General features: G+C 42.6%; 1 protein-coding gene across 2 annotated transcripts; it reads right to left on the bottom strand.

The window, feature by feature from the left end:
• Positions 1-8,302: 8,302 nt before the first annotated feature.
• On the bottom strand, positions 8,303-95,129 carry TOP1 (DNA topoisomerase I). Of its 2 annotated transcripts, XM_080686208.1 has the most exons (21): positions 94,573-95,129; positions 94,249-94,273; positions 60,893-60,995; positions 46,365-46,488; positions 44,883-44,938; positions 42,353-42,448; positions 41,318-41,393; positions 37,624-37,730; positions 31,197-31,312; positions 27,435-27,556; positions 26,059-26,181; positions 23,273-23,460; positions 22,861-23,005; positions 18,339-18,482; positions 17,201-17,386; positions 16,189-16,257; positions 15,542-15,656; positions 14,451-14,578; positions 11,359-11,453; positions 10,981-11,130; positions 8,303-9,604 (listed from the first exon to the last, which is right to left on the bottom strand). In XM_080686208.1, exons 1-21 carry the CDS (start codon positions 94,603-94,605, stop codon positions 9,502-9,504), a joined length of 2,304 nt encoding a protein of 767 aa, XP_080542334.1. In that variant the 5' UTR covers positions 94,606-95,129; the 3' UTR covers positions 8,303-9,501. The 2 variants fall into 2 exon arrangements, with proteins under 2 accessions (XP_080542334.1, XP_080542335.1); XM_080686209.1 differs by lacking the exon at positions 60,893-60,995 and having other exon boundaries at positions 94,573-94,843.
• Positions 95,130-129,622: the final 34,493 nt, after the last annotated feature.

The following is a 129,622-nucleotide window of genomic DNA, read 5'->3' as shown; positions in this document are numbered from 1 at the left end:
CTTGCGTCTCTGGCCTTGGCATAAGCCACTGCCCGCCACACCGCACTCTCCGTGTCCACGCGGTAGCACATGGTACAGGTTCTACTTTAAGGCGCCCCTCCTGCAAATGCTCTTCTGCGCCTTGGTTTTCCCGGCCTGACTCCCTTGTTTTCCTCCTCTCTCTCTGGCCGCTGCCTTTCAACCTCAGGAGCCTCCCGTGGGCTGGGTCCTGAGCCAGTTCCCAAGATGACCTGACCTTTCTCAAGGCTTCACAGACTGCCCCCGCCCTGACCCAGGTCCCCGCAGCGCCAAATCTGTGTCTCCCCTGCATCCCACTGCCTGCTCCATGTCCCCACTTAACAGGCATCTCACTCCCTCCTCAAACTGCTCCTCTTGCAGTCTTCATTTTCTTAGAACATGGCACGAAACTCTAAGGTGATAGGCCAAAACCCTTGGGGATGTTCTTGATTCCTCTCTCTGCCTCAACCCCACAGCTATTCATCAATCAAGTCCAGTTCATTCTGCCCTCAGATATCTCCACTCCAACCACAAGCCCAAGGCCCATCTTTTCTCACCCAAACTTGACCCTCTTTGGTCTTCTAAAGGAAATTCAATGATTTCCTAGCTCCAGCCTCAAACCCTCCATGACTTCTCATTGCTCATAAAATCCACACTCCCTACCTGGCCCAGCACGTCCTGTATGGCCTGATCCCTTGCTCTCCCACTTCATCTCTCACCACCTCCCCTTCTCTCCCCGTCTCTAGCCACAAGGCCTTTTTGTGTTACAGGTGGACCTCGTTTTAGTGCACTTGACTTTATTGCGCTTCACGGGTGTTGTGATTTTTTACAAACTGAAGGCAAGACCCTCCATGACTCGCTTTATCATGATACCTGCTTTATTAAGGTGGTCTGGACCGGAACCTGCAATATCTCTGAGATATACCTGTATTTGAATAATTCACACTCTTTGTCTTCCTGAAGCCATTCTCTAGATTTGCCCCTGCAATCCAGCTGCCCCTGTCACAGAGAACTGCCCAAACCAAAGACACCTGAGATCACAGTGGAGCCGGTCAACCAGATATTGAGCCAGAGCAGGATAATTTACCGCATTTCAGAGGTGAGAGGCCCAGCAGAGCATGCAGCAGATGCCAGAGAAAGATCCAGGTTTCCTGGAATTTGTGAGTGTGTAGCAGTGACTGCTCAGGCAGCCCACCCAGCTGGGTGTTGATGGTGTTGAGCTGCCTCTTTGTCTTGTTGTAGCAATGTGTGTGTATGTGTGTTTTTTCCCCTCGAATGCAGCCCCTCAGGAAGCTGAGTATTCAGCCTGAGGTCCAGTGCCTGGTGCTAGGAGGCTTCAGCCACCTGAGGGGGAGGCAAGCTGTTGAGATGGACTGCCACCTAGTGACAAGCCTTTAAAGTGGGAGGGAGGGAACTGAAGTTGACCTAATGCCGGACCCAGTGCAACAGTGCTTACACGTGTCACACCTGATCCTCATAATTACCTTCTAATCAGGGATTATTGTCCCCAGTTTAATAATGAGGAAACTCAGATTCAGAGTTCTGTAACTTGCCCTAAGGCCACAACTAACAAGTGGTGTTTTGAACCCAAGTCTGTCTGACTCCATGCATTTGCTGCCTCAAAGAGAGCCACTGGCTTAAGTAGGTCAATAGTCAGTGGGCATGGAGGCTAGCTGGCTAGTCAGTGTAGGTGAGGGGAGGCCTTGGGCATGGCTGGCCCAGGGCACATGGAACTCAGAAAACATGAGTGCTCATAAAGTATGGCTTATGCTAGCTTGGGCTTAAGATGGTGCTGCCCCTGTTTGCAGCCCCTGAGCTTCCCTGTGCGGCCGTTGGCGGCATGAGTTGGGAGAACAAGAGAAACCCAGCACCAGCCCTCTAGGAATTCATAGGCATTAAACAGATAAACACTTGTTATGTAAGGTAAATTGGAATGAAACGAACAGAGGCCTATGAGATAAACATCAGAGAGCCCTACTTCAGATCTAGTAGGTAACGAGTACCTCTCTAGGACTGAACAAAGGCCCAAAGAATGTGAGTAGATGGTCAGGTGAATTTTTAGGAGTAAGAAAGTACTTTCTAGAGGTAACAGCATGTACAAAGGCCCTGAGGTTAGAAAGCGCTTAGTGGGTTGAGGAATAGAAAGAAGGCGAGCGTTTACTAAGTATGCGGGAGCATTTGGAGAGCATTTGAAGTGAGGAAGACAGGTGCGGGCTGAATGGGAAGCCTCCCTCCTATCTGACTTTGTCCATTTTTCTAGGAGGACTCCTCCTAAGTGCTGCAGCTCTCCATGAGCTTATGCCAACGTGGGCTTCTTATGCCAACTTGGGCAGCCTGTGGACTGTGATGTACTTTTAAAATCAACTTTTCTATTTTCTGAAGCTTCATAATGCAGCTCATGCTTCCTTGCTTTTGCTTGTGTTTTTGTCTCTGGGGCCGGGCCCCCAGGGGCTTAAGAAATGCCTGCCAACAGAAGCTCATATTTTCAGTCTGCTGCCAGGCCCTCCTTCAGGAAACAGGGCCCCACTTCCTCCTGGGACTTCTGAGCCAGCATCCCAGGCCTCAGGTGCCTCCCTCCACCAATGGAGGTTCAGGAAAATCAGGGCGCACAAAGGGTGTGGCTGATATGGGCTTTCCCCAGCTCAGCATAGGCTAGTATATGGGTACGTGGGTGTCATTGGCAATGCGTGCAGCTGCGCTGGCTAGGAGGGAGCAGCTTAGCACCCACTCAAGGCACATGCCTGTGACATCACCCAGGCTAGTCCTGCATGGGCCTGTTTCTGCCAACACTCATGCTTCAATATGCCCGGCCCCCACCAATACCTGTGCCTGAGGTCTGGGGAGGTGTCTCAGCACACATGACCCTCTGGCGTTGTGGGCCTGACCTCCCAGGTACTCATTTACTAAACATTTAGAACAGTGCTTAGCATATAGTAAGCCTAATGTAACTGCTTTACTCACATTGTCTCATTTATCCTCATTGAGGTAAGTACTCTCATTATCCCCATTCTACAGATGAAACCCACGGCACAGAGAGACATGTCCATGAAAACACAGCTAGGAGGTGGCAGAGATGGGATTCAAACCCAGGCAGCCTGGCTCGAGTCAATTCTGTGTTACTCCCATGTAGGTATGAACATTCTATTGTATATCCTCACCCCTTTGCATTATACCCACACCTGCTGATGTTTTCTATTTTTAGTTATTTGGTGAAGCACTGTCACAGGTTGGGTTTCTTTGGGAAGCAGATTCTACAGAGGTTAGTGTGCAGAATGTTTATTAGGGAGTGCCCTTGGTTGGGATCAGCACTGTGGAAAGGAGCTCCAGTGGTGCATTTGGTTAGCGCGTGGTACTTACACAACACTGTGGAAGGAAGACACACAGGGAGAAGCTGTGATGCAGGCCAGTCCCCAGGGAGCCCTGGTCAAATGGCTCTCTGCTGCTGAGGTGACCTTAGGGAGCTGACAGCTCTCTCAGCAGTTGGGGCAACAAGTGCTTCCTTGTTGGGGAATCTGGGTGGCACACATCACTGTGCCCACCACCAATGTATTCTTTTCCAGCCCTTTAAAAGTTTAGGGTACTTAAAACAAAGGATGAAAATATTGCAGTACAGAAACAGGATTTGCAGTTATAAAAGAACTATAGTATGGTCAATAGGGGTTAACTCAGCTGTGACTGACAATCCGATGTAGCTGAGCTTCCTCGTAGCCAAAGCAAAAATTCTTTCTATTCTGATAACTGGTAACTTAGGGGGGAAAATTTTCCTAGGGATAAACTATAAGTTTCTCATATGGACACTTGTTTGTTTGAAATAGTGGAGAATGCTCTCAACAAATTACAGCAAATGCTGCCAGTTTGTTTCTGGTAATAACCTTGAATAAATATAGAAGATATAACAGTATAGCTTAGTGGAGCCCCTTCCACCATTGATTTATAGATTGGCAGTGTCTAATTTGATCCATACATAAAACTTTATCCCTTTTCTTTAAACTATTCTTTAAATTTTACTCAGTAGTTTCTTATATGTCTAACCAGCCCTTCTCAAGGGTTTGTGAGACCGCCTGCACCTCGGTGTACAGCCAGTACTTACTAAGTACTCACCTCAGTGCACCTTGAGCTCCTCCCCACCTTTGGTCTAGGCTCCTTGACCTCTGGCCCCATTATCTATGCCTCCTACTTAGTCGTGGGACCTCACACTTCTTAGGTGATGTCCTCCTGCTTTCCTCCTCACCTGGAATGTACTCTCAGCCCCTTAAGAACCTCATGTTTTCTGTCATTCAGGGCAAAACGAGGCCTGGCCCAGCCACTTCCATGGACTCTGCTCTCTGCAGACCCTTCGTTGCCTCTGCTGATGGGTCTCTATACTGGGACCCAGAGAGGCAGGAGAGCTGGGCTCCAGATAGACCTTCTTCAGGGAGGTGGCAGGTGTATGTAATTGCTTCACTAAAGGAAGAGAAGGGGAGAGCCCTTGCTAGCCACTGGCCCAGGCCAGGGCAGACCTATTTTTCTGCTTTTCTCCTAACAAATACTCTTGGTGCTTCCTCTATAGCAGTAACACAGCAGAGATGGATCAGACCAAGTTCCCACTCCAGTAGGGGTCACAGAAATGCCAAACAGGACAATTCATTGTGATAAAGACCGCTGGGACCTTGAGAAGGGACACAGATCTTACCTGACCTAGCCCTTTGATGGCTGTGGGGTTGGAGCAAAATGAGAGACAGCGTATATGCCTGAATATATGGCAGGTCCAAATATAAGGTGACCACTCGTTTTCCCAAAAATGTCACTTCAGGTGTTCTGTGATTCAAATGACCACATAATAAGTTTATTTAGTTACACATACATATCTTAAATCACATATTATTTAAAACAATATATTAACTTGTGAATGTTACTTTCTTGACTCTTACTTTTGCAGTAATAATGTTCAAACTCTTTACATGAATCTTTCATTTCTTTGTAGAAATCACTAGAGCCACTTTTTGAGTCATCTAATATAATTTCTGAAAGCACATCACTTTGCTGCCTTTTAAGTTGAGAGAGAGCACTTTTGAAAAACCAACTTTACTGAGAAATAATTTACCTATAATAAAATGCATCCACTTTATTTTTTTAAATATATTTTATTGATTTTTTACAGAGAGGAAGGGAGAGGGAAAGTTAGAAACATGGATGAGAGAGAAACATCAATCACCTGCCTCCTGCACACCCCCTACTGGGGATGTGCCCACAACCAAGGTACATGCCCTTGACTGGAACTGAACCTGGGACCCTTGAGTCCACAGGCCGATGCTCTATCCACTGAGCCAAACCGGTTAGGGCAAATGCATCCATTTTAAGTGTAAAATTTGGTGAGCTTTGGTAAATGTATACCATCCAATCAAGATGTAGAACATTTCCCCTGCCCCCCATTTGGCCATCACTAATCTACTTTCAGTTACTACAGATTAGTTTTGTCCATTCTAGAATTTCATATACCTGAAATCATTAGCATATGCACCATTGTGTCTAAGTCCAGCATTAAGTTTTTGAGATTTGTCCACATTGCTGTAGAGAGAATACTTTTTGAATCATTATGTGATGCTATCACTGGGAATTTTAAATAAGCCTGACTGCCTTTTTGTATAATATTAAAACAGGTTTCTTTTCCATTCTCCCATAGCTATATATTAGTATTCAATGGGTCAGACTACCCACAGACCCCTTCTATGTTTTGACACAAATCTTAACTCTATAAGGTTATCCATAAATATTTCAGTTTTTTCTAAGAGTTTTTTAAAAACTATATATAGAACTATAGTACCATTATCAAACCTAAAAAAAACCCAACACCATATTGCTATTTAAAATGACTGTTGAGAGGTTTGTTTACATGTAATACTTAGGATTGTGAGAAATAATTACTAAGTGTGTGGTCAATTTCTTTGCCTCCTTGTTTACTGATTTCGTCATGGGACTACTTATAACCATCCAAAAGTAGCTTGGCTGAGGTCATCTTAGGGTAATGTGTTTTCTCCAAAAAAGTGCTTTTTGTTTCACAACAAGTTTAGAGAGCATCCCATTATATGAGGGATTTTGTAAGGACCAAAATGTAGAAAAAAGGTTGACCCCCGCAGAGATTAGTTTGCAATGTGTCTAGAGCTCAGGAAAGGGGTCTAGGCTGGAGCCTTCACGTTCAGGTGTGAGAAGAGGAGTAACTGAGAAGCAACAGCCTGATAGAAGTAGGAGCAAAACCAGAAGGTGGCATTGTGGAAGCCAGAGAGAAGTGCTTTAAAGCGGGTGGTCACGTATTGTGTAATTTCACATTATGTGAGATGTCCAGTACAGATAATTTACAGAGAAGGACTAGTGAAGGTTGGAGGTGAGGGGAAGGGGGAGATCTTACTGGGTAGATGATATTCAAAAACTGATTTATAGTGATGTCTGCACCACTCAGTAGTTACCAAAAATTATGGTACATTTGAAATAGGTGTATTTATGATATGTAAAATATACTTCAATAGAGCAGTTTAAAAAATAGTAGTCAACTGCCTATTTACTGGTTTGGTCCCTCCTTCATTGGTGAATGTGGTCAGATAGAGAAGGGAATTGGGGGCAAGATGGAGAAGCTAGTTGCAGTGGGTGGGGAATGACAGGGTTGTGTCCATGACTCATTCCAGGTACTTGTTTGTGAAATGGAAAGGTAGGGGGTGGTGGCTGGAAAGGGCTGGGAGTTGTGATTTCTTTTTTCATGTTTTAAATGTGTAAGAGGCCTCAGGTAGATTTGGTAGGAAGAATGGACAGGACCAGCTGACCAGATGTGAGGGGTGTGGGGGAAGAGTAGGTAAGGAAGCACCAAGCTGTCTGGCGCGGGTAGCACATAAAGGCAGTCTCCCTTTGTCCACAGCTGGACTCAAGCATCACAGAAAGGCCTGACAGGAGGGAGTTGTTAAAAAAAAACAAAAAACATAGCTGGGAGGAGGGAACCAACCAGTGGGTGAACAGGCTAGGGAAGCGGTCTCCTGACAACATGCTCAAGCATCCTTCAGGGCCCTTCACATCTGGCCTTCCCCTACCTGTTCAGCCTCTTCCCTCATGCCCAGTAGCCAGGCCAGCTTCCCATTCTCTGGCTTCCTTTCTGAGGCCTGTTGCCACCATTCAGGATGCTCTTCACAGTTCTTTAACCAGCACCTAGTTGCCCTGCACCTGCCTTCAGAAGACTGGAAAAGGCAGGCACAAGTTCCTGCTCATAAAGAAAATCTTCTGCCTGCAAGGCCCCCTGTCCCTGATTTCTGAGGCAGGTCCTGCTCAAGTCCCAAATTTGAGGTCCACTTTCTCATCACCCACCCACCAGTCATAAAGCTTATCAGTTGGACACTGAAAGATCCTCTGTTGCTATTCCTTACATTCAGTGATCTAGCTACACCACCAAATTAAATACCTGGCTGCAATCTCTTGCTCCAAAGCCATGGTGGCTACTTAACCTCCTTTATTCCCTGGGGTGAATGCTACCCCCCCTTACTGGCCAATGAAATGCAGGCTGCCAGAAAAGGAGCCTGCCCCCCCCCCACACACACACCGATTATCTGCAGCGGGCCCAGCCCCTGGGAGTTCAGAGACTATCAAGGAGATGGCTCTGCTCCAGAACATACTTGCATGTGCCAGCAGGCGGGCCTACAGCTAAGTGACCAATCCTGACCACTCTGGCCTTCCTGCTCCATTGGATCCAGAGATCTCATCCTTCACGCTGAACTCCAGACTTTGCTGTAACCTAGGATGAGGAAAGGAACAATTTTTGTAGGGTCCCTGGTCAACCTGGGTACCAGAGCACTGGGAAATGGGCACAGATCACTCTGTCTTTCAATCAATCAATGCAGGGAGAAGTCTGCATTCCACCAGGGAGAGGGCTTCTGGGATCCAGTGTCCTAACTGGCTTAGTACCCTCAATTCCTGCCCTCCAGTTAAGTCTAACCACACAAGCAAACCCAAAGAAGCTCCCTACTGCTTCTGGCCAGCACACATGGAAAGTACTCCCAAAATCTGCCTCCCAAATACACTTGCTCTAACCTTCTAATACAGTCCCTGCACCCCATCTGTTCTTGTAGACTTTCTGCACTCTCCCTCACTTCCTGGGCCTGCCTTCATTCTAAGGGGGTGGACTTGGGCTCTCCTTTGACCTATACCCAATGGCAGCAGGACTCCTGGGGAGGGACCCACTCTTGCTGACCCGAGCAGCCAGACCAGACCACTTCCATACCAAGTAAGTCCCAACCCCAGAGTCCCACTCTGGCCTGGAGTCCTAGGTAACAAAGAGGCAGACACTTAGTTTCCGTTAGGTTGTAGGAATTTATTTTAAATAACCTACAGTTGATTAAAAGGGAATTCATGATAAAAATAGAAGATACTTGGAGAGATGTGGGAAATGGACTCTGCACGCACACTAAACTAACAATGCCTCTAAAACTAATGATTATAGCAAAAAATGTTTTCACATTAAAATTCTGCTTTTTATGTGTTCTTTTTTTTCCATTTTTTTTTACACAATTACAAAAGAAAAAAATAAAAGCCCTAAAATCTTGATTATTTTTCTTTTTTTTGGACCAAATACTCATTTTCCTCTAGATTTATTGACCTGTGACACTTTTTATACAATAAAATCTTTCAGGTGAAAGACTGGGGTTTAAAATGAAAAAGGTGGTATCTTTGAAAGGGTACAGAAAATGCTCAGAACAAAGGATGATGGGAAAATGGTTTCAGTCACTGATCATTTCATTATCCTTAGACTCACTCACCCCTCATCCCTCCCCACCCCAATCTACACGATCTTTAAGATCAAGAAAAAAGGTTTAAATATTTTAAAATAATTAAAAAGAAATAAAAATTCACATTTAAAAAGGAACACTCAAGTCAGGAAATATTTTCCCATCATGCTTTTCTGTGAACAGGTGTCTGAACCAAAACACTGCCGATGTCACAACTGCTTCAAGTTTAATGAAAATTGATTCCCATGACAATAGATATTGACAACTCTTAACAGGTGCGCCGGGTTTTTGTTCTACTTAATTTTAAATTCCTGAAATGGGGGAGAGGGGAGGGAGTTTAGGAATTCATTTCTATTAAAATATAGAAGTTATTGCAAAACCCTAACTGTAAAAACGCACCAATATAATCGGATTTTGTATACAGTAGCTAAGAGAATCCAAATATGTCAGTGAAACAGCGAATTTGTCTGGCAGAACTCTGACAAATTCCCATCCACTTGCCCTCTTGAAAATAAAAACAAAATTCAAAACAAATCATACAGCTAGAATTTTGATATCTGAAATATTTTTAAATAAGTTGTCCATAGGACAACTGGCTCAGCTCTCCCTTATAATATCTTCGGGTTTATCTTTTCTCAAAGATGTTGGTTTGTTAAGACTTGCTGCCTCTCTCCCTCAGGTGCGAGGGCAAGCGAGGCTCACAGTTTATCCATCTTCTCCAAACCACACTGTTCCTTTTCACAGAATTGCTCCTCAAGACTGGCTAGAACTCATAGTCCTCGTCAGCCATGTCAATAGCCCAGGCAAACTTCTCCCGCTGGGTTTTGTTGTAAATTTTCTCAATTGGGACCCCCCACTTCTTGCACCTGCAAACAAGGAGAAAAAGGGGTGTTTAGTGTCTCTGGGAGCAATAGCCCAGACCTGAGGCCAAGGCTTGGATGTGCTGCCTTCTTCACATGCATCCGGTGAGAACGAGAATTCAGGTGGTGCTCAACTCATTTAACTTTGACAGTGACCTCTAAAGTAGGTGCTACTACAAATGCACAAATGAGAAAGATACAGATAAAAAGATTAAGGTAGAACAATTATGTTCTCGTGCAGCTAGTGAGCACAGAGCTGAAAACTGAACCCAAGCATCTGGCTCAAGTCCATAGTGCCTTGCAAACTAACCAATCCCCTGGCATCAAACAGGGCAAAAGCAGGGTAGAAAAAGGCCTAGAAGAGTAGGTGCCACAAGGATGATTCTTCTACCTAGGCCGAGAACTCAGCAACTCAAGGTAACTAATAAGCATCTTCATAAAAGCCACTTATTTGGGGATATTATTTTATGACTGTGTGTGTGTGTGTGTGTGTGTGTGTGCAGTAGGGGATGGAGGAAGTGAGCAAACCATAGAAATCTTATCTGCCTTTGTTAAAAGGTCCCTCTCTTTGTATAGGTTGCTCAGATCTGTGTTCTCATTTTTATTTTATCTCCTTGTTCCTACCTTTCCTCCTTCACTTGTAAATTATTTTATTGAAACACTAGAGGCCCGGTGCATGAAATTTGTGCACAGGTAGGGTCCCTAGGCCTGGCCAACAAACAGGGCCCATTGGGGCCTTCTGGCTGCCAGCAGGGGCCTTCCTTTGTTCCACGCCACCCCCTAGTGGTCCACACATGTCATAGAGAGCGATCAAACTCCCGAGGGGACACTTTGTATATTAGCCTTTTTAATTTTTTTTATTATTTTTTTTAAATATATTTTATTGATATTTTACAGAGAGGAAGGGAGAGGGATAGAGAGCTAGAAACATCGATGAGAGAGAAACATCGATCAGCTGCCTCCTGCACACCTCCCACTGGGGATGTGCCTGCAACCAAGGTACATGCCCTTGACCAGAATCGAACCCGGGACCCTTCAGTCCGCAGGCCGACGCTCTATCCACTGAGCCAAACCGGTTTTGGCTAGCCTTTTTTATATATATGAGATTTTGTTGAAGTGAGGGGCCCTTTTATACTTTTCCTTCAATACAGGTGGAGAGTTTCTATTCTTACCTAGGATGGGGATTGCACCTGCCTTTTTAAAACATGTAAACACACTCAAAGGCAGTGTAACAGCACTGTCCACTGAAGTCCATCCAGAATGTTCTGATGCTTTCACAGCATGCACAGGCTGGCAGAGGTTTTCCAGAGCACTGAAAGTGCATGGTTCTCTCATAATCCCACCACCCTTCTCAAGCCAGTAGCAAAGTGCTCAATGCTTACCAAGCCACTGAGATCCTTGGGTCCAGATAATTGAGTTTGGAGGTTCCCAAAGCAATCTGTTTATTCTCCTCTCGGTCTGTGGCCTGAACCTCAAGCTTCATCAACTGTTCCTCCAGTCTCTGCACAGCCTTCTTCTTGGACTCTACCACCCTGGGAGAATGGATGTCATCAAGAACCAGGCCTGGCCTCTGGCAAGAACACTGCAACCCCACCCTGCCACTTAGGGGGCAGTAAAAGCAGAAAAGTCCCAAGTACAGAGATTTCCAAAAGGCATCATTCTGAAACCCTAGAAAAGCTGGAGCCCAGAAACCTGGCCGATATTACACATGCTTTTTTCTCTCCACCAACCCCCAGCTTTGCACATCACCAGGCACATACTTCTTGGTCTTTGTATCCTTCATGACCTTGGCATCAGCTTTAGCACTTTTCAGGTCTCTTCGGGCATCTGCTAGCTGTTCCTTCTTGGCATCAATCTAAGTGGGGGAAGAACATCAATCAGTTTTAGGAATACAAGATGCCCAGAGAGAAGAAAAGAACTGTATCACAAAAGATGAAACCTAGACGTCTCCAAGAAATGAGCATTCTATAAGCAGAGATCCAGGGCTCCACTAATCTCGATGTTCGGGAAGAGAACCTGCTGGGACTAGGAATGTGGGTGCTCATCTTTTAGAGATGAATGTGGCCATAGACACCTGACAGGAGGGCTACAGACAAGCTATTTATCCAATGGAACCTGAGCCAGGCCCTAGCCTTCATTCCAAGAACGCTGCAGCCGAGACAGGATCCTTGCATTGACTGAACCACTTCATTTCTTAGATTCTGCCAGCACTCTGGGAAGGAGCTGTCAGCTTCTAGAGAAAAAAGGATGTGTGAAGAGACTATCCAAGGGACTAAAAAATGGCAACTAAAAGGTCAGCTAGTCCGTTCCAAGCTGATATATGGCATGCCCTGCCTTTGGCATTCTGTTTTCAAAAGGAGAGGGAGCTGAGCCCTGGCCGCGTGGTTCAGCTGGTTGGAGCATTGTCCCGTACATCAAAAGGTCACGGGTGCAATTCCACGTCAGGGCACAAACGTAGGTTGCAGGTTCAGGGCATGTACGGGAGGCAACCAATAGATTTTTCTCACATTGATGTTTCTCTCTCCCCTCTCTAAAATCAATAAACATATCCTCCGGTGAAGATTTTTAAAAAAAGATAGAGGGAGCTGAGACGGGAAGACATTAAGGTAGTAGTCCTCAGAAACAGATTTGAAAACATTTTTAGCAGTGGACCTCTTTTTCCAAATGAATTTCATGGAGCCTCAGTCTGTAAAAAAAAGACCAGAGCAGTTGCAGCTTTTCTTGCTTGATAGAGCCCTTGAAAAACACCTCTTGAAAACCTAAGCTTTTCTCTGAGTTCCTGCTTGAGGATGGCAGCAGGCAACACCATGGAACTAGAACCCAAACCTGTGAACTCTCACTGCTGAGTGCAGGTACCCCAGACCTGCTCACCTTGCTTACCTGGGAGGTCAAGGGGACCTCTGCAGAGTAAAGCATGCCTGATTCAAACACACTGGGGCTGTTGCTCTCAGCCTAGAATTGCCTATTAGATGCACACACACACAGCCCCAGATTGGAAACAGAGGCTACTATTGTGAGACAATCATTAAATGCATTTTACTATGAATGGCTTACTTCCAACATTTATGTTGTCCCAAGGCAAACTGAAGGAACTGATTCTATACACAAAAGCATCACAGACACCATTAGCCAGATTCTTCTTAGGCTAAAAATGGAACACACTACAATCTTTTAACCATTTCTGTGAATGCTAAGTTGGCAGACTATGTCAAATTCTCTCAAAGCATCAAAGACTCCATTGATTCACTTGGCAAAGGGGCGTGTGTTTGCTTTGTGGGCACACAGAAGAGGGTTCCTGGGCTTGGAGGGCTCGTCTGGCAGGCAGCCTGGGCTGCCCAAGCAGTGGTTCCAGAGTGAGTTCAACAAAAGACCTCCTCATACTCCAGGGAGGGGTCTCCTGAATTAGGTAAACAACACCTGAATATTCATGCTTTTATTTCTGGCTCAGAACATGAGAGTAAATGATACCAGGTAACAGCCATTTAACGGAGTGGCAGGAAATGGGAGCTGCTAGGGTTCCTTGCCTGCCAACCATATGGTCCAAGGATTTGAGAGCTCTGTGGACACATTCATTTACTGTGGACATATGCATCCCTTCAGGTAAGCTAGATAGCACCGTAGGTTGTGCATATCTTTTGACCCAGATGTACTATTCCTGGGTATTTATCTTGAAGATATTTCAACAGAACAAAATTTCATGATGGGCCTGAAAATATATATGTGGTCTCACTCTACAGCAGTTTTTAAACTCCAGTTGTCCAAGTACAGAATTCTGTGAACATGGATGGAAAAATATCACATCTATAATTTCATCAACCTCTCGTTGAAATTCATCATTTTTCCTCCAATTATGTGGGCAACAAACTACAGTGATGTGATACAAGTAGTACCTATGATTTTATCAGCAATAGATAGTACAGATATTTTCATATCAATAATTATTGCAGATCTCTTAAAGTATCATTTATATTCATTACTACCTTGAAATTTACAGGTTATTAGAACCACCTTACGATTTTAATAATAAGAAAGCACATTTATTACTATATCAGACTTTAAAATGTATTTGGTAAGTATATTTCATGATAGTTGGTTTCCTTTATAACCCTGTGTCTGTCAGCAATGAAAATTCTCACTGTGGGTTAGTACATGAGAATGGATTAGATCTAGCCACTGCTCACACAAAAATGCTCATCGTCAAATGTGCAGTGTGTCTTGTGGCTTAAAAGCTCAGTACCAGGCAGAGTCCGAGGAAGGAGAAAGGCACATAGAAGAGGAACAGTATCTATTTGTTTGCATGTCAGTTTCTCCCTAGCATTCCAAAGATGTTTGAAGGAGAGCTACATAAAATAGGATTCCTGTGGAATGTGCAAAAATAAAAATAGTTGTGCTAGAATTGGGGGGAAATTAACTATCATTGTTTCATCTTTTCAATTTGATGCAATCTAATTTGGAAATAATTGTATTTCTGGGTTGTGGCAAGGAATTGTGAAGACTTTATCTATTATCCTCGTGTATAATAAAGACAACAATTAGCAATATTTCAAAGAGGTTACATCAACCTGAGCTTTTCAAAATGGGAAAGTGGCCAATGCAGAACTTGTGCGTACAGAATGAGCACCTCCTGAACAGTCGGTACCGGGCACTCAGTGTCTTCCTCAGGGACAACTACTATTATAGTCCCATTTGTTTAGCTCTAGTGTGGACCTTTCTTCCAGAACGACCCAGAACTGGCCTTCTGATATCCCAGCCTGGAAGGCTGAATTAAAAATGCCTTTCGTTTTCGGAATATCAACTCATGGCAGACACAGTTGTCTTCATTTTGCTACCCCACCATCCAGATCCAAAATACCTTAGATTGCAAGTTCATCATGGACTTCTCAAAAGTTTTTGGTGGTGCCCTCTGATGGTTACAAAGAATTGCAACAGCTCGGTTGGCACGGTTATAAGATAGGATCTTCGCTGGGATGTTCTCATCCGCTGTACAGAAAGAAACGTGACGGTAAAAAAGAGTGAATTTGTACAACCAGAGAGAATATACATGTGCCTTCCCAATGTTCCATCCTCATGATTTTACTGGCTCTCATATCACTCCAATGATCAAGTTTCCCCAAGCCACCAATCAGTTCAAAATCAGAGGTCTACACACTCATCCGCTTGTTGCAGTGCCCGACTCCCCAACCTACACACCCAATGTAACCTGAAGAAAATAGGGACTTGGGACAGAAAGAAGCCAAGGTAGAGAAGACAAAGGGACCATAAATTTTACATTTTAAAACCCCAAGGCAATATATTTTTTTTAAAGTACAATAAAAAGTGTTAGCCAAGGAATTTTCTTGTGTCATTCTTTATCCTGCCCTAAAATACGGACCTTCTATATATCCATCTTTGGCTTTTCTGGCTCATATTCTAAAACCATTGAACCTATTTATAGAGGACAGTAGGAATTTAGCAGTGACTGGGCTCCAGGAAAAAAGCTTGCAGATTGTGGTGAAACCTTCTGCAGTTGGTTTTTAGAATTCAACCTACTCATAAGGGAAAAAATTGACAGAAACCTCAAGGAAAGGATTTGCTCTGATATTATTTTAGTAACCATGACAACCTACTCTCCACTTTAACAGAACATTACAGCACTATGTCTTTTCTCTGTGAGCTTTAAAATAACATACGTATAAAACAAAGTTCAGGCATTTTCAGAGCAGATAGAAAGCCCCTGTCAACATTCCATAAATTGAAACTAGAAGCTGGGGTAGGAACGGGGGAAATGGCACTGGTCTTATGTTTATACAGACTTAAGCCTTAGCTCTCTATTGGAGGGATGGAGGGAAAAGTTTCCAGTCACAATGTTAAGAGAAAACGTGGGACATATCTAGGACTTAGCGGAACAAGGGCACTGGGCATCACCAGCAGGGTGTGGGCCCTGGGTTGCCAAGCAGTACTTACGGGCTGTGAGTTCTTTTAGCTGCTGCTGTAGCGTGATGGAGGCATTGTAGGTACGGAACACCTTGGCAGTCAAGCCCTCCATGAGATCCTGAAGATGCTTATTTAAAATAGCAGTCTGGATGAGATAAAGCAACAAGGATGTTCGAATTTACGGTAAAAGCCACACAACCCCGCCCCTTCTGGCAAGCTCGAGGACACTGATGCCAGTGCATCACGACCTTGCCAAGTTTACTGCTCTGCCAGACGGAAGGTAGGAAAAGCGGAAGAGAATTATGGAACATAGGGTTCATGATACCTCCCTAAGATGTACTTCAATCTTAAGCAGGCCCATAAAACAAATGTGTCCTTCCCTGTTAACATCTTCCCTGATAAGAGAAGAAGGACAGGTCTGGGGTCTCCAGAGGTGGCTGGCATCCATCCAAGGGAAGGCTTGCAGGAATCAGAGGAGGATAAAGGCAGGGTCTGTTTACCCTCATTTTAGGGCTTTGGCCCTGGATTCACTGTGTGCCCCGAGGAAGGAAGAGCATAGAGGACGCCACAGGGTAAGCTGAGGGGAGAGCCCAAGTCACCCCAGGCAAACCTCTCCTTTAGGAGCTTGTGGGCTCTGGCTGGGCCCCTCTTCAACCCAGTGCACATTGTCCACTCACATTGAGTCTATCAAAAAGATCATCCTCAGGCTGTTTGTTCTCCATAAATAGTTGTAAGTTCTTAAAAACCTACAAGAAATAATTATTTTTAAGACCTTTATTTTGGAAACAATTATAACGTTAAAAAAAACCCACAAAGCACTAGGGGCACATTCTTTACCCAAACTCATTTACCATTTGTGCAGTGTGCATGTCTGCTTGCTCTTTCTCTCTACATGTACGTGCGTGCACACACACGCTAATTAATCTGTTCTGAACAATCTGTGGATACTTACACAGGATAGAGGTTCACAGTATTTATCAGCTTCACAAATTTACAGTGATACCTTTTTATCCAATCTACTGTTCGTATTCCAATTTTATCAGCTGACCTAATGATATCCTCACCCTCCAACCCCCACCCCCAGTGTGGAATCCAAACGAAGCTCAGGATTTCCATTTAACTGCCAGGTCCCTTTAGCTTTATTTCACCTGGAGCATTTCGACAGCCAGTAAAGCCCACATACTGATGAAACCTCAGCCCGAAGGGCTGGATTACTAGGATCCTACACTCTGTAGGTCTCTGGTTAAAGCCCAATATGGGGGGAGGGGAGGTGCACTGAGCTGCAATACCTCTTCAGCTACAGGCTTAGAGATCTAAGGACCAAAAGGCTACCTTTTCACTCAATCAGGACCTGGAGGAAGTTGAGCCAAGCAACAAATGACAAATGTGGAACATGACCAAGGGATATGGAAATGTGGTTACATCATTAAAATGACATCGTGGGTTCAATCTTACGCTGAGTTTGTTGTGAGGGCCAACCTCTACACATACTCTGTTGAATACTGCTATGGGAGATGGCCCTCATTTCCAGGAATTGGGGGTGAGGGTACGGACATCAAACAATACCTCTCCCCTCTCTTTCAAGTGTTTTTCTAGTGCCCAGCAAAGCACAGAGCACACAAAAAGCACTCAACAAATGCTTATTGAATGGATGGGTGAACGAATAAAAAATAGACCACATTAACTTACTCGTTTCTCAACAGGGACTTTGTTGTAGTATCTGATCGAGTCCTTCCCAAGGAAGTCAAACTCGACCACATATTCCTGCCCATCCAACTCCGGGTGCAGATTGATATGCTCCACGCGCAGCGAGCAGCAACCCACAGTGTCTGCTGTTTCTCCTTCCTCTTTCTCATTGCCTGCTCTCAGAGCAAGCTGTCCCAGGAGGAGAAAGTGAGAGAAGATATGAAGATTAGCATGAATGAAGAAACTTGAATCTCACAGGATCTCTAGGAAACCAAAATCAGAATCCTCTCAATTCTCTTTGGGGACAGAGCATTAGTCTGCAAGGCCTGGGAATTCGGGATTCTGCATTGTTGCTTCTTCCTCTATAAAATGAAGTATGAAGAGTCATGGGGATATTAAACTTCCCTATAAATCCAACCTCTTTACTCTGTCTTCTCAACTGGGAATGGAAGAAAGGAAGAACTTTTTTTTTTTTTAAAGCAGCAACTGAGGGAATGTTTCTAGTCTTGGCAATCAGACTCAAAAAGTTAGTTTCTTAATTTTGCTTAATTTTTGAGACAATTCAGAATTTGTGCTCAAATATTATATGAAGTACAAAACTGGTGGGAAAAAACATGGAATCTTTTCTTCTAAAGAATACTAAGAAACTGATCTCCAGAACAGTCTCTCAAACTGTAGTTGTGATATATTAGCAGAATTTTAACCAATTTTAAGGGTTATAATCTTGTATTTTTAACAAGAAACAGAAAAATATCAAAATTTCTTGCTCGTAGGACAGCAAAGGCATTGCTTTGTGCAACTTTTGTTTCAGTTACACAAACACAAATATAATTGTGTTGGGATGTGATGTCAATTATTTTTGGTGGCTCAGAAAGAGTTTGAGAATATCACAGCATTTCCGGCATATTCAGGTTCAGACAAACTCTCCTATCAGGCAGACTGTTCAGACAGCACCAGATGTGGACTGACTCTCTCTCAAGTTCTACCCTCCCTATTGGACCAGAGACTGAATGAGCAGGACCCCAGGTGTTGGCTTGTCACCACCTTTCCAGTACTTAGCATGGGGCCCAGAGGAGTAAACGCTCCCTACATCTTTGTTAAGCTGAACACATTAGGCAATGTGACAGGCAGACGCTCTCACCTTGTCGATGAAGTACAGGGCAACAGCTCTCTGCCTGACTTTCATCTCTTTGGACTTCCAGTCTTCTCGATACTGGTTCCGGATCTTGTCCACACACTTCTTCAGCCTCCGAGCGGTCTCGTATTTCTGCCAGTCTTTCTCACCCTGCAAAGACCCAACCCCAAAGGTGGATTGCTTAGGGATGGTGAGTAAAGATAGACTAAATACCCAAGTTCAGGGCTCTGCACCAAAGAGAAGAAACTTGAGCTTTTAAGCAAGGGAGCAAAGCAGAGTACTGAAGAGAAATTTTCAGGCCTTTAACCTGATGAGAACTCACGCTGTCCCGTTTCACTATCGAGCTCAACTGACTCCTAATTACTAAGAAACTAAAAAAGCCTCTGGCTTCCACTTTTTGAAATGTTTACGTTCTTGGGAAAAGCCCACATGGCATGTCCCCAAACTGACTTCTGTCAACAAAGGGTATAAACTCCCCCATCACAGCTTTACTGTGACCCAACAGCAGTTTTCCACTGGAATTGAATTTCATTAAATTCAAGACAACCATTTAGTTTGATGGAAGAGACTGTCAAGGAAGCAGAACCAAAGATTACAACATGTAATTATGAAGGAACACAATGATTTCTAGGAATAGCCATAATTACGCACCATTTTCTAACTTCTGCATTTAAAAATGTTCTTGATTAGACTGAGGGAAATAATGTTACTGGGAAGTCTTTTCTTTGTAAACATTAAAGCTTTTTGTGGAAGGTTTAAAAATTGAATTCTAAAGCAAATTAAAGAAGTTTAAAAGGGTGTGAAAAGGCTGAAATCTTCCATCAACAGTCCTTGATACTTAGCAAGGACTAATAGTATCAAGTGAGAAAGGTAAGGAGGGAAAAAATATCCAAGAAATCTAAGAGCATCAGAAGTATTACCAGGCCTAAAACACACTATATGACATGAATGCAGGGATGGAATTTCAGAACCCAAGAATATGCTCTTAATTCCCCCACCCCACAACAAAAGACAAGTAGTGATTTTACCCACATATGCCTGCTTCCTGCCTATGACACGTGGTCCTTGAGATGTAAGAACTGTGGTCAAGGTAACTGGCCCGAGCACGCAGGAGTGTGAGGAACATGGAACAAGAAATGTCTTCTACTTCTCTTAACAAACACTCAGAAATGGAAGCTCACTCAAGTATGCTAAGGAATTGTCAGCACCCTCCCACACTGAGTGTGGACTAGCTATACGTATTTGTTTGGCAATAAAACAAGAGGTTTAGTAACTATATGTTGTTGTGGGTGGATAATTTAGTCATTGGTAATACAGAAGAAATATCTAAGTTCTATTTCCAGACAATAGAAAGCTGAAAATTTCTCACAGATTTTTCTCAGTACATTTTGACATAAGAGTAAGAACAGGTGTGATATAAGATGTATTACAAGTCAGTAATACATCTCCGTGACATGACACAGAAGATTAGACACGGAAGGCTCGTCTGCAGCAATACAGTCTCCAGCTCGGAAGTGGGCTTCTCTCCCCATACTCTAAAAGACAGAGGCCTACCACAGCCTGACTCTGACTCTTCCAAGTCCTGTAGAATTTATTTCCTCAGTCCCTTAGTCATGCTACTGAAACAAGTTTCAGAAAACCCAACAAATAATTCATTCACAGAGGCTACCACGAGCCCAACTTTTCCTCATATGTTGGTTGGGCTCCTGGTACAGGGAATCCAGGATTCTCTCAAATAAAGACCCAGCGATGGGGATGAGGCAGAAGCCACCTTGTCTAGGTCCAGCAGGGGAAGGTGGGCCTCCAGGAAGTATGTTTATACTTGCTGCCTTCAGTGTCCCTGAACAGAATCCAGAGTAAAATGCACTTGAGCAAGTTTTCTCAGAATACTTGTAAAAAAATAAAGTATTTTGGTCTTCCAAGCCAAGGTTTTTATCAAAACCATCTCAGGAAAACAAGGTGTCCACTGTAGAGGGGCTGCCTTTAACCCCTTGTCCTCTTCCCCTACTCAGTCAACCCTCTGTAATGGACAAGAATCCACTGCCCAGCTGGTGTGGCTCAGTGGCTGAACACTGACCTATGAACCGTAAGGTCACAGTTCAATTCCCTGTCAGTGCACAGGCCTAGGTTGCAGGCTCGATCCCATCTGGGACATACAGGAGGCAGCCTATGAATCAGTCTCTTTCATCATTGAGGTTTCTATCTCTCTCTTCCTCTCCCTTCCTCTCTGAAATCAATCCTATCCATAATAAAAGGCTAATATGTAAATTGACCAAAATGGCGGAACAACCGGTAGCTATGATGTGCACTGACCACCAGGGGGCAGACTCTCAATGAAGGAGCTGCCCCCTGGTGGTCAGTGCGCTCAGCCAGAAGCCGGACTCAGCTGGTGAGTGCAGCAGCAGTGGTGGGAGCCTCTCCTGCTCTGTGGCAGCGCTAAGGATGTCTGACCATCAGTCGGACATCCCCTGAAGGCTCCCAGACTGCGAGAGGGCGCAGGCTGGGCTGAAGGACACCCCTCCCCACGCCCCACCCCGAGTGTACGAATTTCGTGCACTGGGCCTCTTGTTAAAATATATTTAAAAAAAGAGAGAGACTGCCTCTCTTGCTGGCTGTGCAGTTAAAAAGTACTGTCAAACCCAGACCTCAAAAAGTCCTCACTGTTCTGCTGAGTAAGAAAAAGCCAATGAGATTGGTAGGAATCACATTTCTTTTCCCCTCAACAAATACCACTTGCCAAGTCTTTAACCATCTTCTTGACTCTTAGGATCCCAACCCAGCTGACTAGAGTCAGCCACTGGATATAAGGTTCTAGGCAGGACCTACATCTGGGTGTCTTCTAGGTTCACTGCCATAACCATCATCCAGAAACCTGCACAAATCTCTGCCCTTGAAGTGCTGCCATCACTTATTTTAGGTCATCACCATTTCTTTCCTGGAATACTAAAGAGTCTCCCTACTTGTCTGCATCTAATCCATAGAGCAGCAGTCAGAATGATCCATATGTCACAGGTTTCTAACACACAAACCTGGTATTATTCACCTTCTTTAAAACCCAGTGGCCTCCTATTGAATTTAGGATAATATAAAAAACCTTCAGAAAATGTCTGAAGATTTGGCCTGCATCTCTCTCTAGTGGCCCCTGAATTTCCTTCATAAAGTTGTTCCTGACCTCTTAACTGCTCTATTTATCTAAAGCATTTAATATTTGCCTTTCTTCTAGTACAGTGGTCAGCAAACTCATTAGTCAACAGAGCCAAATAGCAACAGTACAATGATTGAAATTTCTTTTGAGAGCCAAATTTTTTTAAACTTAAACTTCTTCTAACGCCACTTCTTCAAAATAGACTCGCCCAGGCCATGGTATTTTGTGGAAGAGCCACACTCAAGGGGCCAAAGAGCCGCATGTGGCTCGCAAGCCGCAGTTTGCTGACCACGGTTATAGTATAACTGAATTCTTACTGAATTTGCCCACCAGACCACAAGTTCTTTGAGGGCTAAAACCGCTGTTATCCACGGGTGTGGTATCTCAGAAGGGAATACAATACAATATATTTTTTACACGAGTTCACTTTTGCTCACCATGAAGTTCTCTTTCTGATTCTCTACTTACTCTAAACTAGAAAAAGTGACATTTTCGAAATGAAAACATAAATGGGTAATTTTCATTAGAACACAGGATTATGAGCTAGAAAAAGTGCAGTTTAGTCTAAGATACATGGCCTTTTGAGCTGTGGCCTTAGTTAAACGAACATTTAATGACCTATAAACCAAGATTAAGAAGGTCTTTAGTCCCAGTCCCCTGCATGTAAACAGTCACAGTCTACATGGAACTAATTCATTGACCATTTTCTTGTGGAGCTCATCTCTCTTTCAGGCTGCTGATCACATTTCCATGGTATATCTAAGGAAGGACGTTTGTGGGACTCTCCCAAGCAGGGTATTCCTGGCCAGCTAACAAGAACTGACTGCCCTTCCCAGTTTTCCCCTTTTAATTACAGCATGTGGATGTTCAGCAGTTGGTGACGTGCTTTCATGTGCATTATTCCACTTAGCCCTGGTGGAACCTACTCACCTGAAACCTTGGCAAGTCAGAGTATGTAAGATTTTACAACTTTTTTCTCATTTCAAAGCAATTACATTCCCTTCTTCAGAGCCAGGAAAGGTGAGGAAAAGGAAAGGAGCTATAGAAGCCAATATACATGTACATTCTGAACACTGGCTAGCAGGCAATGTGAAGGCAGCTACCTTGTTTACTAATACCATTCTTAGCACCATGCATATACTGTGTCAGGCACATACTGGGATTTCAGCAAATATTTGTGAATAAATGAGCAAGATTACAATGTGATGCAAAAACGGATACACCTTAGGGAGGTCACTGGATAATGCTAACCATGAAAGTACTTGCCTTCTTTTTGTGGGGAGGGTTTTTAATTTGTCAAAGTGACTCTCAAAGTCTGAAAACATTACATTTCAACAAAAAGAGATTACCCACTAACTGGGGCAGCTCTGAGCCACCCCTTACCTTAATTCTTGAACTGGGGTTCAACATGATGTATTTAATGGAACCCTGGATGTTCTCTGTCCAGGAGACCAGCCAAGTAACCTTATTATCATGTCGGACTTCTTTCCATTTATGTCCTGGAGGAGGAGAAGGAACCTTGGCATCTCTGTGGAAATAACAAAACAGGAGGGCAGTGAAATGAGGACACGTGAGGAACAATTTCACCTTTCTTGACCTAATGTGGATTAATCTGCTGAGCATATAGGTCCAAGTTTCTTCCTCACCAATCAATACATGAAACACACTTGGGAGATGTACATATGAAAATACTGAGCTGCCCTAATCAGTTCTCTAACGTGGGAAATATTCCCAACTACTAAGAACAAAGGAAGCCCCCATTTCATTTTTGGCCCAAAGGATGAACCGGGCTCACTTGCTACAGTTGATGATTATGTCCTCAGGCATGACCCGTCTCTTCAGCATGCCCATCTTGGGGTGGTTGCCACGGCCACGGAAAAGCCCAGGCGGTTCTATCTTGAAGTTGGCAATTCTCTCTCTGTGGTTATCCATAATACAGAAACCATATTCTTTTAGTATTTTTTCATTCTCCTCTTTGATTTTCTGGAAGACAGCAAAAAAATACTCAAAATGGGTTCAAATGGCTGTTCTCTACTTAGATATTATCTCTTGTGTGAGAACAGGTCAAAGTAACATCTAAAAATTACTAAGAAATGAATTCAAGTTCGAAAAAACCTCTAATAGAATTTTCAAACTTAAATACAGTAAAATTTCCCTAAAGATCTACCTATAAGGTTAATTCAACCATAAATTCTGTCATCTCTAAGGATATATGTTTATAAATATACTAGAGGCCAGATGCATGAAATCCGTGCAAGAATAGGCCTTCCTTCCCCTGGCTGCCAGCACCGGCTCCCCTCTGGCACCCAGGACCGGGGCTTCCCTCTGGCCGCCGGCCGGCACTCGCAGCCCCAGCTTTGTCAGGAAGGTTGTCCGCAAGGATGTCTGGTCTAATTAGCATATTACTCTTTAATATATATAGATTACCTCGGTAGTTTTTTGTTGTTGTTAATCCTCACAAGAGGATATTTTTCCATTGATTTTTAGAGAGAGTGAAAAGGAGGGGGAGAGACGCACATCAATTGGTTGCCTCCGGCATGCACCCCAACCAGGGCTGGCATGGAGCCTGCAACTGAGGTATGTGCCCTTAACCAGAATCGAACCTGTGACCCTTCAGTCCACAGGCCAACACTCTATCCACTGAGCCAAACCAGCTAGGGCACCTTGGTAGTTTTAAATGTAACTTTAAAAATTAACACCAGCCTTAGCTGGTTTGGCTCAGTGGATAGAGCATTGGACTGTGGACTGGAAGGTCTACAGTTCAATTCTGGTCAAGGGCACATGCTTGAGTTGCAGGCTCGATCCCCTGTAGGGAGCGTGCAGGAGGCAGCCCATCAATGATTCTCTCTCATCATTGATGTTTCTCTCTCCCCCCCGCCCCGCCTTCCTCTGAAATCAATAAAAATATATTTAAAATAAAAAAATTAAAATTAACACCATTTGGTTGAGCACTATCATAATGGATGGACAAGAGCCTTTCTAACAGGGCCTCATAGGCAGCACCTCCGTGTTCTCTAACAGATTCCAGAGACATTCAGTTGAACAGCATTTCACATGGGTTTTCAAGCTCAAATAAGCCTGTTACAGATTCTTTCCTAGATACAGGTTACAGACATTGTGACCCTTGCTCCAAAAAGGCAAGGGACGGATTTGAAGCCCCACTGCCCTCTGCTGCCTTGTCAGTCCTATGATACTTAGCAATTCAATTTAACTAAGTCCCGTTGCCCGGTGGGTAGATTCAGACTCAGAACTTACTGGCAGCAAGTTTCTTTGGCAGGGGCTCTGACAAGGTGATACTTATGAAACCTCCCTATCTTTGGATCAATATTCCAAGAATAAAACACCAGAGGTTAAGTTTAAAAACACCACTGAAGTAATAAACCAAATTTCACTTATCTGGAATATTGGGGAGAAGACTAAGCCGACATGAAAAAGGCTGATGCAGTTATCATTCTTATGGTAACTCATTTTCAAACTAAAGGTCAAATAGGCACCATCAAACAATGAGTTACAGAAATACAGCTCTGGCCAGGTAGCTTAGTTGCTTAGAGCACCATCCCGATACGCCAAGGTTGCAGGTTTGCTCTCCCGTCAGGGCATATACAAGAAGCAACCAACGAATGCATGAATAAGTGGAACAACAAATCGGGGGGGGTGGGGGGGTGGGGTGTGTGTGTGTGTGTGTGTGTGTGTGTGTGTGTGTGTGTTTTCTTTCTCTCTCCTTTCCCTCCTCTGTCTCTTGAAATCAATCAGTAAATAAAATTTTTAAAATAACAAGATACAATGGACTAAATTTTAGAAGCATGCCAAGTTTTTAAAACACTGAAACTATAAGGGCTTTGAAATGCAAAGAATTTCTTAAAATCCTTAACTTCCGGACCTCCAAGTTGAAAAAAATGAAACTCCAGCTTGCACTCCTTTAGATCAGGAGATGGTAAACTTTTTCTGGATAGGAAATATTTTAGGTTTGAGGGCCATAAGGATTCTGTTGCAACTACTCAACTCTGCCACATGAATGCAGCCACAGATAATGTGTAAATGAATAGATGTGGCTGTGTTCCAATAAACTTGTTTACAAAAACAGGCAGCCTATCGTTTGCCTACTGATGCTCTAGAAGAAAATGACATCCCAGCTGGATACTGAAAAGATCCTTCAGGAAAAAGGATGGTCAAGACTGGAAGATGCATATAAATGAGCATGGCTAGATTCCAGTGTAAAGTAGATCAGAGAAGAGGGAGGTACATGGCCAGTAGTATTTGATCTGTCATAGCTCTCTAACATTCAGGAGCCACTGTGAGTGAGACAGATCTGTCAATCCTTAAAAACTATATTGTTTGAGTTTTTAGGTCAGCAGCACCAGGGTTTTTATAGTGAGTCATCAAACAAAGTGCTTATTCATAATCTTCAGTCTACACAAAACCCTGAAGAAAATCTATTCCACTAGGTTGAGAATCCTAAATCTTTAGTACAGAGCCATGTGAGATTGATTACTCAAGTCAAAGCTGTCCTATAAGAACCAAGAAGAAAAATGGATGAAACAATCTCTATTTCAAACACCTCAGAAATTTAAGAAATAGTACCAGTTTCTCTTCCTTGCTCATCTGTTTCCGAGCTTCTGACTGGGCTTTGAAATACTGGCTCATCTGGGTAAAATCACATTTGCTTAGGTTGGTGATAATATTCTTCTCTTCATTAGTCATTTCCTAGTCAAAAGAAAAGAGGGAGACAGAAGAAGGTAAATACTCTAATAGGCCCTCAGATTTCCCTGCAATTATAGCAAAGCATCATTTCTTCAGTCAAAGGTATCTGGATAGGTAGTCAATCTAAATTAGTGAGATTTGAAAAAAATATATAATTTTATTATTTCCTTTTATTATAAAACTAGAGGCCCGGTGCATGGGTTCATGCACATTGGAAAAAAGTTAATTAGAAGGTGGCTGGCAGGGCAGGGCAGGACTGGGCGAAACGGGCCTGACACACCCTGGAGCCAACCTCCCAGGGTCCCTCCCTGGCCAGCTGCACCTGGGGCGGTGCCAGAGCTTGAAGGGCGACTGCGGAGTGAGCAGGGTCCCTCGGCCTGGCCTGCGGGGATCGGGCCAAAACTGGCAGTCCGACATCCCCCGAGGGGTCCCGGAGTGTGAGAGGGCACTCTGCAAAGATGCTGTTGCTCCGCAGCTCGTGCATTAAATGTCTGCCCCCTGGTGGTCATTGCGCATCATAGCTACCAGTTAGTCGCTTAGGCTTTTATATATATAGATACGTATCTGACAAAATGTTTAAAATCAGTTATCATTAAAAAAGGTAATTCTTATGTAGTATTGCCACAATACTTTGGCACATTGCCACAATCCTTTCTAGGCATATGAATACCACAGTTGGAAAAACAGAAATAAAGAACTATGCCCATACCCAGTCTCTTTTAGAAACATTATCCCACTCTATTCATTTATTAAACCTTATTTCCAGAGCTATTCAGAATGTAAACTTCAGCTTGGCCTCTGCCTACATTATCCAAATTGAGAATAAGATTGTTTAAAATCACCTAGGCAGATACAGAACACATAGTTTTAAAAGCAGAAAGTACCTAAAGCAAATAAGAATCAAGAGGGATAGGGGCATCACATTAATATCTCTCTCTGCAACAGCAGACAGAGTGCAGGCCTCTGAGACAAACTCTCCCTTGCAAAATGGGAGCTGAGGTTTCTGTTTGGCCAAATCTAATTAACTCCCTCCTGCAGCCATATGACAGTGGGGAGGAAAGAAATGTAAGCATTCTTGTTGGATAGAGATCCTATATAATATAGTAAATGAGTAAAAAAAAATAACCTTTAACATAATATAATTCATAAACTCAAATTTTATATCCAGGGATTTGCTGTAAAATTATAGTTTCTTACTTAGTAGTTGATCAATATTTTTGCAAGATGCTAGGATATTAATACATGAGCTACAATACCTTTCTCCAGTCTTTAAAGAAATTTTTCCTAAATATTTCCTTAGTAGTATATTCATGGTCGAGCATTTTTGCAAAGAACGTAGCTACTTCTTCTGCTTTGGGGCTCAGCTTCATGACTTTACCTAGAAAAAAAGTGGTTCCAAAAAATAAGGTATAATATTCATGTTCTGAGTATAAACACTGAGCTCTGGAGAAATCTACTTTAATAAGGATTTACCTTCCCAAGATATCTAGAGGTCTGGTGACACATGGTAACAATAACAACAAATATAATATTCTGACTTATATCTACTTGTATAAATGTTCCTTCTTTAGCAGATATTTACCTGGGTCATTTTCTGGAGACTATGTCAGTCAGTAAATTGTTCCCAGGGGCCTGCTCAAGACAGGAATGACCTGGGGGAGGCCCAGTCACTCTTCCTTTTCTTTTCAGCAAGCAGGGTCCTTTACACCTCTTCAATGATTTTTAAAAACGAAATCCTCAAGGGACACCTGCCACTGCTAAGCTAAGCAGCTTCTGTTCAAGAAGGGGAGGAACGGATAGGGCAGGGAGCAGAGAAGAAAGGAATTGTGGAGAAAAGAAATAGGCTACTTTATTCTTTAAAGTTAGGTGGGTGGAATATGAATAAAGAAATATATCCATAGCAGGCAAGCCCAGATATCTCTATGAAAAGTCTAAGTAAGACCTTCCTCTACAACGTTGCTATTCAAAGTGTGGCTCACAGACCAACAGCATCGGCATCAAGTAGAAGTTCGTTAGGAATACAGAATCTTAGGCCCCACACCAGACCTGAATTAGTAAGTGCATTTTAACAAGACCCAAGTGGCTTGTGTGCACAGCAGAGTTTGAGATGCATTGCCCTGGAACAGGCATTATGAGATTGCCTCATTCAGGGCATCAGGACTCAGTGAGAATAAAAGGGATGACTGGGTCCTCGGCAGAGTGCCCACGTTTAACAAAAGCCCTTCTAAAGGAATCCTGATGTTATACAGCATAGAGTAAATCTGAATGGGTTCTTGGGGTTTTGTGGACCTCAAGTAGTTAATAAAAGTACTCAGGAATTTAATCTACTTCTTAAATAGAGTACTTTAAACAGTACTCTTAGGGTCCATTTCCATTTTTTCCTTGAAAATCCAACTTTACAATGCCATCCATGGCATAATTTGGCTATACTTAAAAAAAATGGGTTAAATACCACACCACTACGTTTCTACTACATAGGTACTAATAATTCACCAGGGATCTTCACATTTATTATTGAAAACTAACTTAACTAGAAATCCAGTTATTTCAAAACTCAGAAGACATCTCATCTCATGATGACTAGAATGTTAGTGTCCCTGATTGTAGGGATGCAAGAAATCGTAGCACAAAATTGAAACTGCCATAGTAGACAGAAAGAACCTACTTGGAATCCATAACTTAAATGGCCAACAGGTGGCGCTGCTTCCCCATCAACCTCCCAAGCTCCAGCCTTTGGAAGAGAGACTGAGGGCAACAAATAGGTTGGCTTTCAAGGGTTTCCTGCACTTCTTCAGAACTCCCCCATTCAGGTCTGAACCAGACTTGCCAGTAAAGTTGTAACATGCTTCCAATAGAAAGGAAAACATTAAATCACTAAGAATAAAATACATGGCAAGAAAGAATGCAAACTGTTCTCTCAGGTCTGTTTGGTATAAACTAAACAAACAACAGTATTTTCTGTTAAATGGAGACTGAGCAATTTTATTGAATTCTATCTCAATAGAGAAAGCAATTTTCTCAATAGAGAAAGCGTTTTATAGTTGAGCTGTCAAAAGATGAAATGACAGCTTCCAGCAGCAGGTGGTGGAGGATGACTCGAAGGTTCCTGGCAATGACAGTGCTTTGTGGAAGAGGCTGAGCTCCAGGAAGAAGAAATTGCTGAGTCAGAGCTGAAAACTGGAGGTTCTTAGAGGCAATTCACTGCTTCAGCCAGCCCATGCTCCACCTCCCTGGCAGGCTAAAAGAATCTGAGAATTCTCTTCCCTAGAGAGTAGGTAGGACTTACAGAATCAATTTGGACTAGCAAGAGAACTGTGACTTCCTGGCTTACTGCAGTTGGAGCTTACATAATCAAAGGAAAGAATTCCAGAGAAAGACCAACTGAGAAAATACTATAGCCCTGTAACTGGAGCTCCTATAACGGAGAACTAAGCAAGAATTGGGGGAGGGACCATGGAGACAAGTGATGACTGTTCGAGCCCTGGCTTCCCATCCTGAGAAAAGAAACCCAAAGACTAGGGAATCTAGCTTCCACTCAAATCACTGTGAATCTCAAAGTGAGGCTTTACCAGTTGGCCTTTCTAAAGCCCTTGGTAAACCCAGACTAGGGCTACAGAATAACTGTACTTTTATGACTGTCTTTTTCAAGGTCGTTGACTCTTTTCTTTGGAATTTTGGCTTTCAGTCACATTTAAGAATCTCCAAAAATGACCCACTGTGAGGGCTAACAGAACTTTGTCCTGTGCTCTCTGGTAAACACAGGTCAGAATGTTTATTTGATGTAAGCATTTGTCACTGAGGCTATGAGGTCCAGTAGACTGCAAACACCATGCGATCGAGGAATAGTCAATACTGGCCACTGTTGAATCTCGGTATCTGATCACAGACACATTGAAGAAACATAGTTTTTAAAAACAAATTCCAGTTTGCCAAGTTACTTACTTGCAAGACCCAGCCTTTCAATATAAACTACTCCCTTGACCCGTAAGCATCCATGGCCCTGAGGCCACTGCTAGTAGACAGAGATACATAAGAACTTTGGAGTGTTCACTACCGATGCTTTCAGTTCTTCTGCTGAGTGTTTCTCAAAGTTTGGTCAGCATACCAACTGGTTCAGAAACACCCAATACCACTCCACACCTATTAAATGGCCCAGATCCATCTGGGGTCAAGTACATAAGGGTTTGAAAAATAATGCTCTAGCCACTTCTGGATAGAAATCTTGGAACGAGGGAAATCAATTGAACATTATTATCTGCATACTGCTACATTGCCAAAAGAAGGAGAGTCAAAGACTACTCTCAAATTCTTCAAACGAAGGACAGAAATACCTATGAGAGTCAACGGACACTTCTAAGGGTTCTATGAGAACTAGGCAGGGCATTTTTTCAAAGCAGCACATCAGACTAGAATGCACATATATCAAAGGCATAGTGTTCTACTACAGACACCTACCAGGCCTACACCTAGAGGCTGATGACAGACTAATCCTCAACCAAATATTAGTACTATTTCTAGTGATGCACAGCTTGTCAAGTTTGCATTATATTGCTAAAATAAAACACTATCATTCAAGTAAGGCTTTTCTTTCTTTCTTTTTTAATATATTTTATTGATTTTTTTACAGAGAGGAAGGGAGAGGAATAGAGAGCCAGAAACATCTATCAGCTGCCTCCTGTACACCCCCAACTGGGGTGTGCCCACAACCAAGGTACATGCCCTTGACCGGAATCGAACCTGGGACCCTTCAGTCCGCAGGCCGACACTCTATCCACCAAGCCAAACCGGTTAGGGCCAAGTAAGGCTTTTCTAATAACTTTTGCAGAGTGGCTCCTTAGAAATAAAGTTCAGATAAAAGAGCTCAGACTGTGGGCCCAGTGCTTTGAGTTATGTAGAGAATACAACAAAATGAAATAAACAAAAGGATATACAGCACAGGATCCTTCCTCACTTTCTATTCCTAAATAGAATCAGAATCTTTTTTTGTCCAGGAATTGGATAACCTTAGAACAACTCACCATCATAGTAAAACTTGACACTCTCTGGAAGAGGCTCATATGGTGGAGCAAATACAGGACCTTTATGTTCTAGGAATTTCCACTTGATGCCCTCAGGATAACGCTCTTCTTCCCACCTTTAGAAGACAAGGTACAACCTCATTTAGTGACCACTTTATCTATTATAGAGATTATCACCTATTAAAAAAAAAAAAAAAGTACTATCTCCTCAATTGACTGGTGCTTTAGAATGACTCAGAGCTCTATATTCAAGGCCTGGATCAAAATAACCAGTGTCTTTCACTTTGAAAAACCCAATACAACAAACAAGATGAAGTGGAGGAAAATACATTTCAACAGTTCAGTTTAAAAATATTGGATACAAGAGGTCATCAATCAAGAAGCTCGGCAACAAGTGGGGATATGGAAATAAAACCGTTGTTTTATCACTATGGTATGAAAGTAAGTAACAATGAAATATATAACATTTATGCTGTTGATACATAGGAAAAGGTCTCCTGGGAGTGGAGATGCCAGTTGAAGGTTTAGGGGAAAACAACCCTAAGAGAAAATACATAATGGAACAAAAGACTGGGAAATAATAGTTCAGTTGGGTTTATACTGAGTTTAAGGTATTGGATTATCTAGAGCAGCGGTCGCCAACCTTTCGGACCTCATGGACCACCAGTGGTCCGTGGACTACTGGTTGGCGACCGCTGATCTAGAGCTATCTAGCAGACAATGATAAGTGAAATGTAAAACTTAGTGGAAACAGCTTTTAAAAACCTTTTTATTTTAAAAATGATCAAACATGGGGGGAAAATGAATATATAGAACACCATATACCATCACCTATGTATAATAATTAATATTATAATAATTTTCATTATTTTGCTGAACTCTTTCCAAGTAAGTTGCAGCTATACCACCTCACCTCCAAATATTTCAGCAAACATCTCTATAAAAATAAGGATGTTCCCATATTTAGCTATAAAAACAATTACTACATGTAACAAAATTAATAATTCCCTAATAGCATTCTACTATCTGGATCATATTACAAATTTCCCAATTAAATCCAAAATATATTTTATAAACTTGAATCTAATTAAGGACCATGTACTGCAATTGGTTGTTTATGTCTTCAAGTCTTTCCTTCTCGAGAATTAAACAGACCTCACACTATCACTTTGTTTTTTTTAAGAGTCACTTAGTTGTATTACAGAGAGAATATTTTAAAACTTCATATTTTAATCTTCACTATTTCTACCTTAAATAAAAAGCCCTACAGTTCTACAGAATTATTCCAAAGGCCAATTATTCACACTCTATTACTTCCTATTATCTTCCAACTCCAATATTTTAAACGAAGATTAGAAATATCAAATAAAAATTACATGTATCAAACTGTGTTGTAATAGTAGTATACTATATAACCAAAGTCAACATATATGGTCAAATAATTTCTGATAAGGGTTCCAAGACCATTCAATGGAGAAAGGACAGTGTTTTCAGCAAGTGGTTTTGGGATATCCACACCAAAAGAATGAAGTTGGTCTCATATTATTTACAAAAATAAACTCAAACGGTATCAAAGACCCAAATGTAAGAGCTAAAATTATAAAACGCTGTAAGAAAACATAAAGCAAAAGCTTCATAACATTGGATATAGCAATGATTTCTTAGATATGACCCAAAAATACAGACAAGAGAAAAATTAGGTAAACTGGACTACAAAATTTAGGACACAACCAACAGAGGGAAAAACCAACTCATGCATTGACAAATATTTGCAGAGCAAAAATTTTGATAAGGAGATATATATATATATATATATATATATAACCACAAACTCAACAACAAAATAACCCAATTAAAAAACAGGCAAAGGATATAAATAGACATTTCTCCAAAGATACACAAGTAGTCAATGAACATCTGGAAAAATATTCAACATTTTCTATAATTCGGAAAATATAAGTCAGAGCTGTGAGATACCGCTCACACCCATTAGGATGGCTATCATTAAAAACAAACAAACAAACAAAAAAAAAAACACCAAAAACTACAAATAGTAAGTATGCACGAGGATGTGGAGAAATTGAAACTCCTGTGCCCTGTTGGTTGGAATGTGAACACGTACAGCTATTGTGGAACACAGCATGGCAGGTCATTAAAAGTTAAAAAGAATTACCATAGGATCCAGCAATTTCACTCCTAGGAATATACCCAAAATAACTGAAAGCAGATATTCAAGCAAATACTTGTACACGAACATTCATAGCAGCACTGAACTGCCAAAAAGTAGAAACAAGCTAAGTATCTATCAGTAGATGAACAAAGTCTGGTATATACATAAAATTAATTATTATTCAGCCTTATAAAGGAAATAAATTGACACATGTACAACAAGGATGAACTTCAAAGACATGCTAAGTGAAATAAGCTTGTCGCAAAAGGACAGATACTGTATAGTTCCACTTATATGAGGTACCTAGACTAACCAACTCAGAAAGTAGAATGGTGGTTACCAACAACTAGGGGAAAAGGGTCACATGAGGGAGAGTTATTGTTTAACAGTTTCAGTTTTGTAAGATGAAGAGAGTTCTGGAGATGAATGGTGGTGGTGATGGTTGTACAACAATGGGAATGTACAACCACTCAACTGAACACTTAAAAATAGTGAAGATGACACATTTTATGTTATTTTACTAAAATTAAAGATAATTTAAAAAAAAAGGTCAAGGTCAACATGTAATAAAATGTTAGACCTAGAAGGAACATTAAAGATTCTCTATGACCAACCTACCACTTTTACAGATGTGAAACTGGCAGGATCTCCCAACTCTTCGTTGGCATAAAAAGGCCTAGAAGCAGGAACCCATCCAAACTGCCTCGTCTATTACTCTCCAGATAGAATGTATACTCCCACAGGCTGATATTATTGGATCAGCAACTCTCCCTGTACCAATGTCTCTGACACTACTGATGCCTTTTATTCCCCAATCAGTGGTTCATCAACAGAATTAAGAAAGACATGTAGGCCCGGCCAGCGTGGCTCAGTGGCTCAGTATCAACCTATGAACTAGGAGGTCATAGTTTGAGTACCAGTCAGGGCACATGCCTGGACTGTTGGCTCAATCCCCAGTGTGAGGCGTGTAGGAGGCAGCCAATCGATTATTCTCTCTTATTATTGATGTTTCTATCTCTCTCTCCCTTCCTCTCTGAAATCAATAAAAATATATTTTTTTAAAATAAAGAGGAAAGCATGTAGATATCGAAATGATTTCTCTATGGCAGACTTAACTTACTAACTCGTTAGGTATAGACGTGACAATAAAATGTGCTTGAGTAAACAAAATGGATAAGTGCTAGAAATGTGTGTAAGACAGGAAAGTAAACATCCACATATTCTCTAAAATCATATTCCCTTATAGTTAAAAAACACCTCATAGTACGCTGTAAAATGCACATTTAATTTTTAAATCTCAGAAATAAAGGTCACATGCTATAGCTTCCTGGAAGCTAATCTATGGAATCAAGGACAATTTCTATGGTTTGAGAATGTCAATCCATATTTCATAAATTTCTTACCACTATTACTGATTGTATTCATGAGTCCTGGTCTTTCGACACAAATTCCCCACATTATAATCCTTTGAGTCTCTTTGCTAAAAAAGACTCAAAACTCCATTTAAAGTCACACCTAACACCAGCAACAAACTCCAGTCTCAAGGTCTTTTGGTGAAGTCTTCTTTGTAGTATAAACATGGGACCTATGTTTCAACGGGTCATCCCTGACACAAAAGTGTACTTAACTGAGGACAAGCTGAAATCCTATACAGCTACAATTGGTACCAGTTAAAATAGGGGGATCTGGGTTAAAGAGATCCTCATGGAACTAAGCCTGAGCATATTGCACCCACTTGTAACATTGTTTCTATGGGGGAAATGCGATACAGTGAAGAAACCTAAGAGGGATCCTGACCATTTCCCCATCCCCACAATTACCAAAGAGAGGGAGATAGGGATCAAAATTTGTTTTTGGCAAGATGAACAAGTCTGTAGGCTATGGGTGGAAGCAAAAGATCTGCACACTAACCAAGCTGGTAAAGTGTATAATTCTTTTAGTGGAATATCAAGAGGCTAGTACAAGTGACAGTATCTGTCATCAAAGTTCCCTGACTATGCTGTCAGAGGTATGAATCACTGACTTCAGGGTGTAATAGGAGCCAACAGTTACAGAAGGAAAAGGCAAGCTCTCAGGTAAGAAACTAATCATTCCTGTTCTCTACTTCTAAAACTTACACTGCACGACCACAAAGCATTGTGCTTAAGAATGGGCAGGACTTAACAATCAGACTTGAGAAAAGCATGCAAGGAGACTATAGCAAAGATTGCTTTCCTTCAAACCAACCATCTTCAGTTCGAGACTAACCAGTCCCACACTTGAACAACAAACAAACAACACAGAAGCCAGTCTCTCAGAATTAATGTGTGGCAACACCAATAAGGATTTCAACCATGGAAGCAAAATTAGGCTATTAGACTCTTCCACGGTACACACACACACAAGGCTGAGCCAGGAAAAGAATACATTAGGGCCCAATAAGAGCATTAGGGCCAAGGAAGGGGTAAGACAGCAAGGAGCTAGTTATGACAAGGAACTTGTTTCCAAAGAAAAAAATGAAAAGAGCAAAAACACATCTTTTGTTTTCTGACTGACCTCTGCACAGGCCCAGGATTCCTTGACTCTGATTTTTTCCTACATTTTCCTTTTAACCCCATGTGTGTTCACACCCACAATTATATGGCAGCAGTTCTGCTACTGAAGCTCTGCTCCTCTCTGCCACCGCCTAGTCACTGATCCTTCCCCATCCCTCAGGTTCTAAGGAGATTATTTTTCTAAGTCATAAAAGCCATAGAGTAAATGCATATAAATGGGTCTGGAACTCTACACACCAAACTACAAATAGTGGTTGCCCCAAAGCTGGAAAGGAAAAATGGGAATAGGAGAGAAGGAAAGAGAACTGTCATTTTTTTCTGAATCCTATGCCTCTGGATCATTTGAATTTTTCAACATAAATACAGATCATATATTATTGGTGTAGAAGTTAAATAATACAAAGTTTTGCCCTGGCCAATGTGGCTCAATGGTGAGAGCGTTGGCCTATGCACTAAAGGGTTGTCACCGGTTTGATTCCTGGTCAAGGGCACATACCTGGGTTGCAGGTTTGATCCCCATACCCATGGGGGCACACTCAGAAGGCAATCAATCAATGCGTCTCTCTCACATCAATGTTTCTCTTTCTCTACCTCTCCCCTTTGCTTCCTCCCTCCCTTCCTCTCTCTCTGAAGAGCATTGGAAAAATATCCTCAGGTGAAAATTAATTGGAAAACAAAGCAATATACCCAAAACCAAGTTTTAAGTAAAATCAGTATTAAAAATACATGTTTATTTCAAAATTCTAAACACCAAAACTTATTAAGTAGAAAATGAAATTTCCCTCCTAAATACACTTTTCAAAAGTAACCTCTGTTATTGCTAAATTGTCCTCCATAAGACAGCAGGTTCTTCATCCCACAGTGAAGGGGAATACCTGTTTTCTCATACTCTCAACCTAGATATTTTGATACTTATTAATCTTTCCCAGTCTGAGAGACATTAAACTAAAAGATGTGTCATTTATTATTTCTCTTTGTGCCTTTGTTACTTGTATGGTTGACCATATTTTAAGACATTTACTAATCATTTATTTTTTTTAAAATATGTTTTTATTGACTTCAGAGAGAGGAAAAGAGGGAAAGAGAGTTAGAAAAATCAACAATGAGCGAGACTCATCGATCAGCTGCCCTTTACTGAGGATCGAGCCCACACCTGGGCATGTGCCCTGACTGAAAATCGAACCTGCAACCTTTTAGTGTACCAACTGAGCCACACAGCCAGGGCAGATTTAACTTTGATGTATCAAATTTATAAAGCTTTTCTTTATGGCTCTAGTTATGACATGCTTCAAGAGGACTTCACTATTCTATAATTATAAAGATATTCACCCAGGTTTTCTTGGGGAGATGGTTGTTTTTTTTAAACAGGCAGTTTCCCCAACACTATCTATGTAATAATCCACCTTATTTAAAATAATCCCTATAATTTTAAATGCAGTATTCTTCATATGCTAAGTTCCCATATATGCATAAGTCTACTTCTATAGTTCATTCTGTTCAATAGACTGGGACCTAGTTTTGAGATTCAAATAGGTTAAGAGCTAGTTAATGCTTTCACTAGGACCTGGGAAACTTATTTCAGAATGTTATTCTATAGAGATTCTTTTAAGTACTTCCCTCCTCCCTCAAATATCAAGGTATTAATTTTAATAACTCAACACTATTGCTTAATTAGGCTGTGGAATCAAAGAGCTGACATTTTAACCCCGTGCTGAGATCTTACCATTTCCACTTCTGCTCCTCTTCTTTCTTTGGCTTCTTTTTCTTGCTATCTGGCTCAGGAACTTTTTTATCTTTATCTTTACTCTTGGGCTTTTTCAATTTACCGTCCTACAAAGAAACATGGTGAGAAAGCACTTTAAAAAAGGAAAGGACTAGCTGCTTTCCCAGAAGTAGTTTTGGGGGGCCATTAGGAAGAAAACTGGAATCATCGAACATTAGCACTGGAGACTTTCTTAGGTACAATCCGCCCAATAAAAATTTACTAGTACTTTTCCCTAGAGCAGTAATTCCCAAATCTCCCTGATATGTAATTGCTCAAGAAAGAAGTTAAAAACATTCATTCTGTGGAGGAAGAGCCTGGTAAAGTGTATTTTTTTAACCTCAGGAAAGACTGGGAAAGTACTGCTTCTGTATAGAGTAATCCCAGTGTTTATCCTCACTTAGTTTTAATCTACTCATCTTTAAACCTCTTCTAACACCACCAAATCATGAGTACATGAAGTTATTAGGTGCTTAATATACAATTGGAAAGGAAATTCCTGATTTAGTGGGGAACTTTCTATTACTGCTGTTTGCATACACACAGTCACAAAACAGTAAAGCAAGTATTCAGAAGGTCCTAAAATGATTACTGCTTTTTATGGTGGCATTTCTTTATGGCTCTGCCCCTAGATGACTATCACAGTGTCACAGAAAAAGATCATCAAACATAAACAAGGGCAATTCACCAATACAGAAGATAAATATCAAAACATATACACATCAGGCACATATGTGCTGTTCAACAGGTGGGGCTACTACTCAAGAGAATTGAAACTCTTCTGAAGAAAAATGTTCCTTTGTTCTACTATTTAAGGTAATTTAAGTCAACATGTTTTTTATGTAGCTCTGAAAGGTCCTTTTGCACTATCTTTTTTTTTTTTTTTTAAATATATTTTATTGATTTTTTTACAGAGAGGAAGAGAGAGGGATAGAAAGTTAGAAACATCGATGAGAGACATCGATCAGCTGCCTCCTGCACGCCCCCCACTGGGGATGTGCCCGCAACCCAGGTACATGCCCTTGACCGAAATCGAACCCGGGACCCTTGAGTCCACAGGCTGACTCTCTATCCACTGAGCCAAACCGGCTAGGGCTTTTGCACTATCTTAAAAGCAACTACAGAATGGCAGAGCTTGAAAGAGCTCTATAGACAGTTTGGTTTGACCTCTTCCAGTTATTATCAAGGAAAGTCTGAAACAGATGTTTTGTTACTTCCTCAACATTATATCACTAATATTAACCATGATGAAAGCCCAAGTTGACCAGAAAAATAAAAGAATGTGACTCATGGGGATGACTGGAATATATACTATTCCGGGACTATGTTAAGATGGAAATCAAGACAAACTCAGGATCGCTAAGCAAATGACCTTTTGGGTAGAAGAAAAGAAAGATTACACACCATATATATTTGAAAATAGGAATATATAAATGTATAATTATGTTTGTGAGTAGAAAGTACTGGAGGACCACATAATTCAGAATGTTTACTATTTAGGCTGAAACACACCACAGGAAAGGGAAATGTTTCCCAGTGAAGACATTCTCTGAATAGTTTCTGAACGGGCATGCACATCTGAACAGGCAGGTCCCATCAGTGAACTACTGGCTACTGTATGTTTCAAGCCTTACAATGGGATAATCAGAGTTTTCGGACCAATACCCAGAAATGAAAAAAAAACATAGCCAACAAGTGGTTTCATGACCGATCTTGCCATTTGAGGTCCTTGCCACAATAAGACTGTATTACTTCAGTTTTTCAGCCTGAAATTGTTTTCTCCCTGTGTAGCGAGAGGGTTGCTAAAAAACAATTTTAAAAAAGAAGGGGAGAGGGGGAGTCAATTGTTCTTTTTTCCAAATGGCCTAACAGTTAGGACTAACCTCTTCCAAGCTCCAGGAAAGGTACTATTGTGCATAACATCAGCATTAAGGCGATATAGAAAGCATGGAGAGCTAAGTTTTACAATTCTTTATTGACTAGTCTGATGATCTACACCAGGGGTGGGGAATGTCTGGCCTGCACTGTATAAGGCTCGTGAAATCATTTGGTCTGGCACTGAAAAGGTATTATGGGTGAGATAATTACATGTTTGACCAAATATAGCAGGCTAATTTTTTAACTTGATAATTTTGTGTGGCCATCAATTGATATTATAAATATCCAAATGGCCCTTGACAGAAAAAACGTTCCCCACCTGATCTATACGAAAGTGGAATGACTACCATAATCACTATTCAACACCTCGTTCTCAATTCCTTGAGTTGGCTCTAAACTTTAACTTCTGCCAAGAACAGATTGTCAGAAAAACTACAATTCCCTAAATCCAGGACCCAATCATCTCTCTATGGCTCACCTTCTCATTAATATTCTTAATATGATTTCATTAAAGACACTTTTTCTCCTTTCTTGTGGGAAAAAAAAGTCCCCCAAGAGGCCGGATACGGTAGCTACTGTGCTGGCTCTGGAATCATACTACATGGGATCAAATCCCGGCTTTACCACTTAGTTGTGTGAACTTAGGCAAATGATTTGACCTCTCTATACGTCAGTTTCTGCATCTGTAAAATGGAGCTAATAGTAGCAATATTTGTCTCTAAGGGTTTTTCTTAGGATTAAATGAAAATAAGAACTGTGTCTGATACATAGTAAGTACCTACTACATTTAACTTTAATTATTACTTTTATTCTTATTGCTATGATAGATTAAACTCGGAAGATTCACTGACCCTCACTATCTCTATCTTTACTGGTGATGCTTCAAGCTATTGTCTTTACACTTGTGAATCCATTCTGCCCAAGACAATGGCTAACCTCAAATGCAGCATAAGAGTGAAAACCCACTCACGCCCTTCTTATAGGGGAGTGGAGGATTTAGACCCCTGTGAATTGCTGGTATGTTTTACTTGAATTACTTGCTAACAACTCTTTAGTATAAGAAATACAAAGTGTCAAAGAAGGAACCATAACATTTAATCTACTACGAACATGAACCCTTAGAAAAGTACTTGAACTGAGATTTTTAGGGGAGGTTTATAAGTCAGGAGAAGAAGGATGAGCATTGGTGTTCCTGACACAGGGAACAGTAGATGCTACAGAAAGCTCCAAAGCACAAAAGAACTGTGCGGAAAAGAAATACAGGAGGTCAGTGTGGCTGGAACAAAGCAAATTAGGGAGGAGGCACAAGATGAACAGAGGCACAAGATGCAGGAGCCAGACTGGGTGGAGCTGTGTTAAAGAGCATGGATTTCATCCTACGTCCAAGCGGCACCAATTAAAGGTTGCTAAATAGGAATGGTTACCCAAAGTGAGAGATGAGCAAGCCTTGTTATATATAGGAGAGCACTAAGAAACATTCTTAGGGAAAACTATTCTCGGTTGTAAGCAAATATAATTTCTTGTTTACACCTCCCTCTGTATGTATGATGAGGGCAGAGTTTCCCTAAAAGGGTCAGTTGGCACCATAGCTATGGACAGACACCCAGGAAAGCTAGGAGAGATCTTCACACCAACAGTGCACAGTCACTGTACACATAAGAGTTTTTCCTCTACAGACCAATTAAATCCCTAAAACCCATTTGCCTTCAAAAGTTGTTTTATGTAAAACTCCCTATTCCAAACTCAAGCCCCAAAGGACCTAAGTCTCTTTACTAACCTCTTCTTCCTCTAGTTTTCGTTTCTTCTCTTTCTTGATATCTTCTGTTTTAATTTTCTTAGGTTTAAAATCAGCACTAGAAAGGGGAACATGAATATGCAATTAACACAACTGTGACTCAATAGTTCTCACCAATAGGATTAGGGCCTCTTAATTCCTCCTGCAGGCTTCCAAGGTAGGAGTGTTTGCTATTATTCTAGGCTGAGCATTCTTGTCAAGAATGGGACAGAGAAAGAAGGCCAGACCAAGGCCCAATCATTATAGCCCTAGATAGAACAAAACAAACAACCGTATACTACACGCAGGCCTGGGAGGGAAGTGGAATGGAGGGACAGCATAAATGACACCACTAGAAGATGGAAATCTGGGAACCTACAGTGCAACAATGACTGCCACAAAGTAATGACTGGCTCGAAAGGACAGGAAAGAAATTCTGTATGAATTCTGAATGAACACAAATGAGTTCACTAAATATTTCCCTCCTCTCTTCCCACCTACTTTCTACCATAAATCCTTTGTAGATTCCTGGAACATAATAAGCTATACAAGAGTGAAAATAATGAATAGAATTTAACATCCTTGATTGAATCTGAGAAAGAGTTACCTGTAAGTCTCAAATACCTGTCTTAATTCAGAGCAAAATCCTATACACTGAAACGTCACTTAGAATGTATTGACAGGCACAGATCCCAGGAGGAATTGGTTTACCAGTGAAAACTTATCTGTTATAAATGATGATAAGCCTAAATTAATTTAAATATTCTTCATGAATTGTTTTATTTTCACTGCCTTTTTAATAAGAAAAATAGAAATATATATTCTCCATTTAAGCCTCAGGTACACCACTTATTTGCTCAGCAAACCCTACTTCTCATAATTCAAACAGAAATCAGTCACCCAGTCAGTCCATTAATCACAAATTCCAAATGAGTAGAAGTCCATTAATGCAGTTTTTCTGTGTATTGCAGAGACATACATCACATTTTATCCTTTAAACAACTCCTTAAAAAAATCAAAGTAATGAGATATACTCACTCATCCTCATCTCGAGGTCTCTTCAATGGCTTCATATCTTCTTTAGGAGGAGCAAAATAGCCATCATCTTCAGGTTCATCTTTAATTCGTGGTGGACTAAAGAGAGAAAAAAATAGTTAATGAGTGTTGGAACATCTACACATCAAGTAATCCAAAGCAGGGATAAATTACTGCATTGAGAAGCAGCTAATATAAGAACAACATACACTTGTATCTATTATAAAGGTTTTCCATGAGCACTTTTCTCACTTAATTCTCACTTCAACCTGTGAAGTAGATAGTATTGTCCTCACTTTACAGATCAACAGGCACATCAAGATCTGGGATCAGGACTCCTTACTCTAAGTCAGTCTTCGTCTCCCCTACATCTTAGCTGCCTTTGCCAGCATGACCCAAACCACAACAGGAACAAACTTAAATTGAATTGTTTCCTCACTTCACATGAAGGATAGACTATGTATCTGACTCCAGGAATGATTTGAACTGATTATTCTACTGCTCTAAAACCTAAAATATAGTTTTTACAAGGAAAGGAAGAAAATTTTATTTCCCAAACTTTGTACCTTAAAGGTCTAAGGGAAATAACCCTAGTTACATGGGAAAACAACCAAGATGACATCACAGCAAAAGAAGGGCACCTGCTAAATGAGAGGCCCAGCACAAATTCAATTCTTTCTAAGCCAAGTTTAGACATTGTTCAATGTCCTCCTTAGGTTTATTTACTTGACATACAGAAGAGTGCTTTGCCTTATCTTTATTAAGATTTTGTCTTTTGAATATAAGAAGATAATTCTGTGAGACAACTATGTTGAACCAAAAAGCAGAAGGAAGAAGAGAGAAAGCCATGAGACCAACAATCACCACAGCCTTGCGATGTTCCCTGACTTAACACATCTGATCAGAACCTCACTGCTTACAGCCAGAAGCACTTACAGAGCAAACTAACTCGGTACAGGGAATGGTCTCTGGACACGAAGCTTTATCTCTAAGACACCCAAGGGATACGCTTACACAGACTCAGCTGCAAAGTCAGGATATTCACAGGATTTTAAGAGTAGATAATGCCACCTCCACATCACCTCATCCCCTTAAGCATACTGGATCGCCTTGCTTGCAAAAGAATTTGAATGTTTAAAGCAATTAGCTTTCCTTCCTTATTTCTGCACACTCCCCAAATGCCAGCCTTTAAAGCTGTTCCCCCCAACTACAAAAGTGACTAACATAGATCCAAGAGTCCAAAATCTCCACAAGCTTTGTGCCTGAAAGAAAGAAACACTGCCATTTACCCAGCCAGTAAATGCTAGATCCTAGTATTGTTACAGGTGAAGTTAAAAACAATTTCTCAGAAAACTGGGTTCCATCCAATGATTCTCTGCAGATACACATGCAAGCAAATAAGCAGTCCAGCAAAATGAATGCAGAGCCCACTGCCTGGAAAGGTGTTCCTAACCTTCTAACCCAGAAAGTCTGAAACTGAACCCAAGTTTCAAAGAATCCATTATTTTTTTTAATACGTATTAGTTTAATAAAACTACTCCAAGTCCAAAGAGTCCATTATTTTCTTTGTACGTATTAGTTTAATAAAAATCCACTCAGTCAGTTTCTTGGCAGAAAATAGCCTCCCTGTGCTCAGTCACTTTATCTAAGAAATCAGAATGCCTAGGGTAGCTTATAGTGAATTTTATTATTCAGCATTCCTAGAACAGTTATAAAACATGCCTGAAGAGGGCTCCTGCTGCTCCTAGTCTAAGGGACCTGGAGGACATGCCAGTTTTAAAAAATGTTCTCAAACGAAATTGAAAGTTCGAAGTTTCAAGGAAGCAAAACTCTCAAAACACTTTGTCCAAGTCAATAATGTTTACTTCCAACAACTAGTAAATCCATTCTGATGTTTTGTGGAGGCAAATGAGAATATATGACCATAAATTTGTAGTTTTTTGAAACTAGAAGGAATTCTTAGACTTATTTTAAAAAGGTGAGGCTGATGAGGAAAACAGAATCGTAACAACAAAAATAGCACAGGAAAAGTGACCTCTAGACTATGCAGACTGTGTTTCTAGTACTCACAACTGTACATCTACTTTGTCACTCTACTCAAATCTACACCCATTCCTAAAATGTAGGTCAAGAAGGCATCTATATATGAGCCTCAGAATACTACTATTAATTACTAGTGACTAAGTATGGAGTTTCCTTTGGGGTGTTGAAAAGGTTCAGAAATCAGATTGTGCAATAGTGGGAAAGATGCACAACTTTGTGAATATACTAAAACCCAATAAACTATACACTTTAAAAGGGTAAATTTTATGGCATGTAAATTATATCGCAATTAAAAAAAAATTCTTCCTGTCAACCTTCTCCACTCAAAATAACTTCTGGAAAATATCCTGGTCAGACTCACTAAAGGGTACTCTGGAAATGCTCAGAGGACTTAGGCCAAGTCCGTGTGTGTTAGGTACAGACACACTTGGGCAGCAAACACATGGGCAGCTGGCCTGCAGGGCACCCACAGGAAGCAGAGGACTCTTACCTTGAGAAGCCATTTTCCTTCTCCTTCTTTACTTTTGCATCCCCAGAGGCTCTAACCTGAAAGGTCAAACAACAGTAACTGATTAGTACCTTGAAAGCTACATTTGACTCAAATAAAGAAGCCTCTCTCTTTATTAGAGAACATTTGACTTCCACCCTTGGGGTACCCTGATCACAGACGGACTCTTCTTGCTGACCAGGTGAACTGAAGGTCTTCATATTTTTCTAAGACTCATTTTATATAATTCTTTAAGATAAACCGTCCAATACACTGAGAAAAGTTTCTGTGTGAAATAACAGCCTTTTACCTTTAAATTAAGGCAGGTCCCCCTCCCTCAGTAAATATATTCCACCTCTCAAGGATTTGCCCTTCGCAGTGCAGAGAGGAAATAAAAAACAAAACAAAACAAAACGAGCCTTTGTGATTCAGTGGTTGAACGTTGACCTATGAACTAGGAGGCCATGGTTTGATTTCTGGTCAGAGCACATGCCCGGGATGCGGGCTCCAACTTCAGAGGAGGGTATGTGGGAGGCAGCAGGTCAATGATTCTTTCTCATCACTGATGTTTCTATCTCTCTTTTCCTCTCCCTTCCTCTCAGAAATAAATAAAAAAATACATATTTTTAAAATAGCCTATTTCCTGCTTTCTCTGGTTTGGAAAAGTGTATTCACATTCCCCTTCTTCAAATTCCCATTTTCTAGACTTGTCAGAGGGGTATTTCAAAAATCTTCACACACACACACACACACACACACACACACACACACACACACAAATATGCATACGAGTATCTCTAGAAGAACACCTTTCCAGGCAGTGGGCTCTGCATTCATTTTGCTGGACTGCTTATTTGCTTGCATGTGTATCACACGGAAGAAAGGGAAAGATGGAGGCCAGTGAGCCAGGGATAGAAGGGAGGTGTATTTTTCATTATATTCCCTATTTCACATCGTCTGAATTTACTAAATAAAAACGTTACTTTTTTCAAAACCTAAAATTAAAACCATTTTTAAAAAGACTATGCACAGCACTACTCATCTGCGGCCAGAGGAGGCCGGCTGTTTCCAGACAGCTACACTAGTTCTGCTAGAACCAAAAGTCAGCAAAGGCACCAGCATCACCACATTTTCACTCAAGAACTTCCATTCAACGGAGAACCAAGGTAGCATTAAGCCCTTCCCCCAAAACAGAATTAATTTTCCCCATGAAGGAAAACTGACATCTCCAGATAACATTACATCTTCAATTTATCCACTTGCCATATAAAATAATGACCTGAATAGATATGCTGTACAGTGGCAACAGACCTTATTTTCATAGTTGAAGATTATGGTTGACTCTAACGTCTCCTGACTGAGACCTTTGCACTCAAAGGCAAGGGATCTTTCTATGCAATGAAGGTACTTTCATTATCTGTTTAAAAGGTAAACAAAATGAAAAGTACATCCCATCTCTTCCTCCTCCACTGGAAAGTTCTTTACCTTTTCCTCCTTTCGTTTTTCCTTGTCTCTGTCTTTATGTTTGTCTTTATGTTTTTCTGAACTTCCATCTTTGTGCTTGTTTTTTTCCTTCTCTTTGTGTTTCTTTTCAGAATCTTTATGTTCACTGTGAAAAATAAGACACAAATGGTTAGCCCAGAGTAGGGACCAGAGGGTTCATTTCACAAGATAAACTCACAAGATAACTTAAGATCACATGAACCATGGAAACTTACAATAGTTTAAGTAAACAGTCCTGACAGAAGGTTCAAGTAGATGCTTTTGTCTACATGAGACTTTATTTTGATGTTTTTATTTTTTCAAAAAAGCAAAGGAACCAAATAGAGAAACACAGTCATTCTAAACAAACCAGGACATTTTTTTTACCAGTGACTAAAAATATACAGCAAGCTCCTTTGTACTTCTACAATATTCTACCAGCAAAAAAAAAAACCTATAATGAAAACTTGAACTTGGGCATTCACATCTGATGTGAGGAATAAAGACAATTCACCAAAAATGCATTTGGTAGCTCTGAGCCAGATTTAAGATATACACATACCAGATATGTAGCCAAGCCAGGGCTTTGTGCAGTGAGCAGTCCAACCCAACAGATGTTTCCTCCTAGTTTTTACTAGAAAAAGTTAGCTACTACTAGATAGAGCTGCTTGGTCCATTCTTTACAATAAGAAAAGACCCATCTAAAAGTAAGGCATGTAAAACGTTTAAAAGCCTTGCTTTTAAAAGGGTCAGTAAACACACTGGGCAGCAGTGTAAAAAGGCACTGCTCCTCTGGAAAACAAAATACGACATTACAAAGCAAGAGCCATTACAATGTCCCCACCCTGACATCTAGCTCCTGGAAATTTCTCTTTAGAAAATAACATTACAAAAAGATGTTTATTTTGATGCTTCCCATAACAAGAAGCAAATAAAAATAAACAAGCCACCAAAAAACTAGATATAACCTTAGTGAGTAATAACAGGAAAAAACTGTGATATATCAAATTAGGTTAACTAATATGCTATAATTTATGAGTCCTACAAATATACATGGGAAATGTTTATGACATAAATGGAAAAAAGGGATACAGTCATTCCTTGGTATCTGAGGGCGACTGGTTCCAGGAACACCACCTCTTCCAGGCACAGATACCAATTCCTGCGGATGCTCAAGTCCAGCCGTGGGCAAACTACGGCCCGCGGGCCGGATCCGGCTGTTCTATCCGGTTCTCTTGCTCTCCCCTCCGCTCCTTCACTTTGAATTTATATTAGTTCACACAAACACTCCATCCATGCTTTTGTTCTGGCCCTCCGGTCCAGTTTAAGAACCCATTGTGGCCCTCGAGTCAAAAAGTTTGCCCACCCCTGCTCAAGTCCCTTATATAAAAAGGTACAGGAAAAAAAAGGTATAGAAAAATACATACATACACATATAAAATAACTGCAACAACATAAAAAAACATGCATGTGGACAAAGACAGATGGGCAATAAGCAAAAACCACATGCTGTAGTTCAAGGTGGCAGAACACTGGATGACTGTTTTCTTCAGTACACCGGGCAGATGATTTGGGATCCTTGCTTACATCACCAATATATCCCACAAGTTAACAAAAGGAAGTTTGAACTCAAGTGCTATGAATTGGTGGGGTTCATCCCACACACAAAACAGCTGACAGGGACAATCAGGCCTATGGGCACCTTGCCTTTCCCACCACAGACTGCATTTCCCATCTGTCACATTTAACACCCTCAGCCCAGAAAAAATAGATTTTACCAGCAATGGGCTCATTAGGTTATGTCACCCCATGAAGTTTGTCCTAAAGAGATTCGGCCAGCTTACTTAGCTACATTGAAGGCCAAAAATAGATAAACAAATGATAGCATCTAGTGAGGTGAGAGCCATAGAACCTGGGTCAAGAAAGCATCTGCTGTCACATACATTTCTGTACACAAAACGAGCCCCAAATGGATATAGGGGGGTTGAGTAATAAGCAGAAACTATGAAATCTAGCCAGAGGACATGGGGCCTAATAGAAACATACAACTACAGGATAGGGAAGATCTAGGAAATGTCTGGGGGGAAAAGTCCATTTTCCCTTGTTTATATACTATGCCCTCATTAGGTTATTTAGAGGTGCCACACATTGAAATAACAAGTTTCCACATGAGCAAACTTTTCTTTTGAACTCATGACAGCTGAGCCTAGTTCCTGTGTGCCTAGAGGTACGTGGCAACCTAGCTTTCCCACCATGCTTTTTATTCTAAGCATCATTGTGATGTCACTCTCTACGCACTGTGCTCTCATAATCTGTTTTTACCAAAGTGCAATGTTTTATAAAAAAATGTATTCTTTACTCTGTACAAAAATAGCTCTCAATTGCATAACATTCCAACTTTAGAATGACGGGTAAAATTGCGAAGTTGCCAAAATTGCAACTGATCCACTTCAGGAGTTTACACGTGATTTTGATATTACCAGCAAAATGTATGGTAATTATCACTATTCTATTCTACAGGCATTGTAGTTTTAGTTGGGTTGTTTTTTGTTTGTTTGTTTTTTTTTTACATTAACTGTAGGAAATATTTATGGCAATCTACACAAGTTTTTGCCTAAAAGCAAAAAATATGCAACAATTACATCCATGATATATTACTGGATGAATATACTTCCCCCCACAAAGTAAAAAACTCTAAGCAAGCAGTGTGTTTGATATGTTCACACACATTGTTTCATTCAATCCTCACACACATTGTTTCGTTCAATCCCTGAGACTGATTTAGAAACAGAGGAAGGAGCCTGGAGTTCAGTCTTATTCAAAGTTATATGTTAGAAAGAAGCAAAGTAAGATTTAAACTCATGTTTCCATCTCCAAATTCAGAGTGCCTCCACTAAATCAATACCATTACATTTTCATGAAGTTGATACCTACCACTAAAGGCAGATTAGAGTAGGAGCCAATCTGAGATATATTAAGGTCAAGACTTTATTTTACCACCAAGTAGAAACTTTCTAGAATAGAGACCTTGGATAACTGAAATGATAAAACCTTTGAGATAGCTGCTCCTCATTTTGTCTTCCCACAAAACTATAAATGGCCAATTCAGGGATCTAAATTTAGAAACACTCTATCCTCCTTTATGTTCCACTGTTCCCCCTTGTTCTCTTTCTCAATGAAGGCATTTCTTAGAATATTAGTCTATTTCACAACAAAACTGGCTTTCTGGCCTTTTGGCATTCACAGCATAGGCAATTTGTAAGTGCACATAGCCCTCCAACTTTCAGCTTTGTTGTTCATTATCACACTGAGCAGAGATAAGGGGAAAGAAGGCAACAAATGACAAGGCAATGACACAGTACCCAGGCCACCCAGGAAAGTAAAAAGAAGTCAGATACTTCCTCTGCCTGCTAACCAGAGGGAAATCCATTCAGGAAATTCAAAGTCCCGGTTAGAATAGTAACCCCTTTGTAGGTCATAATCAAACACAAAGACCAGAATGAAATGAAACTATCAACTTGACTTTCCAAAGGAAATTCCCTCCCAATGTTTAGATGTAAGAGAACAGGTTTGGATTTTTTATATTTAGTGAACTCAGATGATTCAGGAGTAAGGACATCTTGTGGCATACAAGGCATTTCATTGGGAACTGTTAGAAATTGAGTTTGTGGAGCCCTACTAGGCCTCTGAATATAATGTTAAATACATCTACTTGTCAGTGGCTGTTCCTGTCCCTATCTCCTGAAATAGAAAGGACTGAGGTGTATCCCTCATTCATAACCCCTACAGGGGCAGAAGTGATGGCAAAGGGCAAGCCATGGTGCCAGTCCTTCCTAGGAATCTACCTGAAGGAGCATATGCATCTGGAGGACCAAGTCCTGTGATAAACACATGCCTAATTAGGGCTGTGCCACAGAAATTAGGAGGATTTGGCCAATGGTAGATAATGGAGCAAATCTGGGATCAGTTAGGCCGACTCATCATCACTCAGGATTTCCTAGCATGTGCCTCTTTTTCCAAAAGTTTAAAACTAACTTGGCTTTTATGGTGGCTTAAAGAGCAGCACCTTTCCCACTGGTAGATGATGGAAATTTAGACCAGTACAGAAGTTCATGTGTTGACTGTCTGTTTTAAGGATGTTACTCTTGCCTTTATACTGATCCACTACTTTTACATACACAATGTCAAACTCAATAAATACCACTGAAGGCTACAAATAGTAGCCAGTTCAGAGGCTGTAGAACAGATGATGGAGAAATTGAAGAAACTTCAGCAGGGATAAATAAGAAAAATAAACTGGAAGAAATGCTTAAAACTGGTCATAGTAAGGAACCAAAAGATTTGAAGAACATGTATTTTAAAAAATGAATTTAGTCTGAGATACACTGAAGGTCCAAACACTGACAGTAGCTAATATGTCAGAACCTTTGTAATGGTCACACTTCGGAATGAAACAGGAATTTCATCATCAGCAACCTGAATGAGAAAACACCCAATTAGTGGCTATGCACACATGCCTACTCCTTGGGGCTCAAGGCTCATGTCTGTATGAGGATAAGATCCACCACACCAGCAGAGTCTGGACAAGCAGAAGTCAATGCCAAAGAGAACAAATGGCAAGAGTCAAAGCCACCTCTCCAGAGTGTTCATGCCAGTCTTATGCTTCAATTAGCTAAATTCCACTAAGGAAAAAGTAACCTACACTATTTTTAAAGTGACGACAGTGAAAGCTTTTGTCTGTGACCCTTGCTGGAGCTGAGCAGACAAGTCTGACCAGGGTTATTACTCTTAGGCACTCGGGCAGAAGATGGAAGGGAGATGCCAGGAGGGAAAAGCATTTTCCTTCTGCCCCAAGATAGCATTTGCTACCTCTTCAGAAAACAAAACAAAATGCCCGTGTCTGATATTCTGGGAAGCTAGGATGTTGGCTATGGGAAACCATTTAAATCTGTTAAAGAAAACAAACAAAAAAACACCCCAGTCTGTCCTTTATCACCAATGAAAGTATTTAACAGATACTTGAATACCACTAAGTGCCTGGCACTCTTCTAAGCAATTTAATTCCCATAAAAAGACTGAGATAAGTTCTAGTATCTCCATTTTACCGATGTGGAAACTGAGACATGGCAGGTAAGGTTAAGTAACTCACCCAAGGAGACACATCTAAAGAGAGATAAGTAGGATTTAAACTTAGGCAGTATGGCTCCAGAGTGGGCAGCTGTGTTACAATACTTCCCAAACAAAGCAAAAAAGAAGCACTGCTAGCTCTAGCCTGTTTGGCTCAGTGGATAGAACGTCGGCCTGTGGACAGAAGGGTCCTGGGTCAATTCCAGCTAAGGGCTTGTAACTAGGTTGCAGGCTCAATTCCTGGCCCTGGTTAGGGTGCGTGTGGGTGGCAACCAATCAATGTGTCTCTCACATCGATATTTCTCTCTCTGTCTCTCCCTTTCCCTTCCACTCTTCCTTCCACTTTCTCTAAAAATCAATGGAAAAATATCAAGTGAGGATTAGCAATCAAACAAAAAAGTGAAGCACTGCTAGGGAGCAGAAGGAGCCTCTTTATCTTCTGACAGGACTTAGCCACTAATGGCTAAGGGTACACACTCATCCCAGCTACCTGACTGCTCAAGGCAGATCCTTCACTGCAGGTTGCAGTCAATAGAATCCCAGGGGATTCCTAAAGGAGAGCCGAGAGAGAGAGCTTCAAGGCTGTGGAAGTTGGAAATACAAGCCCCTTCAAGGAAAGCAGACAATTAAAGCTTAAATGTTTGCTAAATAAAAATTCTAGGTAAATTAAAAAGTTGTCTCGGGGAAAAAACATAGTTTCTGAAAGACTCTTAAGAATTAAAGATTTATTAATGCTTATCACTGAATGCTCAAAATCACTAGAATTATTGGAACTCTGAGTTGAATGGAATCTCAGAAATTATTTAATTCTTTGTTTGCAGGCCAAAAAGGATAAAGGGATGTGACACGCCTATACATATTCTCAACTCCCATTTCTCCCCCATCTCTAAGTTCCTTACCTCTATTAATAGGGTAAACAGCCACCCAGTTATCCAAACTAGGAGCCATTTCTCTTAGACCCCTCATGCCATTTGTGGCTCAGTTCTATATCTCCCTTTCTCAAATATTTTCAGTGGCCTCTTGTTTCCTTTAGAATCAAATCCCAAACTTTTTTTTTAATGTCCCAACTTCTTGAAATAGCTTTTAATAGTCTTGCCCCAAGTCACTTTTATGGCCTCACTTTCTACCATTCCATCATGTTAATCCAGGCACCCTCCCAAATGGAGTCTTCTCAGAGCAAAGTACATTACACAATGCTTCCATGTTTTTGTTCATGCTTTTCTCATTGTCTGAAATGCCCCTCTTTCTAGCCATCACCTTTGTCAAGATTTTAACCATCTTGCCCTGGCCGGTTTGACTCAGTGGATAGAGCGTCAGCCTGCGGACTGAAGGGTCCCAGGTTCGATTCTCACCCAGGGCACATGCCCAGGTTGCAGGCTCGATCCCCAGGAGGGGGTGTGCAGGAGGCAGCCAATCAATGATTCTCTCTCATCATTGATGTTTCTCTCTCTCTCTCTCCCTCTCTGAAATCAATAAAAATATATTTTAAAAAAAGATTTTAACCATCTTTCAATGACTAACTCAAATGCTGTTTCCACCATGAAATCTTTAATAAATTAGATTCAACTAACAAAATTGACAGCTCCAATGTATCTCATTGATACACACCAGGCTTTGTGGCAATCATTGTCATCACCACCACCACCTTCAACTCAGTTGTTTAGTACATTATAACAAACTCGAAAACGTGACTGGGCCAGTACTACTCTCAACACTTGACCAAAATGAAAAATGAGAGCTGGAACTTAATGGGCTTGGATTAGGACACACAGCTAGTAAATGTGGGACACACATTAGTAAATGGTAGAACCTGGCCTTGAGTTCTATTTTAGTGTGCTTTTCACTACATCACATTAATTCCCATGTGAATGGTGGTGATGTACTCAGTTTCCTCATTTCCAAAGTACCCAACCCTCTTCTCTACCTACCTATGTTAATTGTTCATTTCCCCCAGACAGGTTGATGATACAGGGATGTGCAGATAAATAAAGGGCTTAGCACACAGATCACCAAAAAACAAAAAAAAACAAAAACAAAAACAAAACAAAAACAAAAAAACAGGAGTAAACATCTTTTAAATTTGATTACCTTCAGCCTGGCCAGTGTGGCTCAGTGGTTGGGCTTCGAACTATGGACCAGGAGGTCACAGTTTGATTCCCGGTCAGGGCACGTGCCCGGTTTCGGGCTCCATCCCCAGTGTGGGGTGTGCAGGACGCAGCCAATCAATAATTCTCTGTCATCACTGATGTTTATCTCTCTCCCTCTCCCTTCCTCTCTGAAATCAATTAAAAATATATATATCTTAAAATTTTGATTACCTTCTAAAAATTCCCCTAATCTGAAATTCCCCTAATACGATTGCTTAATTCCAGTACATTTTCCTAAGATCCTACATTCTCTTAATTCTACTTCAGGTAGGATCTGGAACTAAAAGGAAAGCAGAACCCAAAGAATCCTTACTCTCAATGTCTTTCACACTGACTGTATGGATCAGCAAGGCCAACACGGCTGGAAAAGCACTTGTTTACTATTTCACAGCAGTGCTTTTCGGTCTTCCAATGGCTTTCCAAAATTTGTCACTTCAGCCTCAGTGTCGGGTTTAAAACTGGCAAGAGAGGCACACAGTCAAAAACCAGGAGGAAGAATCTTGTTTTTCACATGTGATAGCCTTTATTTTCTAAAACCACGTCAGTCCCCCAATTGCCTTTAAAAAAAAATAGTTTCAAATGGAAAGAATTCCTTCTTTCTTACAGAAGCATGAGTGGGGGGAAGGAGGACAATGGGGGAATAAGGACACATATGTAATACCTTAATCAATAAAGAAAAAAATAGTTTATTAGATTTTTAGAGAGAGAGGGAGAAGAAACATTGATATCCTATATTATAAAAGAGTAATATGCAAATTAACCATCACTCCGCTACACCCACAAGCTGCGCCCACCACCCAATCAGAAGCGAATATGCAAATAAATCCAACCAAGATGGCTACGGACACAGAGAGCAGGAGGGAGGCTTAGGTTTCCCCGGCAATGGAGGAAGCCAAGCTTTCCGCCTGCCCTTGCCGGCCTAGGCCTCCACTCAAGGCTACAAAGTTTCAGTGATAGAAGATACATAAATCCAAACAGAAATGGCGGCAGCCACGAAGCTGGAAAGAGCAGGAGGCTAGGGTTGCACCCGGTGATGGAGGAAGCCAAGCTTTCCACACACCCTGGCCGGCCCAGGCCTCGCTTAAGGCTACAAAGTTTCAATTACAGAAGATACATAAATCCCGCCCAAAAATGGCTGCTGCCACGGAGCAAGCAGAAGGCTTGGCTCCGCTCCAGGCTACAAAGTTTCAATTGTAGAAGATAAATAAACCCCAGATACCAGGGCCTCCACTTGGGTCGCCAGGGGGCGTGGCCGGCCTGCAAACCACCACAGGCCCCTCGCCCAGGCCACCTCACGCCCCAAGGGAACCCCCACCCTGATCCGGGACACCCTTCAGGGCAAACCAGCTGGCCCCCACCTGTGTACCAGGCCTCTATCCTATCTAATAAAAGAGTAATATATGCAGACTGACCATCACTCCAACACACAAGATGGCTGCCCCATGTGGTCAAAGATCCTGTCCCCATGTGGACACAAGATGGCCACCACAAGATGGCCAGCAAGGGAGGGCACTTGGGAGGGACCAGGCCTGCAAGGGAGGGCAGTTGGGGGCGATCAGGCCTGCAGGGGAGGGCAGTTAGGGGCGACCAAGCCGGCAGAGGAGGGAAGTTGGGGGCGACCAGGCCTGCAGGGAAAGGCAGTTGGGAGAGACCTAGGCCTGCAGGGGAGAGCAGTTGGGGGTGACCAGGCCTGCAGGGGAGGGCAGTTAGGGGTGACCAGGCCTGCAGGGGAGGGCAGTTGGGGGGGGGACCCAGGCCTGCAGGGGAGAGCAGTTGGGGGGTCCAGGCCGGCAGAGGAGGGCAGTTAGGGGCAAACAGGCTGGCAGGGGAGCAGTTAGGCATCAATCAGGCTGGCAGGGGGGTTGTTAGGGGGTGATCAGAAGCAGTTAGGGGCAATCAGGAAGGCAGGCAGGCGAGCAGTTGGGAGCCAGCAGTCCTGGATTGTGAGAGGGATGTCCGACTGCCCGGTGGGATCGGGCTTAAACGGGCAGTCGGACATCCCTCGAGGGGTCCCAGATTGGAGAGGGTGCAGGCTGGGCTGAGGGACACCCCTCTCCTCCGTGCACGAATTTCATGCACCGGGCCTCTAGTGAGAATATAACATCGATTGGCTGCAACCCAGGCATGTGCCCCAACCAGGAATCAAACCAGCAACCTCTTGATGCACAGGTTGATGCCCAACCAAGCCACACTGGCTAGGGCCCAAATTGCTTTTAATAATGTTGATCACAGAAGAGGTCTAATATCAAAGATAATTTATGGTTAAAAATGTAACCTTTCACACTGGGCAGATGGTTCACTTGACTGGAGTCATTCTGCATACCAAAAAGCTGCAGGTTCAATCCCCAGATGAACGTGTGGGAAGCAACCGATTGATGTTTCTCACATCAATGTTTCTCTCTACCCACCCTTCCTCTCTAAAAATTAATAAACATAGCCTCAAGTGAGGATAAAAAAAATAATAATAATAATGCAACCTTTTAAGAGAAGTGTTTGGTGAGAGCCTACAAGCCCAGTGATGCCTTAGCATCTAGTAAGAGTATTCCTGCCCTGGTCAGTGTGGCTCAGTTGGGTGGGTGTTGTCCCATACACCAAAAGGTTGCCAGTTCAATTTCCGGTCAGGGCACATGCCTGAGTTGCAGGCTCAATTGCCCCCTCACTCTCATCCTGGTGGGAATGGCATGCAGGAGGCAGCCAATCAATGATGCACTCTCAAATCAATATTTCTATCTCTCTTCCCCTCTCCCTCTCTCTCTAAAAATCAATTTTAAAAAATCTTAAAAAGAAATAGTATTCCTTTTGTTTGTGTGTTGTTGTTTTTTTTTTTTTGGGGGGGGGGAGTGATTTATATATACATTTTTACAAGGACCTAAAGTGCTAAATATTAATGCTAACAGAAAGAAGCAGTGTCAGAGATAACGGAAGAAATTATTTTTACTTGACTTTGGTATAAACTCTTCCTGTGATGTTACAGACCAAACAGGGAGACAGTCAGAAACGGGGTTTTCATTGGGTCAGAATTTAATGAGACTAATACACCTAGTGCCAAAAACTTTAGAGATTTGGGGCCCAAAGTGAAAGAGGCTGTACCTGAAATATTCTGGCATTTTAAACCCTGAGCTGCTTATGACATGCAAATGAGAAAGAGGTGCTTATATTTAAACACAGATAGTTGAACTACACAACTAACCTTCCTTGGGGAGGGAGTTTTTGTTTTGTTTTGTTTTTGACTGGAAAGAATAATGTAGTGGAAGAAAAACATGAGGATTCAGAAGCCCTGGTCTCATCCCCTCTCTGCTACCCTATTGCTCTGTGACTATGAGCATATCACCTCAGACTCCTGAATACACAAAGAGATAAGATGAAATAATCTTTAATACCCTCTCCCTTATTTTTCACCTTGAGAATAAAGGGAAAATCACAGGAATAAGATGGGATCCCCCTTGAGGGGTGGATCCACATCCCATTCTCAACAGAAAGGCTGGTTTTCCATTCACTGACACTCCAAGTATGCAGCACATGTTACTACGCAGCAAAAAGATGCCTCCTGGATATGGGTCCTTAGTGTAACCCAAGGAGAAATGACAGATGCTAAAATCCAACAGATGAAAGGAATATATAAACACATTACTGTTAGCTAAGTATCAGAATAAAGTGAAGCATTTTCAAACAGAACATGTGAAATCTTAACTATTCTGGGCTTCAGAGGTGACTAAACAAGCCTCAAGGTTTCCTTAATCTGCTACAGAAGAAAAATGAAAAAAACCAAAACTATTTGAAAGATTAGAAGCCACTTAAAAAAAGAACATGGTGTACAGGATTTTAATGGACTATAACCAAGACACATCCTTTGTTGCAAAGAGGTAGTGTGTCAGTAGAGGTCAAACAGAAAGTATTTAAAAGTCTGCTTACAACATATCATCCATTTAAATTGTCTTAAAGTTATTCACATGTGAATTAGAGATCCAGGACTAGATTTAGTCATGTAGTCATGGGTAAACAGAAACTCAGGCCAGGTTTTCCAATGCCTCTTGGCAAACAGGCTATTGTTTTCTAAGCATTTTGAGTAGACATGAAGAAAATATTAAAAGACATAAAACTGCACAGGACAAATTCCTGAATTTGTCTATACTATAATCTTGGAAAGTATGCTATGATGGATGTACAAAAATATCTCCCACATTTATTTGAAGAGCAGTTCACAGTTAAAGTGCTTTTATGCTTATTGACTGGTCCCCTCTGAAGCATGTAATATGAGGAAACTGAGGAAGGTGAGAAAGCTGAGTTAAGAAAGGCTATTTAACCTAGCCAACATCACATGAGGCCAAAGCAGGTAGACCAAGACAAGATAGAGTTAATTAAGCTACTGTGGATTTTTCAAGAAAAATAACACCAAAATCACATCCTTTATTTTTAAAAAGGAAATTCTGACAAGTCAGGGCAGGACCAAAATTATGTCCTAAAGCCTTTTATGCCACTTCTACCCAATCTTTTCTCCCACCACAATTGCAAATCATGGTTGGTGAAGTATGTACCAGAGGAGAAGGGATCAATTTTTTTTAAAGTTTTCAATATTAACCTCTATCTTTTTAAAAGTCTTTAGGACAAATTTCTGGTAACATAAAAATTAGCATTTCTTAATCTAATCTATAAGCATTTTCCACAGCTGATCAAGGTCTTCATGGTCAAAGATTATCTCATTTTCTTGGCACTTCAGTGAAGCTTACACATGGCAGGAAGAATAAAAATACTTGTTAGGCATGACCCAGCAATTCTTCTCCTATGTACACACACTCAAAAGAATTGAAAGTAGGGACTCACACAGATACTTGTACACTCACGTTCATAGCACCATGATTCACAATCATCAAAAGGTAAAAATAGCCCGAGTGTCCATTAACAGATGAATGGATTCTTTTAAATTTTCTTAATTTATTTGAGTTTATTTGAGCCAAACTGAATCCAGTTGTGGGAAAGGAAGATCTCAAATGCTGCCAATGAATATATTTTTTAAAATGTGGTATAGACATACCATGGAATATTATTCAGCCATAAAAAGGGAAATATGCTAAGGGAAATAAACCAGACACACTGAAGATAAATATTTTATGATTCCACTTATATGAGGTACCTAGAATAGGGAATTTCATAGAGTAGAATATAAGTTGCCAAGGATGGGAGTAAGAAAGAATGGGGAGATACTGTTTAATGGAGTCAGAGATGATGAAAAAGTTCTGGAAATGGATACTGGCGATGGTTATATAATATTGTGAATGGACTTAATGCCACTTCAAACAGCAAACTTTATGTTATGTATATTTCACCACAAACACACAAAAAACTTGTTTGAAAAATAGGATGGCCAAAGGGAACTATCTTGTAGAATACTGTGAATATGTGCAAAGAAGAGAGAAGATGGTAACTAGTGTATTGATAGGTCATCCACTCACTGATTCAATAAATACATACTAAGTGCCACCTATCTGCCAGGAACTATACTAAGCCTTGAAGATGTAAAATGAATATAACAGAGCCAAACTCTGTTCCAAGGGACCATAAGAGTCTAGTAGGTGCATGTGAACTGAGTTTAGATTCAACTACTAAGATTAAATTCACTAGATTAATGAAAATGGAAACTAGATGATCAGGTGGCAAGAAATGAGTTAGCAGTGAAGAAAAAAAGACCGCAGAAGTGGTAGATGATTCATGAAGAAATATTCCCACTAGAGAAAATTAACCTACTTATTTTAATGGTTCAGAAACATATTCATAAAAAGAAAAGTATTTTTAAATTTTAACGATTCATAAAAAGAACAGACTTTAAAACCAATTCTCACTTTAACTTGTCTACAGCCAATAAACCAAGCTAATTAACTATAATGGATCCTTGAACAATGAGGGGGTAGGGGTGCCAACCTTCCACCCCATGCATAGTCAAAAATCCACGTGTAATTTTTAATTCCACAAAAACTGAACTACTAATAGCCTACTGTTGACTGAAAGCCTTATCAATAACATAAACAGTCAATTAGCACATATTTTGTATGTTATATGCATTATATACTGTATTCTTATAATAAAGTAATCCCCCAGAGCCGTGGTCGGCAAACTGCGGCTCGTGAGCCACATGCGGCTCTTTGGCCCCTTGAGTGTGGCTCTTCCACAAAATACCACAGCCTGGATGAGTCTATTTTGAAGAAGTGGCGTTAGAAGAAGTTTAAGTTTAAAAAATTTGGCTCTCAAAAGAAATTTCAATCGTTGTACTGTTGATATTTGGCTCTGTTGACTAATGAGTTTGCCGACCACTGCCCCAGAGGAATGAAAATGTTATAAAGAAAATACATTTACAGTATTTATTGAAAAAAAATGCATATAAGTGGACCAACAAGTTGTTCAAGAACCAAGTGTAGATCTAAGAGATTCTAGGCTGGAGGCACTAGTTCTAATAAATGTTTAATCTTTATATTCCCTTCTAACAAAACTTAAGCTACCATGGGAATACCATACAACTTTCTCACCAACTGCCTTTAACTCAAAATAGAAGCGTAAGTCCTCATATTCAACAAGTAGTACTATATCCAAAGATACCCTACATATCTTTAAGCTTAACTACTTGTCTCCTACACCAAAAGAATGGGAGCAAAACAAACAAGAAAACATATTTCTGAGGCTTGGATCCCAGAGGACAGCACTACTGAGTTTCATTTATATTGGTGGGTCATTGGCTTTTGTGAGAGCTGAATTCCTCTGATAACCTGATGAAAGCTAGTAATGCCCTCCCCAGGAGAATCTCATATATTCAATCTTTTGCATATGATTTCAGGAGCTCACAGACCATGGAAACCCAAGTTAAGAATTTTTAATTTATACCCTTTTAAAAGTATAGAAAGAAGGAAAAAATAGATCATGTCTCCAATCCAGTCACCTTTAATCAAGACAAGCTCTCTGGACACTTGATTAAATGTCATCATACTACAATGAATCTATAGCTGACTTACTTAAAAATTATACTTTTAATGAAGTATATATTGAATGAAAATTCACTATACTTGCCTACACTTCCTGATTTGAACAATGGCATCACCAGTAAAGCCTAAATTATCAAGGCTATCCTCTTAAAAACTCGAATCAAATACAGTCTCTGCTTACTTTGCTATCCAGGATGTCTACCTCTAGTTCAAGTTAAGGCCTATTCTAGGTGAGCCAAGCCACAGCCAACCGGCTGAGGAATGAAGGATTTGCTGGTTCAGCCCTTACCTGTTGCTATGCTTGGACTTTTCTCGGTCCTTCTCCTTGTCCTTCTTGTGCTCTTTGTGCCGGTGTTCCCGATCTTTGTGTTTATCTTTGTGTTTATGAGAATCTGCAACCATAAGAGATGAGTCAGTTAAGAGGAGTCATGAGTTCTCTCCTGCCTGCCTACCTTGACAGGCTGGTCAAGAAGACACCCGGCTAGAGTGGCTCAAGCTTGATCCTGTGCACTGAAAGGTTCCATCCCTGTTCATGGCACGTATGGAAGGCAACTGATCAATGTTTTTCTCTCACACCGATGTTTCTTCCCCCCGCTACCCTTCCTTTCTCTAAGTATGTCCTCGGGTGAGGATTTAAAAAAAAAAAAAAAAAAAAAAAAAAGCATAGCCCTAGCCAGTTTGGCTCAGTGGACAGTGTTGGACTGTAGAATGAAGGGTCCCGGGTTTGATTCCGGTTAAGGGCACATGCCCAGGTTGCAGGCTCTATCCCCAGTGGGGGGTGTGCAGGAGGCAGCCAATCAGTGATTCTTTCTCATCATTGATGTTTCTCTCTTTCTTTTTCCCTTCTTCTCTGAAATCAATAAATATATATTATATATATACTAGAGGCCCGGTGCATGAAAATTTTATGCACTGGAGGGGGGGGGGGGTCCCTCAGCCCAGCCTGCCCCCTCTCACAGAATGGGAGCTCTCAGGGGCGGGAGGCAACCCGGCGATCAGGGAAGGCGACACCCCATCACACCTCTGCTGCAAGCCTCGGCTGGCCCTGGTTACTTGCACCTCGGGCCGGCCCTGGGCACCGCCATCTTGTGGCTATGGGCGTCACCATCTTTGAGGGCATGGCAGTCAATTAGCATATCCCCTCCTTATTGGCTGTGGGCGCTGCTATATTTGTGAGGGTGTGATGGGCAATTAGCATATTCCCTCTTTATTAGATAGGATTTTTTTTTTTTAAGGATATATTTTTTAAAAGCCCTATGACAGGAGTCTAATGGCATTTGTAACATGTCTTGGTTTTAGGATAATGGGAGACCTTGTCTGGGCTGCTTTGTGAAATTTTCCTTGCAAGATTCCATTAAATGATGAGTATCTTCTCACGTGTTTATTGGCCACTCATATATCTTCTTTAATGTAGTATATCTTCAAATCTCTTCCCCATTTTAAAAATATTTGTCTTCTTATTACTGAGTTGTAAGAGTTCTTTATACATTCTAGATTATGATTTTTTTGGTTAGCTATATATATTGTGAATAGGTTTTTTCTAAGAGTTTTACAGAGGTAAGGGACACACAGGGCACATTTTTTAATCTATAAAGATATCCAGTTGCTCTTTCACCATTTTTTGAAAAGATAGCCCTTTCCCCATTGAATTGCCTTGACCTCTTTACTGAAAATGAAGTGACCATATAATCACAGGTCTATTTCTCAACTCTATCCTAACCTTACACAGACACTATTCACAGTAAGGTTCTTTTTCATAGGAAGTTTTGAAATCAGATAATATTAAGTACTTCAGCTTTATTCCTTTAAAAGTAGTTTTGGCTACTCTATGTCTTCTGCATTTCCATGTAAGTTTTAGATTAATTTTGTCAATTTCTTTAAAAAAAAGAAAAGGCCAGTTGGAAACTGTGTTCGCAGAACAATTTGGAAACACTCTCATGTCTTTTAATCCATGAACAGGGTTCTCTCTCTCTCCACTTATTTAAATGAGTAAATCTCAAAATTATAGGGTGTATCAGAATTAATCCAAGGGCCTACTAAAAATGAGGTTCATTGGGGTCAGGTCACCCCAAAGTTAAATATTCATCAATTGGAAGTTTATGTACATAACACATGTGTGGCAATTTTAAAATATGTCTAACAGATTTTTGATACTCTTCCTTTCAATAGGTGTGGCCTAATTTCCTTCTTGAGTAGACTAGACTTGAGATTCACTCCTAAAAAAAACAGAATAAAGTGGAAATGTTGGTATGTAACTTGACACCAGGTCACAGAAGGCACTGGATTTTTCTTCTTGCTCTGAGGGAAGCCAGCTGCCATATTGTTACAACACTTAAGCAGCCTATGGAGAAGCCCACGTGGTGAGGACTTGAAACTTCTGACAATAGCCATGTGGGTGAACCATCTTGGAGTAGGCCCCCCAGTCTCAGTTAAGCCTTTAGATAACTGCAACTTCACAAACACCCTGAGCTGAACCACCCAGCTAAGCTGCTCCTGGATTCCTGGTTCACAGAAACTGTGTGAGAAAACAAGTGTTTGTTGTTTTAAGCTGCTAAATTTTGAGGTAGCATATTTCATAGGAATAGATAACTAATAATGGATAGGCAATGTGTATGTTCATCCCCTTCCTGGCTCCCAAAATGTGGCAAAAAGAAGCTACATTTGGAATAATCCACTAAGTATTCTGTGCCAGGCCCTATGGGGACAGAAATTTACATGATCGTACCCTTACCTATAAGAATTTCTCATCCCACAGAGATGGGAAGAATAAAATCATATGGTATCAGAAGCAGGACTTGAACGCAATCCTCCATGCAATATACACAGAAGACTCCAACTTCTAAAAGTCTCAAGTCTAAAATTTTAAAATGCTGAGTCAATCCAATGTACCAAGTTGGTGGCCCCCAATATCTGACAGTAATAAACCCCCCCCCCAATTATTTCTGCTCTAAACTAAGCACTTATGGTTAAAATCATAATAATGACAAAACATGCCACCAGCAGTACAACCTGGAATGATGTCTGTATTGATTTTGTTTATGGGCCAGATTTAGCAAACAGGAAACACAATATTATGACCAGCTATTATGGCCCAAGAGTATGGCAGGGACATATCTTTTTTTAATTACTCTTTTGTATAATTCAACAAACACAAAAACAAACTTGTAAGAAAGATTAGAAGACAGATGCTAACATCAAACCTCAGGGAAGGTAGGGGAGGGTGGGGGTAAGAGGGAGAGATCAACCAAAGGACTTATATGCATGCATATAAGCCTAACCAATGGACACAGACAACAAGGGGGTAAGGGCATGAATGGGGAGTTGGGGGGGGGGGGGGGGGAATGGGGGAATAAGGACACACATGTAATACCTTAATCAATAAAGAAATTTAAGCCCTAACCGGTTTGGCTCAGTGGATAGAGCGTTGGCCTGTGGACTGAAGGGTCCCAGGTTCAATTCCGGTCAAGGGCATGTACCTTGGTTGCAGGCACATTCCTAGTAGGGAGTGTGCACGAGGCAGCTGATCGATGTTTCTCTCTCATCAATGTTTCTAACTCTCTATCCCTCTTCCTTCCTCTCTGTAAAAAAATCAATCCTATCTAATAAAGAGGGAATATGCTAATTGACCATCACTCCGTCACAAAGATGGTGGCACCCACAGCTGAGGCCAAGTTCCCATAAGGAGCCTTAACGGGCAATCAGCAGGGACCTGAGGCCATGCCCCCCGCCCGGCGGGGCTTGACGGGGGACCTCAAGGTGCGCTTCCCATCCTGGTGCTGGCCTAGGGGTCCTCAGGCCGCGCCCCCCACCCCAGCACCAGGCCAGGGGACCTGAGGCTGCGCCCCCCTGCCTGGCTGGGCTTGACAGGGGACCTCAGGCCATGCCCCTCACTGAGCAGGGCTTGACAGGAAATCTCAAGGTGCATCCCCAGTGCTGGGTCGGGGGAACTCAGGCTGCGCCCCCGACCAGGTGGGGCTTGAGAGGAGACTTCAGGCCGTGCCCCACACCCCAGCACCAGGCCAGGGGACCTGAGGCTGCGCCCCCTCCCAGTTATGGGCTGGGGGACCTGAGGGTGTGCCCCCCCCTGCCCCCGCCTGGCATGGCTTGATGAGGGACCTCAGGCCATGCCCCCCACGAAGAGGGTCTTGACAGGGGATCTCAAGGCACGCCCCCCCCACCCTGGTCTGGGGGACCTCAGGCCACGCCCCCCGTCCTGGCGCCGGACCAGGGGACCTGAGGCTATGTCCCCTGTCTGGCAGGGCTTGACAAGGGTGGGAATGGCCAGGTCTGGATCTAGTCCAATGGGGAGGTCTGGGTCTCACGTGACTTTGAGGCGCATGTGGGTGGGCGGGAACTTGACCCTGGGTCCGTGGTGCACCCCAGACTCTGACAGGAGGAAGATTTTCATATACATTTTATGAATTTTCTTTCATCTCTGAGACTTCTATTATAGAGAAAGGGCAAGTAGCAATATTAAATTATTTCCTCTAATTAATCCCCTTTTAATGTGCACGAATTTCATGCACCAGGCTACTAGTAAAATATATTTAAAAAAAAAAAAAGAAATTAAAAAAAAAAAAAAAAGACAGATGCCAAAATGTTAAAAGTAGTTATCTTTGGGTAGTGAATTTCTGAGCAAGTTGATTTTTGGTATACACTTTGTCTTCTTTTCCAATCTTTTCCCCATATTAATCACTTTTATAATAAAAAAAAAGTTATTTTTAAAATAACCAAGCTGTAATTTTTCACTTTGTCAAGTACTAGTATAGTTCAATTCACTAAAAAGCACTAAATTTAAAGAATAAGGAAATTAAATAAAAAATAAATCGAAAGTAATTCTAGGTAGGTTTCAAATACCCGCAAGTAAAAAAAAAGGAGTGGGGAAGAGATACGGAGATGGATAAAACAAGATTGGCAAAAGGTTGAGAGTTACTGAAGTGGGCAGATATGATACACAGGAGTTCATTACTCTCTCTACTGCCATATATGCTTGAAACTTTTCACAATAAAAAGTTTAACCTTCTTCCCTTCTAATCCAGTATTTTTTTCTCATTATATAAGGGAACATCAAAGAGAAGACTAGCCAAGAGCCGATTTGTGTTAAGGAGTAGAAAGAGATACAATTTGATAAATAAAATTAATCCAAGAGTCAGGGTGTCCTACTCTAAGGATAACAAGGAGCCACTTCAAGCAGAAAAGGAAAACAAACAACAACAACAACAAACAACACACAAAATAAAAGCCATACTTAAAGATTAATTGGAGGATAGTGTGGGTAGAAAGGTTAAAGCAGAGTAACTAGCTGATTATTTTTGAAGTCTAGAAAAAGTGAGAGCAGCAGGGTTGCAAAAGAAGAAAAAAAATTTAAAAAGCATGTTAAGAAAACTGGAATTAGAACTCAGTTTCAGGAACTCACTGCCTATGTGTAATAAATAAATTCAGAAGAGTCAAAGGCTCAAAGACTTTGGGTCCCTGTAAAAAGGAGAACAAAATGGCTCTGAAGACACAAGAAAGCCGTGCAGACAAAATGTGGGGAGAAAGAAAAAGATTGGAGAAATAATGCAACTAACTGAAGTCATATTGTACTTAAGGTAACAGTGGGACATCTAACTAAAGATGTTGGTCAGAAGAGAAGCCAGCAAGTGAAAAAGTGAAGCCAATAGGGCATATGGATCTATATCCCTCATGGTGAAAATATCTGTAGACAGCTTACTAATGGCCTTGAAGATTACTTTTAGTACATACCCTTTCCCCTTAACTGGAATTCATCTAAGAATACATACTGTTAAAATGTTTTGGAGAAAGGACCTTGCCACAGCAAGTATCAGTTAAATGCAAAAAGAACTATACTGAAATTGACTAACAAATTTAGAAATGAAAGATGAAAACCACTGTATATTAAATCACCAGGAAACCTCATTCATTGTGAATTCAGGTCACCTAATAACAATTGTTTCAAATCCTAGCATTTGAAAATTTGAGATGAAGTTATGGGAGGAAGACCCCCTGAAATAAGGCAGCCTTGAGAAGACAGCACACATGTAACAACTAATTCCTTTCATTCTAACTTAACTGGATAAGTGAGTTATTCCGTAATGAAAAGAGAGAATAGGAATCAACATCTTTTGCTGTTGTTACCTAAAGTGTTCTTCGAGACTAACAATATTTTAAGTAGAGATTTCCAAATGACAAAGGAGGAAAGAGTCAATCAGTGTCTTTGAGTGCTGGAACAGTTGCTGGCTAACATTATGCAAACACTTGATGGTTAACATGCAAAAGAAAAGGAAACCTATTACTACTCAATTCAGAATTATATTCTGAGGTCCAATTCCGTTTACAATCATTTAAAATATATTCTTAAATCCAAAGTACCCTGCTAAAGATTTAATCAGATGTGAACTCTGCCCTCAATGAATTTACAATCCAAGAAGGTCCTTACAATCCAAGAAGGTCCTAATTAAGATTGGAACCCAAACAGCCAGGGCCCAAGGCACACAAGAGAAAAAAGGCACTAATATAGGTGCCAGACCATGCTAGAGTATTTAACAAACATTGTCCCACATTCAATTTTCTTACCACTCTCATGATAAGGAAATATCAGCCCCATTTCACAAACAATACTAGTAATAGTTGTCCCTTATTTAGTGTGTACTCTGCAAAAGGTAGTAGTACACTTTCGTATTACCTCCAGTTTCACAACTCTCTGGGTAGTACCAATTTCATCAAATCTAAGACACAGTTTTGACTTTTAACATCTCTGAAAAGGTGCAAGTAGTTCATATAATCCCCATGGAGGGGGAATTTAACAGTATCTAAAAAAACCCAAAAACCTAATTTAGTCCTAGCTGGTTTGGCTCAGTGGATACAGCACTGGCTTGCAGACTAAAGGGTCCCAGGTTCGATTCTAGTCAAGGGCACATACATTGGTTGCAGGCTCCTCCCCAGCCTGGGCCCTGGTCAGGGTGCGTGCAGGAGGCAACCAATCGATGTGTTTCTCTCACATTGATGTTTCTCTCTGTCTTTCCCTCTCTCTTCCACTCTCCTTAAAAAAAAAAAAAAAAAAAAAAAAATCAATGGAAAAATATCCTCGGGTGAGGGTTAACCAAAAAAAATAATCATCATCATCATCATCATCATCATCTAATTTACACACTCTCTTTTGACCCAGCAATTTATATATAAGAATTTAACTTGAAGATACACTTCTAAGGCAGAAAATTTAAGATGGTTTATATATACATGAAGGCAGAGAAAACTAACTCAGAAGAAACCTGTTTTAATTTTAGCCTTGCTAGAACGAATTAAAATTCTTTTCCTACTCCCAAAATCTCAAATGTCAAATGACTGACATTAAAGTAACAGTGTTTTTATTGCATCATGATGCTCCTATTATTTAGAAATTACGAAAATTTTTTTATGAAGGTAACAGGCATTTTCTCAAATGTCTACACATGAAACATGTGGGTGTCATTTACCTCCATCTCTTACAAGATTCCAGAATTTTCTACTTTCCTGCCCTGTTATTTTTTCAGTAAGGGTAGGAAGGCAGCAGGGTTACTTAGTTTATAGGCATTTTTTAAAAAGTCTTAAGAGTAAAAACAAAATTAATATGGGTTAACTGCTTCCTTTGTTTCCAAGTGAAAAGTAATATAACGAGGGAAAACAGCCTGATTCCACCAGAGAACAAAAAATAAAGAGCCTGCATCTAAGAGGGCAGTGAGGAGTCAACAGAGGCTCCCTGGAGGAGGCAGTGTTTGAGCTAAGTCTTACTAAAGGTTAAGAGGGAGTCAGCAAAATAGGGGAAGGAGAAAGGCATCCTTGGCCATGAGCCATGAAAATCAACTATCTATAATTACTGTTGCTGCTAAAAAAAAAAAAATTGATCTTCTCATGACTGAGCAAAATTAAGTCAGATCTACTTCCTGCCAGCTAGGAATTGGTCAAGTTGACTTTTGTCAGGGGCATATTAAGAAATGAAATCCCCAAATTATATTATATTTGACTCTCTAAAGGCATGTATTCCCCAAAGCAGTTTCTTTAAAAAAGATACAGATAAACTCATGCTTCTTATAGCTTTGGAGTCCTAATTCTCTGCTTAGATAGATGAGAAATAAAACACCTAGTAATAATAAAGTTCAGTATCAAATAAATCCAGCAAAATTTGATCCAGCTGTTATAAAGTCGCTGTAATCTGGCATAATGCCAGTAAGACAATGAAGCTGCAGGTTTGGAAACCAGGTACAGGGAACCCAAAGTAGCCACCAAATCAGTGTCAAACCAGGCATAAGGTGGTGAGTTCACTCCCCACAGGGCAGTGGTCGGCAAACTCATTAGTCAACAGAGCCAAACATCAACAGTACGATTGAAATTTCTTTTGAGAGCCAAATTTTTAAAACTTGAACTTCTTCTAACGCCACTTCTTCAAAATAGACTCACCCAGGCCGTAGTATTTTGTGGAAGAGCCACACTCAAGGGGCCAAAGAGCCGCATGTGGCTCTCGAGCTGCGGTTTGCCGACCAGACACATACATGAAAGGAAGTCAAGTCCATAAAACACTTCGTTAAACATGTTCAAGAATGATGCAGTTAGCACAAAAGACCATGGTTACACCCTAATGTCGGTTAGAGACAGTACAGAGGAGCACAGGATGCTATAAGACCTCTGAAGGAAGCCGGCTGGTTCAACAGAGTGAAAAGGATCTAGTTCAAATCCTTGTTCTACCACTTACTATGTGACCTTGGGTAAAAGTCACTTAACTATTGAGTCTATAAGAAGCAGCATAGGTCAGTGATTAAAAGCTTCAAATCTTTGTTCATCATTGATTTGATAACTGTGATCTCTCCTCTGGATGGAAAAAAAAGCTCAGAATATTTAAGTGACCTTAAGGAATTTTATTTCAAAAGTCAAATTCTTTGTGTATGGTTGTGGAATTCCTGACTAATCTCTACAAAATGACAAACATGTTGACAGCTGTCAATAAAGTACAATTATTACTGAACCCTCTTCATGATTAATTTATATAGAACTGAACTGAGACTACTCAATTATTCCAAATAACTTAGGGGTCAGGTTCTATACATGCATTTAGGACAGCAACCAGGCCCATTCACCTTGCCCGACCAGCCAACCACAGATAAAAGACCGCCTGATTTTCTCTCCTATACACCAACCTAGGAAAGAAAAGCACTTGTGAAGAAAGAAGTAAAGCTTTGGCCTGCTCTTACGATCATAACCAGAAGCCTAAAAAGCCTATAGGTTTTAAGGGATTCATTGCTAATCAGTTTACACCTCCTACATAAAAAACACTTACATTAGTTTAGCTGCAATCAGTAGGTAGCTAAATAATGCTGCCAAACCTATTCCACCTAGGGTCTCTATTGCAATCACACTTCAACCCAAGTATAAACATTTACACTTCCTTAAGAGAGAAAGGTTAAGGAATGGCAAAGATTACTGGTCATTTTATCAACTAATCTTTGCTCTTATGCATTTTGTTACTCCACCAGGGGCAATCAGATCAGAGCAAGAGAGCAGAGGCTTTTGCTTCCTTTTAACAAAAGCAGAGAGAGACACTTTTCTGGCATAAAGGAGGGGCTCTTTGCCATGTTTTGAGCCAGACCTCTTTACACTGACTTTTAACAGGTTTTTGAAACTTAAAGCAGCTGGGTAATATGATGGGCTCCTCCTACAAAGACAGTCATCAAGTCGTGTGTGGAGGACGGGGAACAGAATTACTCAACCAAAGCTGCATTTCCCAAAGAGGCACTCACAACACAACTCTGTCAAAGATAACTCCTGCTAATCTCTGACACACAAATACACAACCATTGCATTAGGAAAGTGAAAACACTGGGTGAAGAAATTTTCTAAAGAAGGTATCACCTGCTCATTGTTAAATCACTTCTACTGGGATAAATGCTTGCATCTTCCTCCCTGGCCTTCAAACCCACGGATACCACATCCCCAGGAGCTGGAGTTTAAACAAAATCAACATTTCTACTTAACACTCTATACTTTAAAATAAGACTGTTTTTGTCTAGGACAGATAACAAGCTGGTCTCTGTGATAAAGATTGGCATCCGGGAGTGTGGTCAGTATCAGGAGTGTGCAAATCTCCCCAGGAATTTAATGCCAAACTAAAAGCAGCCAGGAAGCCTGAAAGCCCATAACTGGAAGGGGGATGGGTTGAAGGGTGAAAGAATTCTACCCTTCCTCTTCCTCCGCACAGCTGTCTAAATTTAGACCTTACCTATGTTGGTATACTTTCAATCCAGGAAACCCAGTCTATGTCCATCTTAATGGTGAATGACTTTAATATGTGGTCCACAGAGGAGTACTTACCACTATTTCACAGTGATTCTCAATGAGAACACTTCCAAAATTCCAGGTCATAGTTAACAGCCTTTCAGAGTAAGCAGGACAGAGGCTGGTCTGGCTAACAGCTCAGAGCTCCACAATTTAAAAGAAAAATGCTGGGAGGATTCAGCTCTTTTCAAAACAAAACAAACAACAAAAACCTTAAAACTCAAGAATGAGAGAAGGAATTAGTAATATTTCCAAATTTCAAAGCCCAAATTATCATCTGTTCTCCCCAAATGTGTTTTGTATATAAACAAGACCCTTTGTCATGGACAGACCTGACCTGTTCATTATTAAAACTAATGAGGTTCACCCATTAGGGACACAGTACTCTCAGGCTAATAAAACAAACAAAACCCCCAGCTGAGAAGACATCTGGAACTATAAATATTTCTTCTCTCCTTAAGGAAGCTGGGTTCACAATATTCATTCAAATACCTGTTGAGTGTCAACTCTGGGCCAGACATTGTTCTAAGTGTAGGAATATAGCAGAAAACAATACCAACTCTGCCCTCATGAAGTTCCATAATAAAGCATTAATACCCACCCCAACAGCAGCAGCTGTTCAATGAGTAACTTTGAAAAGAGAGGGGGAAAAGGGATTTCCCATAACTGCCCATTTCCTTAGAGTTGGCCCCACTTAAGTTCCAGAATCAGAGTTTAATGTTGCAGTTGGAAAAGACCTTCATAAGAATTTATGGAGGCCAAATCAAAGAAAGGGTCAAACATAATCACATAAAAGTTGCCAATTATTTTGCAAAGTGCTCAAGTCTTTCTCCTTAATATTCAATGCTTGGTAAAATTTCAACATCAGAAACTTAGAAGTACATTGCATTAAAAGACTCAGAGTTGCTCTAAGATAGAAGCCCAGCATTTTCAATTTTGTTTTTATCAACTCTGCAGCACAACTTCAAATTTCTAAAACCTGTCACATTTTCCAAAGTGTCTACATACTCAGAAGAAACGCCACAAATACACTAAAAAACATTTGAGAACCTACCTTGGTTTCTAATCAGCAACCCTGAGATTAGTGGCCAGATGTTGTCCTAAGGGCCTTGACAAGCAAAAGACATAACATGAAGCAGCCAATTTGTTTGCTTTAAGCCCCAATCCCACACAAAAAAGGTTAAATGGTCAGGGGATGTTATCTCTTCCAATACACTTCCATATTTAAATTTCTTTGGCTCCTTTTATGCTTTTACAACACTACAATTACCTTAATCTTTCTTTTCAGCCCCTCCCAATATATGCACCCTATTTTAATTTACTTTACAACAACCTTCTCTCCCATCCCATTCCTTCCATTATTTTCCTGAAATTCAAGTTCATCTTCTTTTCTTTTTATGGTTCTAATTCCCAGGAACCAATTAATTGTTTTTGTGTTTTTTTTTACAATTTAAGTGAGGGACCACCAAACTGTCTTCAAAAAAAGTATGTTAACAACGAGAAAAAGAAAAAAGTATGTTATCTAACTACTAGTGGCCTGGTGCATGAAATTTGTGCACATTAAAAGGGGATTAGAGGAAATAATTTTATATTGCTACTTGCCCTTTCTCTATAAGTGTCAGAGATGAAAGAAAATTCGTAAAATGTATATGAAAACCTTCCTCCTGTCAGAGTCTGGGGTGCACCACGGGACCCAGAGTCAAGTTCCTGCCCACCCACATGCGCCTCAAAATTGCATGAGACCCAGACCCGGCTGTCGTCCCCCAACATTGGGCTAGATCCAGACCTGGCCATTCCCACCCTTATCAAGCCCTGCCAGACAGGGGGCACAGCCTCAGGTTCCCTGGCCCGGCGCCAGGACAGGGGGCGTGGCCTGAGGTCCCCCAGCCCAGACCAGGGCAGGGGGGCATGCCTTGAGATCCCCCGTCAAGACCCTCTGGGTGAGGGGCATGGCCTGAGGTCCCCCAGCCCAGACCAGGGCAGGGGGGCATGCCTTGAGGTCCCCCGTCAAGACCCTCTGGGTGGGGGGCATGGCCTGAGGTCCCCCATCAAGCCCCACCAGGAGGGAGGGCACAACCTCAGGTCCCCCAGCCCATAACTGGGAGGGGGCGCAGCCTCAGGTCCCCCATCAAGCCCCACCTGGTGGGGGGGCAGGGCCTGAGGTCCCCCAGCCTGGAGCTGGGGTAGGGGGAGCATCCTGAGGTCCCCTAGGCCAGCACCAGAACAGGAAGCGCACCTTGAGGTCCCCCGTCAAGACCCGCCAGGCGGGGGGCATGGCCTCAGGTCCCCTAGCCTGGCACTGGGGCAAGGGAGGGCATAGCCTCAGGTCCTTGCTGATTGCTCGTTAAGGCTCCTTATGGGAACTTGGCCTCAGCTGTGGGTGCAGCCATCTTTGTGACTGAGTGATGGTCAATTAGCATATTCCCTCTTTATTAGATAGGATAAGGTCTTCTGAACTGATATTTCTAGACACAATTATAGGCCAGAATAAGCTGCTCACTGTTATTTTGCCAAGAACAAAATGACTTTTTTAAAAAATCCTCATCTGAGGATATTTTTTCCATTGATTTTTAGAGAGTGGAAGAGAGAGGGAAAGACAGGGAGAAACATCGATGAGAAACACATCGATTGGTCGCTTCCTGCACCAGCCCGGACCAGGAGCCGGGGCAGGGGAGGAGCCTGTAACCAAGGTTCTTGCCCTTGACCAGAATCGAACATGGGGCCCTTTGGTCTGCAAGCAGATGCTCTATCCACTGAGCCAAACCGGCTAGGGCTAATATTTAAAAAATCAATTCCACTAACAGCAAGAAGAAATCATTAGAGCAAGTTCAAATCCTATCTAATAAAGAGGGAATATGCTAATTGACCATCACTCAGTCACAAAGATGGCTGCACCCACAGCTGAGGCCAAGTTCCCATAAGGAGCCTTAACGAGCAATCAGCAAGAACCTGAGGCTATGCCCTCCCCGGCCCTCGTAGGGCTTGACAGGGGACCTCAGGCCATGCACCCCACCCAGCAGGGCTTGACAGGGGACCTCAGGCCATGCACCCCACCCAGCAGGGCTTGACAGGGGACCTCAGGCCATGCACCCTGCCCTGGCATCAGGCTGGGGGACCTCAGGCTGCACCCCCCGCCCCAGTGCCAGGCCAGGGGACCTGAGGACATGCCCCCCACCCAGCAGGGCTTGACAGGGGATCTCATGCTGTGTCCCCCACCTGGTGGGGCTTGATGGAGGACCTCAAGGCATGCCCCCTGCCCTGATCTGGGCTGGGGGACCTCAGGTCACGCCCCCAATCCTGGCGCCGGGCCAGGGGACCTGAGGCTATGCCCCCTGCCCAGCAGGGCTGGACAAGGGTGGAAATGGCCAGGTCTGGATCTAGCCCAGGGGTGGGCAAACTTTTTGACTTGAGGGCCACAATGGGTTCTTAAACTGGACCGGAGGGCTGGAACAAAAGCATGGATGGAGTATTTGTGTGAACTAATATAAATTCAAAGTAAAGGAGCGGAGGGGAGAGCAAGAGAACAGCCGGATCCAGCCCACGGGCCGTAGTTTGCCCACAGCTGATCTAGCCCAATGGTGGTGGTGGGGGGGGTGGGGGAGACCAGGTCTGGGTCTCACGCGATTTTGAGGTGCATGTAGATGGGCAGGGACTTGACTCTGGGTCCTGTGGTGAGCCCCAGACTCTGACAGGAGGAAGGTTTTCATATACATTTTACTAATTTTCTTTCATCTCTGACACTTCTATTACAGAGAAAGGGCAAATAGCAATATTAAATTATTTCCTCTAATTAATCCCCTTTTAATGTGCATGAATTTCGTGCACTGGGTCACTAGTCTTTTATATAATGTCCCGATGGGATCCTAGGTTAGGGATCCTAGGTTATTCATTTCTCTGCTCTGGTCTCAGTTTTCTAATTTGTAAAATGACCTCCACTGGCCTCCTACACTTCCAATCACAAGAATTCTATGCCCTTTAAAAACTATTTTATGTCAGCCCAGCCTGCACGACTCAGTGGTTGAGCATCGACCTATGAACCAAGAGGTCATGTTTCAATTCCCAGTCAGGGCACATGCCTGGGTTGCAGGCTTGATCCCCAGTGTAGGACGTGCAGGAGGCAGCCAATCTATGATTCTCTCTCTTCACTGATGTTTCTATCTCTCTCTTCCTCTCCCATCCTCTCTGAAATATGTGTGTGTGTGTGTGTGTGTGTGTGTGTGTGTGTGTGTGTGTAAAATTTTTAGTTCAAACAAATCAAGGTAAAAAAAATTTTTTTAATGCTTAAGAGCAGTGGTTCTCAAACTTTCCAGTGTATGAGACCTAGAATGTACCAGATATGTGCATTTTACCACATGCTCTCCAGGCAACTATAATCTACATTGTCTAGAATCATATTTTGAAGACCCCTGCCTTGTTGTTTCTTGTTACTTTGAGCAATAAATAATAACAAATACCAGCCACATGCAATAATAAACATGCTACTGATTTCATTTTAATGTTTCTACCTCAATTATGTCTCTCTGTTCTTTAAAAGACAGGCACAAGGTGTTGAGTCCTGAAGATTTTATTTTTAATTTACAGCTGAGAATGTTGAGTCTCTACAATTGAGGAAGGAAGAGATGTTTTCACCTGCTACTCTCCCAGCCCCTATTTAAGAGAAGCAAGATCTACACAGCTAACAGGGTAGTCAGGCTCTTTAGAATAGAAATTCTGTTGTTTAAGCATCAGAGGGCAGAGTCATGCTTAGACAGAAACACTTAATTTGAGTCCTGGTAGTGGAACTCAGTTGGAAAAATGACTAGAGAGAAAATGGATAAAGACTTAATGGAGCTGCAAGCTCACACTCCTCTTTTGACACTTGGCTTACAGATTCCTTTGGGAGATAGAGGCTACCAGATAATATGGAGTGCAGTGAACCTCCAGTGATACACACAAGCACCACTCAATCAGGTAAGCAACTGGCACTTCTTACCAATTCAAGGGTCAGTAAATTTTTCTGTAAAGGGACAGGTAGTAAATACTTGAAGCTTTGCTGCACACTTGATCTCAGTTGCAGGCACTCAACGCTGCCAGTGTGGCACAAAAGCAGCCACAGGTTATATATAAATGAGCGAGCATGGCTGCATTCCACTAAACTTTATTTGTGAACACTGAAATTTGAATTTCACATCATTTTTCCATATCATGAAATAACATTCTCTTTTTTAAAATTGAAGTGTATATTCTTTATTTTATTTCTCCCCCCCCCCCCCCCAGTAAAAACTATAAAAACCATTCTTAGTTCACGGGCTATACAAAAGAGACACAGTTTGCAAGACACTGCACTAATTAATAGACTAGAAACTATCCCGTGTCCCCTATAGAGAGAGGTGCCTTTCGCAAATCAGTATGAGTGGAAAATATCCTTCCTGCTTTACCTATAAGGCCTCTCTGACTCAATCTTTTTCCTAACCAATATCCAGGATATGCCTGGCTCCCAACCCTCTCCTTCCTCCAAACAGCTCATGAACGGCCGGCCATTCATCAACTTGAATTAGCGGTTAAAAATCTACTCCTGCTCTGCAGAACTAGAGAAAGTTAAGTCACATGAGTGCAAAGGGAAGGCCAATGCTGAGCCCACTGCTAATTCTGTTTCTTAAGCAGCAAGCTGGTTAAGTTTGTTATTTATCCCTCTTGAAGTGGAAACAACATCATAGTTGTTCACATACTGCTAAACCACCTCTGATGAAATTCCTTAGTCAAGAATACAGACTTCAAAGATCCTTCTGAAATGGGGGGGGGGGGGTGGTGGTGGTGGTGTTAGTTAATCCCTGGTTAACAAAAAGATCCTTTTTCTTGAGTACTTAAAGAGAGGTTTTGCTGATTTCTGGAATAACTGGCTCCAAACTGAAGGGCTAAAAAATAAATTATCCAGGGGTCTTTGCTGCACAGGCAGGCAAGCTTTCCTTAAAAGGGAAAGGATTACACACTGAAGTGCAGCAGAGCCTACTAGTGAATGGTAGTAGTTTGGTAAGGATCCATTGTAAGTAAAGGCAAGTGCTCTATGAAATGAGAGCCTTTTAGGCTGATACTATATGAGTAGTAGCTCCACTACTCATATATTATCAGACTAACCCAGAATTCCCAGGAGGCAAACTAGTCATCCAGGCTCCCCCATTGACCTTGTTTTGTGTCACATTTAAGAACTCAGGTTGTAGCATCAGATAGGCCTAATCAGCCTCCCAGCTCTGTGGATTACATATAAGCCACACAGCCTTGAGTCTCAGTTTCTTCAAAAGTTAAAGCAAATAAACCTCTGAGCCTCAGTTTCTTCAAAGGTGAAGTGGAGACAGTAAATATTCAAATTATCAGCTATTTCATTCCTTTTCCCTTCCTTCTTCCCAATCTAAAATAACTGATCATAATTTGAAGCTAAAGCTGGAGGAAACTGGATCAATTGCTGGTCCTGAAACAGTTTACTTAAAGTGTTGAGGCCAACTATGTCCACAATGTCAGTGGTTCGCACAGTGGCTAAGGATACAATCCCATTTGTTCCATCAGACTACTGCTGTCTAGCTAACTGTGGGCCAGATGACTTTTAAGAAAGAGGCAGCCTACATTCACTAAGAGCATGCAAATGAGAGGAAGACCCCAGGTTGGGTGTAAAGCCCAGTTCTGACCTGCTTTTACTATCAGCAACATCTTGGATGAGTTAACTTCTTGAGTGTGTCTGCTTGCCTATACCAGTGGTCGGCAAACTCATTAGTCAACAGAGCCAAATATCAACAGTACAATTGAAATTTCTTTTGAGAGCCAAATTTTTTAAATTTAAACTTCTTCTGCCCTGACTGGTTTGGCTCAGTGGATAGAGTGTCAGCCTGTGGACTGAAAGGTCCCAGGTTCGATTCCAGTCAAGGGCGTGTACCTTGGTTGCGGGCACATTCCCAGTGGGAGTTGTGCAGGAGGCAGCTGATGTTTCTCTCTCATTGATGTTTCTAACTTTCGATCCCTGTCCCTTCCTCTCTGTAAAAAATCAATAAAATATATTTTTTTTAAAAAATAAACTTAAACTTCTTCTAACACCACTTCTTCAAAATAGACTTGCCCAGGCTGTGGTATTTTGTGGAAGAGCCACACTCAAGGGGCCAAAGAGCCGCATATGGCTCACGAGCTGCAGTTTGCCGACCACTGGCCTATACAATCTTAGATTCTTTATCCTTATAGTCATTCACTCATTACTTGAGTACAATTTAACAAATACATATTTAACTTCTTGTTATAGCAACATGCTAAAAACTTGCAATTTTACATGAAGTTGTGAGCTAATACCATCTATTCACTTTAGAGGATAAAGGTGCATAAAAATGTAAGTCAATCTGTTTTGTCACCTACAAAATAGACATGGGCTACCTCATAGGGTTGCTAAAATGATAATTTAGTCAATCCAAAAGGCCTTAAATGTTCATCTTTGTGTAGTACTAAAGTGGTAAAGTACAATGGAGAACTATCTGGGCTTCCAACTACTTTAGTAAACACAACTTACCAGTCATAAGTCCTCTTAGAATGTCACCCAAGCTAAGGTAATGTATGCACACAGAAGGAAGACTGTTACTCAAACTTGTAACACACCAAATTTACACCTGTTTTGGGTTTTTAAGTTCCAAGAGCTCCAGCCATCCATATTCCAAGCAAAATATAAACCTGAATCTCTCTGCTCTTACCTAAATTTTATCTAGAGCTGTGCTATCCAATATGGTAGCTACCAGCCACATGTGTAGCTATTTCAATCTTAAGTAAAATAAAATTTAAAAATTAAACTCTTAGGCCACACTAGCCACATTTCAAGGGCTCAACAGTCTCATATGACTAACAGCTACCATATGGGACATCACTACCATGCAGAACAGAAAGTTCTACTGTCAGTGAAAGTTCTATTTCAATTGGTGCTGACTGACAAGCACTTGGATCAAGGTCAACACCTTTCTTTTACTGGTAGGGAGAAGGAGGTACCACATAGTGTGATTTTGCTCTGGTCACAGCTGACGAAGTCCAGATGAGACCTCCTTTGTCCTGAACGCCTTGCCTACATCAACTCCCCTGCTGGACCCCAGTCAGAGGCCTTTTGCCTAGATGGCAAAGCTCTACATGCTGTGTAGTTCCTTATAGCCAGCCAGAAGTTTGCCTGGCTAAAGTGGCCATCTCAAAAAGCAGGCCACTGCTGCACGGGGCTCCTGGAGAATCAATCACAGCCTCAATGAGTGCTGCCCACCGAGGTAGAAGTTAAACCTAGGCAGAGCAATTATTTTAAGCTTCAGGAGTATGGCAAACAAATCCCATTTTACCAACACATCTTTGTTCTCAAATAGAAAACAAAGTTGGAATTTTTTACTCTTGCCTCCTAAAGTAATTAAGCAGTACAAGGCCCTTAAGAGGACATTTGCATTTCATATACTCTTTTGTAGTGAGTCACAAGCACATCCCTACACTGAAAATGCTTCTGCTTTTCCAGGAGGCAGAACTTAAAGGGGAAAAAGGACTTGTCTAACCTGAAAATGTACCAGCTCAATTAGGACAAGTTCATTCCTGCCGACTTGTTCTCCTTTGCTTGTAATTAAGTGAGCCCTTAATGCCTGAGAAGTCGTGAACGTGAGTACAAACCTTGTGCCTAAGCTACATAGAAATCCACAGATAAGCTTAAGCTGCTTGTTTCCAATGGACATAGGCCTCAAAATGCCAACAAGTTCACAAGTTGTCTAGCCATAAAGGTGTCAAGTGTGTTGATGTGTTGCTTCATACACCCTATTACTACTAATTCAAACCTGGGGCCTTCATTGTCTAGAGTACCACTATGGAGGGTGCTTGACATGCACAGGACAGTCTCTGGAGGATGAGTGTAGAAAGACGAATCCTGAGCACACATTGTTTAGAAGCCTTTCTGGTGGTAAATATGTAACTGGCTCCTTTTTATGTTGCAGAGAACCCTCCTCCCATTATAATTATGAAGTTGGAGTAATTCATAAGGAAGTACAAGTACTCAACAACTACTGAGGCCCAGCTATCCACCTTGTGAAAACAAAAACAAGGAACACTGCTTAAAGAGGCTGAATCACTAGTTTTAGGCATCATATAAATGTTGTGACTAAAGAATTTGATCAGAAGCTTATTTTGATCAGTCAACTTATCTTATTCTTGTCAATTATTTGACTTTGGGGAAATAGTAGGACCAGGTACTAGGTGCTCTTTCATGACTCTGACATAGCTATTATCCCTACTTTTACAGATGAGAAAACTAGGATAGAGTTGTGACTTGCTCAAGGCCACCCAGCGAACAAGCGTTGAACCCAAGTTATATTTCACTGGGGAGGATGTGGACTTTGTAAGGCTCAACAGGAGAAAGAACTTCAAATCTTACTCTATTCCACTGGTTCTGAAACCTCAGTGTGCATCAGAGCTCCTGCTTGACTCCTTAAAACCTAGATGTCTGAGCCCCCACTCCCAGAGGTAGGTATGGATGAGGCTGCATTTCCAAGTTCCTAGACAATGCTAATGCTGGTGATCAGGAAACCACACTTTAAGAATCACTGCTCTATTCAAATCATCCCATTTCAATCACTGCCATCAATAGTTTAAAGACCCCTAACTTAATCTCAAGGTAGTGACCTACAAAGATTAGATCTTCAGCATTCCACTAAAGCCTCACCTTAACCATCCTAGGAATATTAGCATGAAAACAACCTCTCACTTTGTGCTCTGTTTAGTCACCCAATCCTAAAAGATGACATCAGAATCAAATAATGGCTTGTTAAACGTGGAAGTAGGAGAAAGGATTCAGATTCTGACAAGACACATAGTAAACAGCTGCAAAGGCAGTTAACTATCTGCTATTTAGGTAAATGCTCATTGAAAGATAGAAGATATTTATTTAAATTAGAGTGGGATAATTATCAAACTTTAATAAACTTAATTTGGAAAATACTGTTCTGTTCCTTTTTAAAAAATCCTATAAGCTTAAGAGCTCAACCAATTGAGTACTTTAATCAAATGAGGCAAAACACCCATCTTAGCCATTTACAACAGTAAAATCCAGACAAATCAGTTTCTCCAAAGGTCATTTATGATCACCTGCATTAATCAGTCACCTAAGATTATTAAGATATATTTAAAATGCAGATTTCTTAGTACACTTCACTACAGAATCAACTTGGAGACATAAGACTAGGAATATGTATTTTTCTAAACATTCCCAGGTGATTCTTATACATGTTACAACGAAAAGTTAGTGGAAAGCTCTCAATGTTTCTCATTTGATCTTCAATCAGCTGAGGTTTCCCATTTCACAACATTTGTTGAAAGCCTCTTTATTGAACATACAGAATGAGATAGTACTCTTGCCCACTTCCTAATAAAGTAAGAAGACATGAAAATTTCTCCAGACCAGAATGAAAAACTGGAACAGGACAAGGACTCCGTGAAAGCTAGAGAAAAGTGGTCACTTCTGGCATGGGGTTAAGTGGTGACTGCAGAGACACATCACTAGAAAGGAAACAGTATCCATGACTATGCCTTCAAGACTAAAACAGGCTCTGAGATATTTCTAAGGAGCTTACAATACTGCCTTCCTTCCTAAAAATAGGTGATAAATTGGAGAAGCCCTGGGTATACTTATTTAAACCCAAGAGGCACTCCAGGTAAAAAGAAAATACTTGGACAGAACAAAACAGGATCATAGATTTATGGGAAAAGAATGCACACTGAACTTTATTTTCAGGAAATAGGGTGGCTGGAGGAGACCTTTAAAAAAACAACAAAATGTTTTCAATAAAAGCACTTAGCAAAGTATTTCCACTTTTGTACAATAGCACCTATTGGCCTACATATTTACCTATGTGCAATCAGTGTGGATTCTGCTTGACGTTCTTCCAGTCTTACTTATGCAAACACTTTTACTATGTTTTCAGTCACTTATGGATACATTTCATCATATTGTATTATAACTTTAAAACTATTTTCCTAAAAATTTGAGGTCAAGATTATCTGACATCTCAATTCTAGAGTTAGCTCAAGTCCTAAAGGAGTTCTATAGTATTTCAGGGCTATAAGAAGAAAAAAACCATTTGTTTGTTAATCCTCACCCAAGGATATTGTTTCCACTGATTTTGAGAGTCTGAAGGAGGGAAACATTAATGTGAGAGAGAGACATTGATTGGCTGCCTCCCTAATGCATCCTGACCTAGGCCAGAGATAGAGCCTGCAACTGAGGTATGTGCCCTGGACTAGAATCGAACCTGCGACCCTTCAGTCTGCAGGCTAACACTCTCCAGGGCTGGGCAAACTTTTTGACTCGAGGGCCACAATGGGTTCTTAAACTGGACCGGAGGGCCGGAACAAAAGCATGGATGGAGTGTTTGTGTCAACTAATATAAATTCAAAGTAAAGGAGCGGAGGGGAGAGCAAGAGAACCGGATAGAACAGCCGGATCCGGCCCGTGGGCCATAGTTTGCCCACGGCTGCGTCTAGCCACTGATCTAAACTAGCCAGGGCAAGGAGAAAATTTTTAACTTCTTGTTTGCCCAACTTGAATCCATTTCCCCACAGAGAAAACAACAGACAACTTCTGCTAACAGACAACTTACCCAACATTCTGAGATTAGGGTAGTTGGTGCTAACATCTACAAAAGATTAGTTTTGCTGAAATGCCTATTTTTATATCACACAAGGGAGGAAGATGATTTGATTTTTAAGGTGAAAAAGTAATAACTATCGTCAAACTATCACCAGCTGAACCTCCACTGAGCCTACCCCATCTGCCCAGGACTTCTGCACTGCTAAGGGAGACTTCACAGAGTTGGGGTATCTGGCCTTGGAGAGCTTCTTGTTTGGAAGTGTAACAAATGGCAGTTAAAAGGCTAGTCCATTTGTGTCCATCCTCCCTCTTTTGGTTCCTTTTGGGTTAACCAAAACCATTAAAAATTATGAAACAGATTCTGAGGTATGATCAATTCCCCGAGGCTCTTGTTTCTTTATTTCTAATGTTAAATAGCAAGAACTACTGACATTTCATCCATTCCTGTGAAAACACACTGTAAGAATAAGGTACAGTAAGTCTAACATTTAGTCTCAATCACTTTTCCAGTACTCAAATCACTATATGGTAATACCTCTATGTATTATGACCCTTCCTGAGTTTAACAGCTTTAGTGTATTGTCCATATCAAAACATTGCATGGTTAGGAAGGAATTATAATAGTAAGTATATTCAAAGTGTTTCATAAAATTAGTTTCCCAGGAGTTTAAGTACTGAGTCTAATCCCTAAGATTGTAGTTTTTCAAATTTACAAAAATGGTGATTTCACACTCTTTATTACATTTCTAATCACTCTGACAAATCCACCTGAAAACTACTATTCTAAAATTCATTCAATACAGGTGTCTGATACAAAGAGACACTGAGAAATAAATGTACAGAACTTTAAACTACTCTTCTATTACATGTGAAAAGATTTAATGAGCTTATAGGCATCCTAAAAATAAAAGATTTTCTAAAACAGTTATGATTTTGAACATCTTTGGAAATGTAAGAACCTAGGTTTCCAATTTTTTAAGGAAAAAAAAGCCTCCTAGTACTGGGAACTACTCTCTCTACATCACTTTCTTTCACTAAAGCATTAACTGCCAGAAAGTACCTTCCTTCCCCATTCACCCTGCTGGTATGACAGGAGCCTTTGTCCCGCTGAAATCTCAATGGAGAAAGTGATTGTACAGACCTACAACAGATTAACTTCAGAATGTTTGTTCCGAGCGCCATATGGGTTTATCTTGTTTACATGTGTCTCGTTACTAGTATTTACTTTCTAAATGTTTGAATTAATGAATATAGCAACTTAAATTTTCCATTTGCAATGAAACATGAAATTCTTAGCTTACTAAGTAACCTTTTGTACTATCCCAAATTCAAAGGGGGGAAAGTTACTCACTGCCAAAGATTCTTTTTTTATATATATATATTTTATTGATTGTTTACAGAGAGGAAGGGAGACGAATAGAGAGTTAGAAACATCGATGAGAGAGAAACATCGATCAGCTGCCTCCTGCACACCTCCTACTGGGGATGTACCTGCAACCAAGGTACATGCCCTTGACCGGAATCGAACCTGGGACTTTTCAGTCCACAGGCCGACGCTCTACCCACTGAGCCAAACTGGTTAGGGCACTGCCAAAGATTCTTAAACTGTAATTTAACTTAAGAGTAAAAAGTGATTTGTACAAGGCCACAAAGTCAAGGCAAGTCTGTACTCTGAGCCAGCCTGTCTCAGATTCAAAGCAATAACAACATACTCAGGCTCCCTAGTGACCCTCCCCCTTGGGTACAATCTCACAATACCAAAATTTCAAGAAATTAAAGTTCCCTTTGTACAAAAGACTAATAAAATGTGAAAGAGATGTTTGGGTGTTTTTTTTAGGGATTGACAAGGAACTAAAAATTTTGTTCTAAGCTTTACCTTTCTACAGTGATCCTCACATGCTCTTTAATCCTCAATCTTGTGAGGTTAAGTATTAGACAATTCACAGGTGAAGAACGAAGACTTGGAGGTTAACTTCCCTTTGGCTCAGAGTCTCTATCCTTTCCACTATATCATGGATGCCTGACTTGTGGGGCCGGCGGGGGGTGGGGGGTGGAGGGGTGGAAGCCCCATCCAATCCCCCCAAAACTATTAACATTCTGAATCAGAGAAACAGACAAAGTTTTGCAGACTTTTAAAAATCCAATCCTATCCAGCTGGTGTGGTTCAGTGGTTGAGTGTGGACCTATGAACCAGGAGGTCATGTCACAGTATGATTCCCGGTCAGGGCACATGCCCAGATTGTGGGCTTGGTCCCGAGTAGGGAATGTGCAAGAGGCAGCCAATTAATGATTCTCTCATCATTGATGTTTCTCACTCTCTCCCCCCCTCTCCTTTCCTCTCTGAAATCAATAAAAATATATTTTAAAAAATACAATCCTATTTTGAACTCATACTGAGGGCAATATAGCCATGCAATATTAATATTCACTTTCCCACAGGTTTTTTTCCCCCATATACGTTAAGAACCGAAAATGTTTATATATTTTTTAATTGATTGATTTTTAGAGAGGAAGGAAGAGGGAGAGAAACACTGATGTGAGAGCACATCAATCATCTGCCTCCTGTAGGCCCCCTACAAGGGTTTGAGCCAGCAACCCAGGTTGTGCCCTTGACCAGGAATCAAACTGGCAACCTTTCATACACAGGACAACACCCATCAACTGAGCCACACCAGCCAGAGCAATATGTTTATCTTTTGAAGACTTTATCTTGGAAGACTCTTTAAAATTAGACCCTATTCTGTAGTTTCTATTCTACAAAATTAAATTATCTGGCCTACCTTTGATTAATTTTGAAGTCTGCTCCTATTGTGATGCTTATCTGATAATCCTTTGTATAAGACCTCTATACTAAGATCTTTTTGGCTTAATCTAATGGACATTAGTGAACATACCCCTGACTGGTTTATTTTCAAGTAGAACTTCCAAAAGAACATGTTCAATACTCAACATTAGCTAGACTTATGAGCCATTACTGAAATGTCTGCTGACTAAATTTTTTTTCATCTCTCAACTTGGACTTATACACAACTGTTAACATGGTGTTCACTACTTAAATTCTCATACCTACCTCAGCTTTATTTAAGGGGTTCTTTTTCCCAAGAAGTATTATTTCACGTGAAGTTGAGTTGGTCACTTTAACCATATGGATAAATGAAAGATTAAGGTAACTTGGATGCTTTGAGCTTTCTCATTTTAAAAATGTTAGGGGAGAAGTAAAATAGTGGTCTTTGAAAAAACATGCTGACACAAGATACACTTAATTTTGTGGTTAAAAACAAAAAATCACAAATAATGAATTTGGCATTTCATTTATTAAATGTATCTAAAAGGTAAAGCTCTGGCTATCTTTTATTGAAAATCCAAGCTCTGGGTATCTTTTTTTATTGAAAATCCATAGGAAAGGACTGAGAAATTAGTCACATCAATATACTTCTTTCATTTCTATGCCCATCTTCTCTATAGCTGGAAGAGCTTCTTTTTAGCGATGACTACCTTGCCTTAGAGTTGTTCTTATAGAAAAGTAGAAACCAGATATACATTGAGCTCCTACTTTCCCAAACCTAGACATAGATACACCATCTCTTATTTTACAGTGATTGCTTGATAGGCGGAAGAGATCAGTGTAGGCTATGCAGTTCAGTTAGGTGAAGATTCAACCAACTTATGCTACTGTTTACTATGTAAATGTCAGAAAGAACTGAAAACATTAACAGGGAATACCAGTGAAGGAGGGAGTTACCAACATCACCACTTCGAACCTAATATTCAAAATAAAGATCCATTTCAAAGTAGAAGCTGTCTGCCAACTTTTAAATTTTAAAATGTGAGTAGAGTGGCACGTTCACATACTCATTTAATTCTCAATAGTCTGTGAAAAATAGAGATATCATCTTTGTTTGTACATGACAAAACAAAGTACAGTGGCCAGGGCAAGTTTCATAGTAAGAACAGGGATTTATCTAGATTTTTCTGATTTCTATTCCAATTTTCTATTTTACCACAGCTGCTCAAGAGTATGCTATCTCCCCATAGCCTCCCTCTTCATCACTTATACCCTTCAATATCAACCTGGTTCCAGCCTTAACACCAAAGCATCTCCTGAAGACCTAACATTCCAGGTGCAAGGGGTCTAAGACAGTGGTCGGCAAACTGCGGCTCGCGAGCCACATGCGGCTCTTTGGCCCCTTGAGTGTGGCTCTTCCACAAAATACCACAGCCTGGGCGAGTCTATTTTGAAGAAGTGGTGTTAGAAGAAGTTTAAAAAACTTGGCTCTCAAAAGAAATTTCAATCGTTGCACTGCTGATATTTGGCTCTGTTGACTAAAGAGTTTGCCGACCACTGGAAGATATCTCTATCAGCAGTTAATTAAGGGCAAGCTGTGACATTTGTACTAGAAGCTTAACTACAACCTGAGTGGGGTTTCTGGAATCTGAAAGGCAGTATACTACCAAAAAGGGGAGGTGAGAAGGTGTAAAAAGAAGAAAAAGTTTCCTTTCCTGGTCTCTGGTTCTCCCACAAACCTATGTAATCTGTACTATTTGCATTAAATTCAGATTTGATGAATACAAAAACGTGTTTACTAAACTCTCAATATTAGTTCCCTTCCTCTCACTTCCCCTTCTGCTGCTATGCAAGAGCTCAGACAGCTAACTACAAAGAAATAAAAGGGGGCATGGCTGGTGTGGCTCAGTGGTTGAGTGTCGAACTATGAACCAGGTCACAGTTCCATTCCTAGTCAGGGCACATGCCAGGTTATGGGCTTAATCCCCAGAAGGGGGCAGGCAGGAGGCAGCCTATCAATGATTCTCAACATTGATGTTTCTATCTCTCTTTCCTCTCTGAAACCAATAAAAATGTGTATTTTTTTAAAAAGAAATAAAGGGGGTTATAGGAATTGGATAAAGTAAGGGGGACTAAGCCAATGAGATCCCCTAATCCACCCATCCTGACACCTGCTAGGTAAGTCTTCTGCCCAACCAGTATTTTGCCTATGAAGCTTTATATATCTGGGCATTCATATATAGTAGCAAGATCAAAATCGGAACTTTTACGAAACAGCAAAAGGGTGCATTTCTAATGTATTCTGTTGTAAGACTAACCTTCAACATAAAATTTTCGGGTGGGGTATGAGGGAGGGGACCAAACCGCCAAGGATATCTCCTCCAAGCAATCTCCCAAACATCTATCTTTGCTAGGCTGTGCTAAGAAAAATACAAAGAATACTGGGTTCAAGGGTTGACTGATTTGTTTTTGTTGTTAAAATACATACAGGAAAATGTCAGAATACCCAGGAATCTACTTATCTTGTTCTCAACATATTCAACACCAAAGAGAAATAAAGTCCCCAACATCCCTGATTACTTTAACACATTTTGCTGGAGCTTATTCTAGGTGTTTCAGAAATGCTAATGAACTGAGTCCTTTGGTTCCTGAAATCCAAAGACAAAAAGTTAACTTTAAAGACTCAAAGAGGAATTGAGGCCTGGTAGAGATGCACCTTTCCCCAAATCTAATCAGGAGGGCAGAAGGGAGATGGAAATAAAAATATTTGCCCAGCGGGAGTGGCTCAGTGGTTGAGCATCAACCTGTGAAAAGGAGGTCACAGTCAGATTCCCCGTCAGGGCACATGCCTGGATTTTGGGCTCCATCTCCATGGAGGTTGTGCAGGAGGCAGCCAATCAATGATTCTCTCTCATCATTGATGTTTCTCTCTCTCTCTCCCTCTCCCTGTCTGAAATCAATAAAAATATTTAAAAAATAAAAGTAAATATTTGCTAGACATTTCAGAAAATATTTCAAGAATAGTGTATAAGGTAAAAGTGGCAGGGAGATAACTGAATGGATCTAAAAACTTAAGACAACAAATTAAAAATGAATAGCTACCAAAAATAAATTTAAAACTTAAATTTCCTAGCTCACTTGCATTTTATTTACTAAAATATGGAGACATAAATGACAGCCATTAATACAGATTTTGATAAGGGGTGATCTAGCTTGATATTACAATGCATAAACCATAGAGATATACTTGATTTAATCAGCAAAGTCACTTCTCTCCCAGTTTGAAGAAAATTTAGAATCTTTCCTGAACATATAGAATAAAAATCATGATAAACAACATTTATTTGCTATTAAATCACCTCAGCAAACTATTAGTCATTTTCTATAACACTACCAAAAATACCTAACAGATATTCCACTATAAACTATAAAGCTTTTCCCACCTAATATAGTTGAGGCTACCGTGCTCCCCATATCTTTATCCCCCTACACCGTTCCCAGGACCTAGGCTATCAGCACAGAGCACACTGCAGACACCTAGATAGGCAGGTTGTGGGGAAAGGGCGAGTGTTGGCAAAATGCTAATTTTTCCATGCTATTTGCCTCTATTTTATTTTAGATTTCCTACTTCAACTGCTGGTGTGGAGCCCTGGAGATGGAAAGCTGCTTCTCAAACTTCAGATTTACTAGGCATGGACATAGAGAGAAAAGACCTGTGCCAACTATTACTGCTCAAAGTTTAAACACAATTGAAAGCTTCCTTTAACCTCATTCATTTCTTAAGGACTTAGTTAGGAACTTCTCCCACCCCCAACGTTTTACCTTAAGAAGCCAAATTCTCAACCATTTTTTCCAGTGCCTTTATTATGAGAAGTTAATGGTTTCAAATTAATTTAGGGGCAGTCAGATAATCTAAACCACAGGACACAGAAAAGTCACTCAACTGACTTTCTTCCACCTCTAAATGCAATGAATTGATTACATTTTACCCTTTCAAGAGGGTTTTAAATTCAGGGTCCCACATCAAATACTCATTTCAATAATTTCCATAGCTTCATTCAAATGTAAATAATTACAATTCTGCCCACTTTTCCAAGTGAACCTAAAGCTTTATTGGTGCTCAACGTAGTTTCATATGGAAAGGATGAAATCCCTCACAAAACATGCTTCTGGGTAAACAACTATAGGTTTGAGGAAAACCAGATTTCGCACTGAAAATATGGCAGAAGTTGTTAAAAATCTGTAACATGAGCAACCATTGCACACCCAACTAATGAGAAATAACAATTTCAGTATAATCTGAAGGCTCCTAATGTGAAATAACATCTAGAAAGTACAATAGAATCATTTCCCATACCATTAGCAGTAAAGGATAACTGTTATTATAATTAATAGATAACACAAAGCTTTCTCTAACACATTTACAGACTAAAAAAGATAGGCAATTTTTGCACACCTCCCCATGCCCACATGCCAAAAAACAATAAAATCCAAGAGCTTAATTTTGGAATATAAGCTTTTTAAGATATGTTAGGCATCCTTGGCACTGTATAATGTATAAATGAATACTAATTCACTAAGATCCAGAACAAATGAACAAATCCCTTTTTCAAACTCACAATTCCCCATTTTTATGCTGATACTAAAGAAAACAATCAGATTAAAAAAATTTTTTCTACTATCGGTTAAAATGAGATTTGGGGACTGACCCTGGGTTCATATTTTCCATCTTACCTTAGCAAAGAAAAATGTGAGTTAATGACAATTAGCATTAATCCAGTATTACCTTTCAAACCATGAGGTATTTCAGATTCCTTTAGTAACTCCTAGATTTTGTTTTACCATGGAACATCAGAATCTAAAATTTGTTTATAAGTTCTGATATACTGGTAATATAAAAAACACATGTTAACAAGTCAACTTTAGTTTTTTTTTTGTTTTTGTTTTTTTTTTTAAATATATTTTATTGATTCCTTACAGAGAGGAAGGGAGAGGGATAGAGAGTCAGAAACATCGATGAGAGAGAAACATCGATCAGCTGCCTCCTGCACACCTCCCACTGGAGATGTGCCCGCAACCAAGGTACATGCCCTTGACCGGAATCGAACCCGGGACCCTTCAGTCCGCAGGCCGACGCTCTATCCACTGAGCCAAACCGATCTCGGCAGTCAACTTTAGTTTTATATCTAAGTGTGGTATAAAGATTCTACAATAGCTTGCTAATTCTGAAAAGGTGCCCCAAGTAGTCTACAGTGCTAGGAAAGATGACACTGGAGCCCAATGCTTAAGTGTTTTTGGATTGAGGAGGAAGATGTGCCAGACTTCTCATTAGAAGGTGTTCTCAGTTTGTTGTTTTTAAAATGTGATAGGACATTTCAGATAGCTAAATCATCAGTCATCCCCCAACCCAATCTGCACCCAACAGCACAGAAGTACAACTATCTGTTAGCATGAGAAATAATTTATATTTCATTCCCCCATCCCATTTGAATCCATTAAGGCCAGTGGTCGGCAAACTCATTAGTCAAGAGAGCCAAATATCAACAGTACAACGATTGAAATTTCTTTTGAGAGCCAAATTTTTTAAACTTAAACTTCTTCTAGCGCCACTTCTTCAAAATAGACTCGCCCAGGCCATGGTATTTTGTGGAAGAGCCACACTCAAGGGGCCAAAGAGCCGCATGTGGCTCGCGAGCCGCAGTTTGCCGGCCACTGCATTAAGCTAACCAGAATCAACACAAGATGATGTCAAACTACAATCCCATATAACATTCCTCAGAATAATCACTGATGGAATCAAGCATCATACTTTGCTCCTGCTGGGGAGGGAAGAACCCCATAACTCCAAAATAGGCAGACTTCAAGTCTTTGAAAGAGCAAAAGGATCAGAACCCCTCCAACCTGATGTTATCACTATCAACTCTACTGATAGCCTGACAGTCTGCACAGTGCTTGTAACCATGACTCAGCCCCATTACAGTTAGAAGGGAAGTCTTTTAACTTAGGTAAAAGAGAATATAGTTTCTACACCTGAAACTCCCAGCTCACAGTCAATATTTTAAATATAAATACATTTCACATAAAAAAGATTTTCTCAACAACTGAGTATGGGCCAGAATGTTCTAAATATATAAGAACAGCCAATAGTTTTAACTAAAGTAAAGAATGCGCTCCAAAGGACAAAACCTTTTAGATCTTAGGGGATGAGGGCAGGAAAAATGAGGGATGTTTGCTTTAATATATGAACTTGCACAGTTAATCTGTAAGATGGCTTTAAGTTAGGTCCACTTAAAATCAAGCTTAAGCAAACTCTTAATACAAAGTTCAATAATGACATGTCATGAGCATAATTAAACATTGATTTTTATTTTTTCAAAACCGTCTTTTATAGTTACATAAATCAATCGCTAATTACCAGTGTTCCTTAATAGAGCAAGCACTACAAGATCATCATTCCATTGTCAGACTCTTAGGATGGGGAGGCAATGAAAGTGCTTTTTCTCTTGAAGGAGCAGATTTAGATGAAAAAATAAGCAAATGACAAACTATCATATTCGTCTCTCTTGCCTTTGTCAGCTCAGTAAGAAAGTAGAGCAACTTTGAACAGAATCATCAGAATCATCCCAGAATCACATATATACCATAATAGCTAAAGCCTGTGAGCTTTGGAGTGCTCAACTCACTACCCTGGGCAAGCTAGTAAATAAACCTAAGCCTCAATTTCCTCATCTGTAAAATACAGATGACAGTACCTAACTCATAAGTGTCCTTCTGAAAGATTAGATCCTCCATGGAAAGAGCTGAAATTTGCACCTGGCAAAAAGAATGTATTCCGTAAATATTAGCAATTATTGTTATTACAAGTCAACACGTTCTAAAAGTCAACACAGCCCAGTTTACTCCAGCCTCTATAAAAATGGCCCACAGTCACTCACATATTCAGTATTTCCTTTGTATAATTTAAGTGAGGACCATGGAGGTTAACTTTCTGAGAAGGTACTAAACTCTGTTTCATTACTAAATATATCACCTACTCAGCCTCATTCTGAAAGTCAAAGGAACACTGTTTCTGTATTAAGATTCTTTCTCCAAGAGAGGTTTTAAAAGGACTTCTTACACCCTTACCTGCCACATCCTTTCTTTGCTCCCACATCCCAAAGCAGCATATTAATACTCTTTGAAGTTTTCTGAACTCCAGGGGTCTCATCGCCCTCTTTTCAAATCCTAGGTTGGCTAAACATAGTTAAGACACTTAACATCTATGTACTAGTCTTGCGTAACACCCAGCTCAGAGTGTTTCACCTCCTGAGAAACTTTCCCACCCTCAGACAAAATTAAGTCCCCTAGTCTCCCAAAGCACTTTGGGTATACATATGCCCCAGCACCTACCTTATAATTAACTAATTATGTCTCCCCCAATAGACTGAATTGAGGGCAGGAGCAGCACTGTGGTCTAGCACTGTGCTTGGCACATTTTAGGTGCTCAAGAAATGCCACATTTTTACTTAACCAGACTATCTCCTGCCAGAGTACCATCTCTTGCTAGATGCCCCACTTCAGAATCTGAACATACAGCTGCTCTCAGTAGAGCAGGCTAACATGATGGGCTGTTGATTACAACATCAGAAAACCTACTCATCAGCTTCTCCCATTGGAGAGGTTCCTGGAACCCCAACTCAATTGAACAAGATTATGTACCAACAGAATCTGTGGGAATTCCCAGCACACCAGATCTCCTTAACCAAGAAGGTTGAAAGGCTCAAAGAGTAAGCCTTTTATTGGGAGAATCTTCACTGGGTAACTGAAGTGGAAATATTCAAGGAATAAATGCCTTGCTTTGGCTGAACCGAGTTCGAAAACAAAGATCTGGGGGAAGCAAATAGCTCTTGATACCTGAAAAAAAAACACAGCGGCTTTTGAAAAAGAATGAACAGGAAGCAGGGTGAGTGCTGGTCACTCTTTGTTTCAATAAATAAAATCTTTTTTTTCTTCCCCATAGTCCAAAAGAAAAGGCCAATACACCAGGACCATGATGAGATAGATGCTCCACAACCTTCCCCCCTGACAAGTACACTAAACTGCATTTCTAAAAAAGCACTGCCTTAGGAACCTCAGCCACTTGAAAAGTTCTAGTCAATAACACTTTAACTTTTTTTTTTTTAATCAATATGCCTGAGTTCAACACTTACATTGGGTGGCCCATAGAGAACTTGTAAACTTTTTGAAGGGAGGTACTACTTACTACCTTTGCAAACAACACAACTTGGGAAAAACAATCTCAAAATAGGAAGAACTCCACAAAGGGTGGCTTTAGTTTTACAGCCATAATTCCTATCATAAACATCTTACCAAAAAAAAAAAAAATCAACAGTTGCCAGAGGGAAGCTTTCATTCTGGATGTAGAAAAGGAAACAAACAAGCAACAGAAAGGGAATAACCCCCAAAATAAAGTTCACTTTGGAAAAAAATAGTAACAATTCCGTCTCCCACCCTTCCCTCTCCGGTAGGTCTGTGATTTACACGGCTTTGCTCTGCAGAAAGCTCTCTCTGGGCAGCTCAGGGAAGGAGCCGAGGGAGGGAGAGAAAGGCTCAGGCACTGAAAGGAGAGGAGAGAGAAAAAGAAAATGGCGCAGAGACTAAGTCCCGACTGTCGACAAGGCGACTTTCCCGGGAGAAATCCGGACCCGTACAGGCTGCCCGAGGCCCGGCTGCAGGCGACACGGGGTCTCCGTTGCCCCCTCTTGGGAGGGCTGCGATCTGGGGGGGCTGGGATACCCGGAAAGCAGGTCTAGAGGCGGCCCGATGGGAACAATGGGGCCGGTGAGCGAGGAGCCGGGACTTAGTCTCTGGGACGCCATGTCTGTCCTCTGCCGGCGCCGGCGGGCGCGGGGCAGGCGGCCGGCGACGGGGGGGGGGGGGGGGGCGCCAGGGTCGGGGCGGGGGGCACACTCACCATTCAATCGGAAATCCGCTTCGATCTGGAGGGAGAAAAGGAGAGACTATGAGACAACAAGGACATAAACCCCGCGGGCGGCGAGCGCGCGCACCGGGGACCTGGCCCTCCCTGCGCCCCCCAGGGGTGGGGGCCCCGGGGAGCGCCCGAAGGGGCAGCCATCCCCCCACCCGATAACTTCGGAGCTTTCGTCCGGGGCCTAGAGGTCAGATGTCCTCTGGCCGACCGCCCCTGGCCGGGGGCTCCGGCCTGTCAAAGAGGGAGGTCGGGGCCAGGGCCGGAGACCGCGGGGGGCCGAGGCGGGGCGGGGAGGTCGGGCTGTACCTGGGAATCGTTGTGCAGATGGTCCCCACTCATTTCGGCCGGAACGGCGAGCGCGGCGGGCGACAAGGGGCGCCGAGGAGACGCAGGCGGTCAGGACTGGCCTGTGCGGGCGGACGGCGGCTCTCGGAGGCTCCCGGAGACGCGGGTAAGCGGGGGCGGGGGCGGCGGGTCTGAGCCTCCGGGAACGCTGAGGCGGCGGCAGAGGCGGCAGAGGCGGCGGCGACGCTCAGACTGCCGGGCCGGCGGCGAGAGCAGACCCCAGCAGTTGTGTAACAGCCTAAGTTCGCATTTCGACTCACTGCGCCTGCGCGGCCGCTTTTAAACGGGACGTCTGCTACGTCAGAGACTCGTGGAAAGAGGCCGAGGGTGGCGGGGACCGCCCCCTCGCGCTTCCAAAGGAGTACCTGGTTTTGCATCGACTGCCCCGCCCCTAGCCCAGGCGTGACGCTGTGATTTGCATAAGGAGCCGACTCCTCCCACGGCCGCCCACCCTGAGCAACCTACCTATTCTTCCTCTCCCTGAGCCTTTTCTCGGAACCCCGGTCCCCTCTGATGGCAGTGCGCAGGCGCAGGCGCAGCCTGGACCCGCCTCCGGACCCCGCGGCCGCCCGGCCACGTGGTGGGCCTTTAAAGGCGGACCGCGCCGGGCCGGGCGGGTGGTAATAGACCGCTTCTGCACCTCCCCGGAACTGCTCTGCCTTGGTGACGGGGGTCCCAGAGCTCCCACCAGCGCTTCCTCACTCATTCACCAGACTCGGAGGCCGCTTGGCCGGGGGAGCCCCCGCCCCAGCCTTTGTCCAGGCTTTCCAACTTTTGTATCATTTCATGCACACTTCTTAAAATTTAATTTTACAACCAACCAAAGATCTGGTTCAGCTCCAGTTTTCAGCCGGTTACAGGAAGCCCTGGGGCGCAGAGGCGCAATTCCATTCGTTCATTCTACATACATTGAGCATCCACTGTGAGCCAGGCATTGTGGCGAGAAAGGGGGTGGTGCAAGGGGTCGGGGGAAGGAGGCCTCGAGTAAACACAACAACCAAGCTTTGACCACCGCTGGATCATTAGCACGCTATAGGACAGAGGGGAGCAGAACTGCAGTTTATGGAACATTTAGTGTGTCCTCTGCTCTCTGAGTATACACACTAGCTCTGTGAAGTCGCCTATTTTACTAAAGTTAAACTATTACAGACGTGTGACCTACAACCACCTACTTGACATCTACACTTGGATAACTCACCATCTTCCTCCTCCCCCATGCTAGAAAAGCTCCACCCTGGACATCTTCCTCTCCCTCATTTCTCATTAGTCCAGCTGGTAGCATTTCTTTAATTTTTCTACTTCTCTCCCCTGCCCACACACCTGTCCAAGTAGGCATTATCTATTGCTTGTACTATTAAAATACAGTACACTAAGAGGGGTGCCTGCTTCGGTCTGGCCCTCTCATATAGTGCTCACCAGTAGTAGCCAAAGTGATCTTCTCAACACAGAAATCTAACCGTCATCCCTTTGCCACAATACTTCCCATCATTCTTAGTCTAAAGTTCAAAATTCTTAAAGTAGCTGCCAAGGTCCTGCATAGTCTGCTTAATTCAAGTATGACCTTTGTGAATTTTGTCCTACCACTTCCACTATTATTACTTAATATTTAAATTGTACCCTTCTTTATTTACTTTCATCCTAAATGATACTATATGAAATAATAATGTCTATGAAATAATATGAAATAATAATGTGAAATCATCTATAAATAAATACAAAAGTGTTCATTCACCCATGGACCATTGAAATCTCATCCCTATCACATACTGGTAAATACTTTGGGATTAATTCGAATGAATGCTTTAAAGTTCAATTTTAATATCATTTCCTCAAAGTGATCCTCCTCCCCACCCCTACTCTCTGACTCCCTCTTCCCCAGCCTGATTAAGAGCCCCTCATGGAGTGTCCTTTTCTTTTGCAACATTTATCACAATTGCTATTAAGTTACTAATGGGGTAATTAATGATTTTATGTCTATCTCCCCTAATGAAGGGTGGGGACCTCCTCTATCTTGCTTAGCACTCAATCCTCAGCACCCAGCAACAGAGCCTGCAGAAGAGATGTGTAATCAACAAGTGAATGAAAAAAGAGAAGAGAAGACCCTGATGGAGTTTAGAGCCCTGGTTCCTACTACCCCCTGGGGCCTTATTTCACTCCTGCTTCTGTACCTTTAAATAAATCCCCCCTTTTATTTGATGGAGCTCTGATGGGTCACTTAAGACCAAGAGCTCTAAGTGATGCAGGCCTAATCTATACTTGATTCCTGGGCACTCTCAAGGCCTCTATTTTCCTTTTGGCCCCAGCCCACAGCCCCTCATGTAATGGCACCTGGACACCTGCTGGCATTTTGACCTTGGATGCTGGCACAGTCTCAAATTCGCCAGTTTTTTGGGCAGCAGTATCTTCTGGCAGTTGTCCCTGCCTGTGGTGCCTAGCCTAAGGACCTGCTGCCCTTTTGAGATTTGGACACCCTCAGAAAAGAATCTGCTTGACACCCAGAAAGGAGACTATGGCTAGCAATCCCAGAAACAACCAGAAACACCCTTTGCCTCAACAGCCCAGCAAAGGTTGAGATTTGCCGAAGAAGAGAACCAACAGGAAAGCTGGCAACCCTTGAGTCAAGGAATGAGAGGACAGGCAACAAGGATGTAGGAGCTGGCATGTAGCTCAGAGCAAGGAAGGGAGTCCACTTTCACATACCTCCTTTGTCTTTCTGCCAGAAGACATCCTTTCTGCCATGAGGACATTGATTCATTCAACCAATATTCCCTGAGGAATGAGGGAGTGGAACTATTGTGGTAGATGTGTACTATGCTACAGATATTAAGAAGACCTAATCATCATTTTGAAAGAGCTCCTAGTCTGGTCAGAAAATAAACATTTCCCAACTGTTACCATAAGGTACAAGGAATAACAGGCATGAGATGGCCAGCCATCAGTTGCTATGGGAACACCAGGGTGGGGGAAGCACATCCAACTCACCAGTGGTTGGGGGGTGGGACAATATTAAGAAAGGCTTCCAGTTTGATGCCATTATTGAAAGGTGAGGAGGGGCTGGCCTGCGAAAGAGAATGGAAGGCATTGCAGGAAGAAGAGCATGCTATGCAAAGACAAAGTCATGGGCATGAATAGAGTAAAGGGAAGTGAGAAGATAAGGAGGCTGAAAAGGTGGAGAAGCCTCCTCAGTGACAGCAAGCAACTACAGGGTAAGCTATGCCAGGAGTTGGGGACAGTTCAGCAGAGCTGATACGAAATGGGAGGATTACTCAGGAGGCCTATTGAGACTGCTGGAAGTGTTTCAGAAGCATCATTAACCATGGAATGACTGTGAGGATGCAGACTGTGAAGGGGACAGAGGCTATTGGCCTGTGTCCAGGGTACAGCACAAGGAGATGCTATGACAGCAGCTCTCTCTGAACCTTCCTCTCACAGGGTATGCTGCTGGGACATCATACTGCTACTCAGATCCCGCTGCCTCCAACTTGAGAACCAGTGGGCAGGGGAAGCAAAGAGGTAGGAACTGGGGCTCCAGGAAATACTGTAAAATTCTGGGAGTGAGGGGAACCTCAAACTGACTCAGCATGACTCTCCAAGAAAAATGGAATAGAAGTGGCAGCTGCACTTAATAACCAGCAGGTGACAGCTTACCCAGATCAGGTTTTGAAAAGCTCTACCTCCTTGTACCCCAAACAAGCCCCCCAAGTCCTCAATCCCTTCGCCTCCACCTCCACAGAGCCTGACTCACTACAGCATAGCAACTTCTCCTCCTGCATAGCAACTTCTCCACTGGCTTCCTCTCCCAATTATCCCTTTGACCTTGTTAAAAAAAAAAAATAACATCTCTGCCCTAACTGGTTTGGCTCAGTGGATATAGCGTCGGCCTGCGGACTCAAGGATCCCAGGTTCGATTCTGGTCAAGGGCATGTACCTTGGTTGCAGGCACATCCCCAGTAGGGGGTGTGCAGGAGACAGCTGATTGATGTTTCTCTCTCATCTATGTTTCTAACTCTCTCTTTCTCTCTGTAAAAAAATCAATAAAATATATTTTAAAAATATCACATTAATTAATTATCATGTACTCTGCCCTATGCTAAATACTTCAGCAACATTATTTCTCAATAATCTTATGAAGCAGGTACTACTTGTTCTACCATTTTACACACCAGAAAACTGAGGCTTAAGAAGACTAAGTTAATTTGCCCAAAGTCACACAGCTATTGAGTGGTGGGGCTATGATTTGAACCCAAGTAGTCTCACTGTGGAACCCAGTCTCTGAGTCCCTGTACTGCCTTCCAACTTGCCCTCAGGTCAGTTTCCCTCACCTTGTTTGAAATATTCGGAAAGGATAGTTAGTCCACGCTTGCTGCCTTTTCTGCCTTGTTTCCCATCTCTTAAACACTGTTGGTGTGACTTCTATTCTAATCAGAGACTCCCCAGTTTCCAAAGAGAGCAGCCTTATTCTCCTGGACCTTTCTGCAGCACTCAAGGATGTGGATGGCACATTCTTTGGGTCTTTACATTTGGCTCAAATGACATGAATTCTCTTGGTTTTCCTCCTATCTCCAGAAATGCCTTTTATTCCTGCCTTCTCTTCTTCCAGCAGAATGTAAATAGTCCCAAAGCTTCTGTCATCAACCTTCTCTCTACACACCCTCCTCTTGGGAGCTTTATGGATTCTATATTGACTTATGTAGATGGCTCCTCAAATGGATGTGTCTAGCCTTGACTTCTTTTTGGAGCTACACCCACCTATTGCATGTGTCCACTTGATGGCCCCCAGAATCCTCTGCTCCTGAGTTCAACTTTTCCCCTGAACCTACCCTTTCCTTCTATGGTCCCTGCTTGGTGAATAGCTCTACTTACTCCCAGTCACACAGACTCAACTCAAGAGGCAGAAGTAGAGCCTCTTGAGTTGACCCTATCCTCCACATCCCATTGTGGCTACTACCTCTGAGAGTCTGCCAAGCCTCCTTCTGTAATTATCTCTCCTTCCTTCCCTAGAGTTCTTACTGCACCAGCTGTAAGCCAGGTGTCATGTCTGGTGCTAGGGATTCAGCAGTGAATTCAACAGACAAGGTGCCTGATCTCAAGGGCCTAGTAGGTGGGACAGACACAGAACAAGTAATTGCCACTTATTATTATAAGTGCTTTGGAGATAAAGTAGTGTGTTTGCTAGAAGAGCCCTTTAGAGGAGCTGCCGTCCCAAATTGAGGAGCCCAACAAGGCTTCCAAGTGGAAATAACATTTAAACTGAGGCCTGAAGTGGGAACAGAAGTTAGCCAAGTGAAGGTTAGGGAAGATAAAGAAGGCAAGTGAGGGAGATGAGCACTAGAGGTGGAGGGCACAGACTTGAAAATTGGGTAGAGTATGCTTCATTGGGGAACTGCAGTATGGCTGAGGGTTAGAGTGTGAGAAGGAGTAATGAGAGATGAGGCTGGAGGGGTAAGCAAGGCCCAACTCACTCAGGGCCTTTTGGTTAAAGAGTTTAGAATTTATCCTGAGACCAGTGGGGAGCCACTGATGAGTTTTAAGCAATGGAGGAACATACTATATATTTTAGCAAATATTGCCCACAATGTAGAAAATGGGTTTGAAGTAGTCAAGACTAGAGGCTTGTTAGAGCACAGTTAAGAAGGTGAATGTCATCTCGGCAAAAATGATGGAAATGACAGCCCTGATTGGCAAAGAAGCTGTGAGGATGGAGAGCAGTGCATGCATCTGAAGGATATTCATGACACAGGGTTGAAGTATTCGTTATGATTGATCATATATATATATATAATCAGAGAAAGGGAGAGAGGAGGGATCAAGGCTATGGATAGACATGCTATTCACAAAGAAGGGAATGCTTGGGGATGACCTGACCTGGTCTGGGGGAAAGATGATGAGCTCAGCTCTATATATTTCAGTGTGAAGTATCTGTGGGTTAGCCAAGTCAAGATATCTAGTTGGCAGTTGTATATATGGGTTTGGAGAGGGACTGGAAGTTATCAGCATCCACGTGGTACCTGAAGTAATTAGACTAGATGAGGTGACTTGGTAGGGCCTGGAAGGAAAGCCTTATTTTAGAGACAGGCCTGAGTTAGAAAGTAAATAGGTGAGGAAGTAGAGGATAGCAAGTTTAGACAAGTTGTTCAAAAGTTTGGCTATAAACAAGAGGAGAAACATAAAGCAATAGTTAGAGTACCCTGAGGTTAAGAGGGTTGTTGTTTGTTTGCTTGTTTGTTTGTTTGTTTTCTGATGGACAAGACATGCTAATAAGAGGGCCTGTTAATTTCTAGTTCAGGGTCTTCTGAATAATCCCAAACCCTCTGACAAAGTGCTAGCACAATGGATTGACATGCCGAGAATTCCAAATATGGACATTTCCAGTAAGAGGTCCCCTTGGAGGAGACACTCCTCCTGGCCTCTAAGAGGTCACAGACTGCTTCAAACCTCATCTCCAGGGTGAGGATTGACTCAGAGAACTCGTTTTTCAGGATGGCTTATCAAGGCCCCTAGGGATATTCTCCGCCCAAAGGGCAGAGTCCAGCCCTTCGGAATCTGTCTCTACCTTTGCAGGATTTAGCTGCATGTGTCAGGAAAGAACTCAGCAGAACAGACACCAGCTCTGGTGGTGAGCCAGAGAAGGATATCCAGAGTCCGGGAGGATGTGTGTTCCTTCTCAGATTCTGCAATGTGGTTAAGTTCCACTAACATTTTCTGATGCCTGTTTGGTGCCAGGCCCTGGGAGTAGCACTGTGATGAATTAGACAGAGCCTCTACCTGGAGGAACCCACAGTCCAGGAGAGGAGATCAACACATTAACCATCAATTACAAGACATGGCCTGGCAAATCGGACAGACTCTTCCATCGGAGCCCAGCCTCAAGGGTTTGGTGGCAGAAAGCTGAGGGTTTCAGATCCTCCTCAAGACCCAGAGCTTGGCCCTCTTGTTATTTTTGGAGAAATGGCAGCACAATCTATTTCTAATTGATTTTCTTTTTTCCTTCTGCAAACTTTTTTCTTCCTAGTGAGCATGTGTATTCAGAACTGAGAGATAGAACATTGTGAAAATATTTACACAAAATTTTACAAAATGTCCAAGACTAGCCTTGGAATCTCCATATTACAAGCAGGTGAGGCCACCATTGCTGGATGTTGGAGAGCAGCTGGGCTCAGTCCTCAGATCTCTTTCTTTATTCTCTTTATTCACTATCTCATCCACTCTTGTGGCTTTAAATACCCATTGCATACTGAGGAGTCCTAAGTTTATATCTGTAAGTTAGGACTTTTCCTCCTGGCCTCAGACTTGTATGTCTAGCTGCCTACCCACCATCACTATTTGGATTTCCAATGGGCTTCTTAAACACACCACCTCAAACCAAGCTTCTGTCTTTCTTCCCAAACCTCGCTTACCCTTGGTCTTCCTTATCACAATGAATGCTCAGGCCAAGCCTCAGAATCATCCCTGACTCTTTCTCTCACCTGCCTACCCCTCATATCCAATCTGTCAGCAAACCCTTGGACACCATCTTCAAATATCCAGATGCTAAACATTTCTCACCATTCCCTCTGCTTCCACTTTAGCCCAAGCCTTGTCATTTCCACCTGGCTTAACCAGGAGCCACCCCATTGGCATCCCCTGTTTTCACGCTTGTCTTCCCATGGGACATCCTCAGAACAAGTGATCCTTTAATGCCGTGATCCTTTGAGAATGTGAGATCTTGCCACACCTCTGCATAGACCTCTCCAGTGGCTCCCATCTCACAGGGTAAATGTTAAAGTCCTTACAATGCCCCAGAGGCCATCCTACCTGTTTTCCCCACCCCTGGTTCCCCAACTTCATCTGCTAATGCTCTCCACCTCCATAACCCCTCTCCAGCCACCACGTACCACTCACCTTCCAGTCTCAGCACCTTTTCATTGGAGGACCTTTCTACCTTGAACATCCTCCCTCCAGATATTTCCATGGTCTACTTTCACACCTCTTTCAGATCCTTCCTAAAGTATCTCCTTTTTAGTGATATTTCTTCTGACTTCTCTATTTAAAATCCCAACCCCCTTCCCTCATAACGTCCCCACCTTTCATTCCTGCTTTGCTTGTCTCCAAGGCACTTTTCAGTATTTAGTCACAAAGTACTGAATATTTTACTTATTTATTGTTCATTTTCCTTCTGCTGGAATATGTTTGATGAAGGCAGGGATTTAAAACAAGTCTATTTAGTTTTATGCTGTATTTCTAGCGTCTATAGCAGTGCCTGGCACACACACGATGCTCAATGAATACTTTTTAAATATAATAATGGGCTGCAGTGAGCTCCTCCTACCATGTTTCGAGCAGTGGGCCTGGAATGTGCCAGGAAACTCGTCGTGAGTGACACGATTCACTTCTCCTTGCAGTGAGGGGCACATTTTGCAGATGAGGCTGAAGATTGGAGAAGTCTGAGTGCCCTTCTTCTCTGTTCCCATAGCAACCAGTGCAGTCCCTATCATTCTGTACTGTCACTGCCCATTTCTTCAACTAGATGTAAGACTTCTGAGCTCAAGGACCATTCTTACTCATTGTGGCATCTCCATCACCCGGTGGAAAGCTGGGCACATAGTTGGTGCTTAAGAAATCTTTGCTGCGTGAATAAATGAATGAAATGGCCAAATCGGGATACAAACTCACAATCATTAAATAGCAAAGTCTCTGCCTCTCCCCACTCCACCCTGGAGTGTCCTTGAGGCAGCCACAGAATAGCAGTTAAGAGTTCCCCCCCCCCCCCCCGCCCACACACACACACACCCTGGCAGAGTGCCTTTTTGCACATCCTCACCCACAGAGCCAGAAGTATTTCAGGTGGAGAACACTGTACTCTGGCTGACAGTTTTTTCCCATCACACCACTCAAATGGAAAGAATTTTCCACTCAGTCTCTTCACAGTTCCCCAGACACACAGCCATGGTCACTTAATTCTACCCCCCAGGCCCACCCACACCACCACCACCACCACCACCACCACCACCACTAGTTTCCCAACCTTCAGCTGCTGGATTGGGCTGCCTGCCCATCCATTCACTCACCCAGCCTTCTCAGGGCTGCAGTGATGATTGAGCTGAACCCCCACCCCCATCCTCACTGCCCTACTGTGAGTTGGCTGGTTCTCTGGGTCTTCATTCCAGCAAACTCTCTCTCTTTTGCCTCTTCTTTCTAGACTCTCTTCCATAACCCAAACCCAGGTCTTAGGTTCATGGAGGCGCCTCCCTCCATCTATGGATGGTTGGTGGGCTTCTTGCCTCATCTGCTTCCCTCTTGTGTCCCTTCATTTCTCTAGATCAGTCATTCTTAAACAACCGGCGGTGGTGTCATAGGCCCCTCTGAGGAAACTGATGTGGGCCATGGGCCTTCTTCCTTCAAAAAAATACATACACTTGTAAATACAGCATTTTGCATGGAAATGCAGGGGCACCTTAATTAAGAGCTCCTCCCCTAGGAGGTCTTTCTTCTCCCCCTCACTCCCCTATTTCTGGTGGTTTCTAGCTCCCAGAGCAGTCCACCCAGTTTTCTTTCGGAAGCAGAGCTTCTCCCTGCCATGTTATTGCCAATACCTGCCATGTTATTGCCAATACCATTGTTATGAACAGCAGCTACGAGACTTGTACCGTATTTTCACACGCATCGTTGATTTCATCCTCTCAACAACCCCCAGAGGATGGAACTATTATTGTCCCATTTTTATAGACAAAACAACTGCTTAGTTAGGTGTTTCGCCAACACCACACAGCTCTAAGTCCAGTGTCTCTTTCCTCGGCACCGTAGTGTGTTGCCTATTATAAACTGCTGTTTACTTTGACATTTCCCACCTGAAGCCTCCTTCCCCACCCCCCAAACCCATGGTGTGTTATCTGTTATTCTTAACTGCTGGTTGCTGTTTTTTGTTTTTTGTTGGTTTGTTTTTTATTTACCTCCCCCCTCTCTATCTCCTGAAATGCACCTCCTTCATCAACACCACCACTTCTCTGAAGCTCCATCTTTCTCCCCCATCCATGCTTTCAACTGACCGCAGGTGGCTTCTTTGCAGTTACTTGAGCACATGTGAGCCATGCAAGGTTTCATTTCCTCTTCTACTGTCAGCCCAGCTGTGCCCGCCTCTGAGATGGTTGCTGGCTCTAAATGAGACACTCCAGCCTCTTCTGACAGAAGGCCTTGGCACTTCTGGGACTGCCATACCTGAAATCCATGTAAGAGGAAGGAAAGGGACACCTAGTCGAGCAACTGCTTTGTATCAGGCTCCATGCATGGCATGGGGACACAGAACCCAACCTTTAAAACTCCAGTTTCCAGAGACTTCTAAGTATCCTGCTTATGGGCAACTCCAGATCTAAGACAATTGATCCGAATTCATCTGCTGCCTGTCTGTGGATGGGTAGAGGCCACCTCAGCATGGCTAACCTTCAGCTGCCCTCTGAGCCAGGAAAACTGCTGCTCAGACTCTACAAGAGAAACATCTGGCTGTTGGTTAACCTCTTCCCCCTCAGCTCAAATCTCAGACCAGCCTGATAATTTTTAGTTAGGTTAATCCAGCCTTGGGCAAACTACGGCCCGTGGGCCTGATCCGGCTGTTCCGGTTCTCTTGTTCTCCCCTCAGCTCCTTTACTGTGAATTTATATTAGTTCACACAAACACTCCATCCATGCCTTTGTTCCGGCCCTCCGGTCCAGTTTAAGAACCCATTGTGGCCCTCGAGTCAAAAAGTTTGCCCACCCCTGGGTTAATCGCAATCACACTTTTGTTCTTAGTGTGATTAAGTCGTATATCATCACAAAAGCAACTTCTAAAACTGTTTACCAAAGTGTGATACACACAGAAATGTGCACGTATCAAAAGGATGCAGATTCGCAGATTGTGAGTTTTCACCAGCTGAACACATCTGTGTAACCTGCACCTAATCAAGAAACAGAATTTGCCAGCCCCCCGAAAGCTCCCCTGTGCTTCCTTCCTGTCATTACCCCCAAATTAACCGCTATTCTGATGGCTTCTAACAGCACAGATTGGTCTTGCCTGCGTTTGTTCCACGAAACATTTTTAAAACAGACCATCCTCTTGTCCGTCCCCCAGACATACATACATTTTGATTGGTTAATGATTGATGGATTTGAATAGTCGTTGGCCAGATGTTGACTGCCTATAAACTAGATAAAAACTCTTCTGAATTGAACCAAGGGCCTGTAGCCTCAAAGGATCTTTGGCTGTAAACTGATCCTCCACTGGGCTGCCAGAATCCCAAAGTGTGTTCTTAATAAAGGGCTCAGACATGTCTGCATGCACCTCTGATCACTTCCTCTAAAGTTCAAGTTCTTGTGCCCATTGCTGCTTTTCTTTTTTCTTTCTTCCTCTCTTTCCCTTTGTTCTGAAGGAAGGAAATTGGAGACTCAGGGGAAGACCCTTCCCTTCTCCCTCCCCCAGAATGCCAACCTTAATCACTCCTAGTGATGGAGAAATCAGCATCTTCTAAGGCCACCAATTGCATTTTCCAGATAGATCTGGCAAGTTTGCTTTAAACTGTTGAAAACACTCACATACACACAAAACCCTGAAAAACTTTCTTATTTGAGCTCAAATATGCTGCAATTTTTTGGTTGCTTATTCTGAGCTTGACTTCTACAGCTTCCAAGAATTAGTTATTTCAATCAGGTTGTAGGTGCTTCCTCTGTACCAGGTTCAGAGGCACATGAGGTGGGCTCCCTGAACCCCAAGTTCTTCCCATGAGGATCCCAGAATAGCCTGAGCGAGGGATGTGGTTAAACCAGCATTTACCATGGCACATTCCACTGGACACCGATGCCCAGCAATGCTTTATAAAAATAGAGCTCTGAGCTCAGGTGAGTTGTGTAAAGGCTACATGCTCTGTAGTCAGTGTCTAGTATCACATCGTACATTAGCGCAGATAAGACTACGTGAGGTCCTGAAGCATAAAATCCCTATTTCACTCTGTCAATGTTTTCAAGACTTATTTGACATAGGACCCTTTTTTTTTTTCTACAGAATACCTAGGAATATTTCTTAGAATTAGTGTCTCCCACAACATGATACAGGCCAGTTCGTTTTTAAGCATCCTCTAAACCGGCGGTCACCAACCGGTGGTCCACGGGCCACTCGTGGTCTGCAAGGTCTGAAAGGTCGGCGACCGCTGCTCTAAATCCTGGCTAGCTGGCTCAGGTAGTTAGAGCGTCCTCCTGATATGCCATGGTTTCGGGTTCAATCCCTGGTCAGGGCACATACAAGAATCAACTAATGAATGCATAAATGAGTGGAAAAACAAATCAATGTTTCTCTCTCTCTCTCTCTCTCTCTCTCTCTCTCTCTCAAATCAATATATAAAAAAAGTAAAACTTCACCACCTAATCTTGTAGCTACTAGCACATGGTAATGCTGAGCATTTAAACTGTGGCAGCTCCAAGCGGAGATGTGCTGTGAGTGAAAAATGTACACTAGATTTGAAGTCTTAGTATGAGAAGAGAAGGAAATAAAATAAAATATTAATACTTTTTATATTGATTATATGTTGAAATAAGACTATTTTTTGAAATATCAGGTAAAAACATGCTATTAAAATTAATTTTATTTCTTTTTACTTTTTAAAATGTGGCTACTAGAAAATTTATAGTTATCTATGTGGCATGCGTTCCATTTCCAAGGCTTTGTTGGCCGATGCAGGGGCCTGTGAGAGAAAGGGGGCGGGTAACCCAGGGCAGGAAGGGCAGGGGGCCTGTGGGAATTCACCGAGTGACAGCTCACGAAGCTTAATGGAGAGTAGTCAGGAAGTGGTGACTAAGCTGAGACCTGAAAGTTGAGAAGGAGTTGGCCAGGGAAGGCAGAGACAATGGCATGTGCCAAGGCCCTGAGTGAAAGAGGAACTGAGAATTCCAGGACATCCGAGTTTTGGGGGCTGGGGACTCAGGGGGAAGGGAGCCATCCAACCTGAGACCAAGGTGAGCAGCAAGGGCCCCGATTTGGGGAGCCTGGTAAGCCCGGGTAAGGGGTTTCTCTTGAGGCCACTGAGAAGCCACCGAGGTGCTTTCATTGGGTGAGACTAGGAAGATTGGCATTTTAGAAAAAAATTACCTTGACATTTGGGTGAAGGGTGAAGCACACATGTGCGTAGGGCTAACCTGGAGGCAGAATGGCCTAATGAGAAGCCGTGTGAGTCATCAGGAGTGAGGCGATGGAAGTCTGAACAATGCAACGAACCCTGGAATTAAGGAAATCCAGTGTCTGGGAAATAGAATTGGAAGTGGGATCACTGGTCCAGGCTACTGCTTGGAGAAGGGACCGGGGAGAGAGGGTGGAGTCAAGGCTGAACAGTGAACAGTGATGAGAGAAAGCAGAGGTGTATGGTTAGAGGAGGTCATGAGTTTAGGCTCGTTCAAGTTGAATTGGAGAATTGCGTGGGGTATACAGATGGGGATGCCCAAGACAAAGTAGATTAGCCAGGTCTGGAGCTCAGAAAGTAGTTATGGGGTGGAAGTAGAGTTGGCAGAAATATCCCTCCCATCAGCCCCAGGTTTCACATACGCAAAATAGGGATGTGATCTACTTCCCACAGTTAGTGTGATGATTGCATGTGCTTGCACTGTGTAGGCACACAGTAGGTGCTCATGAAGTATTGGTTCTTTGTTTCAGAGAGTCTGTCATCCCCATTTTCTACGTGGTCAAACCCAACAAGATTTTGCAGTCCCCACAGGACTCACACCTGTTTTCCTAAATGTCCCTCGCAGTTATGGAGAGATGTTGCTGGGAAAATCTGTGGGGAAAAGGGAGTGGCAGCAGCTGCCCCTCCCTGGGTAGCCCAAGAGCAGGAAGGGAGTGAGCACTTGGTTCTGAGCACTTGGAGAAGGCTCGGGACTGGGAGGCAGGTGTATACAGTAAGCCCTCAACATTTTCAATGGGTCTTTGGGCAAAATGATGTATAATGAAACCAATTTTATCATATGCTGATTGATGTAAACAAGAGTTAAGTTCCAAGCCATCTCAGAGATGTTAGAACAGGAGACCTTGTGTGAGATGAAATTATTCGAGGACCTGCTGTAGGCTACTTGCCCCGCTCCTGCCACTAGCAAATGACTAAACCTTGCCTCTTCTGAGCCTCCGTTTCTCCACTGATTCAAGGAGGGGCCTGCCAGCTGGGCCCTCCCCTTGCTCTGCCCCTGCCTTCCCCTCTCTCCCAGAGAGCCTCTTCCCTTCTCCTGACCCAGAGAAGACATCACTTCCTTGAAGACTTGGCTCGTTGTGGGCCTCCTGGCGGCTCCTTCCTCAGGCGGAGGGCCAAAGTCCTGACAAGATTAAGAAGAGGTTTTGGGACTGGGCCAGACTGGGAAAACAGGAAAGATGATGAACCCGCCACCTCCCCTCCCCCTTCTAGGGGTTGTTTATTTCACGGTTCCCTCAGCTGAGTTTTCTGGATACACAGTAACCCTTGACTTTTCATCCTGTGTCCAGCCCCGGCCTCACTGCACCTCATGCACCCCCGGTGTAGAGCTCTTGGGACAGGCCTGCTCCCATGTCCACTTGGCCAGCGGCATGGAACTCGTGGAACATGCCTGCCATGACCATGGGAGGAACCGTCCTCTCGCACGAGCCTCTTCAGCTCCCCGGGGTAAGCAACATTCTTCCCATCTTCAGCTGTGGACACTGAGGCTCGGGGAGGCGACCCGAGTCACCCAGCCTGTTGGCGGTGTTGGATCCAGAAGTGGGGAAGGGGAGAAATGGAAAGGAAGTCTGATCACTGAAGAGCATATTTTTTGGAGGCTGGTTTGGATTCTGATTCTGCCACGTCCTGCCTATGGAATGTGGGCAGACTCCTAGGGGAAGGCGGTGTGGGGTCATGGTCAAGAGCACAGGCTCTGGGATCAAATGTCAGTTCTACCATCTGCCAGTCTGTGACCTTGGGTAGGTTCCTTCACTTCTCTGCACTTCAGTTTCCACAGCTGTAAAGCAGGATAATTATAGCTCCTACCACATCGACTTGCTGTGCAGATTAAACGTGTTAATCCATGTGGAACACTTAGCACAGTGTCTGGCCCGTGGGCCAGCCCTATTCATGTCAGCTATGGTATGAATGCAGACCTCACTGACTTGGACTGCCACCTGTTCCCCAGCCTGTCACTCGTCACCCTGGTGGCTCACTTAGCCCTTGACGCATGGTTGGTGCTTACTGGATTGTTGACTGAAGGAGTGGCTGGGAATTGACTCAGTTCCTGAAACAGGCTTCTAACAACGTGTGGGAGGAGGATTCTGAAGGAAGATGATTTTCAGGGGTTTCCCAATCAACCAGCAAGTGATTGCTTTTTTGCACGCCAGTACAGACTCTAAAATATTTCCAGATTGCTTTGTCCTCTCTGATTACAGAAGCAAATTATGCTCATTGTGAACTGTGCAAATGTTACATAGAGATTTAAAGCAGAGAGTTAAAGTAAAGTCCTAAGTAAGCCTGTTTCAAAAGAAGTGTCACTGTTTATTTGAGGCATGTCCTTCCAAACTTTTCCTACACCAGTACCCAGATTTTGGGTTCTGCTATGTGCCCCATTCTGCGTTAGATACTGCAGAGCCCCCGCAGAAGCAGAGATGTCTGTCTGTACCCTAGGGGCAGGCACAGTCAGGGTGGTGCGCAGAATTTCAGGGAACACATAATCAGCAATTAAAGCCACCATTGTACATATGACTCATTTGCTTAGCATGCACTTACCATCTGGGACTGGGAAATGACAAGTCAAGATCCTACCTGGCTTAGGAGGGAGACCCTGAGATTGAATTAGCAGACAGACCCTCCAGTGTACTTGACCCCTGACTGTGTGCATGTCAACCAAGCCTCAGAGTGGGCAGAATGGGTGATATGGCCCCCCTGCCCAGAGAATGGCATTTTCCTGCCTCACTCACTGTGTGTGGGGAACTGGGCCGACAGGCTGGGCTTGCCACAGGTGGTTTCTGTGACCCCGGGCGAGTGACTTCCCTTCTCTGAGCCTCAGGTTCCTCATTTGAAGAGTGAGGAGAATCTTCCTGCCTTGAAAGGCACATTCCCCATCCATTCATTCATTCATCCATTCATTCATTCATACAGGATGGTGAGTGTACTGGGATAACTCAGTAAACATGACCATCTAGGAAAAAAAGAGTTGGGTCTTGTGGTAGATTGTTCAGCAAATATTTACTTCCCTCAGGCCTCCTCTTTGTGGGAGGAATATACTTCCCCACTCTGTTGATATTGGACCTAGCCATGTGACTTGCTTTGATCACAAGAGTATGTGTGGAAGTGACAGGAGCCAGCTCCAAGACACCAAGTATTTCCATTCATCCTTCTTGAGCAACTGTCCTCGGCCATGAGAACCAGGAGTCCCCATTACTGGGGCTCCTTCAGGCTGGACTCAGAGTGGAAGACACGCGAGGCAGCCCTGCACTCCACCTGGAGCCTGGAGCGGAGCCCCGCCAGCTTGGAAAACCCTGATGAACCCGAGCTGACCTACAGACCCCTGGGTGAGAAATGAGCATGTACTGTTGAAAGCATGGAGTTTCTGAAAGTTGTTTCTTATGTAGCATTGTCACAGCAAAATCTGGCCAGCATGTCCTTTGCTCACTCCTTGTGCTGCCGTTAGCTTGGGTCCGAGGGAGGAGTCTCTGATTAGGCGACATTTGACCTGAGGTCTGAATGTTAAGAGGGAGCTAGTTATATGGCTCTCTGGGGGGTGCAGTGTTCTGGGCCTAGGGAACAGCAGTGTCGTGGTCCTGAGGCTGGAGGAAGCTTGGCCTGTTCAGGAATGGAATCAAGGTCAGTGGGCTGGGTTGTTTGGTAAGGGAGGGCAAAGTGGTCTGAGGTATGGGGCACTTCACATTTTCACTTGGATGTCTCTCAGACATTTCAAACTCAAAACATCAGATCCAAAGCTGAACTTGTGGTCTTCTCCCAAACCTGTCCTTCCCTTTTTATTTCCCAACTACAGTGCTAGACCACACCTTACCTCCTCCTCCTCCCTCCATCTCCACATCCGATCTGTCTTCAATTTCTGCCAGTTCCACCTGCTCATTGTCTATTTGTCCCCTTCTCTCCACTTGCACTCAGACCACCCCAGTTGACGCCTCTGTCACTTCTTGCTTGGATGACACTTCTTCCCTGGCTTCCCTGCCTGCATTCTTAGCTGTCGGCCAATCGGTCCTCCATGTGGCCACCGGTGCTCTTATTTAAAAATGAATACTCTCTCAAGAATTGAATGGATAAACAAACTGTGGTATGTCCATACATTGGAATATTATTCAGCGATAAACAGGAATAAGCTAAGTTCTAGAGATGTATGGTGGTGATGGTTGCACAACAATGCAAATATACGTAATTCCACTGCAATGTACACTTAAAAATGGTAAAAATGATAACATTTGTGTTATGTATATTTTATGCCCCCTCCCATACACAAGGAATGAGCTATCACGCCATGAAAGGACATGAAAAAAAAAAAAAAGATATGGAATAACCTTAAATGCATATTACTAAGTGAAAGAAACCAGTCTTAAGAGGCTACATGTTTGATGATTCTAACTACATGGCATTTTGGAATAGGCAAAACCATAGGAGACAGTACAAAAATCAGTAGTTGCCAGCAGTCGAGGGGTATAAGAGAGGGATGAACAGGTGAAGCACAGGGTATTTTCAGGGCAGTGAAACTATTCTGTATGATACTCTAATGGTGAATTCATGTTATTATACATAGTAGAGGCTCGATGCACAAAATTCGTGCAAGGGGCTTGGCCCTCGCAGCCCTGGCTTTGTCCGGAAGGTCGTGCGGATGGTTGTTCTGCTGTTCAGTCTAATTAGCATATTAGCTCTTTATTATATAGGATATCAAAACTCAATGAACTGTACCACACAAGAGTGAGCTCTAATGTAAACTATGGACTTTAGTCAAGTAAAGAAAACCCCTCACAACAACAACAACAACAACAAATCAAGTTTGATGACTCCTCTGTTTAGACCTTCCCCCGTGGCCTACCCCCTGTTATTCTTTAAGGCTCAGCTTAAATGCCTCCTCTTTAGAGAAGCCTTCTCTTATCCCCCAAACTAGATCAAGCCCTTTTTGTTCTACCTTCCCCAGAGATTCTGTTCTTCGTCTCTGCAGCATTGGCACCTCTGTAATCAGATAGTTAATGATGTGTATTTACTCGCATACTGGCTATCTCAGAAGCCCCATGAAGGCAGTGATCACATCTGTCTTCTGCACCATCTTATCTCTAGCACTGAGCTAGGTCCTGGTGCATAACAGAGCTCAGTAAATCTGTGGTTGGACATAGTTTGAAATAAAAGATCACATAATGCACAATTCTATTATAGGAAATATCCAGAATAGGTAAATCCGTAGAGACAGAAAGCAGGTAGGTGGTTGCCACGGGCTGGGGAGAGAGGGGAATGAGGAGTGATTTCTAATGGGTATGGGGTTTCCTTTAGGTGGATGAAAATATTTTGGGACTTGAAAAAGGTAGGAGTTGTTCAAAATGGAGACTGGACTAAATGCCACTGAACTGTATACTTTTAAATAGTTCATTTTATATTATGTGAATGTCACCTCAATTAAAAAATAGTTTGAAGTATTTTGTGTGTGTGTGTGTGTGTGTGTGTGTGTGCAAAGACTTTGATCCCAACACCTTTTTAGGTTCAGACTAGTACCTTTGGCTTTAGAGGTGTTTTTTTTACAGCAGGAATGTAAAAGAATAATGCTAGCTTTTTTAAAAAAATTAAACATTGTTATATAGAAAATTTTTTTAAAATATATTTTATTGATATTTTACAGAGAGGAAGGGAGAGGGATAGAGAGCTGGAAACATCGATGACATCAATCAGCTGCCTCCTGCACACCTCCCACTGGGGATGTGCCCACAACCAAGGTACATGCCCTTGACCGGAATCGAACCCGGGACCCTTCAGTCCGCAGGCTGACACTCTATCCACTGAGCCAAACCGGTTTCGGCAGAAAATTTTAAGTTTATACAAAACCTGCATGTCCCCATCTCCTAGCTTGTATGTGCCCATTTACCTCCCTCCTCTACTGGATCATTTTGATGCAAGTGTCAGACATATCATTTCATCTGCAAACAGTTCTTTATGCCTCTCTAAAAGATCAGAACGTTAAACCACAGTACCACTATGTTTAAAGATCAGCAAGTAATTCTTAATATTATCAAACATCCAGTGTTCTAATATACCCAATTTTTCCATAATTTTAAAACACATAAGGTGTTTGTTTGACTCAAGGTCCAAACACGGTCCATATACTGCACTGGTTGACACATCTCTTAAGTCTAAAGGTTTTCCCCCTGTTTCTCTGTTTTTTGAAGCCTGGGAGGTGAAACAGACAGGACTTGGAGTGATACTCCCCTTCTGTCTTCAGTTTATTTATTGAAGAAATGAAGTATTTGTCTTGTAGGGTTTCCTGTCTTCCGGATTTTGCTGACTGCATCCCTGTGGTGTCATTTAACATATTACTCGACTCCTTTATTTCATGTGACTAGTATCTTAATAGTCAGGTGAAATGTTTTTTAGCAAGAATATTTCACAGGTGACTGTATATCTCTACCAGGAGGCACATCACGTATATTTATCTCTCTGTGAAATCCCTAGCTATTGATGATCACGGCTTAAATTTATTATTTTGTTAAAGGTTACAAAATACGAAATGCAAAATCCTAATTCTTGCCCTTGGCCTGTGTGGCTCAGTTGGTTGAGCATCTTCCAGTGCACCAAAAGCTTGCTGGTTTGATTCCTGGTTGGGCACATGCCCAGGTTGCGGGTTCAAACCCTGGTCAGGGTGTGCATCAGAGGCACCAATTGATGTTTATATCTCACATCGGTGTTTCTCTTTCTATCCCTCTCCTTACCTCTCTCTCTAAAATCAATAATAAGCCAAAACCGGTTTGGCTCAGTGGATAGAGCGTCGGCCTGCGGACTGAAGGGTCCCGGGTTCGATTCCGGTCAAGGGCATGTACCTTGGTTGCGGGCACATCCCCAGTAGGGGGTGTGCAGGAGGCAGCTGATCGATGTTTCTCTCTCATCGATGTTTCTAGCTCTCTATCCCTCTCCCTTCCTCTCTGTAAAAATATCAATAAAATATATTTTTTAAAATCAATAATAAAAAAACATTTAAAAAAATCTTAATTCTTTAATTTTTTTTTCATTTCCTAGCAGAAATACTACTATGAAGAGAAACTAACCAATTACTTGGTTACAAGATCCAGTTCATATAGGAAAAGTAGGAAAAAATGGTTAATTCTTTCCCTTTATTTAGCAGTTTTCAAAATGTCGAGTCACTTCCCTAACACACGCAAAGGGAATCCAACGAGGTTTTTTTTTTTTTTTTTCTTTTTGTTTTCTTTCCACTTTTAAAGAATAATTCTGAACTTATGGATTTTAAACCTTATTGATGCTCAAATCATCTCATCTTCGGCCAGTTAGAACTTCTTCCAATTGGCTTCTGAGCCCTTTTGACACAACTCTGTTCCTTCCTTGCTTTCTGGAATAGCAAGATGTTCCAGGTTCATCTAGTACATTTTTCTGCTCCAGACCTTGAATCAGCCATTTCTCCCAGGAGCCGTGGTGTATCCTGGGAAATAATATTTAGCATGTTCACTGCCTTTTCTCTCGGGGTGCTCGTAGCTATTGCATTGGTAATTGTTTCTAGGCCTTTTCAATAGATAGAGATCAAAATATTTAAGAGGTACTTGAGTTCACACTGATATTTTCAACTTCAGTTTAGATTATAAAGTTTTTATTTAACTTCTTTTATTTTATATTTGTGTTTCTTTTCTCTTAGGCCAAGAGTCTTGGTTTCTAAGGGCAATCACATTAGATTTGTGCACCTGAAACCTAATTTTGTTAATCAGTATCACCCCCCCAATAAATTCAATTAAAAATTATTTATTTGCTTTATCCTATAACGTATAAAATAACAATTTTTACTAGTAATAGGATTACCAGGAATATTTTAAGATTAAAAACGTGTGTTTTTTTTTTTTTTTCAGTTTCTTTTGTTCTTTGAGTATATCCTGATGGGAATGTACAGTCAATTTACTGTATCTAATATCATTTGAAAAAATTTTTCTCTGAGTGGGTACACTATCAACTTAATTCATAGTTTGATACATCGGTTTTATTTTGCTATCAAGTTTTAAGGATTACTTTATTTAAAATTAAATTTTCTTTAATAATTATGAAATGTAATAATTAGAATTTATTATACTGTTTCTAGCCAAATCTTCCAAATAAAGTGTATTCAGATGAATATAGCTTCTGTACCTGTTCTTTCCATTCTAGTCTCTTCCTCTCTCATAAGTAATCATTTTTTTTAAGTTTTTAAATATTTTAAAATATATTTTTATTGATTTCAGAGAGGAAGGGAGAGGGAGAGATAGAAACATCAATGATGGGAGAGAATCATTGATTGGCTGCCTCCTGCATGCCCCACACTGGGGATCGAGCCCGAAACCCAGGCCTATGCCCTGACCAGGAATCAAACTGTGACCTCCTGGTTCATGGGTTTATGCTCAACCACTGAGCCATACTGGCTGGGTCCACAGCTGCCTTTAACCTGAATTTATTTAGGGTAAATCTTTGTCAGTAGGCAGGATGGACACTTGAGATAGACATTACACTCAATTATGGAAAAATTAAGTATTTTATACATTTATTTCACATGAGTTTATGGCCTGGAAATTCACACCCATTGCAACATAGTTTTTGACTGGTAGCCTGAGCCACATGAAGAAGGGGAGGATGTGAGAGAATGGAAGGAGGAGGATGTGGCTTTGCTCATCTTACCCATGAGGCTGTGCTGTCTGGTATGGTAGCTACTGGCCTGTGTGCTAATGGCTATCAGATTGGAAAACCTAGCTGTAGAACATTGTCATCATTGCAGAAAGTTCCAGTGGTCAGGGTGTACCTGAATCCACATGGCCATCCAAGTCTGTGTCTCAGGCTCTGGGTCCCTCTCCCTCTTCCAAGGGTACCTGCTCTCCACCCCCTTCTCTCCAGCCTGTTTTCCCAAAGTCATGTCCAGGTCTGTTTCCCAGGGCCCTCAGAGGCCCCAACCATTATCTGCCAGGTTGCTGGTCGGCTGCCTAACAGTGGAGGCAGGCAGGGCACCCCCAGCTGGTTCCTACCTAATCTCTGCTGCCTCATATTTCCTGTTCCCGTAGCCAGGTCGCTGGGCCTGCCATTGTGGTGGGGAAGCCTGCCCCATCCCTCCCCCACTGTGTTTACTTTATTTTATTTTTATTGTTGACACTATTACAGATATTCCCTATTTCCCCCCCTTTGCCCACCTCCACCCAGCCCTCGGCGCCCCCCGCCCCCCGCCCCGCGCCTTCCCTCTGGCCAGCACCACACTGTTGTCTGTGCCTATGGGTTATGCATATATGTTCTTTAGCTAATCCCTTCACCTTCTTTCATCCAGTCCTCCCTACCCCATCCCCTCTGACCGCTGTCAGCCGGTTCCACGTATCCAGGCCTCTGGTTCTATTTTGTTCATCAGTTTATTTTGTTTATTAAATTCCACATTTAAGTGAGATCATGTGATATTTGTCTTTCTCTGACTGGCCTATTTTGTTTAGCATAATAATCTCCAGGTCCATCCATGCTGTCACAAAGGGTAGGAGTTCCTTCTTTTTTATGGCCCAAGTAGTATTCCATAGTGTAAATTATCACAGCTTTTTTATTCACTCATCTACTGATGGGCACTTGGGCTGTTTCCATATCTCAGCTATTATAAATAATGCTGCTATGAACATAGGGGTTCACATATTCTTTCTGATTGGTGTTTCAGGATTTTTAGGATATATTCCCAGAAGTGGGATTGCTGGGTCAAAAGGCAGTTCCATATTTTAAAAAATATTTTTAAAAAAATTAATTTCAGAGAGTAAGGGAGAGAGAGAGAGAAAAAAAAAACCCATCAATGATGAGAATCACTGATCATCTGCCTCCTGCCCACCTCCCACTGGGGATGGAGCCTGCAGCCTGGACATGTGCCTTGATCAGGAATTGAACTATGACGCTCAACCACTGCCACACCGGCCAGGCAAGGCAGTTCCAGTTTTTGAGGAAACTCCACAGTTTTCCACAGCGGCTGTAATAGTCTGCATTCCCACCAGCAGTGTACTAGGGTTCCCTTTTCTCCACATCTCGCCAGTACATGTTGTTGGCTGATATATTGATGGTAGCCATTCTGACAGGTGTGAGGTGACACCTCCTTGTTGTTTTAATTTGCATCTCTCTGGTGGTTAGTGACGGTTGTGCATTTTTCCATGTATCTATTGGCCATCTGTATGTCCACTTTAGCTGGTTCCTACTTAATCACTGCTGCCTCATATTTCCTGTTCCTGTCGCCAGGTCCCTGGGCCTGTGGTACCGAAGCCTGCCCGACCCTCCCCCACTGTGTTTACTTTTGAAAAAGGGGAAGTGGATCTGCCCCAGGGTCCGTGAGCTGGGCTGACAGCTCCTTCTCCAGCAGCCCTTGCCCCTGAAACTTCCAGCTCTCAGTCTTACTCAGGTGCCCACCCACACCCACCCCCACCAAGAGCCCTGTCAGAGGCTTCCTCCAGAATTGCCAGGTCTGGGGAGCCTGGAGTCCCCACCCAGAGGCAGCCCCCTGCTGCTTTATTTTCCTTGATTCTGCAGGTTGATGTGATTACCTCACTACTATTCCATTTCCACTTAACAAATATTTATTGGTCATCGACTTCAGGCCAGACCCTGAGAACACCTAGAAGACAGATGAGGCCCCTGCCCTTTGGACACCCATCCTAGCAGGAAAGACAGACAACAAGAAAAGGGGTCCTGCCTGAGGTTGGGAGGTAGATTCTCTTTTATTTTTGTAATCCTCATCCCAGGATATTTTTTCATTAATTTTTAGAGAGAATGGAAAGGAGGGGATGAAGCAAGGTGAGGAAAAGAGAGAGGAGAGAGAGAGAGAGAGAGAGAGAGAGAGAGAGAGAGAGGAGGACATCTATGTGTAAGAGACACATTGATTGGCTGCCTCCCAAAGGCATCCTGACTGGGGCTTGGGATCAACCTGCAACCCAGGTATGTGCCCTTGACAGGAATCAAAACCGTGACCCTTTGGTGCATGGGCCAAAACTCTAACCACTGAGCCACAGCAGCCACAGCAGGAGGTGGATTCTAATGTTGGAGGTTCTTCTGGGCTGGGAGGGTACTGTGGATGCTAAGCTGAGAGGTGGGCTTAGAGAAAAGGGAGAAGGTGTGGGTATGACATGAGCTCCATGAAGACAGGGACTCTGGCCTGTTTGCCCTCCTAGAATCCTCAATGCCTGCCCAGAGCAGGGGCTCATTAAACAGTGAATGAATGAATGAATGAAATAATGCTAACTGAGATAGGGGATTAAGCTGAGGGCTTCTGAGCTGGCCTTGCTTCTGTGGTCCCCTCTGCTACTCACTGTTCCGCGGGCCTGGACCCAATCCAGACGGGCCAGCTCTATTCACTTGGATTCACTCTCTGGTGTTTCCCAGTCTTTCCCTGAGCTGTGAGCTCCAACCTCTCTCAGTGCAGGGCCATCAGCTCTATCTAGCCAGTTCCTTACTTAGCAATTTGTCCAGTGGAGACATCAAGTGGTCAGACCCTGAAATGACAGTGGTCAAGCTGCAACGGAGCCCTTATGCCAGAATGAGCTGGGACCCAGCCACAGATGGGTCTTGACCCTGGGCCCACACGAACCTTTATCCTGGCTGAGCCCAGATTCCAGCCCTAGAATAAGCCCCAACTCTGGTAATAGACTGGGGTCTGGTCTCCCCAGATAGCACCCCTAATTTAAATTTTGTGTTATAATGACCTGGTACCAGTTTTAAAAACCTAAAAAAAAAAAACACACACTAAGAAAAGTGCCTATATCACAAGAATTTTCACAAACTGAACACATCCATCTCATCAGCACTCATTTCCAGCATCCCAAGAGCCCTCTCAAACTGCCTTATAGTCATGACCTCCAAGGTTAACTGCTATCCTGACTTCTAGCCGTGTATATTAGTTTTGTCAGCTTCTATATATTTTGCATCAGCAGTGTATACTTTTCTGCTATCTGGTTTCTTTTGCTCAACATTGTGCTGATGAAATTTATCCATATTTCCATGTGTAGATATTGACAGTTCAATACTGCTTCCGTAAGCTCACTGAGAAGCCATCCAAAGGAATTGAATCCAACTCTGATCAAGTCTCTGGATCCAGCTGCCGACTTGCAGAAGCACAGAGGCAAAAATTTATACATCTCCCAAACTCAGGATGACTTGGATCACTTTGCTTCTTATTCTTAATAACCCTTACTTGAACGGGTATTCAGTAGCATTTAATCTTGGAGGATTCACCAGGAGGGAATTGTTTTTACTAAACTGGGCGTCAGCATCACACTGAACACCCACTTCTCCTGGTTTTGACTCAGGGATGGGGACTGCTCACGGGAAGAGGGTGTGCTGTTCGGGCCGCCATTGAGAAAATGCCAGTTGGTCCCTATTAATCACTGCATGTTCCAAGCAGGCCCTGTGGTCCACCTCATTCCGTGCTTTGATGATAATAGCCAACATTTATTGAGAACTTACTATGTGCCAGCACTTCTTGTGGGTTAGCTCATGGAATTCTCACCAGGACTCTGTGAGGCTGGCTCTGCTTGATCCTGGGCTGTCAGCGTGGCTATCAAACCCTGGGATTTGATCACCTGATGGGGGCTCTGTGCTGAAGGTCCTCAGCGTGCCAGCATGAATGCCCATGTTGGGATCATATTCACTCCCATCTCGTACTCCTGATTTCTGCAGTTGGTATTCCTAAAGGCTGCCTTGAGTCTTTCTGGAACAATGTGGGGATCAATTAACAAATACATGGTTAATGTAAAAATCTGTAGACTGACCACAAATTGGTCCTCTAGCCTAATCTCATACTACACCAGCTCTCTCCGCTGTCTAACCTCTGACTCTGGCCCTAGACTAACCCCTAATCCACATCCACTGGGTCCTGACTTTGAACAAACTTCTCTCAGTTTACAGGAATAACCCCAGACAGTAGTCTCAGGGTTTTACATTCATTAAGTGATTCAATCTTCCCAATGACCTTAGGGGTAGACATTAGTATAATTCCCATGTTAGAGTGAAAGATGATGTATTTTAAAAGTATTTTTTGATCATTGGATTCTGAGAAATAGATAAAAAGTGGTACATACTCTGCTGTTGACTCCCTGTAAATTATTCTTTATTTCAGTGTATACTTAATCTGACGGGTCCTTCCCATGTCTTTCTCACTAAGATCCTTGAAAGTCTCACTAAGTCCCTTGATGCTCTCATTAATTCCCTTGAAGCTCTCATTAAGATCCTTGAATAACCTTATAACCATTGTTTTGAATTCTTTATCCAGTAGTAGAGGAGTCTGAGAATCAAATCAATGATTTGGAATATGAGGAAGAAAAAAAACACCCAATCAGAAGAGCAGAAAGAAAAAAGAATCCAAAAATATGAAGATAGTGTAAGGAGCCCTCTGGGATAACTTCAAACATACCAACATTCACATTATGGGGTGCCAGAAAGAGAAGATAGAGAGCAAGATGTTGAAAACTTATTTGAAGAAATAATGACAGAAAACTTCCCCAACCTGCTGAAAGAAATAGACTTACAAGTCCAGGAAGCACAGAGAGTCACAAACAAGAGGAACCCAAAGAGGACCATACCAAGACACATCATAATTAAAATACCAAGGGCTAAAGACCAAGAGAGAATCTTAAAGGCAGCAAGAGAAAAGCAGTTAGTTGCCTACAAGGTAGTGCCCATACAAATGTCAGCTGATTTCTCAACAGAAACTTTGCAGGCCAGAAGGGAGTGGCAAGAAATACTCAAAGTGATGAATAGCAAGGACCTACAAGATTACTCTACCCAGCAAAGCTATCATTTAGAATTGAAGGTCAGATAAAGAGCTTCACAGACAGAAAAAGCTAAAGAAGTTCATCACCACCAAACCAGTATTACATTAAATACTGAAGGGTATTCTTTAAGAAGAAGAAGAAAAAAAGATAAAAAATATGAACAATAAAAAGGCCATAAATACATATCAATCAACAATTGAATCTAAAAATAAACAAACAAGAAATCTAATAAAAAAACCAAATTGAATAAAATAGAATCAGAGGCATGGAAACATGGAAAACTGATGAATCTTATAGGGAAGGAGAGTGGGGATGGGAAGAGATTAACCAAAGATCTTATATGGATATATGCATTACCTATGGACACAGACAATAGGGTGGTGAAGGCCTGGGGAGGGGCAGGAATCGGGTGGAGGGGGACCCCTGGCGGGGGAGAGGGGGACATCTGTAATACTCTCAACAATAAAGATTTAAAAGAAAAAAAAAGTGGTACATATTCATTCATTCATTCAACAGACATGTATTGTGCTCCCGCTTTCTGTGAGACCGAGTGCCAAATGCTGGGGATACCAGAGATCAAGGCAGATAAGGGAGGGAATCCGCCTGCAGAGCTGAGGGCACAGTGTCCTCTTCTCCCCATTTGCCCCAACTCATTGGTGCCCCACCCAGGAGGGGTCGAAAGGCTGGGGGGAAGTCAATTGACTTTTAACTTCAGACCAGGACTCTTTCCCAGACCCTCCCTCCTCTCCATGGGATGACACAATCTGGAAGGTGTTGAGAAACATAAGTGAAACTTCATCAAATGAGTCGACATGTCCAGGGTCCTGGGCCAGGGCTTGGGTTGCAGCTTCTGAGAGCACTGCATGAGCCCTGCACAGGGGCCCTGGGGCGTGCTGTGGCTATACTCAGCTGGCACAAAGACCAAGAAATACCTCTTACACCTGCCCCACCCCCATGCCGGGCAGGGCAGGTGGATCTGAAGTCAGGCTGTTTTGACTCAGCTGGTTGCAATCAATTCAGCAGGTGTCAGCAACTGTCAGATGAACAGATGAACCTCACTTGGGTTCAGGCTCAGCTGGGCAGCTCAGCACCTGTGTGGCCTTGGGGGAACTGCTTTTCTCTCGGAGTTTTCCCTTTGTCATCCATCAAAAGAGACCAGCAGAGACCTACTAGGGCTCTTCGTTCATTCAGTCATTTCAGTCTTTTAGTTTTAAACCTTTATCATAAAGTAAATAGATGCAAAAACCACACAAAACAAATGGGCATTTTAATGAATTATCTTAAGACAAACACCTGTGTAACCATTACCAAAGTGAATAAAATAGAACTTCCAAGCACACATCTCCCCAACTCCCTCGAGGTGCCCCTTTCCAACGGAGCCCTCTCCTCGCCTCTGCAGTTGACCAGCAGGTCAGACTTTGTAATCATTTTCTTGCAATGCTTTGTTTTATCACCTAAGTGTGTATCTCTAGCTACTATGGTTTAGACTTGCCCATTTAAAAAATATATATCTCTTTAAAGTCACTTTGAATCAATAGGCCCCCCTCTGCCCTTTACTTCCTTACAAGCTATTTGTTGAAGGACCATGCTGTTGGGCCTGCAGAGTTTCCCACAGTCTGGACTGTGCTGACTTCATCCTCAGGGTGCAGTTCAGCATGTTCCTCTGTCTTCTGTGCTTTCTGCTAGTTGTCAGCTGGCTTGAGCAGACTCAGGGTCAACACCTGTGGCCAGATCCTCGGTGGGCTTGTATTGGGCGGCACTTAATGTCAGGTGATCCCTCTTTCTGTCTTAGTTGATGGACAATATCAGTTAGTCCATCAGTTCAGTAGGGGTTGCAAGTGGCAACATTCCAATCTCATCCTTTCTTTTTTTTATCTAACATTTGGAAAGAGACTTTTAGGAGGAGATGCTTCCCCCCAGTTACTTTGTCACTCAGTGGTGTGGTTCCTATAGGAAAGGCAGGATACATGCCAAATTCTTTCTCTCTACTTACTAGTTTGTAAGAAAATCAATTGGTTCTTTACCATCCTCTTAAGGAGACCATTGAATTTCTTTTCAATATCATTATGAACGCTCGGATTTAAACACATCTGATGGGCCACCATCAAATACAAGCATTGTTTATTTTGAAGCTCTAATTGTCCCATTTTATGGTGCCACACCAGTGATATCTTTTGATATAACCCTAGAGGTCTCTGAGAGCTGCTCTCTTTAGACAAGATGTACCAGATTCATTTCGTACATTTTCTGCTCCAGACCTGGAATCAGCCTTTCCCCCAAGAAAGCCTTTTATTTATTTATTTTTTAAGAAAAGTGGGAAATGGTATTTCTTGACCACAGTCTCAGTGCTAGGGGTGTCCATTGCTACTTTTTTGGTTCTAAGGAAATCTATTTTTACCACACACACATCCTTCATCAAGCAACCAAGCAGATGGCATCTTAAGGCCCGGCTGGTTTGCTCTTGTGTCCTTTCTATCTAAGTCTTCCTTTCTAAAATGATTATTTTTGTATTTCTAATTCTTTTCTGAGTTCTGTCACCTTACTTCTAAGGTCTTCTAATTCTGATTGATGTTGTCCTTTCACATTTGCATAATTAAAAAACGTCTTTTAGGTCATGTTGAAGTCAAAGGCTTTGGTGTTGATCTGCTTGGAATAAATGTCTTGTTGGCACGCTAGTACTCTTTGTTGGGGTGCTATTTTGCTCCAGTTCTCCTTTTGTTTAAATTAACTCTCTATGGGATTCGTCCTTCAGACTTCTCTGTTGCTCATTTTTATGTGAAGTTAGTGTTGCTGAACTCACAGGTGATGTTCAGGAGGGCATTTCCAACCTCAGGAGCTCCCTCTCGTTTTCCCGTGGTTTCCACAGACATGGTGGCCTGCATGCCGAGGTTGCCAGCTCCATCTCCTTCTGCCACTTTGATCCTCTTGATTGTCTGGGCTGATCCTCCTCCATTTTGATCCCCTCCAAGCAGTGTCTCCTCAGCAGGGAACGGACCTGGAAGGGAGCCAGAACAGGTGGGTGTTGATAAGTCAGGCTGGAGTGCCCCGCCCCTCAGTCCTTCCTGAGGACTTGACCTCGCCCACTGTGGCACCGGGCAAGACTCCTTCTGGTTTCAGTGACTCTGACCAAATTGTCCCTCCACGTTCTGCAGTGAATACCTCCTGGTTATTTTGGGGTTCTCTTCTCAGGTCTATCAGACATACCCTTGCTTCTCTCTGCTGGTCAGTGGGTGGGTCTTCAAAGGCCAGCCTGGTTGAGGGGGGGGGGGACCCCAGGGTATCCAATAACAAGCAGGTGCTCCCCCCCCTCATTTTGGTGTTCATGGGCATTGCTATGTTGCCTAATTTTGTCTGTGGTTTGGCTTTTGCTAAATTTATCTGTTTATTTTTATGTGGGAATTGGGAGAGATTAAAAAATGATGCATGGCTACTACATGCCAAGCCAATCCACTATTCCCGCCCCCTCTCTTTTTATTGTTGGCAGTTGTCCCCCTCCACCCTACCTTTGATGCCAGGTCCCATTCTGGGCCACAGGGAAGATGAGATGAAATACTAAATGTGTGTGAAAGTGTGTAAGGTGCTTGGCCACCCTGAGCGTCCTGTAAACCAGCTGCTCCTCCCTTCTGATGCTCTGCAACCAAGCCTGACCTTCTCATCCAACTCGTGCAGGCTTGACCTCTGCTCCTTGTGCCTGGCTCAGAGGATGGGATATGGGGTGGTGTAGGTCCCCAAATGAACTGCCTTGAGGCCAGGTGAAACCTCTGGACTTTATGCCCTTGCTTTGCCCGACTAGGCCCCTCTGGGCATTTCCTCCAAGAGCAGGTTTTGGAGAAGAGAAGAAAAAGACCTCGACACCTGCCACCTACCCTGCCAATGATTCCCTTCCACCTCTCGCACCCTCAGATGTTGCCAGGCGGCTGAGAAGCCGGCTGTGAGCCTGTCGCGCCATCTGCTGGCCATTTGTTTAATTGCAGAGGAGCGATACTAAGTGTAGTGCTGGGAACTTCCTGCTCAACACCCCGCCTCCCCGCCCCCACCCCTATCCCTGCCCCTGCCCCACTCACGTCCCCTAATTGAAAAAGGTGTATTTATGTTTAAACAATGACAACTTTAAAAAATAAATAAAAGTTATTTTCCCTAAGGGGGCTGGGCTGGTGTGTCCTGCCCTCTGGATCCTGAAAAGGGGTCCAGAAGCCCTGGGTATTCACATAAAAGGGCAACAAGGGGAGAAGGAGCTCAGTTTCTGCAGCCAGAGAGACTGGGTTTGAATTGAACCCCCTTCACCACTCACAAGCTGGGATGGGTGGACAAGTGAATTCACCTCTGTTTTTGAATCTGTATTTGCTAGATGCACCCTGTGGGTTCCCCACCCCCAAAGATGCTCATGTCCTGATCCCTGGAATGTGTGAATATGTTGGAAGATGTGATTAAGGTTACAGATTCGAGATGGGGAGATGATCCTGGATTACCTCGGTGAGCCCAATCTAACCACAAATGCTTAAAAGCTGAGAACCCTTCCTGGCTTCTGTCAGAGCTCTGCATCGTTGCCGGCTTTGGAGATGGAGGAAGGGGCCACAAGCCACGGACTGTGGGAAGCCTCAAGCTGGGAAAGGCAAGGAAATGGTTTCTCCTCAAGAGCCTCCAGGAGGAATGCCGCCGTAATGACACCTTGTCTAGCTGTGGGACCTCTGTTGGACTTCTGACCTCCGGAACTGTAAGATAAGAAAGCTGTGTTGATTTAGTCGCTAAGTTTGTGGTAATTTGCTACTGCAATGATAGGTAATGACTATACTGTGTGTAACATAGGGGTAACAACAGTACCTGCTCTGTAGGTTGGTGGGAGCATGAAATGAGAAGTGCCTTGTCAAGCATAAAACAATTTGCAGGTGTTTAGGGGTCTCTTTGGGGAAGATCCATTTATTCTTTTACTTATTCCACAGCTATTTTCTGAACACCTGCTATGAGCCAGGCACTGTGCTCAATGCAAGTGTTATAGGGGTGAACATGGACCCTTCTTTTATGGGGCTTACAGGTTAGGAGGGTAGCAGGGCATTCAAAGGTCGCACATGCACAGGTCATGGAAATATAACCGCCATGCGTGTGATGTAGGGCTTGTATGTGGAGCTGGGAAGCTGCCAGACCTCAGGCTTCGACATCAGGCTTTGGGCAGTGTCTCCAGGTTATGGCTGGTTCTTGCCCACCTTCCCATAAAGGCTGGTCTGCCCTGACCAAGGAGTGGGCTGCCAAGGGCTGGAAGCCATGCCAGAGACAGCATCCTGGGGCCATGGGATGGATCTTTGCTGGTCCAGATATCTGGGGTTTCACAGGGAACCTCCTGGACTGATGCATGGGGTGTAGGGGTCTGAGGCCAGGGAAGTCAGGGCTGCCTGCAATGGTGGGCAGAGAAGATGGAAGGGCTTGGAATGTGGCCCCAGACCTGACCTCTGGTCTTCCATCTACCTTCCCAGGCTGGTCTGGGCCCAACCCAGGCCATGGCTTCAGGGAATGGAGCTGACCTGGGTTCAGAGTCTTATGGCCACAGAGGGGAAGGGACAGAAGCTGGGACAGGGAGCAGGCTACTTTACTGGGTTCTGGAAGCCCTCTCTGTGATGCACACTGGCCTGAGTCTCCCCCTGTCGCCTCCTGGGTTTTCCAGGGCTGTCTGGTAGCCCCGCCCTGTGCCTCCTGTGTGATGAAACCAATGGGCTCTCTGTGCCTCAGCTAACTGCAGGACCTTATCTAGCTGGAGGGGTTTTATGATTGGGGAAGGGGGACCCAGAAGGAATCGCAAAGCTGAGACAGGCCTTGGAACTGCAAACACGGATTTGGATGTAGCTCTGAGTCCTAGTGGACCCCCAGTGAGTGACCAGGTCCAGAGTCATTGCTTTTCTGCCACCTGGTGGCATATTTTGGAATTGCTGCTGGATCAGATGCCTTGTCGCTTGGGGTGTTGCTTCCTGCTCAGCTCAGCTCAGCGCCTGAGAGTGGACCAAGGAGAGTGCCCAGTGAATAAATCTGGTAGAGAAAGTGGTAAGGCCTGGCTGTAAAGTACATTTCACCTTTCACTATCCTAGCATTTCCCAGGCTGCACCATAGTTCTGAAAATCAGAGACAATTTCAGAAAGGGGAGTTGAGAACTGGGGAGTCACCCCTCATTGGAGACACACACACACACACACACACACACACACACACACACACACACACACAGATCATCCTGGGCCTCAGGGTCTGTGTCAATGGTATCTTCCTCTAGTAACCTGGACTATGGATGGAGTTTACACATGCACCTGGAGCCAGGTGTGGGGCATCACACATGCTGGGGATCAACAGGAAGCATGGTGCTGGCTCCCTCAGGTTTTCTGACTAGCTCCTCACAGACTGGACAACATGCAAACACCTGAATAGGAATGTAAGCCCCTCCTCCCAGGTGCACCTATCTCTAGGGATTGTACTTCTTCTGGTCACATGGTACACCTTCTCCGGGTCGGGGGACCAGCCACCTGAAGGCCACGGAGCACTCAGCTGAAATTCTGAAATCAGGCTTGCAAAAGATAGTCCTATTTATGAAACAAGTGATTTAAAGTCCCCCATCATTTAAAACCCTTTAAGTATGTGTCCTAAGAAGTTGTCTGTGATGGAAAAATTATAAAAGAAAAGGGAAGAAAGAACAAGATCCACAGAAATGTGGGGAACATTTTGGCAAATATGTTTCAGAACCTTACCTTGGCTTCAGTCAGGGTAGATGAATTAGTACACGAATTTGTTTCTGTATACGTTTTCAAAAATAGAAACGTATTTCTCCCCACCCCCACCAAAATGATGTTAAAAATTTAAAAGAATATGGGCACATACCCCAGGGGAACTCGAACATATGTACATCTTGAGATGCACATGCGTGGAGGATGTGGGCTGTAGCACTGTAGGAGTGGAAATGTGGAAGCAACCCAAGTGTCATCAGCAGGGGCATGGGTAAATACGTCACAGTGTGTGTACGATGGTTTCCCTCATTCTTAGTTAAAACTAATGGTTCTAGGTGTTGACCTGAGGAACAATGTGGAGTGAGAAAGCAAGTTGCAAAAGCGTATATTCAGTATATTATTTATGGATTTATATCAGGCACTGTTTCCATTTGCTAATGAATGCCTCTTTGCCCAGGTGAGACCCGGTCATCTTTCAGATCTCAGCTCAGTGCATCACTTTTCAGGCAGCCTCATCTCCTGCCTCAGAACCCATACCTTTCCTTCATGTGTCTTGCCACAGTGGCATGTTTATTTGTGTGATTATTTGCTTATTGTCAATTTGGAAAGGGACCCTGGCCACCTTGCTCACCACAGCGTCTCCAGCCCCTAGCCCAGCAACTAGGGCACAATGGGCGCCTAATAAATGAATCAGTGATTTCCGTTCCCCATCTAGGCTGTAAGCCTCATGAGAAAGGTCCGCATGTCTGTTTTTTTTCTCACCGGATCCCCTGAGGCAGTGGTCGGCAAACTCATTGGTCAACAGAGCCAAATATCAACAGTACAACGATTGAAATTTCTTTTGAGAGCCAAATTTTTTAAACTTAAATTTCTTCTAACTCCACTTCTTCAAAATAGACTCGCCCAGGCCGTGGTATTTTGTGGAAGAGCCACACTCAAGGGGCCAAAGAGCCGCATGTGGCTCGCGAGCCGCAGTTTGCCGACCACGGCCCTGAGGCTTAGCGATTAGGAGGGAAGGCTGTGTGGCTTCAGAGCTCAAGCTCTGTGGCTCTGTCACTTGCTAGCTGTGACCTTGGGCAAGTCACTTTGTGTGACCTTGTGTCTCTGCACCTCAGTGTCCTTATCTGTAAAAAGGATAATGATACTTTCGAGATTATTGTTAGAATTCAGTGATGCAATATATGAAAACAACCCGTCAAAGTGCTTGGCATTGATTAGGACTTCGATGAATATTTCCAGAATCTCTAAAGGTATATAAATGCTGAGTCCCTGTATTGTACACCCAAAACTAATATTGTGTACCAGCTATACTTAAATTAAAATAAAGAAATGAATAAATAAATAAATACCCCTACTGTGAGAAGCACTTGGCTTCTGGGACTAGCTGGGCCATCTCCCACTTTGCC

Source organism: Plecotus auritus (genome assembly GCF_963455305.1).
Source record: "Plecotus auritus genome assembly, chromosome: 8".
Classification (NCBI taxonomy): Eukaryota; Metazoa; Chordata; class Mammalia; order Chiroptera; family Vespertilionidae; genus Plecotus; species Plecotus auritus.
The sequence above is the reverse complement of the archived record's forward strand: the minus strand, read 5'-3'. Positions and strand labels throughout refer to the sequence as shown.

Bases quoted from the DNA above. Each gene is read 5' to 3' on its own strand.
- TOP1 (XM_080686208.1), bottom strand. From the start codon at position 94,605: ATGAGTGGGGACCATCTGCACAACGATTCCCAG. The intron at 26,182-27,434 runs GTATTGTAGCTC...TCTTTTGACTAG, and splicing joins TCTTTAAAGACTGGAGAAAG to GAAATGACTAATGAAGAGAA. The intron at 11,454-14,450 runs GTATTTTGGATC...TCCCCCACTTAG, and splicing joins TGATGAACTTGCAATCTAAG to ATTGATGCCAAGAAGGAACA.